Source organism: Channa argus, chromosome 24 (assembly GCF_033026475.1).
Source record: "Channa argus isolate prfri chromosome 24, Channa argus male v1.0, whole genome shotgun sequence".
Taxonomy (NCBI): domain Eukaryota; kingdom Metazoa; phylum Chordata; class Actinopteri; order Anabantiformes; family Channidae; genus Channa; species Channa argus.
This window is the reverse complement of record NC_090220.1, coordinates 6762785-6885000: the sequence shown is the minus strand read 5'-3', so window position 1 is coordinate 6885000 and position 122216 is coordinate 6762785. Positions and strand designations below refer to the sequence as shown.

General features: G+C 39.8%; 8 protein-coding genes across 17 annotated transcripts; 6 read left to right on the top strand and 2 right to left on the bottom strand.

The window, feature by feature from the left end:
- The first annotated feature begins 1795 nt into the window (after positions 1–1795).
- Positions 1796–25155, top strand: b3gat1b (beta-1,3-glucuronyltransferase 1 (glucuronosyltransferase P) b). Of its 7 annotated transcripts, none has more exons than XR_010912274.1 (9): positions 1796–2307; positions 17201–17434; positions 20044–20152; positions 21248–21390; positions 21568–22070; positions 22226–22522; positions 22735–22840; positions 23382–23499; positions 23894–25155. XR_010912274.1 is itself a non-coding variant. In XM_067494584.1 (9 exons), the coding sequence occupies exons 5-8, from the start codon at positions 21279–21281 to the stop codon at positions 22819–22821; spliced, it is 999 nt and encodes a 332-aa protein (XP_067350685.1). In that variant the 5' UTR covers positions 1797–2307; positions 10782–11028; positions 17201–17434; positions 20044–20152; positions 21248–21278; the 3' UTR covers positions 22822–22840; positions 23894–25155. The 7 variants fall into 7 exon arrangements, 6 of the variants coding, with proteins under 6 accessions (XP_067350685.1, XP_067350686.1, XP_067350687.1 ...); XM_067494584.1 differs by lacking the exon at positions 23382–23499 and adding an exon at positions 10782–11028 and having other exon boundaries at positions 1797–2307; XM_067494585.1 differs by lacking the exon at positions 23382–23499 and having other exon boundaries at positions 1797–2281.
- A 4-nt stretch (positions 25156–25159) lies between these two features.
- On the bottom strand, positions 25160–31810 carry LOC137109142 (beta-galactosidase-1-like protein 2). 2 transcript variants are annotated; one of them, XM_067494582.1, is made up of 19 exons: positions 31621–31808; positions 30868–31053; positions 30721–30789; positions 30196–30291; positions 29807–29915; positions 29635–29727; positions 29466–29547; positions 29216–29280; positions 29052–29136; positions 28132–28269; positions 27846–27926; positions 27656–27765; positions 27418–27564; positions 26971–27042; positions 26752–26830; positions 26561–26648; positions 26362–26473; positions 26130–26246; positions 25160–25295 (listed from the first exon to the last, which is right to left on the bottom strand). In XM_067494582.1, exons 1-19 carry the CDS (start codon positions 31710–31712, stop codon positions 25209–25211), a joined length of 1908 nt encoding a protein of 635 aa, XP_067350683.1. In that variant the 5' UTR covers positions 31713–31808; the 3' UTR covers positions 25160–25208. The 2 variants fall into 2 exon arrangements, 1 of the variants encoding a protein (XP_067350683.1); XR_010912273.1 differs by having other exon boundaries at positions 25276–25295; positions 26362–26463; positions 31621–31810.
- A 1710-nt stretch (positions 31811–33520) lies between these two features.
- Positions 33521–41412, top strand: ei24 (EI24 autophagy associated transmembrane protein). Its single transcript, XM_067494556.1, has 11 exons — positions 33521–33664; positions 34585–34721; positions 35836–35981; positions 36390–36450; positions 37000–37066; positions 37154–37278; positions 38228–38347; positions 38745–38856; positions 38941–39052; positions 39909–39983; positions 40063–41412. The coding sequence occupies exons 2-11, from the start codon at positions 34680–34682 to the stop codon at positions 40223–40225; spliced, it is 1023 nt and encodes a 340-aa protein (XP_067350657.1). The 5' UTR covers positions 33521–33664; positions 34585–34679; the 3' UTR covers positions 40226–41412.
- A 587-nt stretch (positions 41413–41999) lies between these two features.
- stt3a (STT3 oligosaccharyltransferase complex catalytic subunit A) lies at positions 42000–49528 on the top strand. The gene is made up of 17 exons (XM_067494362.1): positions 42000–42145; positions 42930–43050; positions 43147–43207; positions 43299–43420; positions 43562–43707; positions 43938–44135; positions 44221–44385; positions 44567–44747; positions 45116–45271; positions 45362–45453; positions 45605–45760; positions 46472–46660; positions 46792–46908; positions 46986–47088; positions 47701–47889; positions 48135–48250; positions 49196–49528. The coding sequence occupies exons 2-17, from the start codon at positions 42963–42965 to the stop codon at positions 49232–49234; spliced, it is 2118 nt and encodes a 705-aa protein (XP_067350463.1). The 5' UTR covers positions 42000–42145; positions 42930–42962; the 3' UTR covers positions 49235–49528.
- Positions 49529–49822: 294 nt separating this feature from the next.
- Positions 49823–52932, bottom strand: si:ch211-266i6.3 (cytoskeleton-associated protein 2). The gene is made up of 7 exons (XM_067494363.1): positions 52787–52932; positions 52281–52359; positions 51404–52167; positions 51011–51314; positions 50862–50922; positions 50454–50703; positions 49823–50334 (listed from the first exon to the last, which is right to left on the bottom strand). The coding sequence occupies exons 2-7, from the start codon at positions 52323–52325 to the stop codon at positions 50073–50075; spliced, it is 1686 nt and encodes a 561-aa protein (XP_067350464.1). The 5' UTR covers positions 52326–52359; positions 52787–52932; the 3' UTR covers positions 49823–50072.
- A 365-nt stretch (positions 52933–53297) lies between these two features.
- On the top strand, positions 53298–57302 carry thap12a (THAP domain containing 12a). 2 transcript variants are annotated; one of them, XM_067494360.1, is made up of 5 exons: positions 53298–53805; positions 54580–54697; positions 54944–55042; positions 55140–55176; positions 55292–57302. In XM_067494360.1, exons 1-5 carry the CDS (start codon positions 53720–53722, stop codon positions 57106–57108), a joined length of 2157 nt encoding a protein of 718 aa, XP_067350461.1. In that variant the 5' UTR covers positions 53298–53719; the 3' UTR covers positions 57109–57302. The 2 variants fall into 2 exon arrangements, with proteins under 2 accessions (XP_067350461.1, XP_067350462.1); XM_067494361.1 differs by lacking the exon at positions 53298–53805 and adding an exon at positions 53850–53934.
- Positions 57303–58164: 862 nt separating this feature from the next.
- si:dkey-250d21.1 (uncharacterized) lies at positions 58165–71287 on the top strand. 2 transcript variants are annotated; one of them, XM_067494304.1, is made up of 11 exons: positions 58165–58537; positions 60951–61071; positions 62201–62308; positions 62408–62444; positions 62593–64391; positions 64530–64560; positions 64750–66518; positions 66632–66680; positions 67046–68835; positions 68965–69001; positions 69109–71287. In XM_067494304.1, the coding sequence occupies exons 1-11, from the start codon at positions 58449–58451 to the stop codon at positions 70638–70640; spliced, it is 7362 nt and encodes a 2453-aa protein (XP_067350405.1). In that variant the 5' UTR covers positions 58165–58448; the 3' UTR covers positions 70641–71287. The 2 variants fall into 2 exon arrangements, with proteins under 2 accessions (XP_067350405.1, XP_067350406.1); XM_067494305.1 differs by having other exon boundaries at positions 58180–58242.
- A 6561-nt stretch (positions 71288–77848) lies between these two features.
- Positions 77849–87318, top strand: wnt11 (wingless-type MMTV integration site family, member 11). The gene is made up of 6 exons (XM_067494715.1): positions 77849–78157; positions 79588–79787; positions 81619–81863; positions 83475–83752; positions 83901–84193; positions 86319–87318. The coding sequence occupies exons 2-6, from the start codon at positions 79705–79707 to the stop codon at positions 86491–86493; spliced, it is 1074 nt and encodes a 357-aa protein (XP_067350816.1). The 5' UTR covers positions 77849–78157; positions 79588–79704; the 3' UTR covers positions 86494–87318.
- Positions 87319–122216: the final 34898 nt, after the last annotated feature.

Genomic DNA, 122216 nt, shown 5'->3' with positions numbered 1-122216 from the left:
TTCCTGTCTGTGATGGACTAGCTGCAAGAAGGAAACTGCTGTGCATGGCTTTGCCCTAAATATTGCCTTCACCCCTCTGGAGACCAACGTTTAGGAGATGTAGAAGTCTGTCAAAATTTTTACAGGGTCCCCAGGCGCTTTGACCTACTTGTTTCTTTTGCAAGGCAAACTGTGGATACGAAAGAAAATAGTTAGCATCCAATCATCACCACCAGCTCTTTCATCAAAATGTGTGAAGCAGTGGTGTGTTATTCTACGCAAAAGTGAGTTTATTAAAATGAAGGCAGCACACACTCTATGATCTGCAACACCACACACTGTAGGACCACTGCAAGATCTTTTGTGCATTGTAAGGTTTTTTCAGACCTTACTGTATATACATCTTTCAGTGTGTATTTATTACATTTGCAGCAAAGGTTACATATTTATGTAAAGAGCAAAAGTATCCTTACAATTTTAAATACAGTAGATACTACTGTCTACTACCAATGTTCTGGTGATTGCTACAGATTTAAATTAGAAAGATTAATAAAATTGACATTCAGCCATCTCTGTTAACATTAAATAGTTGTTTCCTACACTATTTCATAACATAGATCAGAAATAAATCGATACTGGACTGGAGAGACTGGAGTTTGAGCTGGATGTGATGCTCCACAATGAGAAAATAAATGCCTGATGTGTCTCTTTCTGTTTGTTTCCTCCATTAAAGTTTAAAACACATACAGGAAAACACGCAAAGCCGCTCGCATCCAGCCTTACTTGCAAATCATTATGATTGGGGACAAAATGGAAAGGTCAAAATTTCAACTTTGAAAGGCCACAGCTGCTGCATCCTCAGGTCCCATTTTGATGAAGCAAGGAGGGAAGATGTATCTCACAGCAGAGAGGCTTCAACAAGACCAGCATCACAAAGACACAACATATGCATTTACCTAAATGCTCTATCAGTTTTAATAAGATTTAATAATCAGACGTACAATCTGCTAAGTTAAAATCAATTTATGACATCAAGCATTTCATTAATAAGATTATGGAAATGAGGCACTTGCTCTGATTATAGTGTGCTATCACAATGAACTGGACTTGAGACTACAACTTAAATGGTTCTTAAAGAGAAAATGTGATGCACATGCCTTTCTTCAAATAAAGCTGAATAGCATCCCAGATCTGGGGCAGAAAGAATTAAAAATATGATCGATGGCTTCAGGGGCCTTATTCCACTTCATCACTTTTTAACTGAGTTTGACTTCAAAAACATTGTTTTCCTGTCATTAATCAATAAGGTGCACACTATCATGGTTGTACAATAGTTACAGTGAGATATTGGCTTTTCATATTGTTTTCTAATTACTGAGGTGTCACATGATGCGTGGCCACGATCCATTATTTAGTAAAGGTTAGTCTCAAATTTGGTGGATTATCCTTAGAAGCTCAGCTATACTTGTAAATGTCACACCTTTCAAAAGGAAGAGGACTAGCAGTTAATGGCTCCTAAAGGGTGATTGTTCAGTGTCAACAAATCTGATTGGGTTCCATTTGTGGACGGGCATTTTGTGCTGGTTGAAATCAGTGGCTTTACATCACGTTCAGACTGTGAGATTTTGAACCACAATGGTTGCGCAACCAGTACACAATTGCTTTTCTCTTTTCTTCTCACCCATTTGTGCCCTTGTGGGCTGTGAATCCCTCACTGGTACATGCCAGTAGCTGCTTGTTTCAGAGAGGATGGGGGTTGGTCCTGCCCTCAAAGCAGAGAATCCCTCAGTCCCGTATAAATACACTTGCAGATGTCTTTTTTTCCAGCCACGTCTGCCTCTCTCGCGCTCTGGTTCTCTTTTTCTCTCACAGCACACAGAGTTACATTAAGAGCAAGAAAAAGGAAGGCTGAGGGTGTTCGTTTTGTGGAAGGGTGGGAGTCAAAGAGCAGGAGCATGAAGGTAAAGTGGAATAAGACGAGAGAAAGTGACAGAGAGAAAGCAAAGGGAGGAGAGTCGAATGAAGGAGGAGGGGGGTTGGTGCCAAATAAACTGCCCTCTCTTCTCCCACATCTCAGCCTGTGAGCACTGGAGCGCAGCATGAGCTCTGCAGCGCATCCCTGTCATGTACACTTGTAAGTTCTCTTCATTCACTCAGTCAGGGATGCAGCGCTCATGTATGAATGGCAGCGACGGCACAGAGACAGCAGCAGCGAAGAGTGTTTTAAATCTGCTTTGATGAGATCATTTGAGCTGGGAGGCAGCAGCAGCAGAGGAGAAGGCGACATGCAGAGAAGTGGATGGTGAGCTGCTCCAGTCACCAATTAAGGTCTGAACCGTTCTGCTTGTTTCTGTCAGCCTTTTGAAATATGCAGGATCAACACACAGGACATGCTTTCTGACTCTTTATGGTGGAATAGTTGTTGCTTTGTTGGCTCTAACATCATAGTGCATGTTGAACAAGACAAGCTACAACAGATATGAGTTCATCCAACCCTCTGGTATTTATCTGGCTCAACTACAGCAACTTTGATGCTGATAAAAGTGATTTACAGAAGACTGTAGAGAATCCCGGGAACTTCTCATTGATAATTTACTAGTTCCTTTGTTTGTTATTTCACAGCATCTGATCTAGTTTGTTAAAGTGTTGTTACGTGGTTGAGAAGAGCTATACGTTGACAGAATTTACGCTTAGTATTTCCAGTGTCACTCATCAGTGATGTTGAGCCTGTCAATTTTGGCTCTGCTCAGCATTACTTATGTTCAGACCAAGATATTTTAATTGGACTTTGCAATGATCTTCATCTGGCACCTTGCTGCAAACTTATCTGAAGCGAAACGCTGACACTAATGAAGATGGACTTAAAAAAAAATATGAAATGTACTGACTCTATTATTGTAACAACTTAAATGTGCTTTAAACAAAAGCCTGCAATCTTTTATAAAGAAAGGCACTATACATCAGGGCCTTACCATCAACTACAATAAAACACACACAATGTCACATCACAATACACCAATATAAATTATATATACATAATGCTATTGCTTTTATTGTACTTTGCCCAATAATATTGCATTGTGATCCAGCAATGGTAGTTTTATTTGAAGTTTTATCCACAAAATTAAGTATGAACATAAATACAAGTGACATGTTAACTTCATGAAATCCCCCAATATACAGGTATGCCATGCAAAAACATGTGCAAATTCCTTACAAATCAAATAAAACAAATACGACTGATTTAGCGGCTTCACAAAATACATCCACGCTGACGTAATAGACGCTTTGCAGTTTTGTAAAAAGACTTTTGCACATGAAGTCAACATGAGTCTTGTTTTAATCGTCGCATCAGGAAACATTTTCTTGCCTATCTCCTTTTTTGTAGGTGTATATAGAGTACACAAGTACACAAATGTCTTGCTTATGCACAAGCGGTATGAATATGAAGAGAAAGATAAAGCCCAAACCACCCTCAGAGAGTTACAGTAAGTTGCTAAATCACATTAAAATGTGGTAATTGGAATTTTGGGATTTTTCTGTGCAGCAGCTTTTACACCTTACTAAACTACAAGCAGTCTAAAAAACTCTACATACCAGAGAGAACGAATTCTTGTTTCCCTTCAGTATAATTCATGAATGTGTGCTGCAGACTGACTTCTTAGATGTGTACTTATCTCAATGAGCTTTTTATTAGTTGTTCATCAATCCTTCTTGTTGAACTAGTTTGAACTACATAAATTGAGAGTTGCTGGGAGTCCTTAGAAGAACACTTTATTAAGGAACTTAATAAAGTGTTGTTTTGTTGTTTTTGTTTTTATATTTTTTGTCCTTTCGACTTATCTCGTGAGTTCAGGGTCGCCACAGCGGATCATTGTCATCATGTTGATTTGACAGTTTTTACGCCGGATGCTCTTCCTGATGCTACCCTCCCCAATTTCTACCAGGCTTGGACTGGCACTGCACAGCTTAATCCTTCCCAACAATCATAATGCATAAGTTGCTGAAAATTTTTGTATCAAATGCATCCCAGCAAATTATGGTTGCATAATTAAGATTATAGAATTAAGGTTACGCAATTCTGCAGAATGCCTTGAACAAGCTCTGCATGCTTGTTATTTTTCATCTCCATATTCTGCTGTGGTCTAGTCCTGGTACATTACAAAAAAATAGCCTTTGAGTCATATTGTTTGAGGTTGTTTTTGCCCACTTGAAAGCTTGTTCAGATCAGAGACAAATTCACACTTCAAGCGTTGGGAATGCTGCATGAGCAGATCAATAGACACAGTGTGTCCAAACCAGCCATATCCCCCTACCAAGCAGGGTGCTGACTCCTCTGAAGTTGACACTGAACTTTTCATCTAGCACCATTAAGTCAAGTCTCAGCCAGCTTTATTTTTATTTTTTTGGCAGATGTACACTACAGTATGGCATAGTGTATGTAAGCTAAAAGCTAACTTAATCATTAATGATGATTTTAAATGTGAGCACCTTAAACAGCCTTATGTGCTATCAGGCAAAGTACTCAAACTGTCGCGAAGGTAGAAAATCATGGCTACTGAAAAAGATTAAAATAATCTTTAATTTATATTATATCCACTTGAACTATGCCAGTGGTGTGCTCTATGGATAGCAATGGTGACCTGACAATCATTCAGTTTGTTGAACTATCACTTCTGTCCAAGCTTAAATATTTCAACAACTATTGAACCAATTTCCTGGAATGGAATCCTTTATCCGTTCATCCCTTACCCACTAGTATGACTGTGGTTTGTGTTTTCAGTGAAATCTGTCTACATGTGCTCTGATCCATGGTTCCCTAAGAATGGACTTAACTTTGGTCTCAGTATAGTCAGTGTTTCAAGTTTACTGGTTTGAAACCAAATAGACGAGCAAATTATGATTGTTAATTGTCAAATATTAGCATGCTTATATGCTTTAAATAGGCATTTAGGATCCTAGAATGTGTTCTAATCAAGTAATACCAGATAATGAAGTACAGATTGAGTAAAAAGGCCCTATTATGCTTGTATAATCTGGTGGCATGTTGGTTTCCCACAACCATGAAGGATCCCAAAAACATGACTTTTTGACCAATCAGAAAAGAGTGGGGTTAGGGGTGAGTGGGGCTTATAGACACATAAGCTACAACAAACCATTTCATTCTGTTGATTAGATAATCTCAACATAATGAGCTAGATAAATAAGGGGACTCAGTGGCTTGGAAGCTGGAAGAGTGGCCGCCTATCAACCATAGGGACAGAAGTTTGCAGCCCGTTCTGTGAGGGCATCTGGTGTAAAAACTGTGATAAATCGACATGCGGACTGATTATCCATATACATATTTATAGTCAGAATTTAGGCCTAATTTGGCCATTTTAAAGCAAGATAATACTGTACTGTGTTCCTGCAAATAATTAGTGAATGAATGAATGGTCTGCACTTTCTATAGCGCTTTTCTACCTATTGGCACTCAAAGCACTTTACACTGCTTCTTATTCACCCATTCATACTCACAAAAACACACACTTACACACAATCACACACTGATCGGGGAGCTGCTATGCAGCTGGCCAATGCTCACCAGGAGCAACTAAGTTGGGGTTCAGTGTCTCGCTCAATTACCAAGAATCAGCTCATGCATAGTGCATTTGTTTCATCAGCAACTTCTGCAGATTCAAATGCTAAGCTATTTCTGCAGTCAAGTACGGGTTTAAACTGATTACTGTAAAATATTATTCACACTGTCACAAAAATCTAAATTTAGGAGCTGATAGCATGCTCACAATTACTTTAATATTACTGTGGAATTTGTGCTGAATATTGGACAGATCTGTCTGGCCTGGATGTTACTTAGCAAATGCAGAGGACATACAGATAGTCTACTGCCCACCCCACAGTGAATTCATGATGAGCTAAAAAGGTTCACACTCGCTCTTGAAGTGAGTCAGACACTGGATCACTGCCTGAATGTGAGTGAGTGAGTGAGTGAGTGAGTGTTGTGTCTCAGTAAACATGAGCGAAGAGCGAGATTTTAATGTATTTTGCAGAAGGAGTTCACTATATCACGTTACAGTGCCAGGAGCATACAGTGGGTAGAGACAAAGAATGGGCTCATCTTCAAATAGAGATCTTGAAGGCAAGTACTCACTGATTCCAGGAAGGGTCTGGACACAAATAACATTAGGAGCTAGACAAGAAAGCTGTGAGTTCTTAATGTAAAAATAAACCATTTTTATCAGCTAAATGAATAAATGACGTTTAATATTGAAACCTAATGTGTGCAAGTCATATTGTTGTGTCTGTCTACTATACATGTTCCATTTTTTTTAGAAATCTAATTTGTAATATTGTAATGCATACAATAGCTCTCTACTTGACTTTCTTATGGTCTAATATAATAAAAGAACACATTTTCTGTGGATTGGCTCATCACGGATTATGTGGTCTCACACATCCTAGTTGATGATGCCAATTATGAAATCAGAAACACATTTCACACCATGTATTTTTTCACATATCATCGCAAAACATACACACAGCATAAGCACAGTGGTATCACACTTAACTTCCTGGCACTGCCGGTTTTGCATCGGTTTACACGGTAGGCTTCCACACAACCTTCCACAACCACTTTGTTGATTTCGCTGTACATCCCACACTGATCAAGATTAAAACAATAACAGAGTTATTGCAGAATAGGATGGTCGTAGGTGGAGGTGTATGTATTGGTGATGGGGATAACAATAAAAATAACTACAGCCTTAAATGGTCCATCAACTCAGAGAGCTGTTTCTTAAACTGGACTGGATCCAGTATGGGTTAATCCACCCATGATACACACATTAGCACCTATTCTCAGTGTTATTCTACCTCTCCTGCTCTTTCTTGTATCCACACACATGCAGCTATGTACACATTTATCCTTGACATCAATATGCACATTTTAAACAAATTGATCACTGACACTATCTGTTCCTTCATCAGTTCCAACTCCAGTTTCTGTCCAGGAGCCTAATAGCAGAGAGGTATAAGGAACAGAAAGAAAAAAAACAGCAGTGTGCATTTCTTAATAAGTAAAGTTAGTGTGTTATTCTTAAATGTTCTGCACTTATAAAGCACTTTTCTACCTTTTGGCACTCAAAGCGCTTTACACTGCTTCTTATTCACCCATTCACACTCACAATCACACACACCGATGGGGGAGCAGCTGCTGTGCAGTTGGCCAACTGGGAGCAACTAAGTTGGGCTTCAATGTGTTGCTCAAGGACACTTCAACAGGTGACTGGAAGATCAAACCAACAACTGCGAGATTGACGGACAACCGTTCTACCTTCCTGTGCCACAGGAAGGTAAGAAAGTAGTAAACTTAGAAAGTAGTAAACAACTTATTGTGTGTGTGTGTGTGTGTGTGTGTGTGTGTGTGTGTGTGTGTGTGTGTGTGTGTGTGTGTGTGTGTGTGTGCATTTGTGTGTGTGTGCACACTGTGTGATCAAAATAAGTTCCATAAATAATAATATAGTTGTAAAGACTGCGTATTCTAACATGGCTGTTATTGGCTTGAATGTGTGTTTATGAGTTGGAAGATAAAATAGCTTCTGTGGTGGTGTACAGTACTTTTCTGGCACAGTGAAATGCCATGGTGAGGTATGAAAAGGAAAGAATATCATGGTTGCAGGGAGGTACAGTCAAATAGGCAGCTATTTATTGGTGATAGTAAGAAACAGAAAGCAAAAGCTGTCACTTCAATTCAATTCAACTTTATACATATATATTATATATATATATATATTGATAAGAAAATCAGAATAAGGGACAGAATAAAGTCAAGACTACCCAACATATCCCCCTTGAGCTACCGTAAGGCAACAGTGGAGAGGAAAAATTCCCTTTAACAGGAGAATCCTCCAGCAGAACGAGGCTCAGGGTGGACGCCCATCTGCCTTGACTGGTTGGGGTGAGTGGAAAGTGGCGAGAGGAAAGAAAAGAGCAACACAAAGCAACAACAAAACATTGGGCAGGTTGGCAGGACCAGCAATTACACGCTGGAAAACACACAGTTCCGAAAAATCAAGCTTGTTGTACAGTGTAGATGCTGCTTTTTAATGTCAGACCAACCCGCTACTGTTCTACTCATAGAGCTAAGAACTAATAACAAGATCTCAATCATTATGTAACAAAAAATGAACACATTATGTGAACATCCTTCAGTATTATTCCTGATTACCTTTAAATTTCATCCTATATCCACCAACCTATAAACCATATGAAATTGATTTAGTTAAGGTGGGAACAGACTTGATTGTGTAATAGCCTTGGAATATTGAAGCTGGTGTTTCCTAACAATTTTCAATCAATGAAATGTGATAAAATGTAAATGTATTCACATTTAACAAATATATATTTCTATATACACCAATCAGTCACGTTAAAGGTGAACACAATGAGTTGATGTGCTTAAGGCAAGAAAAGTGAGCAGCGAAAGGATTTCAGTGACTTTCACGCAGAGTGAGAGGTCTTGTGCAATGTTCCTGGATTGCATTGGTGACTACCTACCAAAAGTGGTTCAGGGAAGCACAACTGGTGACTTGCCAACAGGTAACATGCATTGATCTGCATAGGCATGTATTTATTTAAATAATTAAATAAATAATGGCAGATGACTGGCTTTTCTGTATCACTTTTACATTTTAAACCCTTCACATTGATCAATTTAGTTGGTCTTGAAGCCTTATCACACCTCACATGTGAAGCCTCACATCTTATATCACACACAATGGACACATTTGTTGTTTTCTCGGATGTTCACCAATCCCACTGTTCTCCTATTTGTGAATGTTACTATATTTTCTCCATATGTAGACACAATATTCTCATGTCACTTCAGGGCATAACAAGAAGCTGCTCCATTAGCTCAGACAACTTACACAAAACTGTTCTTTCTTCTTTGATCATGAGAATAATTGGATTAAGCTAATTACAAGCTCAGCAGACTATTACACTTAGCCTATGCTCTGTAATTGTGTATACACTGTGAATTGTGATGGAACTGATTATCATTTGCCTCTGGATGCTGATTAAAAATTCTATCAGAAGAGAGCAGCAGTTACGACATGGTCATATAAGCATGTTAACACAATCATTACTTTGATTATGGTCATATTTAATGAATTGACACTCTTACAAGACATGAATTTTGATAAATGTTGATTGCCTCAAGGAAACAATCGCATAATTATTTAGTCTGTCAACAAAATCAATATGCAAAATATCAAGAAAATAGTTAGTTCCCATTTCCAAAGCTAGTGAATGAGACAGCATTTATGGTGATGTTAGAGGGGAATATTGCTTCATTTTCTGTTCCTGAACAAAATTCGAAACACTTGATGTAAGTTTAACATAAAGTTTAAACCATTTTATAATTAGATTGAAGTGCAGCAGAAAGCGTTCAGGGAACATTACTGCTACATGTCTCATCTCAGCGCAGAATGTGGAAAGTGTGAAACAAACAGCAGTGAAATAACTTTGACAATGAATCCCATTAGAATGTAATGGGATTCTTCTTGCATAAAGAGAGATGGTGCTTTATAAATGTTAATAAATGGAATTTGATGTGGCCTTGTTATAGACCAGAACAAAGCAGGGTTTCTTTCGCTTTGCTAATCTGAAGCTATTAACAACAGGAAACATAGGTTATCATGTTAGCACAACATTAAATGCACATGGTTGTTTCATTGTTGTTTTATTGCTTTAAATTAAAGTAGAAATCATTGACAGACCCTTTCTTTCGCTAAGGTTGTATGACAATACCACATTATAAAAGGATGAGAGAATATAAAGTATAACAGTGTGACAGACACTGTTGCCTTGCCATCTCCTGTGATGCTCAGATGGGAGGTGTCAAATGCAGAACTGTCCTGTTTGCTTTAAGATACATCAACACTTTACTCATAACTCACTTAAAGCGCTTTACACTGCTTCTTATTCCCCCATTCACACTCACAATCACACACACTCATACACCGATGGGGGAGCTGCTATGCAGCTGGCCAACACTCACCAGGAGCAACTAAGTTGGTGTACAGTGTCTTGCTCAGGACACTTCAACATGTGACCGGAGGAACCGGGGATTGAACCAACAACTGTGATAATGGTGGACAACCACTCTACCTTCCTGCGCCACAGGACACTTTGACACATGTCGTAGAAGACAGAATCTCCTCTGCAGGAAACAAATGTCTCCACCCAACTTCACCCAAGAGAATCCTATCTAATCCTCTTAATGTGGATGATGATAAATCCAAATCAGGAAGAAGAAGATCATTTTGGGGGGCATAGGTCCCCCTCCACCAGTCCACAACCCAATGTTTCTTAGCAGTCTGTCTTTCTAGGGTGTTGTAATTTTCTACCACTGTAGCACAGTGATGGAGTGGTTAGTGCTGGTGGCTCACAGCTAGAACGTCCCTGGTTTGAAAACCCTAACTTTAGGTGCCTGCTTGTCACAGTTTCCAGTTTCACTTCCACCTCTGGACTTTTGTTTTGAAATGACCACTTCCATTATCAGTTTATTTGCTTTCACCTGTGTTTCCCTCTCTCTATTTAAGCAGCCCAGATCCTCTCCCACATTGCCAGATTGTCTGATCACTCTGTGTCAAATCTCCAGCGTCCTCATCGTTGTGTTTTGACCTGACTTCGAGCGTCAAACACTGTTTTGGATCTTGGACCTGTCTTGTTTGCTTCTGTCCCCCGTTGGTATTGTATTACTACTTACTCTGGTTTTCTGCCCTGGCTCTGTTTCTCAGCTCCGCCTTTGTCTGTTCCCTTGGATATAGTATGTGTCTCTTGGTCTATGATTCTCTGGATTTGGTCTTTGTTTTTGGATGTCGGATTGTGAACTGGATCCCGGATTATTGGACTGCGTGGTTTGTTCTCCTTCTGTTCCCTCTCCTTGACTTGACAATTCTTCCTCAACTCCCTCTACCAGACCATGTGGTGGATGCCAATTACTGCCTTGTCTTTCCACCTCTCTTCACCTGGATCCTACTGCCAGTAAGCCATCTGCCATCTTGTATTCCTCACCCGTATTGCACAGCCCTGCTACTAACCTCTCCTGTCTTTCCAGATCCCAGTTAAGCATCTTCCCCACCTGATGACCTCATACACTCCTTGCACTAATTATTTAAATAAACCATTTAAAACCTCTCTGGAGCTCTGGTCATTTAACTGGGTCATTCTATTAGTATAACACCTGCTGATGAGTAGTGGGCTTGTTAAGGGATTTGTGGGATAAAATAGTACTAAACTGCATTATTTTTAAACTTTTTAAAATTCCACTTCTGCACACACATTCAAACTGTGCTGTAAGTGAAAACATTTCCCCTCTCTGAGCTGTGAAATGTATTGTTGGCACAGTGTTATCTGGTACTCATTAACACTCAAACTGAAATGTTAAATTTCACACTGTCTGTACTTGTAAACATCTTCACAGTAGAACGCTGTAATTGCATACGCCCACATAATAAATTATTTAATTGTGTCACTTTTTATTACCACAAATTGTGAAAGACTTTTTTTTTTAAGACTACGTCTCTGGTATTAGGTATTAAGCTACTTTAGCTTAGATTCATTTTTAGTGTAAGGGTACTGTATGAGCCAACCAAGGGTCCTCAGTTTAGTTATTTGTTTAATGTAATGTGTGTCTGTGTGTAATGTAATTGTTTTATGTAATATGTGTTGGGTGCAGACCTGACACGGTAACTGGTGCAGAGGAATTGACTACAAGGTGGTGTGGACTGCAACAAGGTAGAAGAAAAAGGTTCTGTGTAACTGTGGAGGCACACGGTTCCTTACTGAGTTCTATGAGTTCTGTGAGTTCAGACATGCTTTGAGAAACTTGTTTGAGGCTAGTGAACGTGCTTGTGAGATTACTGTGCTTAAAGTTGTATGTACAATTGATCTGTCATCAGATCAAGTTGAGTAGCAAGTACAATAAATGTTCAATGTTTGTCTAACAACGATCTCCAGAGTGAACTATGTGCTGAAGCGTCAGGAGCGTCAGATGTGAGTAAGATCACCTCTACAGGTACTGCTGATAACAAATTAAAATTGAATAAGTCTGCTGCATCCTCCTAGATGATAACATGCTGGAAACACAAGTTAATCCTATAATGTATGAGCCAACTGTTGAAGCCCAGCTACTCCGGGTCCGTTGATGAGGAAGAATCACTCAAAACTTAGTACAGTCTGAGAAAAGCAATGTTTCTTTAACCCTTTCCCCTGTTACAACAGTGCTCTCTGGAGAGCGTCTCGATGCCCAAACTGTGACAAAGAGGATCTAAACTAACTGCAGCTTCACTGTAACTCTTATTCTCAGTTTTTTTCTACCCTTCCTGATATCCATTGCTAAACTATGTGTGTTAGCAGTTATCTCCCTGTTTTTCTCTGCTGGAATGAGGAGTAGCACTACTCTGTACCTGCTGTTCCCTTAGCTAAGCTGTGTGTGTGTGTGTGTGTGTGTGTGTGTGTGTGTGCGTCAGTGTGTGTGCAATAGATAACTTGTCCTGCAGCTGTCTACTCCCTAAGATAATAATTGTGGAGGCAAACTATTGTTCTACATTATATAAGTTCCTCTTCAACGAACATCACACTCTTAACCTTCCTGGTATGTTCAGGATCAAATTGACCCGTTTTAAAGTTTAAAAATCTAAAAAAAATACTTAAATTCACTTTGAAACTTCTCCTGCTTGGCTTATTTAGTGTAATCAACATATAAAATAAAAATGGTTCCGTTCACATTTTGGTAACCCCCTCTACATGTTTATATTACAAAGGGACTGTTCGGGTCAATTTGACCCGGCAGAAAAAATAGAAGCTAAAAAGAGTGAGACACACACTCACACACACACACACACACACACACACACACACACACACAGATGCATTCTCTTGAACTCGTCTGTGTGTTTGTGTGTGTGTGTGTGTGTGTGTGTGAGTGTGAGACGGGGGTGTTTTATGTCTCATAGTTGCAAAGAAACAAATAGTATTTGATCTTTCTGACTCATGTAGGGGGGGTTACAAATATGTGAGCTGAACCATTTTTATTTTATATGTTGATTACCCTAAATAAGCCAAGCAGAAGTTTCAAAGTGAAAAAATACTTTTAAGGTTTTTTTTTGTAATAAACAAGTGACTTATGCTGATAGAACCATGATCTGTGAACACTAAAGAACATCATTAAACTAAATATTGATTGAAATGGTTAGTAATGGAGTTAATTCTTTTAACAAATGTCTGTAAACGTCTGGGAAGTGAGGAGACCATTTGCTGGAGGGTTAGGAGAGTTTTGGCAGCTGTGGCTCAGTTGGTAAGGCATTCGACCACGAACCACAGGGTCAGTGGTCAGTGGCCCAGCTACATGTGTCCTTGGGCAAGACATTGAACCCCAAGTTGCTCCCGGTGGGTTAGGTGAGCACCTTGCATGGCAGCCACCGCAATCGGTGTGTGTGTGTAATGGGTGAATAGCAATAAACACTGTAAAGCGCTTTGGTTAAAAAATATAAGTGGCGATTTACCATTTACCAGGAATGTTGTCCCGTTCTTGTTTGATGCAGGATTCTAGCTGCTCAACAGTCCTGGGCCTTTGTTGCTGGATTCTTTGTTTTATGATGTGCCAAATGTTTTCTATTGGTGAAAGGTCTGGACTGCAGTCAGGCCCGTTCAGCAGCTGAACTCTTCTTCTGCAAAGCCATGCTGTTTTGATGGATGCGGTATGTGGTTTAGCATTGCCTTGCTGAAATATGCCAGGCCTTCCCTGCAAGAGAAGTTTGGATGGGAGTATATGTTGCCCTAAGATTTACCACTCATCATCTATCATCAGTAATTCCATAACCCTGGTTCTGGTTTACCTGACTCCCTGTCTCTTTGGTCTGAGGTTTGTGTTCCTTAGTTGCGCTGTTTTTTAATTTGTTAGCACTAGCCATCTTGATGTGTCCTGGATGTTCGCACACCTGGTTTATTTTTTCCATATTCGTTCCCTCTGTTTACGTTTTGTTTTCGCCTGTTTCTAGTTTGCCCTGTGAGATGCACTTTTGATTATTCATTTGGATTCTACCAAGTTTTGGTTGGTTTTAACTGGTTTTTGTATTAGTTATTCCAGCCACGTCCTGTGTTCAGGTTTCCTCTTATATGTCTTCTTGTATGCATTTTGAATTTTTCTGATTAGACATCAAGCTTGAATTCTGACTTTCTCTTGCCCTGGTTAGTGATATTCCTCTCATAATTTTTGGATTCTTTGTTTCTCAAACCTGGGTTAACAATAGTCTCTGAAGTTAGGTTGCAGTATTTATGTTCCCGATGCGTTTTCCTTCTGCCCCTAGCTTCATGCTAATTTCCCATAGTCTCATCGTGTGTTTTCTGCTTCTCTACAGCCTTTCAGTTTCACCCATGTAGAGTTTCTTAGCACCACTCCTGATTCTTGTTTTGTTCCTTCGTCTGTTGATGTGCCCGTTTCCTGTGGGTTTTGGTTATCTTGTTCTTTACCCCATATCTCAGAAGAAAATTCTTAGTTAATCACATTCCCTCTGTGTTTACGTGAGGGTCCATCCTCATACACAGTGCCTGACATCATCTTTGCATGATGCAGCTTTAACTGACATTTGTGGATTGCACAGTGAACTGTGCTCACACCCACTGATTTCTGGAATCATGCAGTGATGTCCAGCAGTGAATCCCACCTGTTTTTAATGCAGTGCCACCTGAGAGTCCAAAGATCACGCTCATCCAGTTTTGACCTCCAGCCTTGTACATTGAGCACAGAGATTCCCCCTGAATCTCTGAATCTTTTGATGGAGATATATACTGTAGATGGTGGAATATTCAAAGTATTCACAATTTTTGTTAGTCACAGATTGGTGAACCTCTGCCCATCTTTTCATTCATTCAAGGGTCTCTGCTTCTCTTAAATGCTCCTTTTATACCCAGTCATGTTACTGACCTGTTGCCAATTCACCTAATTAGTTGTCAAACACTCCTCCATTTATTTATTTTTTTTATTTGCAGCCATTGCTTTTCTGGTGGGTTTTTTTTTTTTTTTTTTTTTTTTTGCCCCTGTTCCAACTTTTTTGAGATGTGTTGCTGCCGTCAAATTCAAAATGAGCTAAAGAGGTGTAGCCAAAAAAATAATAATAATACAGTAAAAGTAACTCCATATTTATAGACCAGCTGAAACACCCCTGAACTATTGCTTTAACAATGGCTGGATTCTATTTAGATGTGTTAGCTCTAGGGTTCTGGTATTATGCATGCAGGCTTATTGGAACAAGCCTAATAAGACACTTAAAATGCAACTGAGCATTATTATTCCTATTAGTAATGCTGCATTCATGCAATTCTGGCAGAGTGGGAGATGCGGATAAAAACTCTCTCTAATTATGCCAACTTGTCTTGTTAAACTTTTTCTATGGGGGTTATTTTTAGTATTAACTTTTCTTCTTGTGCATTCTGCTGTGCATTCTTTTTAAATTCTAATACTGAATCATATATTTGCAACGATGCTAAATGGGAAATATTTTCAGTGTCAGAAACACCTAATACTCTTGGGATGTTATCATACAATTCAGTGGACTATATGTGTGGTTATCAGCTCGCACTATGCCAGTAGGTTCAGTAGATTATTCTCGTTTTCTGGTTTTGGCACGAAAAATACATGCTTTTGGCGGAATGGGTTAAAATACAGAAGCAACATTGACTAAAGACTGACCAACAGAATCAAATGGGAAATGAATTTGCATCTCTCGTGTCAAAATTATGTGTTTTTCACTGTTGTTTTTCACAACAGCGCTGATTACACCTGGAAAAACAGTTCAACAACACTGAAATAACACACAAGAGTCGACTTTTGTCTTTTACTTGCACAAGGGGAGCCCGGCGGGGTCTTAGTGACTTAACACTTCACCCGAACTCATCCAACTCCACCGGGCTCTTCCTTGTTCACACTATTCATTGGAAAACAGAGATCAAAGCAGCTACAGAGTTCAATGCAGAAAAACAATTCCTTATAAGTATAGGCCAATGAAAATTCATCACAATTCATCACATAATGATAATATAGCGTTGCATTGTTTCCTTGACCACTTTTATAGGTAAACTACAAAGGCAACTATCAAAGGCAAACCATCAAAGCTACATGGTGTCACTAATGACATCATAAGTACATAGACACATCACAAACATACATTACACACACATGCAAGCATTACATTTAATGTTGGAAACAATTAACAAACCCTAACATTCACCCAACCACCTGCTTCCTCTCTTCAAAGCCTCTAAGTTACTGCAGCAAATGCAACTGTAATATTAAGTATCTTCAGTAATTAAATACCTATGCCAGCATAAAGTGAGTGTGACAATGGACTTGATAATGATTCAATAGCATTCAATGCCATTATAGGAAGCTTGAATCAGCTAAAATATTTCCAATTTAAACAGAAAAGTTGTATACTGAAATAAATGACATTTTCCACCTTGGCTGCTCTTAACACATCATATGTGACTCAGCATGCATCTGTGGTTTTTATCGAGTGACAAGTTATGTCTGGCATTAAACAGCAGAATAAATTTGCACTGGTAAAACAGTAGGTGTGACATTAGGTGCTCTAATCTTCCAAAAGCTTGAAAGGTCCTTGTCACTCATTTGAACCGCCTGCTATAAGCAATCACAGTCACTGCACTTTGTCCCATAAAGATTACCATCCTGTTTAATTACACATATGAGATGTCTTGCCGTTCACATTGCTGCCTCGTCTCTATCTGTGGGCTACTTTGGATTCAGGGCATATTTTTACCCTATCCCATTATTACTCTTTTCAGAATGCTCTCCTTTCATATGCCTGTCAGGAAATGAAAGCAAAGTGAATAGAAATGCCCTTACTGTCTGACTAGTGGACCATGTGACTTACATAGCTGTTTATGCCTCAGATAAACAAACCCCATGTTATGCATGGTTCTGTTGATTTTTCAAATCCTGCTTCATCCCCAAGCAAGAATTCCATTTGTGGAACTGTAACATTTTTATGTGATTTATTCTATTGTCCTGAGTCTTGTGGCCATGGCTGCCTCTCCACCCCCTGTGCCCTTGCCATCAGCTTTGACAATCCCAGCCTTTGTTTTTGCAATAAGAAGCAGCATTATTCCAGAGGGATGACCTCCTCTGTCTCTACAGGGGCTGGCACTAATGACACAACCCTACCCAGTGATTGGACAGCACCCACCGGATGCCATATAGAAAATCCACTAGTTGTCATCAAAGCTGCTGTCCTTCACCAAAAGGAGAAAGTGATGGGTCAGGGCTGTTCATCACCGCAGACAGGTCAGGGCCCAGCACCTTCAACACCTTCATCATTAACATAGTACAACAGGATTAGACTCAGAGGAAACTGGATCATCGTTCATTTATGTAAGTAGGTTTTTTGTGTGTGGTGTTTAATTATAGAATTAACTATGTACTGTTGGTAATTAAGGTGAGAGTCCCTGGCTTTAATGTGGAAATAAATACCTTTCCCTTAGCCAAAACAACAGGGTTTAAGCAAAACGTGAAGGAGAGGTGCAGATATTAAAGGTACTGAGGTGAAAAATTATCCCCAAAAATCCTGCTGCAGTAGAATATTAGAATTTCAAACCAGCACACACCTAAAGGCTCAGCTTTACACATCAAAGCTGAAAGGAAGTGTGAAAAATCATAAAACATATTAAAACACACATTGTCATACATTAGATAACCCACAGATGTCCATCCTTGGTCAACATAAAAATGTATGAGTTGGCTGGTTTCAGATTCCTCTAATAGTCCAAAATCACAACATACACTTCCCCAACGTCTCTAATAGTCTTCTTCTGCATTGAAGTTATTTGCAACCAATAGTGATCCATCTGTCACTGACAGCTCTATTAAATATATTCCAAGCCAAGCATAGCAATGCAATATTTGAAATTGTTTATGGCTGTGTCACTGTAATGAGGGGTGGGACCCTTGCTACAGTTTGCCCTGCCAAACCACAGCTTTTTTGTTTGTTTGTTTTTTACAGAAAAAAAGATGATATAGTCAGTGTTGAAAGTCATTATCTTATCACAGGCCTGTCTCTTTTTTGTTCTGCATAGTGCTTGTTAATCTTTAAAGCCAGGATCTTTTCTTCCTTTCACTGGTGTGTATCCTTCAACACTGGTCTTCTGTGGAAAGATTCTAAATTTAAATATATGCAATCATTTGCTTATCATTTGTGGTATATCTTTGATCATAAAGTCAATATATCAATGCTAAAACTGAGAAATTAGTTAGCCAAAACATTAGAACCAACTTTTCCTATAATGCACTCAAGTACTTTGACTTCAATAATAAACAGAGTATAATTATCACCTTTCTGACAGTTTCAACTTAACAACTGAGAAATTGTGACCTTGTAAAAGTAGAATTTATGGCAGAGCTGCTGTATTGAATTGCACTAAATTGCACAGGTGGCCTTAATGTTGTGCCTGATGGGTGTATATTGTGTGTTTTAGGGAAAACCTTGCTAATTCCAGAAACATGATGTTAAACCACAATCTGCAGCAGCATGGCTCAGTAGTAAAAGTCTCAATGTACTAAACTGACCTGCCTGCAATCCAGACCTGTCATCAACTAACCTATGACCACCATTTTAGTGTCCCAACGTTTTTTAAATGGAACAGCATTAAGTTGATTAGTGTTATGGTTATAGTGTTCATTAGTTGGTCAGATTGATGTTACGAAAAAACTTAGCAGAGCACTTCATTTGAAGTAGCACTTCTATTTGTAGAGTCTGTGATGTGTGATACATTACTGTCAGGTTTATATGTATAGCTACATGGCTAGGTTATTTAGGGCTGCATGACAATTCTTTATGTCTGTTGAAAGTAAAATCAGCAGAATTATATACTTTATTGAAGAATTCCGCTTTGCAGCACAAAATCCCAGTTTTGTAACCAGCTGTGTAGTTGCATGTGAATCATGAAGCCACAGAAACACATAAAGAGGAGTATAAGCAAATTATTCTTGCTTGGGCCAAAGAGTTTGTCAAATTGGCTAATAAACACTTTTTGGCTTTTATTTCCCATTTGTTTCCCATTCATCAGTTTTCTTGTCTGTCAGTGGGCAAGGCGGATGGGATAGTTAGTTACTTAGCTGATTTAGGCTTATTTTCAAGCTTATTTTTACAATATTTGGTAGAAATTCAACACAGATTTGTTTTTTGATGCAGAGAAGTTGTGGCATCATTTTTAAAAAATGCAATGATTTGCAAATCTCATCAACCCATATTTTATTCACAATAGAACATAAACATCATATCAGATGTTGAAACTGACTTGACACTACCGTGTCTCTTGTAGTCCACGTCTGTTCCTTTCAATAGCTCAGCTGAACTGAACTCTCTTGTTACAAAACATTGCTATGCGTTGTGTCCTTCTCCACTGGACTAAACTAAATTAAAAGGTAAACTACAAAAGGCAAACTATAGCCATATGATGTCACTAATGACATCATTAGTACAACTACACATATACCTCATAATCCAATTAACCTTAAAATCCTGGTTGGCTCATACAGGGTCAAAGCTCATTTAAAATGGTCTATGAGATGAGTCAAAATGTGAAATTCTTCTTGGAAATCATGAACATTGTGTCCTGCAGACTCAAGAGGAGAGGGACCATCCAGCTTGTTATCAGCGGACAGTTCAAAAGCCTGCATCTCTGAAGTTATGGGGGGTGCATTAATCTTTTTTAATCAAGGAATAATTATGTGTAAAGACTTGTGATTAACCAGCAGAGGATCTGCCTCAGGATCATGCTCCTGAAGAGAAGACAAACAAAACACAGTGGTTAGACCCTGTATCAGTGTGATCACACGTGCTCTACAGTATCCGAGGTGTAGATTGAAGCCTGCAGGAAACAGCTGATCAAAAGGGATAAACACCCATCTAAAAATAACCATGTACAACGTTAAAGTCAAAAGTCAGGATGCACCTTTACATTGTGCATTCTTTTTTTCTGCAGGGATAATCTGAACTGAACCTTTGATGGGGAGTTTCCTCTTCTGCACGAATCTTTGTACAACCTGGACACTATCAATCCTTGGAACGACCACATGTGTTTGTAAATTTAGGTAAGTTAGACTGGACATGTACTACAATTATTAACTGTTGTACTTTTATCTAAAGCATTTGACAATTTGCCTCTCATGTGCTGTATGTACACACACAGGCACACACACAGTGATGGTAGTGAGTTACAGTACTGTGCAGAGTGCTGGCCATTGGGTTAGGTGGTCTAGACCTGGTCAACTACGTTTAACTTAATGTCGTTTGTCACAATAAACCTAAGGAACAGCCAGGGGGCAAATGGCAGTCACAGTTAATGGAATTACCTGTACCTTACCTGTAGTCCTGTTACACGCATCACTCATTTTGTGTTGTTTTTCATAATAAGAGCTTCTAATTTGTTTCACATCATTGAGGAAACATCCTGTACTGATGGAAAGGGTCCTGTGGAAATGGACACAAGTAAGCATTGAGGAGATTTTGAAATCAGAGCTGAAGGCCTAGCTGGTCAGCACCAGAGAAGTAAATAAAGGCCGCTATTGTAAAAATGCACCATAGAAAACTCTAAAGAACATACATTCAGGCTACTTTAAAGTTTTAGGTGAAAACAGACAAAAGAGGAAATCCATAAAGTCCATGCATCTGTCGTTATTTTACAGATGGATCCGAGCCTGAACCTGAATTAGTTCAAATGTTCTCTATAGTGCACAAGTATGCTATTAAATGAAGCAAAGAGAAAGCTTGAAGCAGCTTCTGACCTATTTTCTGCTTTGCAGCAGCTCCAGCAGGCTGAAGCTGCTTAACAAAATACCTTCTACCTTGCATTAAGTACCTTGCAGCTGGTGTTCAATAGAGTGCCACCATGTATGGACTGAAATGCAATTCACATCAATTTGAAACTCAGTGAACACGACCATCTATTCAGAGGCTGAAGAGTGAATCCTAAATATAGTGCTAAAGGCAGTGAATGTTCCTTTAAATATTCTAAAATCAGTTGCTGCTAAAATGCCTTCAAGTCTTTCGTTAAATAAAATCAGGAAATCTGTCAGAAAAATAGCTCATATGTCAGCTCAGCAGAAATATGGTAATTGCAAAGGCTGATTTTACAGCTCATGGGTTCTAATGATTGAGCACAACATTATGTGTTATATGCGTCACAGGTAGTGATATGACTAAGGTCTGACCCCGGAGATGCTGAAGAGACGAGACATCATCGCCATTGTTTTGATCTTGCTGCCTTGGACGCTGCTCATCACTGTTTGGCACCAGAATGCCATCGCTCCTCTCCTTGCTATTCGAAAGGGTATGAGTAGAATTTATTGGTTGAAAAGTTAACATTTTTTCCGTTTTTAATATAGCAGGATTCTTATGCTTCTCATGCTTCTTTGTTAGCATGTTCTGACCTGAGGCAAAATGCGACATGTGGCCAGGGTGCATGCACAGACACAGCACACTTTCTAACGTTGTCTTTCTGGTCTAGATGACAGACGTGGTGGACGCTCCAACCTTAGGAATACTGTTGGTTTTAAGGATCCCTGTTCACTTCAGAGTCGGGACATTGTGGAAGTGGTGCGCACTGAATATGCCTACAGTCGGCCTCTACCCTGGTCCGACATCCTGCCCACAATCCACCTCATCACTCCCACCTATAGTCGACCAGTGCAGAAAGCAGAGCTGACACGATTGGCCAACACTTTGCTCCATGTGCCCAACCTGCACTGGATCTTAGTGGAGGACTCCCAGAGGAGGACTGCGCTAGTTAGCCATCTCCTTCATGAATCAAGACTCAAATACACCCACCTCAATGTGGAGACACCTAGGAACTATAAGTTTAATGGGGACGCGAGAATACCACGTGGTACCATACAGAGAAACGTGGCCCTGCGTTGGCTTCGGGAGAGCTACAGTGTAAACAACAGCCAGCCTGGGATTGTCTATTTTGCAGATGATGACAACACATACAGCCTGGAGCTGTTTGAGGAGGTGAGAAGATGTATTTTTAAGGCAAAATCACACGCAACCTAGAGCTGGATTACTCTCCATTTCTCCTCATCCTTTTAACTTATGACTTTTTTATTTGATTAAAGTACATTTTGAGATTTGTGCATTTTAGCTGTGTCTTTGTTTCTAACTACCAGATGCGTTCCACCAAAATGGTGTCCGTGTGGCCTGTGGCCTTTGTGGGCGGCCTTCGTTATGAGACCCCTAAAGTAAACAGGTTGGGCCGAGTGTATGGCTGGAAGACTGTATTCGATCCACAGCGGCCCTTTGCCATCGACATGGCTGGGTTTGCAGTCAACCTGCGCCTCATTCTGTCTAAACCTCAAGCTTATTTCAAGTTACGTGGGGTGAAGGGAGGATATCAGGAGAGCAGTTTACTAAAAGAGCTGGTCACTCTCAGCGATTTGGAGCCTAAAGCTGCTAACTGCACTAAGGTAAGAAAAGGAGGCTCTCTGTGTGTTGGCAATAAAACAAGCTGCATCTGAAAAAGCTGGTACTGTAAAATCATGGGGCACAAGGTCCTTGGCTTCCTTTGCAATTTGTTTTTAATATCCATAAACTGTCAGTACAATCCTGTATTTAGTATGTGCTAATGGCAAATGATTCTTTATTGACTATACGTACCTTCCACTCTCCTACCTTCCAGATATTAGTGTGGCACACACGGACAGAGAAGCCTGTGCTGGTAAATGAGGGCAAGAAAGGATTTACAGACTCCAATGTGGAAATATGACATTCTTCATCTGATGCAGGTAATAGCAGAGATTTAAAAATGCTAATTACTTTCCACAGTGATTAATTATGGGAAATAAACCTAAGCGGAGCATCTTGGTTCATAAATGGGACCTCGAATTTGGTTCCTTCTTCTGAAAATGAATGATCTTTACATAATATGTGTAAAGACATGTTGGTGTAAAGTATTTTTAACTATGGTAGTAACGTCTCTATAGGTGATAGCAATGCTGCCTCAGCAATTTTCCACTTGTGATCGTCTGACAGCACTTTGTTTATAATAGACATCTCCTGGCACTTCCCTATTATTAAGTTCCTCATCTGATCTATTGGAGCTTCCAGGAAAAGGGTTTTTGGTTTAACTGAGACTTTGAAATTGAGGTGATTTACAAGTTGCAAATTTCCAATTACAATAGATCTAATGACACACAAACATGGCATTAGTAGAGCGTCTCAGTGTCACGGCTGTGAGACTGATTCGTGATGCCCTGGTGATCAGTACTCTCCTTCCTAATCTATTTCCCTCTCGCCTCTCTCCTCTCTCTCCTGATCTCCAATCAGCCTCATTCTGTTCACCTGCTGGCTCCCCTCATATGCACCTGTCCCTCTCTGCCAGATCGTCTTTCCTACCTTCCGAGTGACAAGTCTGTCCCTAGTCGTGAAAGAATCCCTGTTTAAGGTCTAGTTCGAGTTCTCAGTCCGGTTATCTGTTTAGAGATTTATCTTTGTTATCTTTCGAGTGTCTTAAGTTTTTGTTTGTTACTTTGTTATCTCCCTGCCTGGCGACAGCGTCCCAGAGGACGCTGGTTTGAACTTTCTGCAAGTCGGTTACTTTACCTGATGAATTGATAATTTTTGAACAAAGTCTTTGTGTTAACCTTTTTTTTTTCTCCCCTGCATCTTTTGTTGCTACTTCCTTTTGTTGTTATTTGCCTTTCAGTTATACCTTGTTCGGGTTTTCCTGTTTTTGTCCTCCTGGTTTCTGCCAGCCACCTTACAGTAAGGTCTCCACTCCTGCCTATTCTCCCTGTACTTTTTGTACTCATTTACCTCTGTCTCTTTTCTCCCCTCAGAGTTCCCTACTGCTCCCCGGCCACCTCCGCCTCCCTCTCCGGTCCCGAGTTGCCACACCGGTCACCCTCATTCATTCATTCTCTTTATAATAAAACTGTACTGCTTTTCCAAACCCTCAGTGTTCTGCTCCTTTATGGGTCCAACGCAAATAACTTTTGTTCGAGCACTGACTGATGCGACAAACTAGTTGGAGTTGTTGGAGTTGCCAAACAGAACACACTGAAGACAAAGGATTTCGCATGATTCAAACCCCAGGAAGAGATGGCACAGCAAGCAATAAAGGGCCCTGTGAGCACAGGCAACACCAGCCAACCATCTAATCGGCATTAAATAGGGCTCTTTTGTTCTGAGGCAAGTCGGCCACAGGGTTGCACAGAGAAATAAAAGGGGACCTTGTCTTAAGTAAGTCAGCAATGACTGACAGATTATACTGTGGGGACCTGAGCCCTCCCTACTTTTACTGTACAACGCTGATATATTCAGATAACAGCCTAAACCCAGCACTAATTGGGAGTCCTTCTACACACGTTGGTCAGCTGTTACACTTTACAGAATATGAACACAGATGTACATGCACTCAAAAACACACAGCAATTATTATTGTGTAATAACAATGTTCTTTGTTATATTCATTTACTCCAAGTTCCTGTTTATTAATGATATGCTGCAACTTTACTGTAGTCTACTCATATTTAAGAGAAGATACAGTATTCCCAGGGGTCTGTCATTGTCATACATTTCCTTATGAGCTAATTAAGGTCTCACTGAGTGAAGTGAAGGTTTTTGGCTCTTTATTTGAGTTAGTTATTGTTTCCTTGTAAAGTTTACCTTTGATTTGATAGTGGTGAGCGTTTCTTAAGAGTCAATGAAATATGAAGCCATTAATCTGAAAATTGGATGTGCATCCTTTCAAATAGCTGTATTACACCGTTTAATTATTCCCACCGTGGACGGTGGCTTGAAAGGGATGATTTCATACTCCACCGCTTTGCAGTGGCGCTCTAACAAATGCTAATGACTCTGACTGTTTGGTCAGTTAGTAATGTGACAAGCATTTAAAACCTTTTAAACCTGTGATTTTAAGGTTTCCATGTTGCTACAGGGCTGCTTCTGCCTGAGCTCATATCAACCCAAAATGATTTGTTTTGTTTTACAGGTATTATACAGCTATTAATGTATTATATTTTTTTAAATAACATGATACTAATAACATTCATATGAATTTGAAGATTTGAGCTGATGTGATGAGCACTTTGTAAAAAAATAAATAAACACATTTTTTACACAAAACCAATTTCCATACAGGTGGTGATGTCACTGGATGTCTGCTGCCATGCCAAGATCAGGTGTATACTCAAAGTGGACCTTGTAGTCTCCTTCCAGCTCCTCAAAGACAATGAGCTTTTTTATTCAAAAAGAGAAAAGAAATTTGTTCACTATTGGAAAAGAACATTTTGATAACCCGTATACTTCTTGCAGAGATGATCGAGAGGATTGACACTATTTTACAAATAAAGCTAGAGCCAGCATTCAGTAAGTTTGGCGTAGCATAAAGCTTGTGATCATTAAAAAAAAGCTTGTTCGAGGTAAAAAAAAAAATGCCATAAACATGTTAAATCTTGTACGTTGAATACATCCACAATAGTTTCACTTTTATCACAACATTCAGCGGGGCATTAACATTTAATGATCAGCCCATACTTATGGTTCAATAGGTAGTCGTCTTCCTTCCAGACGTTATAGTGATGCGACATCTAGAGCCCGTTGTAGGTATTACAGAAGTAGGACAGACTGCTGGTGAGGTACATTAAAGAACAGGAGGAGATCAGGATGGATGGGTGGTCACAGCAGTTTGTTCCCCACTTCTAACTAACAGATGTTTATAATTCAGTATTTCACGATTTTTCCCTAAATCTAACCCTGAGGTTTTTGTGCTTAAACATAACCTCATAAATGACCTAAATTGAATAATATTTTAGTGCTGTGTTAATTTTGCAACTGCTGTATTTTTGTAAGTGAAACAGCAACAGTCAAGTACACCCATAGAAAAATAAGAGAATCAACTGAGTCTACAGCAGGTAGAACGTCACCTACTGAATCATAGTCATGGGCTGATTAAAGCTGATAAGGGTTTAAATAAATGACCAGAAGACATCATGGAAAAAAGCAAACAATTGTATTTCCCAACATGTCAAAACTTTCCTTAAACAATTGTTGCTTTGTGCACAGATTTACCTGGTTGATTCCACTGTTGAGAAAGGGACCAGGGAGATACAGAGTCTGCTGGGGCCCAATAGACCAGTAGCGACCCAGATTCAGTCCATTGATAAACACAACACCTTTCTCCCAGCCCTGTGCTCCCAAAGAAAAAATCATTAATTTACAGTGCATGATTGAAGTATTTCTCACACATTCAACATACATTACAACAGGCATTATTTGAAAAAAAAAAAATTGTTTTACTTACTGGCAGCTTTAAAAATGTGTCACTTGGATACCCAAAGGCAAACAGCCTCCCCATGAAAAATCCAGGGAAACTGGGAGCTTCAGTGAGAGTTTTCCACGGAGCCTGATAAAGACTGAAATAAGATTTTCGCTTCAAATACAAAATGAAAGCATGGTAAAAAATGATATACATTGTGTTTGAGTCAATAAAGTGTACAAACCTATCAATAAAGCTCGGTTTCATATCTAGGCTGTATATTGTAAAATCCTGCAATGGGATGTGGTTTAATAAAATGTCTCCCACAAGGCCTGAAAGAAGACAAATCAAGATTGGCTTGTACATTACCCATGTGAGTGCTTGATTGATTTAATAGCAGGCATAGCAATGAACGGCCTTTTCTCTGTCAATCACCTTTACGTTGTGTGTCAAGGTCTTTTCCCTGGTGAACTCGTCCACAATTTTCCACCAGTAAACTCAAGGTACGCCGTCCCTGTAAGGATTGCTTGCTTTTATGTCTTTTGCCAGTTTTAACAACCAAACAGCAAATGCTGTAGCGTTCATCAAATCTGATAAAGCACTGCAAAGATGTTTATTGGACATTTGCTCTCATTGTCCCACTTGATGCCATACCTTACCATCAGGAACTGCCAGCTCCACACTCTGGCGCTTGAAAAGGCCAATGTAGCGCCTGTCTACGAACACCTACAAAAGAAAAACATCACAGTGTAAAAGATTATGCTGTAGATCCTAAAATATGAAGTCTGCTCCACTTAAATGAATATTCACTACTGTGACTTCAGGTTTGCCAACAGTAAGTGTGGACTTGATATACGCCACAATATATAAACAGTATACACATACATAAAATAGAGTCTCTATCCCTCCGTTATCCATTATCTTTGCAAAGGGATACAGATGTAGAAGTTGTGTTGATTTTGTCATATGTGGCTGTTTAAGCAACCACAAATATATAATGTTCGATGTTTGAAACCAGTTAATGATACCACACAAGGCTACCACACCCATACTGCAGAAGAAACTAGTGAAACCATGACTTTATCTACATTGAGGACTCACCAAGGCACGGTCTCTGACGTTGCCTCCAGATCTCAATAATCCTCCACTGGTGATGGTGGTCTCATACAAGGTGTATCCATAGGACTGACCATTGCCATTGTTCACAGGTAGATTCTCCATGTTCACTGGCCTGACGGACTTAAATGGCTGCACAGAAGATTGAGAAAGCTAAGCGTGCCTACCTGTTCTTTTTGTTATACATGTGTATATGTTCTAGATAATCTTACATGAAACATACTCTCTCAGTGAAGCTCAGAGCATCCCACAAGGACAGGTGCTGGTACATGATAGCTGGTTCATAAGCCTCCTTGTTACGCAGGGCTGGCATGTCAGGGAAACTCTCACCTCCTGCACAGTCAGGTCAAAGATCAGACAATGAAGTCAGACACAGCATCACTTTATTCTCATCTATAGTAGGTTTAACTTACTGTTGTATCGAGAAAAGAGATCTCTGAGGAGATGGTACTTTGGAGTATACTCTCCTGCTTCAGTTAAGGGAGCATCGTAATCTGTAAAACATAATAGTATGCCGTACTTAGATTGACTATCCTACACTGCCACCTGCTGGGTCTTAAGGGACATGCTCATTGGCAAACAAAAAGGAACATGCAGTACTTCTGACGTGCCAGTGCTTCATGATAAACTCTTTGCAAATTTGCATTAAAGATGCAAGTAATTTGTTTGTGGCCAAGTGTATGACACAGACAAACTAACCATAGCTGGAGACCAATGATTTGTAGGAAGGATGACCCAGTGCTCCGCTCATGAAGCCAAAACTGGAGCCGCCATGGAACATATAGAGGTTGAAAGACATGCCTCGCCTCAGAATTTCCCTCACGGTAGACACCGTATCTGACAAGAGGTTCAACATGTTCACTGCAAACAAACTGGATTCCTTCAAAACATAAAGGTCCCTGCAAGAGGGAAACCATCACAATACCTTTGCACCTATCATATAGTTATGAATGAAATGAATGGGTTTCATTAATTGTTTACAGCCGTTAACAATTTCTCCACATTAATATTACTTGTGTGTAAAAGATATACGTTATGAAGAAATGTCATTAATGTAAAAAACTAAAATTTTAAGTGAATCTGTTGCTGTGATTGTTCTACAAAACTGACCAATTAGCCTTGTTTATAGTGCAGAACTGGATTTAGTCAATACAGGGTTTTGAAGTCCAATATTTCTATTGTCAATCTTTGTCAATTTTTTTATGTTAAATAATATGTAAACATTTTTCAGGCTCCTAAAAGGGTATACCAAAAGTAAATCTATTATGGTGTATGACATGAACCATTAAAGCAAAAGAAAAAAGCATGATAGAATAAATTAAATTAAACAATAAAAAATATTTCAGCATTATAAGGTTATTTCAAAGAGCTGAATTTGGATGAGCCTATACCAGATATGGCCACAGACAAGCAAATATCACTAGCCCCTGAGTAAAGGTTTATTTTAAACCTAACCCAGGCTAATTCGATCTCTAAAAACTGTGTTGATATTGGAGGGGGATTTGACTTAATATATTGTTTTATGAGCTGAAATGAATAATAGTCAGTGTAGCATGAGAATGCCAATAAGGATTGCGTTGATTTCACATACAAATACATAGTTAAAAAAAAAAAACTACCCTCTGGAGGAAGCACATGGTGGAGGTCACCCCACATATCATACCAACCCGTCCAATAGTCCATCACCATGGTGGGGCTGTTGGGCTGAAAAACAGAAAGTAATCATTAACAGCGTGGCTGTGTATTTGACATCCTCAGTGAAATAGGACCATGAGGGACACACCTGGATAGCAGCCAGATGCTGGATGTGTCTCTGATTTAGCTTCTGTAGCTTCACTGTTCTGACAGCTACAAGACAGGAGATTACAGGATAAGCTGTGTGTGTGTGTGTGTGTGTGTGTGTGTGTGTGTGTGTGTGTGTGTGTGTGTGTGTGTGTGTGTGTGTGTGTGTGTGTGTGTGTGTGTGCGTGTGTGTATGTGAGAGAGAGATTATCTGTGTCCCTGTGTATTATATTATGTATATTATACTGCACCTCCATCCACACCCCCTGACTTTAATGTATTGTGGATGTCCGATGTGAGCAGGAGCTCGCTGATTCCTCTGGACTGGAGTGCCTTTCAAAATAAAATAGACTGTCATGACTTAAAGTATGAACATCCCTAGACTGAACAATCAGCATCAGAAGCAAACTCTCACATTACCTCTTTAATAAAAGGCATGTAACCTTCATCCTTCGCAAAGGATCCGTACTCATTTTCCACCTGCACTGCAATAATGGGACCTCCTTTCTTGAACTAAAAAACACAGACATTTTATTGTAATAAGCTGAACATACAAACTACTTATTTTTAAGCTTTAGTGGCAAAATTTGACCTGCAGTGGAACCACTTTTGGTATGAGTTTGTCAAAAAAAGTGTTGACAGCCTCAGTGAAGCCTGGGTAAGTTGTCCTCAGTCTCATGCTCTCATCACGGAGGAGCCAGCTGCAAAGAGAAAGAAAACAAGATGCTTAGTTATGACTCAAGATGCAGAGATACAACTACAGTGGGGACAGAGCAAGTCCAATAAAATGGACATACTTCAAATAGTGGTCAACTAATCATTTTCACCAAGAAGTGACTTTTTCAGCCTGGTTGCACTTTACTGAGAGCTCCAAAACATTAGTATACAAGCTGGGGGTGTTCTGCACCCTGCCTCCATGCATACACAGAACACAAGGATTTCCATATGCAAAAAAGGATGTGATTTGATACTATGCAGTACCTTGGAAGTCCTCCTAGGTCCAGCTCAGAGGAAATGTAGGGCCCTGGACGTAGAATCACCCACAATCCCAATTCAGCAGCAAGATTAATATAGGCTCTAAAACAAGAAGCCAGAAACAATCAATCAATACTGAGCATAAACACTCTTTTAGGCTGAGTTAGAGCTCATACATTGTGTTTTGGGAAATATGAAATGTGCTAGGTGACAACAGCAGCAGGCTGCTTATCACTGCTGTGCAGTTAATTGCTTGATAAGGTGATGGTGTTGTGGAGATGCTACTGTTGTCAGGTGGGACTTTGCCTCTAGCTTCTCCCCTGAGAGCTGAGGCTTAGATGACGAGTAGAAAATCAGGGTATTCCCAACACACCTTGGCAGCTCATATTCTTAGAAGAGCTAGAAGCGTAGAGCAAGGTGTGTTTTTTTTATGCTTCTTCTGGACATTTTTACAATGCATATTTCCACTGCTGACATGCTGGACTGGTATGGTGATTAATTGTGAGTATTTTATGTCAAACTACTCCTTACTCTAAATCCAGCTGTATGTGGAAGTTGAAGACCCCTCTTTCTGGCTGGTGCAGGTTCCAAGGCACATACCTGCAACAATATTCATTGATAAAGTTTTAAAGGTGACCAAGTTTGTGACACAAAATACATCCACAGCAGTTTCCCTACGTGGTGAGGGTGTTGATGCCACAGGCCTTCATTTTCATCAGCCGGTCCCTCCAGTAGGCCCTGGGCACACGGAAGTAGTGGATGGATCCCCCAAGGATCTGGAAGGCCTCCCCCTCCAGGGTGAGCTGGGAGGAGTTGGCACTCAGGCCCACCTTCCTGCTCATCCTCCGTCCCCCTGCTGGCATGCTGGAGGAGGAGTCGTGGTTTATTTGTGTCACACTCCCATTATGTAGCACATAGGCTATTGTGGTTGCAAAGACCACATGACATGTTTAATGGAAATTTGCAGAGCTCTTGTATTGGCAAATACAACAGAGCATAAACATGTTGAATTTCAAACCAAGATTCCCTGATAAGTTGAGTACTTTATATTTTTTTAAAGATTCTATGTTTGTTGTACAACCATTATACTGAAGTTAAAACTACAATGAATTTTCCCAAAGGTTAAAACATAGGCACAAATATATAGGCATGGAGTGTATTTGCAGTACTTTAGGCCTATATGTGCCATTTTAATTTTACTAGTAATTGATTTTGTAGTCTCTGTAACATTCTATTATTCTAATTATAAGTGTTTCAATTGCATTCTATAGTATAGTATCAGACTCTAATCTTGTACCATGTCCATACAGAAAGAAAATTACTATGACAACTTAATGGAGCATTAATGCAATGTAACAAAGTGCGACATTAGCCTCAAAGTACCCAAGCTCTAAGTCAGGCATTTTGAACAAAAGTGAGAACTTAACTTACCGAAGATATCTGTACATGAGGAACCCCACAATGCACAGACAGATGAGTGCATATTTCCTTTTGTGTGCATTTCTTATCCGCAGGACAACCATGGATGGTGTGTGTGATCCCTTCCAGTGACTTAGGCAGCAATCAGGGTTAAGTCTAGAGCAGCCTCTGAGCACAGATGAATACACCGCCTCGTGGGAGTGCCTGTGTGCAAAACCACGAAAGTGTAATACACCTCATTGCCAGATTATGATTTCGACTGTGCTGCTCTTTGTTTTTTCTAAAATTCTGCACTACAAGTGGGAATATATATATAAACATGAACCTTAACATTTTAATAGTATAAATTATATTTCTGTGTTAATCTAATCATATGAGGCCATTAGGTATTTTATTTTATTTATTTATCTGTTTATTTATTTTTCTAATGAAAGCAGCACTGGACATTTTCAAATGAACGATTAACCGAAGAGAAATTAAGAATATTAATAGTACATGTGACTAAAAGTGAATTTTTATGTGCCTTTTTCCCCTCTACCCTAAACTACACTTGCCAAAACAGAAAGCTCTTCTTATTCTAGTCCCAATGAATTATCTTATCACATGCATGCTTTACGAGAGTTTAAGTGAGATAACAAATGGTCACTATGTGAGTTGTCTAAACCAAACAAGTCATCATTGTACATATGCACACAACAGCACTGACATGCAAATACTGCAGTACTAAGAGTACCCTGTTCATGTACCCAAGTGGTCTAGTGTGTGATGGGTCCATTTTGTTTTTTGTCAGCGATTTGCAGCTTTCCTTGGAGAATCTCTCAAAGGGTTGTTTTTGAAGGCAAACTCTTTGTTGCTTGTTCCATGTGCTTTTAAGAAAAGCATTTTAGACATGTATTAGCTGCTTGTGTCATGGTAAATTACATGGTAAATTAAGATTTTAAATGGAAAACACTGAATGTGTCACATTCACTTTGTCATGCCAAAATGGACAAAAATACGAACTGATCAATCTATTCGATTCCTAAGTGTCATGAGAGTAACTTAAGTGAACACATTATTCAGTAGAGTACATTTTTTGTAGATGATGAGATTTCCCTCCTGCATTGTTTTATCCAGGAAGACAGTTAAATACAGTAGGCCTAGTCGAATGACAATTACCTAAAATCTAAACATGCGCTGGCATCATTGTTTGAGCTTGAATCTGATAATTTTACATATGCCTTCATTATTCTAAAACAAACAAACAAACAAACAAACAAACAAAAACAGGGATGCATTTCATATAATTTTGAAAATCACCTCTGCCAAACACTGCCACGTCATCTAAATTTTATCTTATTGTTATTATTTAAGCAATAACTATGAAAGGTAAGCCCAAAGATTTAAAGTACAAGGACAGATGCTGCAGTGGGTCCCATTAGGGTTCTCAGTGGTTTGTCACAGTAACAGTAATTAAGGAATGTATTATATATCAAATCAAACTTGTGGTCAAGTTTATGCCAGGCATATGTATTAGTAGTGATGATGGTTACCCACAGACTAGTCTTTAGGTTGTGATAGTTGATGCTCTCACTTGATCCAGGCAACTGTAGCATTGACATGTAAGACCACCACATCAAAACAATCAGACATGAGAATATTAGCAACAGTTAGTCCACTTGCCAATTAGCTAATCAACAAAACAGTACATTTCAAGACTGTACTTTGTGTTCTGAACATTTCATAGACAAGTTAGTCACTGACAATCATCAATTGCAATATTAATAAAAATAATAATTTGATGTTTACCGCCTTTACACTTATATTTATTCGCAGCTTAATGCATATAATATAAGATATACATATAAACTAATATAGAGGAAGCCTGAGCTGCTTGTCTCTATCGCGCCAATCATGCGGTGGACTACAATTCCCATGTTCCTCAGACGTCGGCGCTTGCGCAATGTGTTTTCCACGGCCCTACCTGCTGTTAGCGTCTGTTTAGTGTTGTTACTACGTAAAAGGGGATAAAGAAAGAACAAACGAAGTTAATATAACCCTGAGCGTGTCGCATGAGGTAAGAACGATACCCCAGTGAATTATGTGCTCTGTGCATAACTTTATTAGGTTATTTCGGCGTTGTCTTTGCAGAAAATACAGCAGTTTAATTAGTTAGTTTTTGAGCGATTACAGTTAACGCTAGCTAGCATCTCAGGCAGTCAAGCTAGCGGTGAACAAAGCAACGAAAGTGAAACATTATGAGACTAGAGCCTTAGTGCTGACCCTACTGTGTACAGAGTGGGGGTCTTCACAGTTTCAGGTTGTTAATATACGATTTTAATGGAGGATACAGCGAGACCGCTTAAAGTATCCGTCTGAGCTAACTTTAGCTTAGTTAGCTCAGTCGGACGTTGTTACTGTATAACTCACGGAGCCAGCTCGGTTACGTTAAGTTACCGCAAACGCAACAGAGACTGTAACATTAGCTGAACAACACGTTAATAAACATGTACAGTTGCCTGAGCCTAAAACCCCAAGGGAGGTGGGCGAGTTGGACATTGAATGCTTTATCTAGTGATTTTAATCCCGTAAAAATAATTTCCATAAGTTACTCACATTGTTACTCAAGTTACTCGCTTTTCCAAATAACCTTTTCAGTGTTTATGAAGTTATCGACTAGTTTTACTCCTGATTTACGTCATTTGATTGTGTTACATCTTAGATAATTATATTTAGTCTTCAGAGCACACATGTATTTACTTTTAAGAAAAAAAAACACTTTACGAAAAACCAAAGTTTGTTATTTTGTAAAGGCTTTTACAGGCCTGAGTCTGCCACTCTGTAGGTGAACTGTGTGGGAAACATAAATGATCGAAGTTGACCATTGCATAGAGACAAAATATGCCACTAGCAACTGTATCTGTCTGTTTAGATTGTAAATTGCTTTGAAAAGCTTCCATCCATTAGCTTTGTTTCCTTGATTTCGGGTTGTTGCAGGTTACTGGGTAAGCCCTTCCCTGCCATGAGAGCTGACCACCAGGTAACCAGCCCCCACTCCTTCTGCAGTTGATGGATCTGCAGCTGGTCCCGAGATGACCGACAGCGTCAGGGCCTTCCTCCGCAATGTTGCGACGGTGAGCAGACGCACAAACACACATGCACTCTGTATTAACACACAAGCTATGACACGAGGCACAAATGTGTTGGCTTACACCATAAGTTGGTTCTGTATTTACACAAATGGACTGTTCAATTTCTTTTTCATTTAATTAGTGATGCATTTATTAAAAGATAAATGGCATCGTTATGTTTATAAGTGGGTTTGACAGAATATTACAAATGTTAAAGGGTCTGCACTTCCTAGAACCTTTCTACCTATTGGCACTCAAAGCGCTTTACACTGCTTCTTATTCACCCATTCACACTCACAATCACACACACACTCATACACGGCTGGGGGAGCTGCTGTGCAGCTGGCCAATGCTCACCGGGAGTTGGGGTTCAGTGTCTTGCTCAAGGAAACTTCGACATGTGACCAGAGGAGCCGAACCAACAACTGCGAGATTGGTGTACAACTGCTCTACCTGCCTGCTCCACAGTACAAACGCCTTGCATATAATATCCTTAGTATTGTTGTTGTCAGTAATGTTGTTTAGCCAAGTATGCAGTCTGTGTTGGCCAGACTGCTAATGTCTTTTTCTTTTTTTACCATTAACTTTATCCTTCTGTGATTTAAGCTTGAATGTGAACTGGCTGTACTCCAAAAGAGTGCAAAAAAAATATTTGTCTTTGGTACAATTCCAGTAATCTACTTAGTTCACTCTTTTTAATGGTAGTTCTCTACTTCCTGTATTAAGCAGAATAGACTATGTGGAGGCTTCCAACAATGTAACAGTGTACAACAGCCATGTATTGATATTCATCTTCAATAAAAATGGGACTTTAACATAATATCCTGCATCACTCACCCTCCATTATCCACATAGAATAGCTGGTAAGATAAAGATTTAAATAAATATACACTACCTTTGAGTTGGCTTTGTGTGAATCTGTCTATAACAATTGTATTGTCACTGTTACATTGATTAAACATAAAAATAAATGTTAACCTAAAGCTTTAGTCATATGCATTACATATAGTACTAACAAGTCAAGCCAAGTTTACCTGTTGCATTTTAAGTCTCCATTACAGAGGTCATTTTAGCAAGTCAGAATCCTCTTATGTATTTTCTCTCTCTCAATCTCTAGGGGATTAAGGACTCCATATTGGGGATTGGAACAATCTCCAAGCTGGATGCCCGCATCCAGCAGAAAAGGGAAGAGCAGCGGAGGAGAAGGGCCAGCGGGGCCCTGGCACAGAGAAGGGCACAGAGTGAGGAGCGCAAACCAGACAAGTAGGCCTTAAGGAAAACAATTTAAGTTGCATGGTGGCAGTGTTGCTTCCAGTTTATCAGTTAGAACAAACTCAAGCAGTGTGAAGATAGTTAGAATTAAGATAAGATAGTAGTACATTATCTGTTGTTGCTCTTTGCACATTTCAATAAGAGGTGATTAAAAGTTTGTATGATTGATTAAATAATGACAAAAATTATATACATTTACAATATGTTCTTTTTGTTTAAGTAGGTGTCTGCAGCTCAAAAGTGGCTTAAATGGACTCTTCCAAATGCCATTACTCTGAACATTAACATCGTCCATTAGTTTTAACTAGGCTAACTTAGTAAAATTAAAAAAAAAAAAATTAAACTAAAAACCCACTAACTAGTGTTATGATCATTGTCATTATTGATTTTCTCTTTCAGTGAACCCAAAGTAGTTAGCCGGATTTTTCAGTGTTGTGCCTGGAATGGAGGAGTGTTCTGGGTAAGATAATAACCCTACAGTTACACTTACAGCCGTGTCTCTAAAGCACAACTGTACACTTTACACATGCAGGTTCTACGTTTCCATTATGAAAGTTGTTGTAGCCAATTGTTTACCGAGACTTTTAGATTCAGTAAAATGATGGAAACAAGTCATTCTTATAAATTTAAGATGAAAAAACTATGTTTAACTTAACCAACCTTTCTGCACCCTTGCTGTGACACCTTAGTTAGTTCCTAATTCTATTTGGTGCTTTCTGCAGGTTTCAAAAATGTTTCAAGATATATTTTACGTGGTTGGTATAAAATTGCAGAAGCTTCAAAGCTTTGACGCATTTTGGTAACCCTCAAATCTAATACTAAATTTAAAAAATACCAAATTTAGACAGGCTGTAGTAAGGAAGCAGCACACAGTTATTATAAACAACTTCATTTAGTTCTTCCACTTTCAGTATTTAAAAAGAAACTTGTTTTAAAAAGTGCTTAAAGGGGCTTATTTTCAGTAAAATAAGAATTTAAGAGTAACTATAGTATTTCATTTTCTTTCCAGCTCAGTCTGTTTCTCTTCTACCGGGTGTTTATCCCACTGCTGCAGACTCTCACTGCAAAAATCATCGGTATGTGTCACGGTCATTTGAATCTGTGGTAGCTTCTCTGGGTGTGTGGCAGGAACCAGTCTGTAAATATGCTGTTTTTTGTTTCAGGCGACCCCTCCCTTCATGGAAATGTTTGGTCCTGGTTAGAGTTCATCCTGACCTCAGTCTTCAGTGCGCTCTGGGTTCTCCCTCTGTTCGTCCTCAGCAAGATCGTCAATGCCATCTGGTTCCAGGTTAGGCCCTGCTTGTCCAGGCTGTGATGCAGACAAAAAGGGGCCATTCTTAGGCTTGCAAGTCAGGCCATCTGCCTAAACCTCTATGCCACATCAACAAAGTAGTTAATATTGTACCTTCCTTTAGGGTCTTAAATACATTTTCTTACATACAGTATGCAGTTTTTCAATCAACATAATATTTAATGCACATTCAAAATATCAAAGATCAATGGCTTTCAGCTTGTCCCTTCAGTGGTCACCACAGCGGAACTTGATCCACATGTTGATTTGGCATGAGTTTTCTTCGTGGATGCCCTTCCTGTTGCAACCCTCCCCCTTTTTTTTTCATCTGTCATCGGGACCATCAATAAGGTTGATGCTCTACCACTGAACCACCAGACCCCCTTATTTAATGTACATTCAGGTTGTATAAATATCCCTTCTTCATCAGTAGTAACAGTAAATAGCCACGGAGTGCATAAAAAGAGAGTAATAGTAAAATAATGAAAATTATAGCAGTGTAAAAGTTTACATCAGCCTTTATGAAATGTTCTTTACCTTTGTATTTCCTCCCTCTGCCTCTAAAACTTCCTCTTTCCATTTGGGCACTATGCATTTGCCATTTCAAAGAGAGGGAATGCAAACTTGGCTTAATTTCTTTTGTTTTACTTGCTGCACTTTATTCGTTTGAACTTTCATAAAGCCGCTGCTGGGACTTATCGTTTAAGGGCTTTGTTTGTGAAGCAATGGAAGTGTTTATACTGTATGGAATATTAGCTGGAAATTCATTTTGCTATTATGGATGTTTCTCAGCAAATTAATGTTGAGAATGAGGATATAATTTTCCGAAATAAATATTAAAATAGTCTGTTGTTCGTTAGGAAAGTGTCAAACTAAACAGAAACCAAAGTTACATCCAAGTAACATACAAGTATATGTTACATCAGTACGTTGTTTTCTATTGCAGGATATCGCTGACTTAGCATTTGAAGTGTCTGGCTGTAAGGCTCAGCCGTTCCCCAGCGTCAGTAAGATCATCGCAGATATGCTCTTTAACCTCCTCCTCCAGGCACTCTTCCTCATTCAGGTAAAGTCAAGGAAAACTTGAATGTTTGTGGAAACATTGGCCATAAACAGGACATTAGATTTAAACAGCGTTTGGTGTCTGTTACTAGCTCAAATTGTTCAAATGTTTGTTCAGTGTGCAAGTGATAAGTTTCTGAATGATTCACAAAGTCATGGCAAACTGCTGTCATCTCCAGTATGTAAGGCAAAAATGTCTGTCCTGAACTCTGAAGTCAATTTAGAGACGATTCTTGCTTGTTTGGAAAACTTACCCGCACCACAGTTAATCTAAAGTCATTTAAATACAAGCTATACAAAATTTCAATTACTAAAGTAAAGCTAATGAGTTGAAATGCACAAACTGCTCTCTCAGTGCAGACTAAGTGAATATAATAAGTGCATTTTTCATGGTCCTCTAGGGTATGATTGTTAGCCTTTTCCCCATTGATGCCATTGGACAGATGGTTAGCCTCCTGCACATGTCTCTGCTCTACTCGCTGTACTGTTTTGAATATCGCTGGTTCAACCATGGTGAGATACATAAACTTTACACACAACATAGTTAATCTGCATTGAACGGAGAAGATAATTGTGTCTGTTTTATGTTTGGTACAGGCATTGAGATGCATCAACGGTTGTCCAACATTGAGAAAAACTGGCCCTATTACTTTGGCTTTGGTTTGCCGATGGCTCTGCTGACTGCCCTGCCCTCCTCATACATCATCAGGTAAGACTGTCAGACTGAACTGACAGGGAAATTTGTCATTTGCAGATCTGCTTTTAAATGTAAATCTTATTGTAAAGTCTATTTTCTAGTTGCTCTACAGATTAGTTCTAAACATTATTACTATAAGAACCATTAGCAAATAAATAAAAGAACTAATTCTTCAGCTCCAAAATAGGAGATGATAAATGGGCAAACTAAGTCATTCATAGCCATGGTTGTTTACAAAAATGTCATCGGGCTTCAGTTACATTACAAGGAAGAATTACAATTTCTTATGTATGAAAAGGATTTTTTTTGGTCAACTTTTTTAGAGAACATAAACACTTGCACAATTTAACCTTGGCCCACATCATCCAGGGTTCAGTAGGAAGGGCCTTGGGATTTTACTTTTTCTGATTCAAATCCCAGGGCACTTCCTTCATTTACAACATAGATAAAGCTTAACTATTATTCATTAACTGTTGTCAGTTGCGTTTGCCAAAATAGTGGCCATTGGAAAAATTTGGGATCTGAGGCTTTCTCCAGTCATTTGCTGGATAAGGGCAAACTTAATATCTTTTTAAAATATTAGCTATAAAGATATGTGACAGTTTGGGCCACCTGTTTTTTACACAATTTTTCTGATCACAAGATTAATTGACAAAAACAATCATTACTGTAATCATCGCTAAAACAATGTTATTCTATGATAAGTGGTGTTTATTAGAATATAGAATATTAAACTAAATAGCAAATAATTATTGGCTCTATAAATTGATGATCTTGCAGAAAGGCATCTTGGGGCTTTATAACTTAACTGTCTGCACTATACAATATACAACTATATGTCATATCTTCACATTTGTTTTCTACCTAGTGGCTGCTTGTTCTCCATCCTTTTCCCTCTATTCATCATCAGTGCTAATGAGGCGAAGACGCCAACAAAGCTGTAGTGAGTGTACAATTAAAACATTTGTTTAAATAGTTTTATTCGAATAAACCGCTAACTGATGTCAATTCCACTCCTCCAGCCACTTCCAGCTGCGTCTCTTCTCCCTGGTTGTGCTTATCAGCAACAAGCTTTTCCACAAGACGGTCCACCTGCAGTCCTCGCTGACATCGTCTGCCTCCACAGAGAGGCTGTCCACCCCTCACACTTCCCCCACCCGTCACAGACTTTTGGCAACACAGTGATGGCTTCACTTGAAGAAGATGGGTTAATAAACTACAATGGTGTCTTCGCTTAATGTGACAAATGATTCTTCTGGATGGATTTCCCTAAATGAAAATGATATTCAGTTTAGGACAAATGATTGGCATGTTTTTAATGAATCTGGCCCCCACATTTTAGGAGTGACACAAAAATGGACTTACCCTCACACTCAAAACACATCTCTCACTCTCTCTCACACACTCACACACAGATTTTTGTTTTCTTTGGTGTTTTTTTTTCTTTGTATAAAGTGCCATTTGAGTAACTCTCCTTTATCAAATTACAGCACACAGAATCAGATAGTTTTAATATGTTTGAGCAAACTTGTGACTAAAGAAGGATTTTTTTTTTATTTTTTTTTTACTTTGAATGGGCTTTTGTTTTTTCAGAAGCAAAGCACAGTCTTGTTTTACCTACAGTACATGTTTTCTTGATGTTGCAAGTCACATTCCATCCTCACAGGTTGAATGCTTTCTTGCACATAAATTAATGTCATATTATGGCATCCAGGCAGTTATAGGAATATTATTTTACAATTAAAAAGTGAGTTTTTTTTGTTAATCCTGTTACAGCTTGGATTTAGGAAGTTGGTTCAGGAGGCTGCTATGAAAAGGATAGTCACCTTAGTAGTGGAAACCAAGTAAGAGTCTCCTTTGGGTGTCTATTTCTTAATGTGTCATCGCAAATTAAAGTCTCACTTCACTTTCCGATAGCATGTTCCTGTTGTAAATCACAAGGTGACACCAGCAACAAAAAGGTGGTTTTAACCTTTTTACTTTGTGTAAATTTAGGTAATATGTGAAATGACACCGCCAAACTGTTGCAACTAGTTTTTGTTTATTTCACTTTGACCACTACAGTTCTACGCTCTTTAGTAAAGAATGGAGCCCGTAACAAACGTGATCAGCCTTGACCTGCTTCCTTTGGTTTTCCTCTTGAGAACTGAAGCAGATATAACTGACCATCAGCTTTTTGTTTTGTACATGCCCACCACCATTCAGCAACTCATTCGCCAAGTTTTCACTCATTTATCAGACTGTCATGGCCATGATTTTAAAACTGTGTGCAATTGTAAGAAGAGCATAATGTTTGTGCAGACAGATATTTGTGAGTGAGGTTTTGTAAAAGTAATATGTCTGATTTCAATAAAATTTGTCAGTATTCAAAATTTTGAAAACTATGTTGACTGAAGGTGATCACAACAAAATTCCTTAAATATAAACTTGACATTCTGAATTTTATACTACATATTTTTATTTCACATTACAAATATAAAAAACTAAGTAGGGTTTAAATGAGCAGATATAATGTGTGTGTGTAATGCACAATATATTGTAAGAATTTAAACACAGATTTAAAGTGTATGTCACTGAGGAATTAATGTACAGAAACGTACAATCTTTATCATCTCCATTTGAGTAAGCTGCAATTGCCTAGTTCTGGAACCGGCAATCCAGACAATGATTAGATCCCACTGGCAAAACAGGACAAATTATTTCCACCTTGCAAATGCAATAATAATAATACAATAATGTAATAATAAAAATGCAGTTGAGGTAATGTTACAGGAGTTTTAAACTATCATTGAGGCGTTAATTTAGTATTTACCAATTTTGTTAGTACCTACACCTCGAAAATAAGAGGACATTTTATTGTCAACGACGGTTTGACCAGTAGAGGGCGACACGTTCCCTTTCCACGCTAAGGACACGTCACTATACTACAGCGGCAAGGTAGGAAACGAAAATTGAACGACAACTAGAAAACCAATTATATTTAAGGTAAATCATTATTGACGGACGCTCAACCAATAAACGCCCACCCTTAAAGTGTTGGGGGCGGGATTAGCGCACAGCGAAGGTTGTGTGTGAAAAGTGTATGAGTAACAAGGAGCGGAGCGGGTAAGTCTTTCTTAACATATATGAAACATTGTACCTCTATTAAGAGCAACGACGTTTAGTTGATACTGTTGTCCTGTTTCCATGTGTGAAGGAGGTATTGGGGTTTTTAAATAAGAAGAAAAGAGGCTCCGGGTTAACTGGGTAATTCATTAAATAGCAGATGACAAGTTAGCATAGCTAGCTACTTACACAGTTGGATGCAAGTAGCATCAGCACTAGCTGGCCTGGTGCTGACTGGCTACAAGGCGCCGTTTGATTAATAGCAATGCTTGTATTAATTTTAAATGTGCACATTGTGTGTGGTAATAGCCGATGAACAACTCATGAGCATTAACTTCTGTTATTGTCTTATTTCTGATTTTGTGTCATTACTTCTAAGGTTCGTTCTGGTGATGCTGTTTTGAAAGAAAGCATTAATTAGAGCTGTGTTTAGTTTGGTGGCCTGTGTTTTCTTTTTGCAATATAGTTTAAATGCAAAGTCGGAAAAAGACACCTATAAGTCTCTGCAGAACTTTTCAGAGTGAGTGCTTCCTGGTTCCTGACGCCACATCTTAGTGCGTGGCCTTATCTGGTTGGGTTGGACATGGATCTTGACTGCTAAGAGTTGCAAGACTTACTGTTAGATATTCCTTTTTTCCAGATTATCTGGCTGACTTAAAAAGGACCTAACATATTATTAATTTGCATAAAACACAACCCGTATTACCTGGTATTGGACTTTAGATGCATCTGCACTACTTTTCTCTACAGTTGTCCAGTTACCATATTTGCTTTAACCCTTTAGGTAGTACGGTGAGCTGTCCCTAACCTCGCCAAAATGACCAAGCTGGGCTTCCTGCGTCTGTCCTATGAGAAACAGGACACACTACTGAAGCTTCTCATCCTTTCTATGGCTGCTGTCCTCTGTGAGTCCTCTACTTTATACACACAATAGTCCCCGATGCTAAATAGCCTATAAATATAATGTCTGGAATAACTACATGCTTTTTTTTTCTCTTCAGCATTCTCCACCAGACTCTTTTCAGTCTTGAGGTTTGAAAGTGTTATCCATGAGTTTGATCCGTAAGTGCTGCCTATGTAATTGTTATTTTCAACGATTATGATGATTTATGCTTTATTTAACCTCTTTTTTTTTTTTTTTTTTTACTATCAGGTATTTTAACTACCGTACCACCCGCTTCTTGGCAGAAGAAGGATTTTATAAGTTTCACAACTGGTTTGATGACAGGGCATGGTATCCCCTGGGGAGGATCATTGGTGGCACCATTTATCCAGGTAGGAATACAAGATTATGAGTAAACAATTACATGCTTATAAATGTTTTTTGGCATTGTTTGGTATGACAGTAGAGTACTTGTTGTATGTGGTTTAGACTAGAGTTGTCAATGAGCCTCTCCCTCTCCTATCCCTCACCAGGGCTGATGATCACATCTGCCGTCCTGTATCACATCCTACATTTCTTCCACATCACCATTGACATCCGTAATGTCTGTGTCTTCCTGGCTCCCTTGTTCTCCTCCTTCACTGCCATTGTAACCTACCACTTCACCAAGGAGCTGAAGGTACAACACATAAGATACACAACAAATGATATCTAGGATAATAAACTCTTAATAAAATTGGCCATTTGCATGGTTTTGCACTTACAGTTAAAATAAAGGACCCGTCCGAATAATTTTTGCATTTTTGTTCCTAATAAAGTTTAAGTTCCAAAAACGCTGGATCGTGCAATTTCTGTAATGATACTCAGTTCAGTCTTTTATGAGGATCTCTATGTCATTTGATTCTGTAGGATGCAGGTGCTGGGCTCCTGGCAGCTGCTATGATTGCTGTGGTGCCTGGCTATATCTCTCGCTCTGTTGCTGGTTCCTATGATAATGAAGGTATTGCCATATTCTGTATGCTGCTGACCTATTACATGTGGATCAAGGCTGTGAAAACAGGGTCAGTGTACTGGTCATCTATGTGTGCACTTGCCTACTTCTACATGGTGAGGAGATTTATTATCTACAACATCTGCTGAAATTAGTTCAGACCTGGCATGAGTTTTGACATGTTTGTGTGTTTTTATATAGGTTTCATCCTGGGGTGGCTATGTGTTCCTGATCAACCTTATCCCCCTTCACGTCCTGGTGCTGATGCTTACAGGTCGTTTCTCTCACCGCATATATGTGGCTTACTGCACTGTCTATTGCCTGGGCACCATCCTATCCATGCAGATCTCTTTTGTTGGCTTCCAGGTAAAGTGGAAAATGACAACTTGTCAGTTTCTCAAAATATTTGTGCAGTTGCATGCGGGAGTGTTAGGGTTCAGGTAAAAGCATCACTTTAACCAAAAAAGATGAAGTCACATTAAAGAAAAAAAATATATATATTTTTAAGTGACACAGTTGACCTCATGTCTCCCCTCTCTCTCACCAGCCAGTGCAGTCATCAGAGCACATGGCAGCTTTTGGTGTGTTTGGCTTATGCCAGATTCATGCCTTTGTGGACTATCTACGCAGCAAACTCAATGCCCAGCAATTTGAAGTCTTGTTCAAGAGCGTCATTTCCCTGGTGGGCTTCACCCTGCTGTCTGTGGGCACTGTTCTCATGCTGACAGGTAAGAGGAGTGGCATGGTTTGTTATCACTGTTCTAACATCGGTCATGATCTCCTCTGTATAATCTAGTGTATGAGTTGGCTTCCTTTTACATTTTTACCCTTTGCTGGTTTGGGTTTTTGACACAATTTCTAAATCGCACATATTTGATTTACAGGTTTTTTGTTGCTGAATGGTTTCCAAACAACAAATTAAGCTTTAGGTTCCAGAATTTATTCCTTAGACTCTTCCAACAAACAAGCTTGGCCTTCCACCATGACTTTTGTGTTTTTAGGTTCATGTGAGATGGCCAAGTTGCAGTGTGTAAACACCTTTTCTGTTTTGTTATATTTTCTTAATCATGATTAATCAAAATTCCATTTAATTCAGGTAAAATCTCTCCATGGACTGGTCGTTTCTACTCCCTGCTGGACCCCTCCTACGCCAAGAACAACATCCCCATCATTGCATCTGTCTCTGAGCACCAGCCCACGACTTGGTCCTCATACTACTTTGACCTCCAGCTGCTGGTCTTTATGTTCCCTGGCAAGTGTATACAGCAGAAACACACAGACTTTTACACTGTAAGATCTGTTGAGCTACTACTGACTGTCAACTTTTTATCTTTTCCTACAGTTGGTCTTTATTACTGTTTCAACAACCTGTCGGACGCCAGGATCTTTATCATCATGTATGGAGTGACCAGCATGTACTTCTCAGCTGTCATGGTACGTCCTGTACTCAGCTCTTTATTTGTTAGCTTTAAGAGTTTGTCTCATTTCAGCAGACTGACACATTTATACTTTTACTGATACATTTTTATTTATTTCTTTTTAACTTGTTATGGGTTAATGTACTGTTTGTTTGTTGCCTCCTCAGGTGCGTCTAATGTTGGTGCTTGCTCCAGTCATGTGCATCCTGTCCGGCATTGGTGTGTCCCAGGTACTAACCACTTACATGAAGAATTTGGATGTGAGCCGGCCAGACAAGAAAAGCAAGAAGCAGCAGGACTCCACCTACCCCATCAAAAATGAGGTAGAACTAAAAACTGGTTCAGTTTGTCTGTTGGAGGGCGGTGTCACCTACAGACTGTCGGCATTTTATATACCCATTTGACCTACTTATCCTGCTTCAGCAGAGGACATCATCATTAATGGTGTTAGTTTACTTTTTAGCAAGACAAAAGAACTTTTCTAGATAATACAGCCATGGTCAAGACCTCTACTATGTCTCTATAGCTTTTATGGGTATGTATTAGATCAGAGGTTAAATGTAACAGTTAAGTGTGTCATGTCGCTTTTTCTGTACTTAAATTGTTTAATTGTTTTTCCTTTTCTCTTCCTCTTGAGTTACTTGAACTCTACTTGGTTATTTCTGCTACAGTACATTATACTTCTTCTCAATATCTGTCAACTAACTCTGTACGTGTGCAACTGTCAAACGGGTTAACTTAACCTTAAAAATAAATCCGTACATACTTCTATTTTTGATCCTTATTGTTTAAACAACCCTAGCAATAATTTGCTCTGTTCATGTATAGAATTTTAAATGCAACAATGTTACTTTATGGTAATGGAGTATTTTTAATTTTGGTACTGATCTGAGGAGGATCTGAATACTTTTCCACTCTTGATAAATTATGATTCTATATAAAATTTTTATTTTTTATTTTGCCTAACACTTTCTTATATTACTAGCCTAAGTGTTAGCAAGAGGTTAAAAACTATTGACATCTTGTTTTACAAGGTTGCCAGTGGGATGATCCTGGTCATGGCTTTCTTCCTCATCACATACACCTTCCACTCTACCTGGGTGACCAGCGAAGCCTACTCCTCTCCCTCAATTGTCTTGTCGGCCCGTGGAGGTGATGGCAGCCGCATCATCTTTGATGACTTCAGAGAAGCGTACTACTGGCTCCGCCATAACACTCCTGAGGTCAGTCATACCCAAAGAAAGAAAAAATACCTAATAAACTAAACTACAATGTTAAATTATTACAATTGTTGATACAGTATGTATATTTATGGCTTCTGTTAAAATACTTCTGAATTATTTGGTATTCCCAGGATGCCAAAGTCATGTCATGGTGGGATTATGGATACCAGATAACTGCCATGGCTAATCGAACCATTCTAGTGGACAACAACACTTGGAACAACACTCACATCTCCAGAGTTGGACAGGTGAACTAAGCAACATTCATGTAAATCATGTTTATAAACTTGCTGCTATGTTGACCAGGGTACTTTTTGGTCCATAGGCCATGGCATCCACAGAAGAAAGGGCATATGAGATCATGAGGGAGCTGGATGTCAGTTATGTCCTGGTGATCTTTGGAGGACTGACAGGATATTCATCTGATGGTAAGTCGCCACTTTTAACTGATGAGACGTCAGTCACTGTGAGTTATTATTCTTTTATTTTATAATTAATTTCTTAGAGAGGAGAAGGAAAATGACACTGTTTGTCTGCAAGCTGAAGAATAGAAGTTGGGTGATGCAGCAGAGCTTTGACCCTAAAAGTCCAGCTTGTTAGAGTAGCCCAGTCAAAACCCAGACCTCAACCAAATACAAATGCCATGACATCAAAGGAACTGTTTTTACCAGATATCCCAAGTACATGAATGAATGGAAGCAGTTCTGTAAGGAAGAGTAGTCTAAAATGACTTATGGAAGGTATTTAGGTTTATTCCACAGCTACAGGAAGCATCTGGTTGATGTTCTTGCTGTGAAAGGTTGTTCAATCAGTTATTAAAACACAGTTGCCATTACTTTTGACACCATCACGCTGTATGTATCTTCAATGGGTATGTTAGATAAACATGAAAGATCATAACTTTGTTTTATCATCTTAGAAATATTGTGTATTATGCAGTAAATCAGGTAATGCAAACAGTACCATTACTATTTTCCTGCAACCATATGTTGGAATATATTATTATGAGCCCCTCTCTAATGAATCTTTCTTCATCACAGACATCAACAAGTTTCTGTGGATGGTCCGTATTGGAGGAAGCACAGATACAGGCAAACACATCAAGGAGCACGACTACTACACTCCCACCGGAGAGTTTCGAGTGGACCGCGAGGGCTCGCCTGTCCTGCTGAACTGCCTCATGTACAAGATGTGCTACTACCGCTTCGGCCAGGTCTACACAGAAGCCAGTGAGTAACACCCTAATTTGCTTGCTTTGTCTAATATTTTGCGTAATGGGATTGTATCTGTGTCTTTGCATAAAGCAGTTTTACCTTGCAATCCGAGACACGTTTAGAATGACACATAAGCATTTTGAAAGGATTACGTTTAGACTAATGACATTTGTATCAAATATTGGATCCATAGTGAGACACAACTATCATTCGACACCACTAAACTGAAATTCGGAATATCTTAATGATTTTGCCTGCAGAACGTCCACCTGGTTATGACAGAGTGAGGAATGCTGAGATTGGGAACAAAGACTTTGAACTTGATGTGTTGGAGGAGGCCTATACAACAGAGCACTGGCTGGTTAGGATATACAAGGTAAGACAGCTTTCTTTGTTTTACATATCAATTCATATGGATTACTGGGCATCCCAAGTTGGTGGACTTGTCCTAGTGAGAGGCTCTGAAACCTTTTTTACTGCCAGTCTGCCTCTCAATTCTGCAGTGACCCTAATGGCAAAAAGGAAGAAAGCCAGAAAGCAGTGTTTTGTCACTATACAGTTAAGATCTGTTGTCCATGCTTCCAAAATAAGTCCAAGGTCTGGAGAAAAAAATCTTGATTACTAGTCTACTGCATGTATACATGGATTTCTAATAACAGTGTTTCTCAAGTGAAAATAAAGTCAGTTCCCCACAGAGCTAGTTTCTCTATGTAACCTGGTTGCTTAAGAGCATTTAATCAGTGTAAACCTGGCATTATTGCTACAAGCTTGATGAAATGATCAGTCAATTGATCTAAAACAACGCAACATTTGATTGTTTTAGTAGTTTTTCAAGCAAAAAGACAAAACAGTTGATGGTTTGTGTTTATCAAATGTTGGACTGTGCTGCTTTGCTTCATATTCAATTAGATTATAGAGAATGTGAAGTTGTCACTCAATAACTAATTGTTGGGGGATGGGGTGTCATGTTGGTTACAGAATATTTTTAGTATTTTTTTTGGTTTGGATTAAAAGTAAAATAGTTCAACTTTGATGGAGAGTGGCAGAATTAAGTTGGAATCCCTCTACTGACCTGCTTTGGCAGCAGTACTGAGCATCCATGAAGACACTGACTCCATCTCCCAATGTGGCACACAAAAACCATTTAACACGGCGAGAAGTAAACTTCACTATAGTGAATTTAACACAACTATATTAGACTAAAAATATTATTGCTTGACTTTACGTTTACCAAAACCTACATTCAAAAGTAGAAAATGAAATCCGACCAACTGCATTTAAACATAATTATCTAACTTTGTCTTTATGTCCCATCTTTTAGGTTAAGGATCTGGACAACCGAGGCCTTTCAAGAACATAACCTTTAGATGCCCGTGTAAACAGCCTCTTCACACAGCACTGAACACCCTTCCCCTGTTGTCTGCAAATGAGTGGGAAAAGAGCAATTCTTTTAGTTTAAGGGAAGAGAATGCATCAGAGATTTTGACAACTTTTTTTTTTTTTTTTTTATATATATATCTTATGTCTCAGCTGGGATCAGAGCTGGTATGTTAGAAGCACAGTTTGCTATCAAGTGTGCAAAAGAAAGCATTGTTCATTGGAGTGCTTTGGATTTTTACAATGTGATTAAAGTGGTATTAAACATGAAAAATGATGACTTGCCTTTCTCCCTTCATGTAGACAGATGAACTTCTACATTGTTAAAGTACAAGTGTTGTGTTGAAACTTGTTTAATAGTTGTACAATACCCCATGATAATTGCAATGAACTAAATATCTTTGTATTTCTGATAATTACTGAAAGATTAACTTGCTGTATGCGTTTACTGACCCACTCAACTGCTGTATAGGGTCAATACTTTTCATAAATTATCAATACTTACAATCCAGCCTCCATGCTGGATCTATTAATTCGTCAAATTTCGAAGTCTAGTATCAAAGCACAAATATTTAAGATCTTCCATTCTTTTTTTTTATTGTAGTGCATGTGGCAATAAATCTCTATATTAAAATGATTAGTGTAAGGGGAAATACATTCAAGAAAAGAACTAAACTACATAGACATAACATCTAAATGATAAACCGCAGAATAACGTTAGTAAAATCATCTTATTAAAAGAAAAGTGTCCATTAGCTTCAGTCCCAGACATTAGTCCGTCCCCCCCACTGCTTTTGTTAGCCACCACATACACAAGCTTCTTATAGTTCAGACTGGTCTGGCAGATCTCCCAGAAGTGCAACATTTTTTCTGTAAATATAGGCATTTGGATCATCATCCAGCTTTACTAGCTCCGCCAGTGATGACACACAGGGATCGTGATCAACCAGCATAGTGGGCAAGTGAGAGGTTTTTCCCTGGATACGGCAGGAACGGCGCACTGGTGTCAGAAACTTAAGATCTTTGATGTTGCTTTTTCGCCTTGTACTTGTGCTGACCTCCCCTTCGATTGTCTTCTTGACACTGCACATACAAAAAAAAAAAGACTACTAAATGGAAAATCATTACTTTTTGACATAAAAGGTATTTTAAGAGCTCAGTAATATGATGCTAGTATTTCAGATAATAGTTGATGGCCTCACCTTTGCAGGTATGGAGTTGTCCTCACACTATACTTTATTACTGAAGCATTCTTCATCTCTGGTGTGGGGTGGTCATGTTCTGTTTCCTCAACATCACTCTCTTCTGGTTCATTTTTTACTTTCTCAAACTTTGGCTGCTGGCCAACATCCTCCTGTATATCATTCTGCAACTTCTCTTTTTTGTATATATCCTTTGATTTGTCATCCTCAGTTTCATCAACAACACATTCATCAGTCACCTGTGCAAGTTCTTGTGGAGACAAATGACAGTTGTCAGTTTGTGTCTGGTGCAATTGGTACACTCAGAATAACTGTCAGTGATCTGAGTTATTAAGATTCTAACCCAATAGAAATGCAACACAATGCACTCAAAAAAAAATCATAGGGAACAAGTTAAGTTAAACCAACCATCATTGCATTTAGAAGGTGATGTCATTGCCTCCAAGGCATCACACAGGTTCACAACAATCTGAAAAAAGGGGGAAAAATGTATCATCACTTTGGAAGGTTATACTATAGTTCAACTAAAAGAAAAGAAATACTGCCTGTTTCCTTACATCATCCACTCTGTCCTGTGAGTTTTCAAGCAACTCCAGGGTCGTGTCCAAGATCACTGGAGTCTGGCTGTGTTTTAACACTTCTTCCTGTGTATATGGACAATGAGCAGTAGTAGCAGAGTCTGGCCTGGGTGCTTTCAGACTGTGTTTAGGTTTAGGTATGCACAGAGGTTCGTTGAGGGGCTGGGATTTAGGCTCTGCTTCCTGCTTTCCACAGACTCTGGTTTTGGTGGGTGGTGCTGTTGTCATTGCTGGTCTCTTCAAAGTCTTGCCCTTAGAAGCCAGCCACTCAGCAAGTTTTGCTCTGCAGGCAGAACACCAAAACATTTTTTAAGATTTCGGATGTACAAGGCAAACTATAGAGTATGTCTGTGTAAAAACATAAATCATTACCTTCTCTCCTCAGCAGTCTCCATAACCAATCTGTACTGGCTGAGGGTGCTTGAGATAGGAGGCTTGTTGACCTTATCTGACACTGTAATCTTTGCCTTTGAGCTGTGAGTGGCATTTCCCTTGGTCGGAGCCACAGTAGTGTTTCTGGAACTGGTACTGGTTTGTGTTAGTGGAACGGTTTTTCCAAGAGGACGGGCTAAGCAGAATCCAGTTAGAGGGCAGTTTGTGACAGTGCGCTTGGACACCTGAGTAGATTTATTGAACGCTGACTTGGACCTTGCCGATTCATGTTTGTGAGTGCCAGGCACATCGTTCACAGATTTGGACCTGCCATATTTAACATTTCCAGCCATTTGGTTCTCAGTTTTGGTCACTGATGATTTGGAATCTGTACTGCCCACTGAGGCACTTGATTTCCAAATGGATCCAATTTTTGACTGAACAATCTTGCCTTTGTACATGCCTGGAGCAGATCTGGATGATGGCAAAGCAGCTGGTGGCTTCAAAGCCTCTGCAGCTACTTTTTGTTTGAAATCAGCAGCCGCAGCTCCTTTCCCACTTCTCTGCACAGGCTTCAACTTTTTTAGGGCGTCACCAGATGTTGAATTTGTGTCCACCTGTGTGGTCTGGGCTTTAAGTGGACCATTTCTTGTCAAGGTCTCCCCCTTTTCATTGTTTTTCTGTTGGAATGGAACAGCTGAGGTTTTGTCTCGTTTGATATAGGACTTGCTTTCATGGGCAGGCTGGGCATTCTCCTTGTTTCCCTATGACATAACAATAAGACCATAATGTAAGCAGCAAGACTCGGAATGTGACTTAAATAAATTGGACCAGTCAGCACAAAATGATAAATATTTTTGTTTTATGGTTAACTTGCCTTCTTATTAGTGAGGTTTCGTCTCGACATTGCAAGGCTGGTCATTGTGTCAAGAACCGGTCAAATCAACGTGGATTCTCTATACAAACAAAGCAATAAAGTAAGACACATTTAAAGCGAATAACCTGGATCCCTGCAATTTCTTAATGAACAAAACATTAGCGTTACCAGGATGATATAATCTGCGATGTCTATTATAACTGCAACGCAAGATTTTACAGGACACCGCACCAAAAGCTCCTGCAGACCTAGAAAACGTTTTTGTATTTTCTTTTCATACATTAAAGAGTTGTAAAAAATACAGAAACATGCTGACAAGTATTGGATAGAGTTCAGTAACGTCAAAGTTATATGAAGCTAAGATATGTGCCCACAATTTACTGTTAACCCGAGGAAATACTTTTACAGAATATACGCGGCAGCTATATGAACCATCAGCCATAATTCTGCCTCAAAGTACTAACGTCTTTATATTAGACTAGAGTTAACAAAATACGTTATCTTACCCCGCTGTAGTGTTTTGATAAACAACACGAAGACAACGACCGTCCAAGTTCTACCAGTCTGGAGCAACACACGCCGCTTGAATCTCTGCGGAAAAATAACATTTCATTTGACTTGGCGCTGCTGCGATACAATTGGTCGAACTAGTATCGCGAGAGGTCATCATTAACCAATAATATGACACTGAACTCAGTATGAAAATCAAGCAGGCAGGCGGGTCGCTTCTTTTTGAAAGTTTGAACCCAAATAGGATTCCGCTATTACCGGTTCCTGCAGACAGCTACGCCCAATTACAGCACACAACAAATACAGTCATTCTCAGTTGTTTGAGCTCATCACCAACGTTTTATATATAACCGTTTTATTTCACAAGACGTTGTGTTTACATCATAATTCCGTGTCCAATTACACCTTCATAAAGACAACTGGTCTCCCTGCCTGCTTATTGGTGTTACCCACACGTGTGGTATATGGGCCAGCGTGATCATCCTCGAATTAAATATTTACAAGAATTTATTACAAAAACTTAAGACACGTTTTTGAACATCTGTACTTTGTAAGAACCGCCGAGGATTGTGGGAAAGACCAGATTCGCGCGCTCATGATCAAATCGTTAAATTCTTCAAGCAAAATTTGAAAAGTAAGCTTCACAATAAAATCTAAATTATTTTAACAAATACAAATTAAGCACTGCGTAATTGTAGGTTTTGTAATGCGGACATTAGAACAAATATAGAATTGTCTCAAAAGGACAAGTTGCCCGAGTGCATCATATATGTTATGTTCAGTTTCGACATAGTTTAATTTAACACAATGACTTTTATTTTGAAAAACGAAACGGAAATTGTATTCTAATTGGTCTGGAAGCTAGCGTTAGCCATTGGCTATCTACAAAAAGACTACAGCCAAAAGCTCGTTTATGATAGAAACTGAGAATGCAAAATCGCTGTGCCGTGCCGAACTGCACAAGCAGCAAATCAGGTCCCCTGTTATTCTTCAGATTTCCCCGTGATCCGGAAAGGTAAGTTGACTAACTTAATGCTAAGACTGAAGCTAAAGCAAACAGGAACCTCTGTAGCGTTAGCTAACGTGACCAGTTTGAATAGTTTAGTTTGTGTAGTTTAAATATACATCATAAAGCCTACTTACAGTAAGGTTACATTTAAATTAATTTCCAGCTTTTTGTTATTTTTTTCCCTAAATACAATAAATATGTTACACGTTTGAGCATTATCTGTTTGATTTTCAGTGTGCAAAATGTTCTGGTGTTGACAGGTTCACGTGTTCTTACTTTTTGCCAAAAGTATACGCACTTTTTAAAATGCTTTGCCAGAGAGTGCGTCCATAATTTAACCTTGTGGGTTCCCACTCAGTAGGACTAAAACTATTTACATCGTATGCATCTACAGTACTATTTAATGGGATTTATCTTTCTGTCTTTGGCTATTTGGCTTCTTGATCACTCGTTAATGTATAATAGTAGTCTCTATACCTTACATTTTTAATAACATTTTAAAAACACAATTACTGGGTCTAAAGACAGACATCTCATTCCTAACACAAGGCAGGAGAGTGTGTAAATAAGCCAATACGTTACATAATTGCATTACACATTTGATCTTTTTATTTTGCAGTTGAATACCTTACATTAACAGGCATTGTTACGGGCAATTCAAAATTGCGCAAAAATGCAACGTCATTTTAATAGTTTGTTACTCATATAGCACTGAACGGTATCTGAAATTCCTGTTAACTTTTAAGGTCATTCCCATTTTGATTTGACTTCTCCCTTCAGATCCAAGACGTGGGCTGAAAAATGTCAGAGACAAGATCTCATGGACAAATCACCAGAGCAGCTGTTCAGATTCTACAGACTTTGTGGAAAGCATTTTGAACCATCTTTGATTGACAGTGTAAGTTATGTTTTTGTTTTGGATCAAATGTTAGTGTGACTCTGGGCTCTGCAATACTTTATGAAATAATTGCATATCTTATTAGGCTATTATCATTTTAGTTGTTAGTATTACAAAAATTACCAAATAAGTTCAGTGTATTTTATAGTGCTTGATGGATGTAGGTATTTAATACTTTAAAAAAAAAATCAAATTCAGGCTGTATGTATGCTCTAAGATAAACGTTTTTGGCTTATCTGTTTTCAGGATACGCAGAGTACAGTACTGAAGGATGATGCAATACCAACTATTTTTGACACACTTAGCCAACCTCAAAATGGACAGGTGAAGTGCAGCAAAGAGACGGTGGGTAAAAAATGGTTTTTAATGGGAAAATAATTTTCCACAATTTTTTGTTATTTTTATATGAGCACAATTTAAATTTGTATCTTTATTTTTGTAGACCAAAGAAAGTGAAACAGAGAGTAAGGGGAGAAAAAGTAAGTAGGATCATCATCACAAACACATACTGTATATGTGTTTTGTTTTTTTCTTGATAAAAACTGTGAAATAATTTTTCATTTGATCAATTTCTGATTTTTTTTTTTTTCAAAGAAATGAAAAAGTCTCAAGTAGAGACGGCTAACAAGGATGTCGAAACAGTACCAGAGGAACAAGAATACAAAGAATATCTGAAGTCCTTATTTGAAGTTCTTATACTACTGGCAGAGCAGGGTATTCCTCCTACAAGGCCTGGTGATACTAAACAGGACGTTCTTGGGTCAGGCAACTTTCAGGCATTGTTAGAGTATCGCATGAATTGTGGAGATGAAGTCCTCAAGAAGAGGTATGATATAAACAAGGAATGCTGCTCCTCAGCACAGCTAAATCAGCTTATTGAGGTGTTTGAGAAATGCATCCGCAGTAAGCTGTTGGAAGAAGTTAAACAAAACGTCTTTTTCTCATTGCTTACTGATGATTTGGTGAAGATCTCAGGAGAATGGTACCTACCTTTGTTTGTTCGTTTTGTGGACAAATCAAACTACCAGCGGGAGAGGTTTTTTGGATTTTTGAGCTTTGAAGGAGATGGAGAGACCCTCGCAGAGAAATTGCTCTCTGAAATTACTGATAATTGGGGCTTAGATATGGAAAAATGCAGAGGTCAAGCTCACTCATGCTCTGGGACACATTTGAGGAAAATAAGAACATTTGCTGCCACACTTATTAAGAAGTATCCAATGGCAGTGCTTACATTGAGATCTACTCGTACACTCAACATCTCAATGGCTAGTGGTATGGCTTTGTCAGGGGTTCAGCTAGTCATGTCTACCTTTAAGAAGATTGAGTCATTCTTCAGTCAGTCACCTTTACTGCAGTTGGAGTTGGAGCATGCCATTTCTATTTTCTACCCAGACAAAGAAGAGCGAGCCAATGAGCTGAAGGAGATTTGTCGTACCAGCTGGACCACAGGACATGATGCATTTGAGGTGGCACTGGAGATCCTAGAGGCACTGCTACTCTGTGTAGACAGTGTGCATGACAATGAAGACATGAGGTGGAACGATCAGGTCACACACGATGCCTTAGAGATTTCAAAAGCACTAACCGATTTTGAGTTTGTCATGGCGTTGGTGGTGCTGAAAAACGTCATGACACTTACTCGAGCATTTGGCAAGAATGTGCAAGGAAATGCAACAGATGCCCATTTTGCTGCATCTAGCTTAAAAGCTGTGTTACACTCCCTGAAGGAAGTGTCGGACAACATTGATGTGTATCATGAGTTCTGGAATGATGAAGCTGTGAACCTAGCTGGTGCAATGGAGATCCAAGTTAAGGTTCCTCGGTCGTTCATAAGAAAGCACCAGTCAGAATCTAGAACCATTCAGCTGGAGAGTTACTACAAGCACAACCTGTCTGTTTTTGTGGTGGACCACGTCATCAAAGAAATGAATGAACTCTTCTGTGATGAGCACCTGAAGACTCTGAGATGTCTGTCACTGGTCCCTGCCGTCATAGAGCAGCATAAGTCTACTGAACCTGAAGAAGATAACATACAGGTATTTAAAGATGACATCCCTAATGCAGCAACCCTCTCTGCCGAGCTGCACTGTTGGTGGGTCAAATGGAGCAAGAAAGGAAAAGGTGAGACTTTGCCCTCCAGTCTTCATGAAACACTCCAGCTGGCCGATGTGAAGTTCTTCCCAAACATGCATGCAGTCCTGAGATTGATCGGTGTCCTACCTACCTTGGCTCTAGAGGATAGCGTCAATGTGGTGTATAAGCACTATAAGATGTACATGGAAAACATGCCTGACAAATTTAAATCAAAGAGTCTGGCTGTTTTGAACATGAACTGTGATATTGGGTATGATCTGGATTCAATGGTTGATGTTTACATGAAGACATACCCTGAGGGGGGGGTCGTGTCTTAGCTGTAATGCTAAGGGAATATAATGTTGAGGGAGAGGATATTCCTGAAAGCTAGATTTATCACCCCTGAGTTGAGGGCACCTCTGAGTAAACCTGCTTTTTTTTTTTATACTAGTGGTGAACTATTTCTGTAGACTGTGGAGTTTGTGATAAAGTGTAGATTGTAAATAATCAATTAAATAACGATTGCAAAGTCTCACAAGAGTGAAACAAAAGTTATTTTGTCTTTGTTTTCTTTTGATTAATTTATTAAAATGCTTTTGGTCATCATGTGAATTTGTAAGTAATATTACAAACCTTGTTTCGGGTAAAGTTGGACAAATTATTTGAAACCTACTTTGATTGTTAGCAGTACAAAGACATATCAGAAGTTGAAACTTATACATGTTGATTCATTATAAATATAACACCAGTGCATGTCTCAAAAAACGTTTGGGGTTCATTTCATAAAACGGTAAATGTTGGGGAATATTTTCTCTTAAGCTGATTTGATATAGAATTTCAGCTTCTCAACAGCTCCCCTGAATTACATTCAGTGAATACATTGTATCTATTTTGTAGACGACCAAGAACGTTAGATAATTTAAATGTTATAATTGGATTTTAAAATTACATTTCAGAAGATAGATGAAAATTATATTAATATAAAATAATGATAATTACTTGGATGTATACCTTTTTGAGAGTTAAGATATGTAAAACTACGAAATAGAAAACAAACCATTGGTCATATATTTTCTTTTCTATTACAATTAATACGATTTTATTTAAAGCCGTCCCTCGGTCTATACATTCAAAATATATACTTTAAAAACAAGTTGTAGGGACTTTTGCCTGCTCTTGGTAAAGCCATAGATGTAAAATATAACATACAAGCTGTGAGTGATTAATTCTTAGCATCTATGAAAAAATTGGCATCTGATAGTCATTATGAAATGATAAGATACCATTTACACTGTAGTGAATGTGTATTGTGGAACTCCGGCCTGAAATAAACTGATTAGGGTCTTTGACCAGGCCGATGCCATCCTGCCCTCTGCCGAGTATCACTTTGTACTGCACGGTCTAGTTCCTGGTTGATGTTAGAACACGTTTTCGGCGACTCTTGGCTCACCACGCAGCATCAACTTTTGCAAGTATGGAATTACTAGATTATTAGGTTGCTCAAGTGACTAAAATCTAAAACAAAACCGAAAGTGGACTGTGTCGGTTGCAGGTTTTGCCCAAGGCACGGCTCTATAGTCTCCCCTGCAGGTTTGCTCAGATTAGGCTTGCCAGCTTGCAACCGCCAGCTAAGCTAGCTAACTTGCTAGCTAGCTAGCTAGCTACATTGCAGTCCAAAATGACTGACTGCTGCGCCGCAGTGACCTGTGATTACCAGCCAGGGGAATCAACCACTACGCTCTTCAGTTTCCCCTTGGATCCAGAGCGGTAAGTGTTGTGCTCATTTCACTGAACGGTGTATTTAAAACGAGCCACCGAACATGCAGAATGACTGAGAGCTATGCACTGTTAACACTGGCGTTAGCTTAACATCATGTTGGCTAACCGTGACAACTCCGTCGAAAATGGCGCAGACCAAGCTAACGCTGCTCTTGAAAGAAAAATCCGTGCGAGATAGACTCCGTTGGCTCGTTCGTGCTCGGAGACGTGCACTGTTGTGTAATGTTGACGCTACAGTTTTATCTTTGTGCTCTGTTATTTCCTATACCTGGAGAAACCGGAGTTAAAAACTTTTGTGTGCTGTAATTTAAATCGCCATCGGTTCACGACACCTAGCGTCTCAATAGCGTGGCAACGTTCGTAGCAGGACTGAAGTTAACGCTAGCTAAATAAATTTATTCTCATTAATAATGCTAGTTAACTTAATTGTGGACGTTGTTCAACTTAACCCACTGCCGTCATTTTGCGAACTATGTGAATTGAAAGTTAGATTTCGTTTTAACAGGTGATGCCGTGTGAATAAATAGCAGTCTAGCGCCTCCCGAAATCCAGTTGTTGTGGTTCATACCGTTTTATGACTTTAAGGTGCCGGTAATATATCGCATTTGTAGCACTGAACATGTTATAAAGCAAAGTTAATTTAAGAACCACATTTGAAGATGCAGACCAGATGCAGTTTAGCTGGTTGAATCACAGCACTGTATCTGTGCACAGGAAAAGTAACCTCAACCCAAGAGGAAGAGTGTCTGCTAATAGACTACAAGGGCTCAACGTATTTCATGCCCGACGCTGCAGATTTCTGATCTTGTTTTCCATTGTGGCCTTTATAATCTCGTCCATCTAATGCTATGTTTAATAAGAGGAGTAAATATAATTTATTTGTGGGCAAATAAATATATTCGTTCTAATTATTATGCTTCAATAAAATCATTTGGCAGAGAGAAAGATAAGGAAAAGTACAATGAAAAATAAAATAAAGCCAAAGTACAGATGGCCTGTTTCTGCACATATGAGCACAAAAGCAACTTTCACCTAAAAAGCACTTTTACAACTGAATTGTTTAGTTAATCCTCTTTAGTATGACATTGCAAATTGTTAACCGGAGACCAAAGTGTCCATTCAAATGTAAATCAAAACCCAATCAGGAAATGATTACGTTGATGGCCAAGTTTGAAGGCAAATAAATGATTCCCTTTGACACAGTGACAAATATTCAAAGACAAAATAGCTTTGGAAACAGGAACTTCAACATACTGCTCCTAAAACCCACAGTAAGATTTTTTTCCTGTATTCTGCAAACTTACTGATTGTTGATGTCATGTTTGTATAAAATGCATTTGATGTTGCATTCGTCCAGTACTACATTGTTGCAAAATAGCATCTGGCTTTAAAAACACAACAACTTGAATTTCTTGTGCTGTATAGGTTTGGATCAAAGTTATAATATAGTTTGTCTTGTGAAAATGTTGTTGATATATTTTGATTATGTTGATGACTAAACCTAATTATCCAGATCAAGAAAGCAGCCTAGCTCAAGCAGTCCTTCCATTTTATTGGTATACTATTTAAACCAGTGGGTCATCTACTCCAGTCCTCCCAACCCAACCATTGTCTGATTGACAGAACGATTCTGATCTAGGTAATGAGCAAGGGTTTGTGCTAGGCTGACTGGAAAACAAGCAAGATAGGGGTTCTGAACGACTGGAGTTGATGACCACTGTTTTAATCTTATCAAACACCATGATGAAAATGTAATGATTTTACAATGCTGAACATTGTGGAACTCATGCATCACAATAATCTGTGTTTACATTGACGGAAACAGTTTGAAATCAAAAATTAAAGCTCTCAATGTTTTGAAAATTCTAATGGTAGATTGAGTCATTATTTAATATATTACTTGTACACCAGTCAGCAAAAAGATCAACACCATCTGGTGGTTTTGGAAATCGTCTTAATAAAATAGTTAGTTAGTTAGTTAGTTAGTTAGTTAGTTAGTTAGTTAGTCAGTCCTTTCGGCCTATGCCGTGAGTTCAGGGTCGCCACAGCGGATTATTGTTCGCATGTTGATTTGGCACAGTTTTTACACCGGATGCCCTAATAAAAAATATTATGAACTAATAAATGCTGATGTATCAGCATGGGTTAACCACCTGTCAGTACATAACGTGGTTAAAACTTATACTTGAAAATTGAGTTTGTGTACTTCTACCAACTCTGCATAGCAGCTAGGATGACCGTTGTTCTTCATTATTTTAAGACCACCAGTGTTAGTGTCGTGGCTGATCAGTGTATATGCAAAATTTTGTGCGCAAGCATTTTAGCAAATGCCTATTTTAATTATTACATTGATATTAATTCACAACAAATGTTTTCGCCTTTCACTTTCTGTATTTTGTAGCTGCAAACAATGGTTGAACAACTGTCATCGTCAAGATTTGGCATCAGAACCTCCAGAGCAGTTGCATAAGCTGTACAGACTCTGTGGAAAGCACTTTGAGCCCTCCATGATTTCTAATCAGGTAAGAACCATTTTATTTATATTACTCTCATGTTGTGTCAGTATACCGAAAAAGCATAAATATTGATTTGCTTTTTTATTTGTTTTTATAATTGTACTAGTTAGGTGTGAAGTAGTAGATGTTGTAGAGTAATGACCATAACAGTTTTTATCCTATTTGACAACTGAAAAGATAACTTAATTTATCTGAGCCCTCTAATGCAATCTGTAAAAAATATTTTTGATGATTAGGATGTTAAGACGTGGTCTTTGTGCTGAATCTTTTTCAACATAGAAATTCCACAAATTATCAACATCACTATCCAGTTTCAACAAAAGATAGTTTGACAAAATGTTTCAGTTAAAAATATTTGATACTGTTGGCCAACAGCTGTTTGTGTTGTTCAATAATACCATAATACCAGTGTAATTTGATTTGAAGAGTAAAGATGAGTCATACTGAATAAAATAAATTTATTTAAGTCAGTTTTAGAATTAAGGTAATTTTTTGTTATCAACTATCAGTGTCTTTATTATTGCACACACACACACACACACACACACACACAGAGAGAGAGAGAGAGAGACTGTCAATTGGAAATTCCCTGTTTATTACACAACCTCAATCTCCGTCAATACAAGTGAACATTTATGTCAACCTACGCAGAGAAATGGGTTTAACCTAACTGTAGATTGCATAGGCGTGCAAAGGCCTCAACAAATTTCAGCAATGCATTGTGCTGAGATGCGCACCAACAAACTGATTGTGTTGGAGTCGGGAGGCAGGATTGAAACCAAAAGGAAACTAATACAACAAAGGGAAGAAATAGAAAGACAAAATAGCCAGAAGCACAGTTAGCAGACAAGGTGAGAATATACACCACCTTGCCCATTTGGTTCGCTGTGTCCATTCAACAATTTAGTGTAGTAATCTGTTTACATTGGTCTAACTTTACTCCTCACTTCCTGTTTAATTCTACTTCAGCATTCTTGCACCACTGCCCCTTTGTGGGCATGTACGTGGGCATCTGTCACACAACTATAACAGAACATCACAGAGCATAACCTGCATATCTTTGCATACAGGCAGACCACAGAAGTATATTTCAGCTTAAGCATAACAAGTTGATCTCAAGTATTTTGTTTTTCAGAGTGCCTCCAGTTGTGACTTAAGGGAAGATGCTGTTCCAACAATATTTGACTTTCCAGTGCCCATGAATAATCAGTCAACCTGCAACCGGAAACGGGCTAGGGACCCTGTAAGTGTTTATAATCATTGTATTTTATAAATAGATGCATTTTTCAATAGACTTGAAAAAAAACCTGTTAAACTATAATTGCCTCTTTTGTCTCCCCAGTCAGAAGAGGGACCTGCTTCTGTAAAGAAAACTAAAGGTATACTGACAGACTTGTTAAAGTCCTCCTTGACTTTTTATTGTTCTGTTAAAATGCACTATTGCTGTAAATATTGATTGTCTGGTGTTAATGCTGGTTTTAAAAAGCAGAATTCTCTTTTTCAATATTTTTTCCTATTTCCCATCAGAAAACACAGCGACAGCAGAAGTGACTGAGCAGACTGAAGTGTCTGGCGAGAACAGTGCAACATCTGACCTGCAAATATATAACCAAACTCAGGAGGATGTGGCCACCTCCAATGCAAAAGAAACTCTGAAAGTATATTTTAAGGAAATCCTGGCACTAACTGGATTTAGCATTAATGGTGCACAAATCAATACTGATGAGCCAATTGGAGGTGCTAGGGGTCAACAAGCTCTCAATCCTATCTGTGTTGAGAAAATTGACAAGACAGAAATCCTTCATTTCAGTGAAGACCTCATGCGGGAGGAGATCCAAAACAGCCTCAGATTGGCACGATTCTTCTCCATTTTGCTTCAGGATGTGACAAGTATAGAGGGAAAGGAGCAGATCCCAGTATTCATCAGGTCTGTCACTGTTGCTGGGTTCCCTCAGAAGCACCTCATTGGGTTCCTACCATGCGATGTGGATGCAGAGAATTTGTTTTACATGCTCCTTTCTGAGTTGCGAAACAAGTGGGCACTGAGGATGGAACATTGCAGAGGACTCACTTACCTGGTGACAGGCAGTATGTGTCAGAAAATGCGAGACCTTACTTGCAGGATTCTACAGGAGTTTCCACAAGTAGTCCTGTCGCCAAGTGATCCATATGCTTTCAACATATGGATTATCCGTTGCATGCCTGTGCCCTCCATCCAAAAGGTTGTAGACACTGTAGAGGAGGTGGCCTCTTTACTCAGGAGAACGCCAGAGCTGTCCAAAAGATTGGAAGGAAACATCCAGTTAACATGTGGGCATGTCAAAGGCGAGGTGGACAGAATCAAAGCAGCTGTCAGTGGGAATTGGGAATATACTACTGATGCCTTCCAGACCATGTTAGACATTTTAGAGCCATTCCTTAACTGCATCAATGAGATGATTTCAAAGGTAGATGAAGACACTGCTGAACAGATGGCCAAGCTTAAACCAATTTTGAAGAATTTCAATTTTATTATCACACTTGTTGTTCTGAAGAACACGCTCTGTTGTGTGAGCATTCTCAACTCGAGTCTCAGGGGAATAATTAGCATCAGCAGTACTTTGCAGTACACAATTTCCAATGCCTTAAAGCTGGTAAGCAAATATCAACAGGAGCTTGCTATATTTCACAGGAAATGGTTTTCAGATGCAGTTGGTCGAGCCAAGAAGCTCGGAGTAGAGGTCACTAAACCCGAGATGGACCAAGAAGATACGACTGAAACACCACTAGAGGACTTTTTCAGAGAAACTCTGAGCCGCCCTATCTTGCTGTATCTTGTTGCAGAGGTGAAGAGAGTGTTCAGCACTGAAATGGTGAGGATTCTCAGATGGCTCTCATTAGTGCCATCTTATATGGCTGACCACAATTTCAGCATTCGGAGGGATAAAGTAGCAGATGCCAATCTGAACAACCTTGCCAGGCCAGACACTTTTTATGAAGAACTTGGTTGTTGGGAGGTGAAGTGGAGGCATGCAAGCAAACGCAGAATCCTGCCAACCACAGTGTTTGCTACTCTCAAGATTCCAGATATTGGGTTTTACCCAAATGTGCAGAGTTTGCTTAGGGTGTTGGGCACTGTTCCATGTGTAAATGCAGAGGCAGATGTCTATGGGCAATACCATATGGTACTGGAGCGATGCCATGCCTACTTGAGAGCCACACCTGTGGACAAAAGACAGTGCAGCATGGCATATGTTTATGTGAACCAAGATGTGCACTTCAGTGTCGAACAAATGGTGGAGTCATTTGTGCAAAAGCATCCAGACATTCTGAAGTTACTGCAAACGGTGAGTAGGCTGTTATAAGCAGAATAAAAAATAAATATATTTCATAGGTCTTTTTAGCAATTAGGAAACAATTTTACCAGAGAATACAATTTAATAAACTTTTTTTTTTAAGTTTTTGGCCATTTGTGTGTTTTTCAGGATGATGACACAAAAGAGAAGCCTCCCCAAGGTATGTTTTAGTAAAAGTAACTCCTTTGACCATATTAGCATGCTACAATTTGTGATTTATGTGACATTTGAGGCCATGTTATTTAGAAAATACTGCTTGGTACACAAACAATAGAAAGTATACAGCATAAAATAGCCTGAAAAATAGAATTTTCATTTTGGTTAATACAATTTCCAATCTTCCTTTTAGTGGCAACCCATGGAAACCATGCTGAAAAGGATACTGAAGAAGAATTACAACTTATAAACCTAGAGATGGATGCTGAAAGGCTTGTGGAGATGAAGTGTGCAGAGACTGATAGAGAAGCTCTTAAATCTGCTTTGCAGTCTGCAGTAATGACTGCATACAGCAGCCAAAGGAAGCTTCATAGTGACGCCTCTCCTGGTCAGGATGGAGAGGTGGAGTATGTGACAAAGTCTGAAATGAATGAAGTTCTTACTGTATGCGAGAATGCTGTCAGGGAGGGGATTCTCATGGAAGTGGGGAGTTCATTCTTTTCCTTATTCATTGACCGTGTTGTGAAATTAGGGGACAAGGACTATCTTCCACTTTTCCTCAGGTTTGTGGACAGTTTTGATGTTATGCGACTGGAGTTGATGGGATTCCTTGAAGCAGATCTTGATTGTGATACCATGGTACAGCGTCTCCTGGAAGTAGTTACAGTTGAATGGGGTCTTGATTTAAACAACTGCAGAGGTCAAGCATACCTTGGCTCTGGTGATGTCTCCTACAAGCTGAAAGCCTTTGCCTGCAAAGTTCAGGAGAAATATCCTCTTGCCATAAGCACTCACTGCTCTTCCTACTCTTTCAACACATGGTGGTCAAAATCCATCCCGGTGCCTGCTGTTAAAAGAGCCCTGGATACATTTGAAGAGGTTTTGATGTTTTTTGGCAGCAGTACTACTTTAGAAAAACAGCTTGACCATGTAATAGCTTTTGGTCTCCGAGAGAGCTATGAAAAGGTCCAAGAGTTACAAGGGAAGTTCTGTGCACTTTGGCAAGAGAAGCATGATTCCTATGAGGTGTTTGTGCAGATGTTGGAGCCCCTGGTCGAATGTCTGGAGAAGATCAAGAACAACCCACAGAGATGGAAAGCCTTTGTGTCTGAACAAGCTGGGGAACTTCTCCGTAAGGTAATGGAATTTGATTTCATCATTGCCATGGTGGTCTTGAAGAATGCGTCCTCCTTTACCAGAGAGCTAAGTGCAGGACTTCAGAAGGATCACTTCAGTGCTGCATCCCAGCTTTGCCAAATCAGTGGTATTGTAGCCACTCTGAACAGAGTAAAAACAAATATGAAGGTGTTTCACCAGAACTGGTTTGATGAGGCATGTGCAATAGCACAGAGCCTGAGAGTGCAGATTGAAGTGCCTGAAAACTCTTTGCCAAGGGATGGCATGATTAAGCCAGTCGGGTTTTACAAAGATGGGCTAAGTGTGCCCTTGGTAGACAACCTCATCAATGCAGTGAAGGATCATTTTTCAGAAGACCACAAAGAAGCGCTTAACTTCCTCTCCTTAGTTCCATGCTCAGTCACCGTGAGTTACATGTTCGAGAGCTTGAAGTCAAAGCCTCCTCTCTACAGCAGTGATCTTCCTGATGCTGACAACTTCTTTACAGAGCTGTGCTGTTGGAGAGTAACGTGGAAGACCAAAGTAGCATCCGTGACCATCCCAAGCTCCATATTTCACACATTGCGTCTACCACTCATGCAGTACTTTGGGAACATTAATGCACTGCTGAGGGTTATTTCTGTGCTACCTAGCACAGTATTGGAGGACTGTGGTGTTATAATGCGCCACAAAAGGTTCCAAGAGTACCTAAGAAATACAAATCCTAAAGACAGATCGCCGTGCTTGGCTATGCTGCAAGTGGGCACAGACTTCAACAGAGACCTGGATCGCATGGTGACCCAGTGTTTGAAAGTTACTCCACAGGCCTTGGAGGGGATCTGTCTGGTATGTGCTTATGTTCTTTATAACTATAAAAAAAAAAACCTTTTTATTTGCTTTATATTTTATTAATTATATGAATGTCTGACTAATTTTTTTATGCCTGGGTGTACCCACAGGATAAGGAATCCAAAAGTTTCATCAGGAACTCTGACAATAATATGGAAGGTATGGTTGTTGATAAACCCCTAAGAATATAAGACTTAAAGCTACAATATCTAACTTAACCTAGTGCAAGCATGAGTCTCATAAGAGTCCACTCTGCCTGTCTCTCTGTTGTGCTGTGCTCTGCTGCACTCTGCTATGCTCAGCCATGTCTTGCCCAGTGCTTCAAGTAGTAATAATCTACTCAAACACCTAGAAGTAAATATCTGTGTTGTCACCATTGTTGTTCTGTGTCTTTAATTAACCTATATCTTAATTTTCTAGAAATATGCACCAATCCTAATGTTCAAAGCAATATTTTGCCACAATTGTAGTGTTTGTAGTAACAGTGCTTTTTTGTTTTCTTTTGTTTTCCTCAATATATTTAGTGGATTATGTTAAGGAAGAAAGTGAGGAGCCCCCAATTGAACAATCTTTGGACAATATTGAAGACCAAGATATGAAACAAGCAGATGAGAATGGGAACACAGGAGACAATCGGCAAAGTTTGGCGACATTGTTCAGATTGGCTGCAGTACTGGGTAAAAAGAACAGCAGTCTCTCTGATCTCTCGGAAGAAGTCATAGACCTTTTCATTCAGGATATCAGCATGTGCCACTGGTTTGGAAGCAAATGTACACCTGTAGGCGATGATGAAATTGTGAGTCTCCTCATAAATGGAATCAGAGATGTCATACTGAAGGAAATACAGGAATCTCCATTCTTCTCGCTTATTACAGACAAACATGTTAAAATTGCTGGCAAGGCCCACCTACCTGTTTTTGTCAGGTATGTTGGAGAGTCAACTCCAAAAGTAGAGCTCATGGGTTTCTTACCAGTTGATGAAAACTGCCACATTGATACACAAGCAAATAAACTTGCAAAGATTCTAACTGAAGACTGGGGCTTACCAATGTCTCAGTGTCGAGGACAAGCATTCATGCACTTGGGGTCAGGTTACCAAAGCCTGAAGAAGATGTCTTTGGATTTCCTCAACAGTTACCCACTCGCTGTTATAACACCCAGTGAGTCTTGCGGCCTTGCCCATTGGTTGACAAGAAGTGTGCCTTGCCCTTCAGTAGCTAAAATGTTAGATATCACAGAAGATCTGCTCCTGTTTTTCAATGATTCTCCTTGCCTAGAGGGACAGTTGGCACAAGCAGTTGATGGACTGTTAAACATGCCAAGAGAGGCCCTGGAGGAAATTCCAGAAACATGTTGCTCAAGGTGGAAAAAACGAGAGGACTTCTTTGATATACTTGCTGACACATTAGAGGGCATTCTCAGCTGCTTGGATGCCGTTAGCTCAAGCTTTACAGGTGCCAAGTCAATGCATGCACAAGTTCTCTCTACTGCTCTAAGAAATATGGATTTCATTGTCACCCTTGTGATTCTGAAGAATGCTTGCGCTCCTCTTCGTAACTGTAGTACTGTCTTGCGCTGTGGAAACCCTGCTGATATTCTTTGTGAAGTGGAAAAAATCCCCTCCATCATAGACACTCTTAACAAAATGTTAGAAAATGTGAGCGCTATGCACTCAACTTGGTTTGAGCAGGCATTCCAGCTAGCAACAAAGGTGGCGCCTGAGCAAGCAATTTTCTCAGAGGAAGCCAACAGTTGCGAATCTCCTGAGATGTATTACAGAGAAAATCTGAGCATTCCTCTTCTCAGAAGTCTCATTGATGAGATGAAGTACAGCTTCTCAGACAGCCACCTAAAGGCCTTGTCAATTTTGTCATTGCTGCCCTCTTGCAATCCACAGCCTATTCTGTTGGAGTCTACGGACAAGCCTTTCGGCCTCTATCTTACAGATCTTCCTGAGCCAGAAGCAGCAGAGCAGGAAATCAACACCTGGGCTGCTGTCTGGAGAGAGAAATACCAGGATGTTGCTCCTCCAACATCCATTGCAGAAACACTAGCCCATCCTGAGTCAAAAAGCCACCCAACCGTTACTTTATTGCTTAGGCTAGTAGCTGTCCTGCCGAGTGTCAGTATGGAGTGTGATCTGATGAAGACAACACTAAATTCCATGAGGGATCTGTTGAATAAAACTCTATGCAAAGGCAACCTAATGGATCATGTGATGCTACTGTTTCACAGCACAATATTACAGAGACTGCCAGAGGTCATTGAGAAGTGCATGGATGTTGCTCCAGAAAGTAGTTCATGTCTATCCCAGGTAAAAAAAAAAAAAAAAAGTTGAGTCCATAGCTGCTTAACTACTATGCATGAAATCGTATCATCATCATCATTGTAACCAGTAATAATTAACCAATGTTGTTGGACTACTTTTTTGTTTGTTTTCTAGGTGAAGGGAACTTTGAAAAGACTAAAGTTGGACATTGGTAAGTGGACATCATTGTATATAGCTCTGGTCATGTAAAGAACTGCAATTTAAAGGTTTGTTGTATATGATATGTGGTGTTTTTTATTATTATAATTTTTTTACTAGGACGTGTTGAAGTAAACCAAGCAGCACCTGAAGAATCACAAGTCTCCAGTGCAAAAGAGAAGACAGCTGATGAAGAGGTCAATTTGCATGATAATGAAGTAGTACTGGAGGTAATTCAAGGACCAAGACAAGCGTCTTTCTATGACCCACAACTGCGTGAACAAATACTTAAGGAGCTCTGGGACTCTCAGTTCTTCACAATTATCACTGAGCAAGCTGTTGAAATTGACAGCGAGATCTACGTCCCCTTGTGCATCAGGTACCTAAACAAGGAGGATATTCAGTGTGAGGAAACATTGGCTTTCATCCCTTTTGTAGAAGACCCAGTTGTCCTTGCAGATGGTATTGAAACTGCCCTCTCAGAGAAGTGGGGGCTAAACATGGAATACTGTCGAGGACAGGCTTTACTGAGTGTTGGTGAAGTAGGAGCTCGGATGAGGGCTGTAAGCTTAGCTATTGCCAGTAAATACCCCCAGGCTATAAGAACTGTCAGCTCTGCTTTGTCTCTTAATGTATGGTTGGCTAAGTCCTCTCATGTTGAGGAAGCTGCTGTCGGAGCAGTTTTAATTGGTAAAATATTGCTTTGGCTCACAGAGGATACAGAACGCCAGAACAAACTGGAAGACATGATCATTCACATATTCCAGTACGATGAAGCAAAGGGCAACGAGCTAAGGGACAAACTTGTGAAGAACTGGGAGAAGAGTCACAACATGCACGAAGTGATGGTAGAGATTTTAGAAGCAGTCATGCTCTGCTTGAATGAGCTGAAAGGTGAAGAAAGTAATTCAAACCAGCAGCAAGCATCACAGTTCTTGGAAGCAATCGGAAACTTTGATTTTATCCTGTCAACAGTGGTGCAGAAGAACGTCTTAAGTGTAACTCGCAAGCTAAGTCAGTCTCTTTTGGGCAAACCCTTAGATATGTTACTTGCTGTGAATTATTTGCCTGATATCAAAACATCCCTCAATAAACTTAAGAGTGACATTGACACCCACCATAAGGCCTGGTTTGAGGAAGCTGTCACGTTGGCTTCTAAACTTAACATCACAATGTTGCATTCAGTGCTTCTAGAGCCACTGTGTGAGTTTTACAAGGAGTCCTTAAGCATGAAGGTTGTGGAGCATTCAATAGCAGAAATTGATGACCTCTTCACAGAAAAGGTATTAGATACCTTGAAATGTCTGGAGATTGTGCCTTATGCAATGTCCAAAGTAGAAACCAGCATTCTTAGCGGTCTTGTTTACCGCCTGTACAAGGAGGACTTGCCAGATCAGGCTTCCCTTCACTCAGAGATGAAGTCATGGAAGGAGAAGTGGTTGGATCCCCTAGCAGGCTATCTCCCAACTACTGTGCTCGATACCCTTAAGACATCACAAATAAGAAGTTTCAGTAACATTGAAACTCTTCTCAGACTCCAGGTTATTTTGCCATTTTCACGGAGAGAGAGCAACTTTAGGCAGGGAAAAAGAAGCTTACAGGAGTTCATACAGCAGGACAAGAGATCCCTCGCTGAGCTCCATTCTCTGTAACCGTTGCAGGTCTTCCATCGTGATTGGCAGGTTTGCAATGCATTTGAGATGTCCCCATCACCATAATTAAAAACTGTATCTCAAATCTAACTGAGGGCCCATGTTCAGGAGTCAATAATTCTCTGTACATTTGTGATCTAAATTCTTTGAGATTTTCTTTGTTCTTATCCTGCAGACCTAGCGGTTTGCTTTGGTTTTGTTTTGTTTTTTGTTTTTTAAATCCTGTAGTGTGTACAGTTGTAATATCCAATGGGACCAATGTCTTGGCAAAGAAAAAGCAATGCTCAATGACAGTTTGCAATCTGTGTGCCTTGATGCAAAACTAGTAATTCACCCCATCTATTATGAGAATAGAGATGCTTAAAAATGTCCCATTGGTGTTTGAATGATTATTTTTTATCATAAAATCAGAATGAACAGTGGGATTTCTGGATCACTGTCATGAGTTCATTTTAATTATTAAACTGCACCCTTACCTTTGCTGGGCACAAATAAAGACGGTTCCATCATGTCTTCTAATGAGTTTCCATGTTTCCTGTCTCATTGCAGGAATGGATTTGCTGTAAACCTATGTTTGAAAGAATGTTTCCTTAATAGGAAAACCTTCATATATATTTGTCAGAAAAGTAATAAAATGCTACAAAATATGTTTTGGTTTTGAAGTTTGTCTTTTCTAGCCAAGTTGTACAGTAGACTTTCACATGTTGTGTCATGTCTGTAAGTTAACAGAAGATGGCGCAGTGAGGCCATAGTTTGCCTTAAGACAAAATAATCGGTAACAAGTAGGACTGTAAGCAGTACCTTTTTAGCTTTGAAAATATTTTTAAATGTTGGATCATAATACCTGCAGGGACAGGATTTACTGTAGCATCAGATAATAGGCTGCATAAAAGGAATCCTGGAGACTCGCTACTACAGGAATGAATAAAGCCATTTTTTACTTTACTAGCCAAATAATTTTTAGTAAATGGGGAAAAACACTATTAAAAATAATGTTTATCTTTTTTTGTTTTACATCCAATAAAGGAAGGTTTTTCAACACACAGTAGCTTTAATAAAGATATGGCTCAATTTCCCATGCTCTCTTTTATGCAAGTATGAATTTGCAAAACAGGCTGCAAGTGTTAATTATTGCTCATGGAAATCGGCCGGTCACGCTTTGTAACATACTAAAAAATGTCTTTGCATGGTTCACTCACCATTCAAGTACAATGTGGGTTTAAAGGGTGGGTTATTAACGTTTTACAACATTATCTCTAGATGCTCGGCAAATATTTATTTTGCAATCACATTGTTTTTCAATAAAGTGTTTGGCCATTGCCGTGCTAAGTGTGTGAGACAGGCAGGTTTGACTGGTATTTGCCAGCAATGCAAGTCATAGCTCTGAGCCTCTATTGTTACCATTGTAAGTTAGTTAATAAGTAATTTCTAAGAACAAGTGTGTTCTGTGGATCTGCTGTTGGTTATGCCGGCTTTTTCTGTTAATAATGTGCTGCAATCTGGTGCGTAAGCATTTACAATAAATTTTGCTCACACTGGATTATAAGCATGGTACTTTACCTGTGATCATTTCTGTCTTTGACTCCCATCTGTGTTTTATATACTTGACTAATTAAAATATCCCTCCAGGTTCTGCATTTTTACAGCATTTTGCCCAAAACCAAAAAAAGTAAAAAATATCTCTACATGTTTTACTTGTATGGAATTTGAACCTCACAATAGCTAATTGGGATCAAACTGATGTGTTTAAATCCCAGCTCAGTGAAAGACCTCTTCCATTGTTTAGATGGACCTGTTAGCCCCTGAAATTACCCCCCCCCCCCCCCCCACACACACACACACACACACAAAAATGTATGCTGCTGTTAAAACTCCAGCCTCTACATACATTTTCTGTTTGTTGACATGAAGCCATCCTATCTTAAACACTGATAACCCCACTGAGTGAGCCTTTTAAAAAGACGTTTTCTTCCTGTGAGCTGTAACAACAGATGCCTCCCTGACAAAGCCCTGATTGTCAGTGCTCAGCTCAGTGTGAAAGGAGCATCTCCGTGTCCCCGCTCAGCTGCTGAGCAAACGGATCTGCCTCCGCTCTGGCCGCAGCAGTGTTCACACACAGGCCACACTGTAGCCATGTGCAGCACAGGAGCAGCAATGTCCCATAACCCCATGTCTATACTTTCTGCCAGCAGCAACCCACCTTTTCTATTTGTTTACGCTTTGGATTTGGAAGTTGACTTTGTTACAGTTTACAGTAAATCTCAGCGGCAGCATGTGCCCATGAAGAACACATCCTCTGTCTTTACGCAAAGCAAGTTATTGATAATTGACCTGTGCACCAGGTTTCCTGCTGGAAGTCGAGGTTCTGCACTGATGTAAGACCTGTGGCACTTTGTAATCATGTCCATACACAGACTGGATTTAACTACACTCTGGAGGAAAAGGCAGCAGGCTTAAGTGGATTTTATTTCAAGGTTCCCTTTCAGGGAAAATTGGCAGCACAGGCAAAATTCAGATCCTCTTCTTACTATGAGCAAAACGTTTGGTTTGAATTATTTTATGTCAACTTGCTGATTGTACTCTTAAAGAACACTTTATTTTTACTTGCCATCGTAAAGCCTAAGTGTTTTAAATTGAGTGAAATGTGAAGGACGGTCGTCTGTGAGTGCATAAGCACTAAGGTGTTTAAAACGTTCACCCAACCATGAATAATAATGATAAGATTTATTGTATAATTGCTCACAAACTCTATTTAATTGTCTGAAATGATTCCTGTCTAAACGGTTTCCTTTGTTGGATGTGTGCAAAAGTCCCGGAACAGTTTCTCAAAGTAAAGGGCACGCTGTTTTAATCCCAAATGCCTTTGTAATCCTTAAAGAAGTATGCTTTAATCATTTATAAGAATGTCCTATTGCACTCGCGCCTACAACAACCACAATCTAAAGGGCTCAATTCATAGGAACCAGATGTATCTGCACAAATTATCTATAGTAGTGTTTACAGGCCTGCAGTCGGACTGATTCCTGTGATCGCTCTTCTGCCAAAAGTTGCAGTCTGAGAGATGTCTTTTAATGAATGTACTTGGCTGAAGACATCTCCCCACAATCCACCGACACCACTTGTTGCCCTCAACCTCCCCGAGACAGCGTGATATGACTTTATTTGACTTGATAAAGAAACAAAGAGACAGGCTGTGGTGATGATGCCACGACACAAATCCTGCAGCTGCTGCCGTAGACAGTAAATAATGGAAAAAATCATTACAATTTTTCTGTTGGACACGTTTTATAATTCACAGCTTTACGTAATCTTCTGAATAAAAATATAAATTATCCCATGAATTATATACTGTGTCTTGTCTTACCTTATGGCATCAGCCAATGTACTGAGCTTTTAAATTCAATGCTAGTCGACAGTAGTCTGTTCTACATGACTTCAGTAGAAAAAGGGGATTGTTAATGTGTTTTTAAGGTGGATTTTTTTTTTATCAAGTGGTTGTTGTGCTTGCACTCATGCAATGGATAGGTTTGTTTCATCCAGATTTATGATGCAGTGGTGATATGACAGGACTGTAATGTTCCTAATTAGCTATATAACTGGAATCTTACCCTCTCATGACTGGTTTACTCGGCAACTTTAACAATCATGGTCATTTTGTTTTTGGGTTATGATTCTCTAGTTCCCTTTAAACTGGTGCAGTGTGACTGAACACAAAGTTCATGTCGTGTGCTCCTGAAGGACCACATGACATGTTCAAAAGTGCCACCCATATGTCACTTGAAAGAGTTCTGTCCTCAAAGCACAAAAGAGACGGAGGCTATAAACAAATGGTATACAGAAGATGTTGGTCCAGTCACACAGATTGGACGGAGCTTGTTGTTTCTGTGACGGTCCCCACTGTGAGCTATGGCAGGTTTCACAGGAGGAGACACCAGAGGGTGATGGGATTTTCACATGGCTTATCTTTGTTCAGGTCTAATGTGACAGCTCCTACCCTTCAGGAATGCTGTTTATGATAAACATAATGTTTTTGTTATTTGTCAATAATAAGCTGGCAGCAGAGCTCAGTGCCATTCAGTGTTCAGTTGGAGATAAGATAAAGAAAAAAGGAAACAAACTGTTACGGATTCATTTTACTGATTGTTTCCATTTGACAATTCCTTTTTAAGTTCTTGCTTTAGTGAATTTATGATGTGCCGGTAATCAAGCTCCTGCTTTTAATTTTGATTAAAACAATTATCTATGGTTAAGTGGGTTTTGTTAGTAATAGAAAACAAGTAGAAGTGAACCTGTACCTCATCACACATTAGTAGCTTTTTTCCCCAGATCATTATTTGCATATTTAATGTTATTAAAATTAACGAAATTTATTTGAAAAGAAAAAAAAATTATATTAGTTTATTTATTTATTTTTAATAGTTTGAACTAAATTGCATTTAAACTGTTGGGAGAGCTGACAACATGCCATCTATAGCAAGGAAAGAAAAATATTTAACGTATAATACTGAAGATTTATTTTGCTAACGGAGGTACAGATATATGCACTGTTCATCTGAGCCCGGTTTAGTTTTATATGCGCCCTGATGCGACTATGGGAGTATCTTCCAGGAGCATAATAGTTACCCTGCACCCATTCAGGATCTGATCCTCACGGGGGAAAGTTGAATGTCCTTATTCTCTCCCCTGTGAGCCTCCACATTCATGATATTGGCTCTGTCCTTTTGAGATTTGAAGCACAATGGCCCAGCGCTGTGAGCCCAAGATCTCATTCCTTCCAAACGGTGACACTATATTCAGTCCGGGCTGAGCTGACGCCATACTTCATTAGGCCAATTCAGAAACTTTTTAACTCCGATTATGGTTTTGTAACATAAAAATAATGTTATACAGTCTTTTGTAAAAATTACATGCCCTTACATTTTGGCTTGGTGAAATATTTCATTGTGGTTTTAAATCATTGAAGGGGTTTAACTGAATTACTGATTGAAGCTCATTGGAAAATAAATTTCATACTCAGGCTCAAACTTTATGTGAGTTGCACAACAGTATGTTATACAAACATAATGAAATAACATAATATAATAACTTTATTTCCATACACATACATCTTTTCTTAAGACACACACATTTTTTAAACCTATAATCCACCATATCAAAAGCTGATTATAGTGACACTTTAAAAATGACTCTGTAACTGTAACATTATATCTGTAAAGTTGGTTTTGATCCTACATGTGGATTATCTATCATAACTCAACTTTTATTCTGCTGTTGTGTGACATGACTTATTTGATTATCATGAACTCCAGTGGCTCTCTTACCCCCCTCTGTCTCCCTCAGAAGGTGTCTCCCGCCAACCCCCCCCTCCGGACTGCTCGGAAGGTGAGATGTGAAGATCAAGGGGTTGCGTGTTGATCCTAGCTCAGGAATGGAGAGCCTGTGTGTAAAAAGTCTGTCTGTAGACGGGCCCGGTCCTACTGGAAGCTCCACAACTCCCACACACACTCTGACCTGTGCCCATTCACATTTGACTGCAATGTAAAACGCATTGAGTCTCTCTGGAACCAGGATCACAGCCTGTAAATAAAATACATACATATGGGGATTTCAGACTGTATAGAAAACATTGTAGTAAACCCTGTTTGGCAAACAGATCTAGACACAGGATCTGGGTAGGTTCCCAAAGGAAGAGAGTTTGTTGTGGTCTGTAGATGTGTCTGCTCCAGAGACATGCATGACAACACCTGATCTGCTTTTCCCAGTAGAGCAGCCAGCAGTGCACGAGGCCAGCCATGTTATAGCTAGAGCAAGGTCAAGGTCTGGATGTGTGCTTTTGTCTGAGCGCTGGAGGTGCAGCAGATTCTCAGGGAAACTATACATTACTTTCCCACAGCTGGCTCTGCAGCGTATCACTTACAGTGTGGTTAATATTTGAGGAAATCAGTCAGTGCAGGGAAACTCTGTGTAGCTTTAGGGAAGATTAGATTTTTTTTTTTTTAAAGAACACACAGTATGCTGGGTAACAATTGTGTGTGTGCAAAACTGAAACAGCACAATGTCAAGTCGCACTGTATTTCACTACATCTATTGTAAATATTATGTGGTATCCATATTAATAAATAGGATTTTTTTTCTGTCAGAGTGAATTCACAACATCATTTACCGTTCAAAGCGGGAATTTAGTATTTGACTTTTTATTTAGGAAAAAACACACACATTATATTTCACTACACAATGACAGACAATCTGTGACCACATTTCCCTTAAAAGTCACCCTTAGAAACATTTTTCATAAAGACAGTTTGCTTAAAGATGAGGGACTCTGCACGGCTTATTAGTTACTGGAGCGTGCTGGTAGCTCTGTACTAGTCTGAACGCAAAAAGGAAATAGAAAAGAATCATGTATCAATGTCTGTTAAACACACTTTATAATTGGATTTGGGTGTAAAGAATAATACATGGATATTTTCAATAATTGTAGCTGAATGGTTCAAGTATTCCATCCTTTTCTGATACTGAAATCAAACAAATGCAGTACCTTTCCTTTGTTTGTTTAGTTGTAGTGTTTGTAACATCTATTTAATTAATTGAAACCATCTGAATAAAAGAAAAATAATATAGTCAAAATACAAGCTATCAATACATGAAGGCCACAGCCATACATTGCAGAAGTGCTATTTTATAATTTTATTTTATTTTTTTACAATATTCCATTACACTGTTTTAGCCAATGCAGTGTTTAGAACGCACACCAATTTCTACAGAAGGAAACCAACCTGCAAGTAACTGAGTGGCATTTTGCTTTCACTAGAAAATATTCAAATCCAGAAACATATTTTAAAAAGGTATTTGCTGTTCACTTGTTATACCAGCTGAATCTACTATGAATGATGTGACATGAAAATGGAAGTTTTGATGAGGTCACTATAAAGTGTCCTTTGACAGCTTCAGGAATCTATAAAGGAATTTAACGTTAGTAAAATAATGATACCAGAGAAAGTATAAAAATGTTATTATTAAAAAATGACTGAATCCACTCTGTATCATTACAGACACAGAACATTTCACTCCAGCTCCCTGTGGGAACATTACGGGACTGTAGCAGAGCAGTTTCCGTGTAGTCATCAGTCCAGCAACATCACATTAGATGGTTTGTGAGTGGCTCTGGCCAGGCCCCGGCTTTCTTATGCTAATGCTGGTCTGACATCAGCAGTGAGATCAAAGCAGGGCAGGGGTACTTTAGAGCTGATCTGCCCCCACTCCGGCTCACACACTCTCCTCCACTCAGTCCTCTCTCTGTGTGTCCGGCTCACACACACGCACACACACTCACCGACAGCGCTCTCAAACACACCATGCGTACCTGTCCGGAACTATTCTTCCTTCCCGTACTGGATTTTGCTCCCGCATCAGGCTGATACCGACACCGGCGACTCCCGAAGGATATTCTGACCTGCTGAGATTCGACTTTTTGTTTCTCTTTTCTCTTTTATTCAACGGCGAACACTGCGCAAAAGGTGAGCGACAGCCGTCCCGATGTTCCAATGTCTTTGCGGACTGGATCTGTGTGATATGATTAAACTCTCAAACAACGTGTAGAGGAAAAGCAAGAAAATACGTTTAAGCAAGATTAGTGTGAGAGCGACTACGTCAGCTTTGACTTAAATGTATTTAAAGTGGCTTATGATTAATGAGGGGTTGGCAAACAACGTGAGGTTGTGATAAAAATATATTTGTCCGACCTTTGTTAGTTAATCTCCATCAATTAGTCCAGTTTCACATTGGTCGTTAGGAAATATGATCAACTGGTCACTTGGCCCGAGTTATGATGAGACACACACACATCTGACGGTGTGTGGGTGGGAGCCCATCACTCTGTATTTTTAGGAGGAAACAGGAGCTGCCATTCAGACCACGTTGGCCAACTGTACAAATTAGCAGACCTGACGCCGAGCGCTAACAAACTCTTACTTGTAATCGATAGTCGTCATTGGCTCATTGTTTTATTATTTACAAGTCCCACTTGTAGGACACGAGGACGACAGTAGTTCCTGGAGTTTCGGTGAAGTCATTTAAATTATTATTACATGTAATTTCCCACAGTTTCGGCCCATTAAAAAGCCGAAACAGGCCCATTATCAGCTCCCTGCAGCTTTAACGCGCTCTCTTCGGACAGATCGCTTATCAGCAGCTCCTGATGCTCTGCTCTGTCCACCCGCTGCAGATCACTGCTGATCTTTGCTAATGTCTAACTACGATCTCTCTACCTGTATATCAACTTGACATCAACCTGAATTACAGAAAAGAAAATAGTAGCGCAAATGATGCAAGTCATGCTGAAGAAACAGGCCCCACTTGTCTAATACTGTCTCAAAGTTTAACAAGAGGACAGAGACTGTGCTCAACCTAAATGTTCATATATTTAGTCAGTTGATGTTGTACCACATAAAACATATGCCAAGGTTCTATAATGCAGAAATACCAGAGCAGATGAGGTAAGAACGTGATGAACATGCACTCTGTCCGTGTGTATATTTACACAGACCATGTCCCTCCTATAAAGAAGCCTTCCATCTCTTTATGGACATTTAAATTATGTACATTTGTCTTTAAAGTTTGTGTATTTGCATGTAGGAGGAAGTTGCTGTATTGCCATGAATTTTGTTAGTGAATGTAATTTCTGGCGAAACATGAAAATTGTGCTCATTTGTATTTTGTGTGTGTATGTGTGTGTGTGTTATGTGTTGTATGTTATTTAGGTATAAATTTTTTATGGGAGAAAAATAACAGATTGTTTACAACGTATAGAAGATTAACTTCTTTTATTAGGTTTTTACTGTCAGAAGATTTGATGTGAAATCACTGCATCAAGAGAAAGAGAAAAAGCGTTTGAAAGTGGCCCGCTGTGGCCTGGCTCACTGACTTTTTTTAATGTTTTTTAATACAGGGTTTGGAAGAGGGGGCCGTGCCATGAGCGTTGACTTTATTTGAGTCTGAACCAAGAAGAACAACAGTCCTTTGGATTTTTTTTTCCCCCTGCGTGAAGTGAAACCACTGTCCAACCATGAGGAGCAGCTCTCGTGTCCTGCCTCTCAGTGTGCTCACAGCTCTGCTGCTGTCTCAGGTCTGCACTGGCATCAAATGGCTGTAAGTATTCCCAGGAGTGCCGCCGTCTCATTCCATCTTTACACTGCTTTGGATTCAAAAACTGCCACAGCAGACGACATCACAAAGATGCACATTATCGCGTGGCTCTGGGCTGCATGTTGCCGTGTTTCATGGGAGCGGAGGGCTCGTGGCAGCTTTGAAATTAGCCCCAACATTCCTCGAGTTGTTCTCGGTCAAGGGGAAGTTGTGTTTTATACATGTGGATCTAATGAAGGGGACAGTAGAGTAACTGGCAGCTCTTTAGGGTTATTTTTAATGTCACCTCAGTAACTGAATGTGAACTAATGTGTATTCAGTTCCAGGATCTCAGGTCAAATGTTCTGCCTGCTGAATGATAGTAAAGAGAACAGAGAAAAAGATGATGAGGCGTCATGGTGGCGCCGACGGCAGCAGCGATGGGCCCGCTCACTGTGTATAGTCTAGTCAGGCCTCAAATCAGTGTAAAAATAGTAAGTGCAGAAGGACGCTGCAGTGCTGTAAATGTTGACACATATGTGGATTACTCGCACTGAGCACCACACTGTTCTTATGGTACTGTAAAAGTAAACAATCATTTTCACAATAATTTTGGAAAGTACGTAAAATTCCCGAGTTGCTATTTTTTGAATTTGTTATGATTCCGCTGGATGTTTTGGATGGGTTTGTTTGGTATTCTTATAAACCTTCGGAGGTTTTCTTCACAGTTTGCATGTTCTGTCGTATTTCATTCGGTTGAGTATTTATGCCCGAGCCTCATGTCTGATCATTGTGGAAACATAACTTTCTGCTTTGGTTTTACCAAAAATATCCACAGTGTCTTATCGGAAGGAGGAATACTCCCAGTGGGAAGACCTAAGCAGATGTGTCCGTGAGTGCTGGGATGGCATGTGCTAAGTCCAAGGAAAATGTCCCACAGTCTTGATAATGCAAGCGGCGCAATGCAAAACAGATGCAGCTGTAAACACCTGTGAGTGCCGGGTTTCCACGAGCCCAGCGGAGTCACAGCTTATCATCGGGCGCAGAGTGGTGGCCCCTCGGCTGCTAATGCAAAACAGGCCAAGGTGCAGGCGGCGCCGCCTGGATCTCACGAGCTCTCGGCAGAGTGCAAGACACGGAAGGCAGAGATCAGAGCGTACCTGCTCCGCCTGTGGTTTCTCAGTTAGGTTAATCCTCAATCAGTTAAAAACATTTTAAAGCAAATGCTATAGTAGTATGTAAGCAGATGATTCATGTCAGACTGAGGCCACAGAGGATGATGCGCCCTGTGGTGGGAAATGCAAAGGGTCAGGGATCTACATACTATAGCTCTTCATCTGACCACAGATCAGAATTTAGTGGGGCTTTTATATTTTCTGGCATATGATTAGGCCTTTCCAGTATTTTAACAAAAGAAAACCCTGTGCCAAGAACACGTCAAATTTATTTTATGTATCTGCAGCTGAATTTCCTTTGGGATTTTCATTGTGATAAGATGGTTCTTTTCTGTGGCGCGTGCCAAAATATTTCCCCGGCCTAAAGCATTATCTATTTAGATTTTTTCAAGTGTTTGTTCAACGTTCATGTGTCTCACCGGCTTGAAATGTGCATCCACAAGAAACTAAAGTCGCTAACACACCACTGTAAATAAAATCCACAGCCAGCTTTGTTATTCACGTAAACACAATCATTTCACAATTCACCAAACAAAAGAACATTTGATTAGGCAATCATTGTCGTCGTCATCATCGCTATTGTTGCCATCACCGCTGCAGTTACAGTAAGAGGTTATGTATTTTATAACAACCATACTGACCAGTACCTCCTGTTTTTGTTTATCTTCCCCCGACTGCAGAGCACTATCACACAGTCCTGCATCTTTACACATCAACCAGACCCATCACTGTAAGATGCTGCCTGGCCTGGTGTCCTCTCAAGCTCAGCTGTGTCGCACCAACATGGAGCTCATGCAAACCATTATCCAAGCTGCCCGTGAAGTCAAGAAAATATGTCAGAAGACCTTTGCTGACATGCGTTGGAACTGCTCCTCCATCGACATCCCCGTCGATGCCCCGAAGTATCGGCCCGACCTCGACCGAGGTACGCTCATAAACAGTTTGCCGTGACAGCACGGGCCCTGATGTTTCCAAAGATGCATTCCAAGCTATTTACCCACAAGAGTGTAATGCGTGTGGTTGTGTTTGACATTCAGTGAATATCCAGAAAACAGAGTCGTTAAGTGCTGCATAAATGTATTGCACTTCAGCTTACAGTGACTAGTGAGATGGTCCTCGTCCTTTTATGTCAGCTCTAAAATGCCGCACTACATTTTCTTTGTATGTCTTAAATGATCTACTATGTAAAAGGAACTTTCCTTTTCAAATGGAATTTCTGATTTTGGAATGATTTCATCATTCCAAATATTAACCAGCCAAGTCATCCCATTATTTCTTCCTGAGGAGCCTTTACCCTCAACTTGCACTAAAGCTGATACTTAAAAACATGTCTACATTCTGTATGATGGAATAATTGGCATGTTATGTATACGTGTCATGTTTGAAATCTGCAGCATTATCTAACTATACGCCTGTTGGCATTACAGTCTTGACGTGGCCATTTCCCATTGCTAGAAGGACCTTGAATCAGTCAGAGACAGTTGCTGGGCTGTGGGTGGGGGAGCTTTGCAGTGCGCCCCAGAAAGGACATGGCTGCCATTTGCCAAATGAAACGTCTGCCCTGAACAGGAAATGGCTCATCTCTCTGCAGGGCTCGCTTTGATCTAACCAGCCTACGGTCATACATGATTTCTTCCTTTACTTCCAACCAATTGCTCTTCGGCCTTTAACATGTGTGCTTTCCGTGCAAGCACATCACCAAAAATTACATCAGGGCTCACTCTGCATCGCAGCACGGTCAGTGATGGACTGTCTTTGATAGATACCTTTTGTGCAGACAGGCAGTTTCTTTTTTTTTTACTTTTTTTTTGTGGGGCATTTAAAACGCTGACAAGGAACCTGGCAAATACGATGGATAAATCAAGGGCAGAGCTGAGTTGATAATACACCAGGAGTGATCTGAAACATTTTTTATTCACTGTAATAACATTTTACCATTGGAATGTACATAACCAAAATCAATTCAGTCTGCCAACTACGCACTGACACATAAATGATGAGGACTAATTTTAGCCCAGCTCCCTCTCCTAAAAGTATGAAAACTTTCCATTTCTGATATATTAAACATTCACACATTGTACTGGTAGCATTTTAGATTGCGTAAATATTTTTTCATGTTATTTCATGTAAGAATTTTCCTTCAATACTCATAATTGGAAATTTAATATTTTAACACATGGAATAATTTAACTCATTTTTTCAAGCAAACCGTTGCTATTTTTTAAACTTTTAAATGATGAGGATTTGCTATGCTTCTGTCTCATGTGATCATACACGTTTTGGACTGTTAGTCGGACATGGCTGAAAGGTTCAGCACCCTCAAATCAGACATTAAAATAATAATCAAACTCATTATTGATTGCAACCCTAATAAGTGGCATTGAATACAAATTCTGTAAAAGCATTAATTAATTGTCTTTGAAGAGCTTTGATTGTTTGCTGTGTGTTTGGAGGTCTGGGGCCCTATAAACTTGGCAAATTCTTTTTTTTTTTTTTTTTTACCTATATAATTTGGGCTTCTTATCTGTTTTGGCAGGAACAAGGGAGGCAGCATTTGTCTATGCCCTGTCTGCTGCAACCATAAGCCACACCATAGCACGGGCGTGCACTTCTGGAGATTTGCGGCTGTGCTCATGCGGTCCTATCCCAGCGGAGGTCCTGGAACCTGGGTATCGCTGGGGCGGATGCGCTGACAACCTCCACTATGGTTTGATGATGGGCACCAAGTTCTCTGATGCTCCCATGAAGATGAAGCGTTCAGGATCCCACGCTAACAAACTTATGCATCTACACAACAGTGAAGTGGGCAGACAGGTTAGCAAAATGGACACATGTTGTGTCAGATGCAGTTTTATGTTTTAAACTAATCCTTAGTGTTGCAATCGTAATTGCATTTGTGCAACTTTGTCTACCTGGCTTGTGGTACGGATTCAACCTCCATGTCCATTGTCCTTGTGTCTAGGTTTTGAAAGCGGCACTGGTGATGAAATGTAAATGTCATGGTGTATCCGGCTCCTGCTCCATAAGGACCTGCTGGAAAGGCCTGCAAGATATGACGGAGATCGCAATGGACTTAAAGAGCAAGTATCTGTCTGCTACCAAAGTGGTTCACCGGCCCACGGGGACGCGCAAGCAGCTGGTACCTAAAGACATTGACATCAGGCCAGTGCAGGAGAACGAGCTGGTCTATCTGCAGAGCTCCCCGGACTTCTGTGCCAAGAACGAAAAACAGGGCTCTGTCGGCACACAGGACAGGTGAGACTGCCACGTCATGTCTGTGAGTGTTCATGTCGAGGTGGGCGGCGTGTGGTGGTTACTATAGTTCTCTGCTATTTGGAGTCTGATTTATTATAGCGTGACTCACATCAGTGACAGAGCCACACAGCTGACAAACAGGAAACGAGCAGTCCTGAATGTCTGCTCATCCACAGTGTTGACTCTAGTGAAGTGCTGTCCTGCCTGGTGGCACCGTTCTGTTTGCTGGTTGGCTGATAACAAGCAGTGGTCCCTGAGAGTGCTCTGTCTGTGGCTTGTCTGAGCATGTGTCCGTGAAAAGGCCACTGTGACTGGAGTGCTTGTCTCGTTATCTGAAACAATGATTAATGCAATTATTCTTAGAGCTGAGTGCAACCGTGCTGTGGACCACACAAATGGGGAAATAGTTAATGGCCCCACATAGATAAAGGTGTACATACTTGCACTAATACAGCTTCTGTGTTTTAGTTGGGATGGTGCTTAGTGGCGCTGGCTTGTGCTCTCTGAGAAATGGAACAGGAAGCCCGGAGTCCAATTGTCTGAGGGTGTGACTCATGCTGCACTCGTGCACATCGGTGAAATATAACATGAAGAAACGTGACTATCTTATTGAATTTCCACATTTTTCATAGATGTTTTGCAAAGAAAAACAAAGGTTTTATCTCAGGCTTTATTATTTAGTTTTCAGACGACTAGTGAGGTCGCTATGGTTTAACTGTTATTGTTAAAACTTCATTTCTTAATTTCTTCTGTACATAAATACAAGCTTAGTTTTGTGGAACCACATAACCCTTAGCATGCTTCAGTGTTCCCCAGCCTGCATTCATGGTTGTGCAGGTCATTAAGGTCCAGGAAATGGCATGTGAAGTTGTTGTCTAAATGTCATACCTCATATGACGGACTGCATCATGTGTCCCTCGGCACTTGGGCCTCTCTACAGATAGTCAGAAGACATGCTTCATGCTTTGTGTCAAGGACACTCTGTGTTCCCAATGTATCCCTTTCAGCGTGATAACACGGCAGCACTAGAGCGCCACTCAAATTGCTGCCACTTTTACATGAATGTGTGATGCTCATGTTTGCATATGAGTAACTAAGTGTACGTGCATTGTTATCGATCATTCCCATATGGATGCAGCTGAATTGGAGGGGAATCTCAAATGTGACATGATCATCTGCTTAACCACAAGCTGTTGAGACACTTGCATTGACCTGGCACTAGCCGACATTGTGAGCTCGGAACTATTTACAGCACAGAAGAGCAGAAAATACTTTTCTAGATGCAGTTTTTTTGAACAACGAAAGAATCCCACACATGGAAAGTGAATTGTAGCAGTAGCACTGAATGGATGAAGTATGATCACTATTTTAAAAAAAAAGCATCACGGCACAGGGAAGAGGGCCATTATTGAAACGCCTGCTTTAGTCTTAAATTACATTAGTGTCTTTTCTTAAGTCACCAGATGTGAACTACAAAATGCGCAGTCCTGTCCCCTTGCTGCACTTATAGCACAGCCGTGATATAAAAAGATCTTAGTCCTGACAAGCCGTAACTGTGTGGGGGTGTCTGTCTATTTCCCAGCTCCCACTGATGTAGTAAACCTGTCTCACACTCTCAGTGAGTCTTGTCCCTCCTCCTCCTTCACTCCCCCAGCAGCCATCAGCTCAGTGTCTTTCTCACCATGGTGGTCATTAACACTTGGCCATCATAAAACAATGCAATTATGTGGAGAGGGCAGGCTAAAGAGCGGGAGGGCAGCCCTGTCTATTCAGTGTGATTTACAGCGGGGCTATTCTCCGCTCATTCAAGACACCTTTGGGCTTCTGAAGTGAGAGGCTCCAAAGCAACCACTGCACAGAGATGAAGAAACAATAAGCGGCAGCAAAGAAAAAGAAGGGTTTGCACAAAGGGTTAAGGCGCACCGGCCGGTCAAGCGCTTTTAAAGAGCTATTGTGGGCTGCGAGATGGTGCAGAACGTTGAATGAATAAAGCTGTAAAACTAATTGTCATATAGGCAAAAAGCCAAACTGGAAATATTTGCCTCCCTTCTCTCTGCTTGAAGGCAAATGTATAGCTGTAACATAAAACATGTCTAACTTAATTTTTTCTTTATGCTAATTCCAGGCAGTGCAACAAAACCTCTCTTGGCAGTGACAGCTGTGACCTGATGTGCTGCGGCCGTGGCTACAACCCATACACAGAGAAGCTGGTGGAGCGTTGCCACTGCAAGTACCACTGGTGCTGCTACGTGACCTGCAAGAAGTGTGAGCGGATTGTGGAGAAATACGTCTGCAAATGAGGCCACGCCACCGCCAGCAGCCCTCCTGCTTGTGCTAAGCCACCCGGGGCTACAGATTAACCAAAGCACTACAGTACCGAGAAGGCTTACTTTTGCGTTAAGCTTTAGCATTTGTATTTCAACAAGAGGTGGTCTATCCTTGTGTCAGTATCATTTGTTTTTGTATCGAATCTCCAAACTGCCGGTCGGGCTTCTCAGCTTTATTTGCTTCACAAACCTGGATGTGGAGAGTGTGGTGACAGTGCCTGTTGGTTTACGTGAAGACCGCCGTCCTCCTGGGTATTCTCTTTTTTCTTGTTATGATTATAAATGCCCCTAACAGGCATACAGAAAGTCTATTTTATTATATATCTAATAAAAAGAAATAATATTGGATTTTATGCTGGAGTAGACAAAGACTTGTGTTTGGCTTTATTCCATGGGAAATGGAAGGGTTCCGATGGATCCGTGTGCTACTTTTTTAGGTACTTTAAAACTCTATTCCTCTGCAGAAATGGACAATAGAGGAAAAGGGAACACAAAGGGAACTTCAAGTACTTTTCTATCACAAAAGATTTTTGGACTCTCACCATGTGTCCTGAATGGATCATGACCTGCCTGTGTGCCTGTGGATTGACAGAAGAGTATTGAGGACTTTGTGAAATGGTGCATTATCTCTTTGTTGTCTGACATGCAGGCAGTTCAAAATATGTTCTATTTTCTTAACATATGAGCTGAACTCATGGATTTTGTAAACCACTTTTGTGTGGATGTACATACTGTTATTTTGTATACTGAAATAAAGAAAGAAGTATTTATAAAATAATTAAATGATCTTTACATGGATATTGCATGTTCTTTTATTGCTTTCACTTTAATTACAGAATTCTGGCAAATTCATAATCTCCAAAGCTAATTATTTTTACTCAAAGCAACATTTAGTGTGATTCTCTGCAAACGCAGGTATAATAAAAATCACACTTTAGCACTACTAGCATGCTGTGACTTTAAATCAGCTGAGCACGGACATTAATGAGTCGGCATGTTCAACCTGACAGCCTTTTGGGGTTTCTCTTTAAATCACCCCAACCCTGGGAAAGTGTTTGTTTGGAATTTCCACCCCTCACAAAGCCCATCACAAAAGAGTTTTTTGTCACTCTTTTCTTGGCGTTAACACTCTCAAACAGAGAGCCAAGCCAACAATGGACAAACATCAAATTAAAAAAAAAAGAAAGACATTGAATGTATTTAGAAGACAGGCAGACTGCAGGCCTGTCAGAGAGAACAGACTTGGTGCTTTATGCAGCCAAGATATTACCGTCTGACCAGCCTCGTGTTGGGTAAAGTCGTTCTCATGATTGTACAGTGACAGAAATAGTTGTAGAAGAAATAGCGCCCAGCTGTGAGCTCACGTTATACACAAGCTGCACAGTCACTGGTGCTTTGACCCGAACCTGCGGACGAACACAGAAACCTCCACAACAACCTCCCTCTCTGGGAGAGCAATGAGGGGAAAGCCATTTTAAGAAGCTGGGCAACTGGCGGAATTTCACTGACGGAAGAGTTGATCAAGAAGGTCCGTTTAGTTTAACGAAGGAAAAAATGTTACTACAGGTCGAAAGCCAAAAACAGAAACAGGCAGTGAGGATGGGCATGATACTGGTCTTTTGGTTTGGGGACAGGGAGGATCCACTGTGTCCGGGATCCACTGAGCGAGGATCTGCTCTCTCTGTACGCAGACCTGCCCGTCGACAGCCTCAAGGACTCTTCAGTGACTGGCATTCCTCAGCCAGGCGGTGGGAGAGAATAGAGTGTCAATATTCGTGTGTGTGCTTGTTAGTCCACCCACTGCTGTTAAGCATCACTTTCCAAATGAGGCCTCACTGCGCTCAAAGCACAGTACAGGTGGCTGAGTTAAAACAAAGTTTCTAAGAAAAACTACATTTGAGAACACCAAAGTCACACTGGTGTATTTGAGGAGGAGTGCATGTGTGGGAGTGTGATGCAAAGCCGCACAGATGTTACGCTTCTGTAAATGTGCTGCAGAAAAGTCATGTTTTGTTAACCATGTTTTTTTAAACTTGTCAAATACTTTGGAATGTTTAAAGCACTTTTGGAAAAACACTGAGGGAATCAAATGAAGTCTAGACCCTTTAAAGAACTTAACAATTGTATGTCACAAAATTTCTTATCCACTTTTTTGATCTCCTGTCAATTCCATTGGGCTTAAGAATTTACTAACTTGGGAAATTTTCCTTATGTAAATGTTTAAATCAAGTTGAGAAAGTCTTGGTCACACACCGAAACTATGTGAACACTGACGACCAAAATTTAAACATTACATTACAGACATTTCATCACACCTTCAGAGATTAGATAGGACCTAAAGTTTGATCTGTTTAGTCTGGAAATGCTGAACCTGGGCAATGGACCCTGTGAGCAACTATTGTTATCATTAAGCCGTGTGACTATTCAGACGACCTCTGTCTAACCCTTCTGAAATACCTCATTTGGACACAGTCCACACTATAAAAATATTCATGTAAGGAATGAATGTGCCCACAGCATGAACCTGTCGTTAACATTAGTTCGCTTCACATTCCTCCACTTTTTTCTTCGTGTCACATAGCTGAGTTATAAAGGAAGAATGACTGTGAGTAACATATATATTTCAGCCATTTTGGCTACAAAACTGCTTTAAACAGTCCTCCTCTGGGCGTGTTAATCTGAAATGAAGACAGAACAAAAGCAAAGATGGCTAAAAAACTCCAACAATTGCCGTGGAAGTTTATGTTTCTTTTTTCCTTTGTTTTTGTATCAAGGTATCTCTTCACAGTTGGTGTGACCCCTCACTCCATGGAAATTGCCTGGTAATAGAGAGGAAAAAGAGCACTTTTATGGAGAGCAGTGAAAATATCAGGGGTTAGTGTCAGCCCAGACAATACAATGCCAATTGCCTTTGTGTGGGCTGCAGTCTAGAAAACTAGCTGTGAATGTGGGAGACAAAGGATTTGGCTGCAGTGGTAAAGGCTTTCAGATGTACTGACCCGAACTGTAAATGGACTTTTGTGGACCCACCCCCACCCTCACCCTTCAGCCTTTAAATAGGAACCCAGCAGTATGTGCTGTTAAAGGCCATTTTTCTGATTTGGTGTGTGTGTGTGTGTGTGTGTGTGTGAGTGTGTGTGTGTCCTCAGGCATGTTGCTGGGAGATAGCAGATCATGCAAAGCATGCACCTCTCTGGATAAAGACAAACTGGCGGATGCCTGCAGAGCAGAGTGATACCGCCGGAAGTTTAGTTTTTGGTCCAGAAATAATTTGGCTACAGACCATTAATCACTGCAGCACTTTTTAAAAAGAATGTAAGAAAAGTTTTAAGATTACACAGTGAAAACAAATATTAACTTTTATGCAGTTTTGAATTTTAAGCAGAGCACATTGTCTGTGTTTTATGGTGTATACAGCTTGGTTACATTTATTTCATTTATAGTTTTTGGTCTGTGCATTTCCAGGCTCACGTTATATTTTTGTCTGTCTCCTTTGTGTGTTTGATAATTTAGAGATGTGTTATGTGAAAGTTTAATCTCTAGATTAGAAAATACTGAAAACAAATCTTAAAATATTCTAATAAAACAAATCTGCAAATTAATATTTAGTGACACAAACTTGGGTCAAAGTATAGATATAAAAATAATACGTATACAATTTATGTCAACATACCACTAAAAAATTACGGTTACATTTTTTATATAATTATTTTCACAAGATCGCATTATTTTTGCCATCACTATGGTTGGATATTCGAAACAGGAGCTTTTTTTTATAGTGAGTCCTACACGGGAATCACAACATGTCCGTAATTTCATTCAGCACACAAATGGAGATAGTATCTGTGTTAAAGTGAACATAGTGAATAGCGGAAAACTTGGCCGTTTACATTATGGCAATTTTAAAAGCATACAGAGAGATTAGAATGATTTCTACACTTCACTTACTTACATACATGCATCTCATACTTGTGTTTGAAAATGGAACCGAATCGAAGTAATTAGTTTCAGTTCTTCAGCTGTTCGTCTTCTATGAGAGTAGATGTTAGTTTAGTTTTCAAGCTGAACGACACGCCATATTGTTTGGGCTAAAAGTGGATTTGTTCAACTTCACACTAAACTCGACTTTAAAACGCTGCATCACGTAAATTTATACTTTTAAAAATGGGTGCTTTTCTCGAACAGTGAGAGCAGTTGAAGGCAGATTATATGAAAAGTCCCCTAGAGGGAAAAAAAGAGTGGGACAGAATTAATATGAATAAAAGAAATAGCAAGCTAAGTACTCTGGGAAAAGTAAACACTGGTCCGTTTAATCACAGTAAATCTGGCCGAGGGGGCCGACGGAGCAGACTGCACCCTGAGTTGAGGAGTCAACAAAGCCAGAGAAAAAGCAGGCAACTAACTAACATTACAGAGTGGGGTTAAAGAATGTCGCTGCACCGCTTTATTCACATGAAGATTAGTGAAAGGCCGCCATATTTGCCCAGTGTCTGGCTGAGTTAAACTATGTAAACATATTATTCCCTTTATAATTCATGGAGAGAATTCAGGGCCACACATGTAAAGACGACTTGACTGGGGTTTTGCCTAGTGTGTGTGTGTGTGTTTGTGCGTGTGTGTGTCCTCTGAAGAGTATATGGAGGCTATTTTAGCCATCGCTGACTTGAAATCTCCCACTGTTTAGGGCCAGAGTGAGAAGGCCACTGATGAAAAACATTCACCTAGCCAGAAGCATTAAGATCAGCTGGGATGATCTGAGAAATGGAGCAGCCTGGCACCCCAGGACACAGAACCCAGATCTGGGCATCCGGCCAAAATGCCTTTGCATTTCATCACCCGGCATGGAATATTTTTCCCTGGTAATATACTAATCCAAAAGTCAGTTGCCATGTGCTGCCAAGGTGACTGCTATCATGCAAATGCATCAAAGGAATCGACATGTAATCTTTATGAAAAAAATGATGGTATATTTAGGGGACAATGCTGTCTCCTAAAAAGGATGATCCTATGCAGTGAAACTCTCAACTCATATATCATCATATTTTATAAGAAACTGAATGACTGGAGGAATTATGTTTTGAGGCAACATATTTTTTGAATGACTGAAACGTTAACGTGTCATACCAGAGACCAAACTTTTAACTTCAGAGTGCCGTGTGTGAATAAGGTTAGGCATCAAAACTACTTCTGAAGAGACGGGACGACCAGACTAACTGAACAGTGCATCATTGCAGGGATATGCACAGCTAAAAGTTTCTGAGCGAGGCTCGTCCTTCTAACCAAGCAGAGAATTAAAACGTTTCTGAGTTATTAGTATTGGTTATGGAGCATTTCTCGTTTTTTGTAGTTTCGGAATGACTCGGGGCGAATGTCGCACAGAAGGTAGAGCAGTCACTCACCAGTCCCACAGTTGCTGGTTCGATCCCCGGCTCCTCCAGTCACATGTCGAATGTCCTTGATTAAGACACTAAACCCAAACTTAGTTGCTACTGGTGAATGTTGGCCAGCTGCATAGCGGCTTCTCCATCGGTGTGTGAGTGTGTAAATCTGATCGTAAATGAGAAGCAGTGTGTCAATAGCATTGAGCAGAGTGGCATAATTTCGAACATCATTCTAGTACCAGTTTAAGTGCTGAGAGTGTCTAAACAGAACCATAAACAAGCTGTAGTCAGACAAACTGGATGTTGTGCAGCAACATTTAATAAACTGCCCATAAGGTCAGAATAATTTAGTTTTCAGACACATTCCTCTTTGCTATTGTTGATTGTTGTTTAATTTTCACTCTGACATGATTGAAAGAGATTGATCAATAAAGTTATGAAAGGATATACAGTTTATCAGTCAAGAATAAGTCACATTGTCACAATAAGTTCACGAGAAGAGGAAAAAATATATTTTAGTCCAACTTTATCGGCAACAGTGTATTTTTGTGGACGAAAATATCAGGGCCTTGACTTGCCCTTAACATAACTTGCCCATTTACATTAAAAGTCAACATATCCTCATAATCCAGCTGCAACTACTTTCCCCACAAAATATTTGCACTTTAGTCGTTCAAAAAGTAACTTTAGGAGATGGGGATCATAAGAACATGAGAACAAAGAGGTGATGTTATGCAAGACTTGGTATTTTATTATTATTTGTATTGATATTTTTATTACTTTTCCATCCATCAACTGATGCAGAGAAGCAAGTAAACTGGGTGATTTTTTTTTTTTTTAGATTTGTGCACCAGATTTACAATATCTTTTTATGTGTCACAGATGTTCATGGTTAATTCGTTTATCGTTTGTCAGTTCTAATATGTCGATGAACTGAGGAACAGATTATATGACTTCACTGTAATAAGACAAAAACTTTGCAAACATTTGGTATAAACTAAGTGTCCCACTCCGTACTGATTTGTGGATCTTCGTTTGAGGCACAGCACAGCTTGAGATTCCCTTTGTGTCTTTGTCCAGTTTTGTAAAATAAATGCACAAGTGGATATTTTTGAAAAGACTTTGTCACATATATTGATATATTGAAAACAGATGTGAGTCTTGTTTATTTCTCACAAATATTCCACTCTCACTGTGACTGTGGCCCAAAGGTTAAACATGAGAATCAGTCTTCTTTGGGCTTATTATTATTTTGTGTCGGTTGATGCACGAGGCTGCTGATCACTGTTCAGCTTTGTTTTGGTATATTGTTAACCCAGACAGCTCAGACTGAACACTAGAATGTGAAGACAAGCTCAGGTCCAAGTGCTAAAATTACTCCTCCACTTCCTTCAACGGCCACAGCTGTTGAGTAGCTGAAACATACAAAGTGCCTTGGCTTTAAACAGAGAGACCATGTGAGCTTAGTGAACAACTCAATCCTCCCTAGATCTGGTTAAATGCCTCTGCTCTTGCAAGTTGTCCTAATGTATGGCTGAGGGGAAAAAAATAGGCTTGTCTTCCATTGCTGCGACTGAAGCGCATCACGGTAAATCAATCCTTTGCCCTCACATTGCAAATCTAGCAACTTGAGCTGTTGTTAAAAAAAAAACTAAGAAGTAAAAGCAATACATGTGAGGAGGAACATATTTGTTGAAATCTCTCCTCCATTTGTAAAATAGGGGTAATTTTGAGTAGTAGCCAGATTACCCCCTCTCTTTAATTGCTTCCATATTTCTGAGCCTGAATGAGGTAATACCATTTATTTGGCAAAAGGCTGAGTGGGACAGGCAGCCAGCAAAGCCATTACGTGTGATTAGCACTGTTTGTAGCACTGATTTGATTTGTGAATTGTCTGAATGGTGACACGCCCAGTGGGAAAACGTTTTATTTTTTATTTTTCATATGACCCAAGGATACCCAACTGGAAACCAAGTGCCATCATCAATCATCAAAAACCTGCTACTGAAGTGAAACAGGTGTTGAAATATTTAGTGCTCCACCAATTCTGAAAGGCCAAATCAGCAAAGACATATCTTGGCTGATATTTTGCGATAATGTTCGGCAGCTAAAGAACAAAAAAAATTGTGGGGTAAAATGGTTTTAAAGTCACAAATTTAAAACATTTGTGATGTTTGAAATGGTTGCATTATCTTTTAAAATACAATAATTTCAATTGTTTATTTGGCTTTATTTTGTGTTTAGTTTTTACTGTAAAATGTACTGTAAATAGGAAACTGATGCTGAGTGAGAAAGTGGTAAGTGAATTTAAAAGTTTAAGGATATTTGTATTTTACATATACTGGATTTGACCCAACCCTCAGGTAGGTTGTAAAATCTACCCACACTGATGTAGCTAAAAGGGAGCAGCCACCGCGGCTACACTACGGTCTCACCGCCTTCACTTCCGGATACACCCTGCTTGCTAACGTGTTTCATTACACACCCCTTTTCTAACACGTGAGTGATCAGTGCGTGGCTGAAAAATCTTACCATACCATTACGACTCCAGAAAAAGGCTGGACAAAACAGTCTGTTCAGACCTGGTAAAACCAGACAGCCACACAACCAAAATACAGTTGTGAACACATTCAAGATGGACAGAGAGTCTGACCACACAAATCACATTTGGTCATGGATACAAAAGATGCTTTGTTGAGGCAGAATGGAAGCGTAGAGTATATCCTGCTCGGATTAGACACACATATGTGTGTTTCTGTCAGTGGTGATAGAAAGATGTTGCCAAAAGTCAAACATAATCAAAAGCATAACATAATTCTAGATCAGCACTGAACATTGCATAAATAGATGGAATAGAAGTGGCCTGTACAAGTAAAAATCTATGAGGCAACTAAATGACAACAAAATTGCTGGATGCTAGTTTATTATTTAAAGCAATAAGTACGATATGCTTTTGATGGGGAGGGAAAAATACAAGTCAGCTGTGAGTGCTGTTATCTGGACACAGCCAGGCAGGATTACACACGGCATCAGTGCATGATGAAGACAGATGATATTGTTCCTTTTCATTCAGCAGTGACTGAGAATACGCCCTCATGCAAACTACCCTTTACAGCCTACAGTAAGTAAGATGCTCTGAACTGTCCTTCTAAGTGCTACTCAGATGTAATATAGTGAAGCTGTCTTCTTACTGGGCATTGTTCCGTTCTCACAGTTGCTTAATTACATTTGCTTATTAAAGGAAACGCCTTCACTGATTTTGAACTTGCTTCTTATGGTTCTTGTTTGGGTAGTACATGTACATAAATGCCATTAAACTTCCCATTATCTTCCCTGTATCAAAATATCTCTACTTTTAGCTGAAAAATGCCTCCAGATGACATCACTTGAAGGAACCTTCAGTTCAGATTATGTCCTCTTGTTTCTCACACTATGGAGTTTTTAATCATGGTCAATCTGCAATTCCAGAGCTCCTCCAGCTGACATCGCCTGAACTCCTAATGATGTCATTTGACAGTTAGTTTTTCAGCTAGAATTGGTCAGAGGGAAGTTTAAAAGCATTATTTTACATTGACACGCTAAACTAAAGCCATAGAAAGCAAGTTGAAATTTGGTGAAGTCACCCTTTAAATTGAGACAAATGTGGGTAAGTGAGGTGAGATGAAGCTTTATTTGAAGAGGGATAACTGGAGGGGCCATTACAAGGAACAAGTAGGTGTGAAGGGTTAAAGCAATTAGCGCACATCTCTGTCACATCCTGCTGGGGAGCAGATTTCAGATGTGCTGCCAGTGGAGCCACTTCTCATTTCTCCTGCTGCCCCTTTCATGGCCCTGCTGCGGGCTGCACATTTCCAACTCTTTCTAAATAGTCAAGTCCTAATATTTACTTCTTGCTTTCAAGCCAAGGCAGAGCGGGAGCTGGGTGCAGCCTGTCGGTGCAGCAGAGCGGAGGTGGCAGGAACTGATGCCTTCATTAATTCTGGAGAGGGAAACAAACATTTGTCCTTTCAGGGCCTTGTGTGACTTTGTGGAGGGGCGCAGCTTCGGTCTGAAGCAGTCTTGTTTGTCGGGTTCATGTTTGGGGCTTGAAGCTGTGTGTGTATTCATGAGTGTGTGAGAGTCTTTCATCCAATAGAGGAAGTCATGCAGCTAATTTTGAATTGCAGAGTTTGTATTGTGTTGGTGTGAAATATACTGCAGCTGTTTCAGTGATAATAAATGCAAATGTATCTCAATATTAGAGATGTACATAAGTAATATCTAGCTATAAATCTATTTTACAATTTAAATACTAACGTCAGTGCCTCAAAATCTTCTGTAATACTTTGTCGGGTATTAGCCTTTCTTTTATGTTTCCTGCTGCTGTTGCTTAAAAATCATTTTTACCCCTTAAGGGACCTTTTTTTTCTCACAGTATGACAATAACATGAAATAGAACTGAATTTCCACAACAAGCCATTTAGCATAGTGCACCAGTGAAGTCACGTTTAATGTTTATCCTGCTCAGAGTAAATGATTAAGGAATTTCTTTCTCTCTCTCTCTCTGTCAGCACCATGAACAAACAGAGGCATTACAACAAACATCTGCTTGTGTGGAGCTGTTCAAAGGTATCTGAGCAACACTGTCCCAAGTAGAGGTGTGTGTATGTGATTGTCCAGCTTGTCATAAACGATGTACGGTTGTGTCATGTGTTGTGTTTATTATCACAGTTTGCCCTCCATCCTCCCGTCTGCTCGATCAAACTGAGATGAAAATGTATGACAGACTGTTTCCTCTTGTTTTCTATTCTTCCTTCCTTACTTCTCTCTCTCCCTCTCTCTATTTTCTGCAGTGAAACCAGATTATGGCGTGGCACTTTGGATAAAACTCCCAGCATTCCTACACGAATATGTTCCCTGAAGAATCTGCATCTCAATCTTTGTTCCGCAGTGCACCACAGTTCACAGCTGTACTGCCTCAGCAGCCGTGATCAGAAACTCCAATGGCAGACAGTTGGCTTCTGCCAAAACGATGTCGATGACAACTTTTTGTGTCAGGGCAAACACAATGCAATCAGCAGCTCTAGCTGCCAAGAGAATTTATGAATATAAATTATTTCTGCAAGTACGGGCTAGTCTTTCTTTTATTTATCATCATACTACTGTGAAAATGGTCTGAGTCATTCGTGGGTGTTTTTAAAATACCATACCAATTAACCTCACACACAAGTGTAGTAAACATCAGGAATATTACATTAAATCAAGTTTTCAGCACAAATAGCTGTGTAACTATTACCAATAACCTTTCTGTCCTGGAGACTGTGTTTCATTCACCTCAAACCATCTGGATGACCCAGACCAGGGCTGGCTGGACCAAAAAAGTTAACTCTCCATACAGGAAGTCACAGCCATTGCGACATGTGAAACATTTATGATCCACATGCTGGAAGGACTAGTTATATATTATATATTTTTTCACTGGATTAAAACCTCACAAATGTAAACAAACCAGCAGGAACAGACCGAGTCAGTAAACCAAAGATGTTTGATTTTCCTATGCTGTTGGTTCAAATGGCTAAGCCAGACAACCAGCTTTCGTACTGACTCCAACATAAGAATTTATTTGACTGAAATCACGTTCATTCTGAGCACTGCTAACCAATGATCCTATGACTGCTGTGCAATTTCATTTCTCATTCTCCTGATAGTAAATGTCTGTCCATAGAGTCACTATACTCAGAGAAATACAGCGGTTAAAACTAATTCATTTTTTCAGTTTTGCCTTTTCTAGTGTGACAGTTTAAAACCAATTTATGTGAATTAAAATTCTTATTGATTGTGTGTTTTCATTCACAATGTCTTGTGTCGTTGTTTGTGTTGATTTTATGAGCTGGTGGTGACAATAAAACCTTTGTACTGTGTTTCAATAGTGCCATATGTGTATGCATAAATTACCGCTGGGGTGCTTATCGAAAACATCATCACTTTTGGAAGGTGGCATAGAGTGAGAAAAGAGGTTGCATGTGCAAATAGTTAATTATCCTGGACTTGAAAATATCAGGATTAAAGTTTTGGTATTTTCTCGTTTTTTCTAAGCCTCTTTGTCTCTTTCTTTTTTAGCTGCAAATTCCTTTTGTTAATATAAAAGTGGAAAGAGGTTCAGCCAAACCTCTGCATCACTGGGCTTCATGGCATGTAATCTACCCAGTGTCAAGGCAGTGCACCCTCATTCCTTAAGAGTATTTGACTGAGGAGATGCAGAGCACTTCGCAGTGATGGACGGCCTCCTCAGCACAGAGGCCTTCTCAGCCTGCCAGCTGGAGATTAGCACTACAGCTTATTCTGTGGGCACCAAATCCCCTCCCCGATTCCTCCACTAACCTCGTCAGTTCCATACAACTGTCCTCTAACCACTGACATTCAGTCTCCCCCTTCACACTCACTGCTGGCCTCCAGCATGTGACTGCGTCACATGTTCTTCCAGGTCAGCTGGTACTGTGCTGAAACACTCTAGTACCAGTGTGATGCCAACATTCCAGCCTGGAGGGTGTTTTGTTGGAGGGATTTCCTGTGGGCTTTCATAGGAGCATGGTACACTTACTGCTGTTCAACAATCACTGGCTGTGACAGGTGGACACAAGGTCAGGGACATCCTACCAATCATCTTGGTTGTGAGTGCTCTGAGCTGAGTGCTCACTGAGAGCCCATCCCTAATGGCACCCCAAGTTTTACTGAATGTGGTTCAGCAGGGAAGGGCACATCATTTCTGTGTTAGCGAATAAACAAACGAGCAGCCGGTGTCAGGTAACGAGCAGTTGTGGAGAACGGAAGAAGGAATTTTGCCCTTACAGGCCTTAAGGTTTTTTTTTCTTATCAGTTTGATTTGGGTTTTGCAGCACGTTGGCCACACAAGGGCTATATTAGATTTAAATTAGATCATGTTTAAGCACAGATTAAATCAACCCAACTCCTCAACAAGGTGCAGCTGTGTTTCTGCCTCTATTTGGGTTAGGGTACTTAGAGGAGGGTTCGATGATGACTGTGGAGTGAATGTCTGAACCATGCAGTATTTCACAGATACACCTTTCGTCCATCGGAGCAAGTCAGACTTTAAATGAGTATATTTCCATCGATCTGCTAAAACATTAATGTGGTGGTTGTAAGTTTGTGGTGGACAGTGGTCAGCATGGGAAAAATGTAATGCTGGCCATGATCGACAGGTGTCAGAGCACACAGTGCATCACAGCTTGCTAAGTATTAGACTGCATAGCTGCAGAGCGGTCAGAGTGCTGACCTCTGTCCACCACTATATTAAAACCACCTGGTGCTATTGATGTTTTAGCTGTTTATATTCTTAACTTTGGCAGCATCTGGGGTGTGTGTTGGCAGAAAAGGTGTTTCAAAGAGTGGAAATTGTTTTTTTGCATAGGTACTCTGAGATGTCTCTGTTACACACACACACGCTCTCTTTACATTAGTTGGTTTCCATTGGAGCAAAAAACAGAGCACAGAGGCCATATAAAGGGCTTTAATAGGGGCTCAGGACAAATTGACTGAAGATTGTTTGAGAGATGAGATGGGGTAGAACTTGCACTCTCTCTCAGGTCTTTGGTATGTAAGTCCATGTTCATTTCAAGACAGAGTTCGTAATGTTTTTCTTCATTTTGAGTTTTCCTCCTCAATTCTCCTAGCTGTTGCTGTGTCAGCGTGCATTTGTTCCAATTTGTAAAATTAGATTCAAACATCTGCTCCCTAAAACCTGGCAAAGAAAATCATTCTTAAATGCAAGTCAGTGATTTCTGCCGAAGGTAAATGGATTCCCAGTAGGAGAAGGTCGGAAATCTTCTCTGAGCCGTAACTCTGGAAAGTGCGGAGACTTCAACTGCTCTTAGACTTTTCCTTTTTTCTGGCAAACAAGGCCAGTTTTACTGAGGAATTTTAGATGTGGCAGCACCAGGACAAGAGAAACCAATTATTTGCTATGACACTTGTAGTCCCAAGCTGAACTGTTGGTTAGGGGTGTAGCGGAAGAAATTATCTGTCTGTGTCGGCACCAGTCAGAGGAAAGAGAGGTTTCTGCGTTGAAGCTGAGAGGGGCACATGAGATGGTCCCCACATGAAAGACCGTGCTTGGTCTTTTTGCTTTGATCACTGCTGGTTCTGGCTGGGAGGGACCATTTCATGTCTGCACTCCGGCGTCTTATGCTGCATCTTTATTTGTTTTCCACTTTTGTTTTGATAGATGATAGTCGGCTCGCTTGCGGCATCTTTCTGTTCTTTCTGCTCCTTGGATCTGATGTGGCAGACGTGATCATATGTTGAAACTGGACTGGCTAAAAAGACAGACCTTGAGACCCTCTCTTGATTTTCTGTTGTTTGAGTTGCACTGATCCTTTGACTGGCCGTATCGGGTAATAAAGAAATTCCACATTAGCTGGGCTCCACTTGTTTACATTAAGCTGTTGGTCTGTGAGCCATAGCTCTGCCACAATCAATTACCAACTCCAGAGATGTGTCTGCTGCTAATGAAAGCTCAACGATTCAGAAAACACCTTGGTTTATACAGAAAAGCATGCCAGGGAATTAAACAAGCATACTTCCTCCTTCTCCACATGATTGGGCAATGTGTCTAAGCAGCCATCAGCAGCACTTATGATTTATGCGCCGATCTTCCCGGCCTGACACCACGTAGCCCAGAGGACAAGGTAACATAACATCCTAACAGGTTAAAGTGTAAAAACATTAGTCTCTAGACCATGAAGCTCTTGTGTGCTCGAGCAGGAGGTGTCTTTTTACATTAGCCTTCTTCTTTTTCTCATTTTTCTCGCCCCACAGGTTCGACATTCTGTTTTTCCTGCCACTCTTTGTGCTTGGCCTCTTTTCTTCTTTGTACATGCTACTGACCTCGCACTTTCCTTGTTTCCCTCACTACTGGACTGCCGCAACTGGTCTGGCGAAGCTGGCCTCTGACGTGCCTCCATGGGGTCATGATCATTTCCTGTGTTTTCCTCTGCTCTTTTTCTTGCTGAGAGTGGCTCTAACCCTTCTTGCTCCACTCTGCCATGCCGGACGCCTGCCACCAGTGGGAAACGTTATACTTAAAATGGAAACTATTACCTGATGAATATAATTTTTCCCTACTTTTGTTTTACCAAGAATTAAATAGAAACCTTGTAAAATGCCAGGTGCTTTTGGTCAAAGTAAAATTAAATGCATTGGAGCAAAATTAGTAAATAAAATTAACAAGCACCATTTGGATGTTATTTAAATGACAAGAGACTAAATAATACCACAAATTAGTCTCAGGGTCCTGAATGTAAACATGCAGAAGCTGACACAAAACAGGTGGACTTACTGCCCAATAACAGAGTGTCTTTGAAATATTAAGGCAAGCGGTACATGGCAATAACAAAGGATAATTAATACAAATAAAATGAAAGTCTTCTGCTGATAGTACTACTTCATAAGCTACTACAGTGAGAGAGGACAAACTGTTCTTTCAAATACAATAAATAAAATATAATAATAATGTGATAAACCTGATTTTACTTTAAAAATTATATGTGATTTTTGCTAAGAGACTTCAAGCACTTCTACTTGTAATATCTACAAACCAGGACCCCCCCCCTACCAATAATTAGGTATTTTAGTTGATGACATCTTTTGCAGCTTTTTTTTTTTGTAGCAGTTGTGTCCCAGGAAAACCTACGTGCCTTTAAACACCGTGCTGTGCTTGTTGAGCTTGCACCAACTGTCTCATATAACTCATTATCCACCTACACTTGAGTAAAATAGCAGCAGTCCAGTTTAATAAAGAAAAAAACTACTGTATCATACTGTAACTAGCTTGTTCACGTACTGGAGATGCGGGCCAGGCATAAGCAGCACTGTTTAAGTGAGGGATGACAGAAGAAGTCTTGTTAATGGCTGTGGTCTATATTTAGGCTTTTTAAAATAGCCAAATAACGCCTGTGCTCCTCTCATTAAGCATGAAGCATTGCTGGTTAGACAGAAGACAGGAAAAAGCTCAGCAGGCCAAAAAGTAGCGGCTGCTGGGCTGGAAAGGCATTTGCCTTCAGTGTGCACCTGGTGCAGCCTTGAGGTAAAGAGGTTTAATCATATTTAGACTTAAAAACAAAGTAACAATGTTGTGCAGCATTATATGACCAGCTCTTATTATGATCTGGAATTGAATAAGAAATCATACGGCAGAAAGAATCTGTCTGCAAGCAGGTATGTTCAGATAAGCAACCATGACAGTTTATAATACAATATATAAAAACAATAATAGATATTGTTTATATATATACAGCTTATAGAAACAACAATAAGTTGTTTCTTTTGGGCCACTTTTGCCATGTAACACTAAAATGAGTAACAAATTGAGATGTTATTACTGACTGAAATCTGAGTGATCCTGTGGTTACTTGGTTCCCCACAGGCCCACGGAAATAACTCCACACTTCTGGGAATGTAAAATCTTGGTATATGCCAGCAGCTACACAGCTACAAATACATATGCAAAGAGGATGCTTGAAACACATCTGGATCAAGTGTCAGTGTGTGTGTGTATGTGTTTGCGTGCGGGCTTGTATTTGTTACCTAGTTAGGTCCAAATAAATTATTTTTTCCTAACGGAGTTAGGAAGGTTTTGGCTTAGTGAGAACATTTTGCTGGTCTTCACAAGTTTGTGGGCCTGTTTAAGGCTTAAGACTTGGTTTTAGAGTTAGAATTGGGTTAGTGTGAATGCATTATGTCAGCAACAGTCCTACTTAGAGTAGAAATAAGAACCTTTGTGGATGTGTGTATTTGTGTATGTGTGTACATATAATATATCAAACATAAAGTATAAGTAAGAATTAAAAAACATAAGCAGACTCAGACTGTTCTGTGTCTGTGTCCTCAGGGCGTCCTGAGAGACTGATATAACTCACCGAGTGCCGTTGTACTGGCAGACAATCTTGCTGTTCCCCGTTGCAACACTAACAATTTTGACAAAACTTTTTTGTCAAAATCGTCCATTAAGCTGTGGGGTAAAACAGCCCTGAAATTAGCATACCATAGAAGAATAACAGCCTGCTTTTATCACCGATTACAGGCCTGCCTCAGACAGGGATCCCACATAACTCTACAGCCACTTTATAACTGGAGCATCCTCTAATCTGGCTTGAGCTCGGAGGAAAAAATGTCTATCTGGTCTTCCTTCTGTATTTTGTAAAACTGACTTTAGATAGCAGTCATTCGGAAACCATTATTTGTGCAAAATATTTGCAGCACCAGAAGGTTATTTATAGAGCTAGATCTGTCTGACAGAGTTATCTGAAGAAAACCAGAACAATACAATCAGTGGTGTGGTTTTAACTTTCTGTTGAATTTATTTTTTTAGGCGTCAGCTAGCAGATATTTTTTTGGCATGATTAAATAGCATATGCGTTTTAAAATGACTAGTTAATTCAGTTGTATTTGTCTGAGTTTCACCATTTAATGTATAAAATGTCTAACAATAATACAGTAAATCTATAAAGTTGCAATAGTTCAAACAGATCTTCAAATTCCTTATTTTTCCTCACAAACGCAACAAACAGAAGTATTTTATATAATTGAGATATTAAACTGTCAAAGACTGTCAAAGTATTCTATTACTAATGTAATGGTTTCAGTATTCAGAATATCAATTTTTAAAGAGTATTTTGTTTATTTGCTTCATGTGATTAGGTTTATGTAAAGAGTCCCAGTGGTTCTAATGTAGTTAATAAATGATGGAGGCTGTTGTTTGTATCAGGTCTGTGCTTTTTCTCTGCTTCCCTTTCTGAAGTTTTTCAATATAAAAAAACTCCTCGGCAATGTGTGTTGCTGCCGTTCAACTACCAATATAAGCAGCGCCAGAGTCCTTTTAACGCTGTTGATAACCTTGTTGATCTTGTTACAAACGATGGCAACCAGCTGGTTGCCTGGACGTGTAGAATTTGTGTCTTACTTCAGAGAAAAGAAATTTGACTTCGGCATAAGTAGTGCACACAGTTCCAAAAAAAGATATTTCAAAGCACACGCATACAGTTATTATAGAGTCATGTCCATCGCTTAAGAACTAATATAAGTAAATATTTGTCACAAAACAAAACTTTTAGTGTTTCAGTCTGTTATCTACACCAATGATTGTTCAGAGACAACTGCAGTAAAAATAGTTTAGAAAACCAGATTATGTCTACATGGCAAGAAACTTTCAGGTGTGGGAACATGGGACATGAGCAGACTGAAGGATCATATTTCAAAGTGTGGCACTTAAATTTTAGAGAGTTGTTTTCTTTAGATATCTACTGGTGATAAATTCTCCAAGTATTATATTTCTCCAAATACTGTCAGTATCAGTTTTAAGCCCACTACTATTTTAATTAAATGTATTGCCCCTGTGTGGTATCATCAGTAGACACTGCATCTTTCTGTATTTCTAAACTAAAAAAGACTTATACCCAACAGGCTTGACTATAGTAATGCTAGTCAATCCAAAAATATTATAAACCAGTAACAATCACATCAGAACTCTGCTTCCCGGGTGCCCACCAGAACATGTCATATCAGTTATGTTGGCTGCCAGCTTCCATATTGATTTCAAAGATCCTTTACTTCATGGCCTTAGACTAGTCTCGTCTGATATGCTTCCAGTGTGTGACTCTGGACAACATCTCCGAGTCTTTGACAGGACGCTCTAAGTTGTTCCAATGTGAAAGACCAAATCATCTGGGAAGGCTGTTGCTGCTTTTTCATGTTCTGAGCCATGTGAATAGTCTGCGGTAAGAGCAGCTGAAAGGGCTGATAATTTTAAATGCACAGCTTTATATGATTTATTTTGTTCATTTATTTTTATTGTATTTATGTTTTTAATTGTTTTATTAATTCACATATTTAATTTGTTGTTATCTGTTTTATTATTTAAATTTTTAAATAAATAGTAAATAGTAAAATTGCTTTTACTTTATTAATTCATTTTGTAATTATTATATTAATTAATCTAAATTGTTTCATCCGGTTTATTTGTTCCAAAAGGGCTTTGTATATATATATATATATATATAATAAAAATGTAATTAAAAAAATAAAAATTTAAAATTGTGTATATATTTTTTTATTTAATATTCACACAAAAAAGTTTTGTGTGCATTAAAACAATTTTCCAATTGTAAGCTTATTATAAGCTTGTCCATGATCTGTAAGGCACTATAAACTCCATAAATATATATAAAACTTTACAAATAAAGTTTGACTGATAGTCATTATGTCCACAACTCAACAAGTCATTATACTGTGAGTATCATGATATGACAAATCCTTTAATCATAGGTCATATGATGAGTCTTGACCCTAACATACACAACAAGCCAAGCACAGGAAACGTTTGCTTCCTTCAACAGATGAATGTGAAAACAAATGCACTCACACATTCTGCATCATGAAGCTCACACATCACTGTTAAGGGACAAAATAAGCAAAAGTCATTTCTAAGTGGACGAGGAAATAATTTTTGAAAAGGTTTTATAAGCAAATCCAGAAAAATAAATGAGCTTTGTTTGAACTGATTAGTGAACATTAAAATCACAAGATTTGAACATTTGGATTGGACCGTGCTATACATAACTAGAACAAAGAGGCTTTTTGTTTTGGACCTGTGATTTACAGACATGCCTTTTTTCCTGATTCTCTCAGTTTTGCTGTAAACACTTAGCGGATCAGGGTCTGAAACGGTTGCTGCTGATTGGTGCTTTCAGTGAATGAGTTTCTTCGTGCTTGCGGGTCGGGGTCTGCTGACATCTTGGATTCTCTAATTGTTCTTCTTGAGAATAGAAAGCGGCCTGAATAATGAGAAGTGGATGTTGAGACACTCCTTACTGACAGACAGCCTTTCGAAAAGATGTGTTTGTTTGCTTGAAATATGCAACAATGAACATTCGGTCATCATCTGAGATAAACATTATTAGCAGTCTCTGATAGCAGCCACAGTTATACACAGAGTTTCAGCCATGGCTTTGATGCTTCTTATATTGTCGTAAACATTTATATATCAATTAAAATCATATTTCATTTCTCACACAAGCTGTTTATGAGTCATTATGCTGTACACTTTAGCCATGCAATCTTTTACATCTCACTCTCTATTTGTAATGACAGCTAGACACAGCAGAGAAGAAAGATGGCTCAAATATTTACTCTCTCCATTGTTCTCTTGTTGGCCTCTCCTGTCTCACATGCTGAGGTATCCAATAGATGTAAACAGATTCATTTGAAGAATCATTAACAACTACAATTTGGCAATGTGTAAGGCTATTTTGCCTGTGTTTAGTCCTTTCTGTCATTATAGGGCATAGAGTGGCGTCATTCTAAAACAAGTGATATTATGTGGATGAGGCTACTCCCGTTAAGATGACTTGACGGCTGATTTAACGCTCTGACATGCAGAGGATCATGACAGGATAGCGCGCAGTGATAGCAGAAGAGCAAATATTATCATGCCATAGTTTGTTAGAATTGTATTGTGTGTTCTGTTTGTTCTCCACCCCGTGTAATCATGGTTCGGAGTCAATAAATGACATAAAAGAATTCATGCTGAGTTCTCAAAGTGCTTCCAAAAGGTGGAAGTGCTAATTACAAGATTATAACATGTCGTCTCCAAAGCTCCTCAGCTGATATTGTTGGGCCTCGTGGTATTCAGATATAAACACCCGTCCTTTATGTCCATAGCAACAGAAACAAACAAAGCATCTCTTCAAAATTGCCTTCATCCAGACAAGTCACGTTTTTCTCTAATCACACCTCTTATAGTGAGATGACAGAGTGTGATTACAAACTTTTATAACTACAAAGAATTATTTGATTTTTAATCACTTCGCAAAATCCCAAGGCAGGTGAAAGAACAGTTTGTTTGTAAAGAATTTACAGTGAGGCAGAACATACAGTGGAGACTTGTTTTACAGCTTTTGTCATATATTCAACAAGCAGCAAAAATCCAGATTTGACCTCTACATCAAGGTGAGAAACAATCTTCATTCGTTTTTGGTGGCTTCTTTTCAGTTTCCAATCAGTTACAACATAAGACTGAGAATAATTATTTGATTATAATAAAAGAATAGATCAAATTTAAAAGTAATTTTCCCAGAGACTGCAGTGTTTGTCTTTGTGTGCCTGTCATCGTTGAAATATCTTCGTCTTTTTATGAGTAGAGCTCACTCTCCTTTTGTAAATTCTCTCCAAGCAGCCTCATAAATCTGTGCGCTCCCTCTGCTGTGTTCCCCTTCACCCTACTGACAAAAGGGAATGAAGAGAAAGCAGCTATGGGGTATTTAGTTCTCTCTTGAAACCCCAAACCGGAGCATTGATAAGGTCCTGAGATGCAGGGCTCACTGAGAAACAACAAGATTTTATTGTAGTTCGTTCCCTGCTGGGAGTTTCTGGTTTAACAGAGGCTCAGCTGTCCCTGTTGCTCCCTGTTGTGGTGGGATTAAAGAATGAAGATCCATCCATCTGTTCTAATGGAGTGAGCTGTGGAGGTCAGGAAGACACAGGCTGATTAAGTCTGCCCACCCACCCACCCCCAAAACACCTCTCTGCAGCTGTGTGTGAGGCAACAGGCTGGCAAAAGATGCCCATAAACACCATGGATATGTGTCACTGACAGGTTTCAAAGTGGCTTCACTTAACTTTATTGTATCTTTCTGCCCCCAACAACAGGCTCTGCAGCAGAACAGCTCTAGCTCAACCTGTAGCTCATGTGCATGAAACCTTTTACATTTGCTCTGCCGAACGTGAATGAACAGTCAAAAAAGCCTGTGGTTCACAGGAAGTGATGTGTTGTACTTCTTCAGTACCAGCTGCAACAGTGGTTTTCTTTGTAGCAAATATGAGAGGAAATGTGTAGATAGCATGACCAATAACAACCACGACTGAAAGGACACAAAAAGAGCACCACCTGAAGAACTTCTTTAATTTTCCTCTTTGGCACATCATAACATCCTGTACAGTTCCTGCAGCACTTTCATTATATCATTTTGTCCAGAAAGATAAGCTGTGCTTTTACAGTGTAACATGTTGCCTGTGCAACTTTAAAAACTTGCTAATTTGCTTTCACTTTTATGTTAGCCTTATGGTGACATTCCATCTGTTACATGACTTATTAGCACAGAACTGTTGGTCCTTGTGCGCCAGAACACCCAGAACTGACATTTAGGGATGATTTGTTTAGCTTGTGCTGATCAGAGGAAAGGGTCACATGGCGGTGATCCTTCACTCATCAAACAAAGATGCACTGAAACTGCAAGCATTTGCCAAAGGACTGGATCCAGCAGGTGTTTACTATGTTAGACAGCACTCTCAAACATTCAAACAGTTCAGTGAACTCTAATTTTGTATTGTTCTTCATCTGTGTGTGTGTGTGTGTGTGTGTGTGTGTGTGTGTGTGTGTGTGTGTGTGTGTGTGTGTGTGTGTGTTCTCCTGAATGCAGTCAAAAGCAAGTAGCTCACCTAACTGGCAAGTCTAAATGCATCTGCTCCAACCTGGACCCAGCTTACATGTTTGAGTTTCAAAGTTATGGTTCAGCTCTGCTATCTGTACCACATTAGACCTGTGCGTTTTTTATTGTCATCATGTTCCTCTTATTTATTTATTTCCACCCATCTCTCTAATGCTCTTTAAGGTGAAGTGAAAGTTTTTTAAAAAGTAGAGCATGAGGTATTGCTGGTCAGGAGAAACCACTTGAATTTAGCATACGTAAACGGGAAGATATTACAAAGGGCTAAAACAGACCCTTGTGAAGTGATATCACAGATGAGTGAGTTCCCCTTATTGCAAAATAAGTATGCTTGGTTGACACTGCCCTCTGTGATGGACATTCCCTCAGTCTCAAAGTGTGACTTATTGTGCTGCCTGGAGCTGTTGTAATTTGATTCTTCTGCTCAGTGAGGCAGGACATTGTCGTGCTGTAATGATATGCTGTGCTATGTTGTGTGTTATCGGTCGGGCCTCGGCCACGACTGAGCTGTCAACGAGCGTCCGTCGGCATAGTTTTTGTGGTGTGTCCACCGTGTATGATATTAGCGTGTTATGAGGAGTCTAGCAACATGGACACAGTTTTGTTTCCAGCTCATGAACATCAACAATAGGCACCAACTTTAAGCCAGCACAAAAGTCAAACTCAGGTTCACTACATAAACCACACAGCACACACAAAGTTGGAAGAATACAACTGTTAGGCTAATGGACTGTCCCTGGGTACCTGCTGCTGCCCCCCCATTGCTATTAAGAGACCAGCTGTAATCTCACCTGCTGAGTTCCTGAATATTGTCTCCAGTATGATAGCAACGAAACACTCAATATTCCTTTGGATGATCAATATACAGACATACTAACCTGACTTGTCTTCAACTTGAAGACAGACAACTGTACAGCAATAACTTCAGAAATTCCAAAACAGCTTCTTCACCATGTTCACAAATTGTGGAGCCCAGGACACAGGACTCCTTTTCCAATAGGTGTCCTTGGTCTGACCTCACATGATTGGTCAATTCAGCTTCTTGCCAGAAGACATCACGCTGTTTTGCTCGGATATCTGTATCTGGTACAACAATTATCCAGGGATCCTTGTATGATGAACAAGTTTCTCAACTTAGTCGATAACGGACTAGGACTAACACAAATCCGTCAGAATCAGATCCTTTTTTTAATGCGGAGGGCTGCATTGCTTTGCCAGAGCTTCCTGTGCTGTTCGGGCCAGCTGAATCTCCAATCCCCAGCTGAAATGAATTGGGAGGTCTTACTTCACCCCAGAGAGGCTCATTCTGGACACCGCCATAGTGTTCAGATCTGCCACCTGAGGCTTGGTGTGGGCAGAGATGCAAGCACTCAGTGTTTTCAAAGCAAATGTACAGGTCCTAATTGTACGCTCTAAATGATGTGTCATTAATCACATCGCAGGCAGAATGTTGGCCTGTCAGGGCATTTACGGCTTTGAGAGGACTCCAGTCTGACTGGCATCATTTGCCTGTGAGCACTTGTGTGATGCTGGAGTGTGTGTTTTTTCTCTGTTTATTTTTCAAAGCAATACCACATTATAATTTCATCGTGTTATTGCCATGTTGCCACTGTGTTGATAGAGGAATAGTTGCTTTTCTGTGAATTACAAGGGTTGATAAAACCGTGCTCAAACTAGAGATCACTGACATACTACTACACGGCTGCACTTCCTTTACATTTATTTATTTTGTCTTTAATCTTCTTTTTTTCCTGCCTGAAACACATTGTCCCAATTACAGAATAAACTTGAATGTGTTAATGAGCAATAGAGCAAAAATGTTGAGATGATAATAAAAAGAAATTGATATATGTCAAGTTTCCTTGGGTAAGACAAACATGAATGTCTGTACCAATTCCCATGGTTATTCAACCAATAGTTTTGAAGATATTTTAATCTGATCCATAAATGTCAACCTTCCACTGATCCTAAAGAAAAATGTAGAGATAACAGTGATTAGGTTTCAACTTCTGGACTCAACGAACACCATGGAAATATATTCAGTAGTTGAGAGTAGTACTTTTGTCTGGAACTAATCAATGGACCGACCAGCAGACTGTAAGCCGGTGTGGCATGTACCTACAGAAATGTTCCAACAAATATCATAGAAATCCATGGTACAGGTAGATATCCTGCTAAATATGGGACAAAGAGAAAGCAGGGGGGGAAACATGAGAAAATCTATGCCCTGCTTTCCTAAAAAAAAACATTTTTCTGCTAATATGTCTGTTTTTAAGGAAATTCTAATTTGTGTATCATTTGCCTCTGATATATTTTGCTCAAGGGGATGTGTTTCACAGTAAAAACTGTGTCTGTTATTTCTTATGTCAGTCATCACTGTTGACTTTAGAGATTCACTTAGTAAAGTTTTCAAAAAGGGCAAGGCTGACTTTTTCCCGACTGCCGTGGCAACCACCTACTATCCTTAAAAAATGGAGTCCCTTCATCAAAATGTGGTATTTCCTCTCCAGTTCACCAAAGTCAAACACATGCCATTTTTGTTTTCTTTCGGCTGCCTTCACTCTTCTCCGCTCCAATCACAAAATGTTTACTTTGTTCCAGAGGAGAAAGGTGCTAAACGAGAGTTGTATGTCATGCCCTGTATGGACTGTGGATCTGAAGAACTTGAATAGGAGGTGCCTGGATGTTGTGTGAAAAGGTGCCTGATGAAGACCTTTGGCCACTGAGGGACTTTGTTTTCAGGTCAGACTGTGGACACACGCTGCCAGGAGCTGAATGAGACCTACCCTCCTCTGGAGACATGAGGTCAGGGGGGCAACTACATCAATACAGCCTCCTGACCTCCCTCCTTCACCCCTGGAGCACCTCGTGTGTCCTTTCCACCTTGGCTATCAGAGTCAGCAGAGCCGCATATGTTACAGGTGTCATTTACAGAAAGATAGATAGATGGCCACACAGACAGGCATGCAGATACCTTCTACGGTCTGCAACTTTGTTTCTTCTAAGTGGCTGTGACCCTCAGTGGGGTTATTCTGACTCTTTCTTTGAAGCCTCAGGGGACCAAGCTGTAAGTAAGGCTTTATTGCAGGGAAATGGATGGGTCAGCTACCTGCTGTGGCCTGTCGTTAGCCCCAAGACAGTCTTATCAGCTTAGACTCAATCTGGGCTCTCAGCTACTGTGGATTACATTTGCAGCCGCTCCTGTCTGCCACTGTGCCCCACGCTGCTGCAAAACATCCCCTGCTGTTTATAGGCAGAGTCCAAAGAAGCTCCTTCACAATGGATCGCAATGAGGCAGAGTGATAGAGCTGCATGAGATTATCTAGCTCCATTCAGAAGGTGTTTGTAAGCTCTCAACAAGACCTGCCTCCCTTAAGTGTTATTCAACACAACTTTACAGGAAACAGATTAACTGCAGTAATAGAGGCTTTGATTTGATATTCTGTGAAAGTGGCCAAAGCAAAGCAGTCATACTGCTTTTTATTGTCCGCTTTGAAGGAGACGCTTATGGAGACACTTTGAAATGTTTAACACGTATTGTTGGAAAACTGATACACTGACTCACACATCGCGGGACAGCATAAAAATCTGCTAACGTGCCCACTCTGTCTCATGGTTTGCAAAGATGTTTTTCATTTTCTAATCAAAAGGGGACAAACTAAACGTATCATAAGTTTTTTGTCCAACTAGAGAAAAATAAATAAAATAAAGTAGAATAAAAAAATAAGACAACAAAAACAAAATATGTAACCTCGGCGATGTCAGTGACTTGCTTTTCAAGTGGTGTCCCACAATGCAATGCACATCAGAAATGAGGAGGCTACTCACAGATGGAAAACATTTAAACATACCGTGGACAATACTGAGACAGCTCCAGGAACATCTCTGAAAAACAGCATGAAATGTTGGAAAAGGAACTGTGCTTTGTCTGTGCTTTGACCAAATGTAACATTTGTAGCTGATCTAATGCTACAGTGTTACTGATAAGAACTCTGGTAACATTTGCTGTAAGTAAAAAACAGTGCAGTGTGTTCAGTTCTTACAATCTAACACATGTGTACTATTAAGATGAGGATGTCGTTTATACTTTTGAATGTGGTCAGAGTTCTGAAGATTCACCCAAAATGGCCGCCAGTGAACATGCCTTTAAGAGGGGATGTCAGAATCTGTGGCCTTGATTCTTATATTTCTTCAAGAATTATTTATTTATGACATTTTATTTTGGGCTCAGAAAAAAATAATCTGATAATAAGAGTTAACCACTATCCCATGAGCTCAAAATCAGAGATGCATGAAACCATGGTTCCTGCTCTTTGAAGCATGACAGAACATTAAGATTCTTTGTGTTTCTTTGCCTTTGTAGATGTTTAAAAGGTCCAAAAATCCCATTTGGAGTCAATGTTCAGTTTACACCAATGGAACAAAGACAACGTGAACAGGCACAATATTGAACATCTTGGTTTTTATCTGTTCTGATTTCTTTGGCTAAGTACGTTGCACACACAGCTCTAGTGTGACCTTCATCTGGACAATTGACCTCAAGCTTAAACCAAAAGAAAAGAACAGACTCTTTTTTCAACAGTTGTTCCTGTTTATTTGGAGAGGCCTTGTCTGGTTTTTATTTGCCATTTAAAGTTTAATATTCAGATAATGCTGAGATGACTAAGGGTAAAACTAAGTAAACACAGCCTGTCTGAAAATTAAGCTGTTTGCTACAAAAACTTAGAGAATAAAACAGGAATAAAACACGGACAATAAATGATAAAAAACAAGACATTATTGTACAATCATCGTATGGGTTTTGTTTTTTACCGTGATGTTTTGAGTCTTTTCTGGCCTGTGCAGCCTATTATTAAAAAGGCATCTTCTGAGAAGGTTTCATTAGATTTTGAGGAATGTTGATCCATGAATGAAATTTATTGCTCAACCACACAGAATGAAAAGAATCTTTAACTCATTTACTAGCTATTAGGCTGCCAGCTCTGCTCGCACTGGTCCCAACTGCGTGCACGAGTTGTCAGCATACTGACGGATATTTGTTTAAACGAGGTCTTCCCAATTAGTGCAGCCCATAAAAGTAGTGCAGTGAAACATGCTTCACACTCAGCTGAAACACAATCATCTTATTTGGTTACAGTTTGCATGGTGTAAACAACTGTCAATCAATTGTGCAACAAAAGGCATTTGAGGTAGTGTGTTCCAAACATTTTCAGCTCACCTCACACTGAAAATAAACACAAAAACAGCCGTTCGAGGGCTGCTTGTTTGATTTCAAAGGAATGTGGACATAATTTTAGCAAATTTGCGGTCAAGCTGCTTCAAACACTATATCATTTCCTATAATAGACTGCTTATTCTCACCTCCTGTTGTGGGATTCAATCAAAGGCAAAAGGTAGGAATCAGCAGATCAGTGAGAAAAACAGCACAGAAATTGATTTAAACAAGTTATTATAGCCGAGAAATGCCGCCGCTCTCCCTTTTTAGGCAAGCAGCTGTTTTCTTCCAGTCTTTAGGAGGGTTTTGAACACACCGCAAAACAAATCCAACCCAATTCAATTGGTTTAGTGATTAAAAAAAAAAACTCCAGCAGGACTTGTTTTTTAAAGCCACTTTAGGGTTTGACCAGCCCAGTTTGGCAAGAAGGCCACAAGCTGAAACGTGTTGGTTGCTCTTAATAGAGGTTGCTTATAGAAGTCACAGTTAGTTTAAGACAGATCACCCGGGTTCTTATACCATCTAGTCTGATGGTAAAATTTTAGTCTCCTTACACCCTAGAAACTTGCCTTCACACAAAACAAAAATGAAATTGAATGTAAATTATTACATTTCCTTTATATTACTTATCTCTTTGCATCCTATAAAGCTCCGCACAAACGTTGTTAGATATACAGTCTCGTTCATCTCAGCTGTTTAAGGAGTGACTTTGGTGACCTTCCTCCACAGTCTCCTTCTTACATAGTCTTTCTGTGAAAGTCCTTTTCTGGTGACCTGTATCAAAATAAGTTAAATAGACCAAAATTCACTGTAGTAAATAATTAAAGGTGAAAATGTCTGGGGAATCTGGGAGGTGGAGGTTGGAGGGGGGTAAATATTTTTTATAGGCACAAACCAAACACAGCCCAACATGCCAACATATTTTCGTTGGCCTTAAAAACGTCTTCAAGTAATTGATATCCCAAAATGTCTCTAGCAAAAGGCCTCTGGGGTGTAGAAGAAGAACTGGATACATCCTGACATGTATTACAAGTCAAAGTTGTGAGGGCTCCAGCAAATGTACCTTTAAACAATAGTGCTTGACTTACATGGTGAGTTAAACTCTCAACCAGGGAAAAGATAACTTTGTGTGTGACAAGACGTTTCATCTTTTCTCATCTGGCCACACACGTATGTAACTGGACGTATGACTGAGATATGCTGCTGCTCGTTGGCTAAATGCTCGCACTGTGCTGTTCTGGAAGGACTGAGGCTGTGTGGCTGCAGACTAAAATTAAAAGTCAACTAAAAGTCAACTCTTTCTCCTCTTTCTCCCCCTGGTGAAACCACGGGCCTTTTTGCATGCTGTATAAATGTTTTGACACAGGGAAGCCAACAGGCTTTCTCTGCTTATGCTTATTAACTTTGCAATCGTCCATCACTAAATGTGTATAATGATGAGCAGCTTGAGGCAAAAAAGGATGGAATTATTTGTTTTTTTGACTCGTAACACCCAGTGTGCAGTGTCACAGTACAGGGGCTATTGAAATGGAGGTTGGAGGTTCAAAATATTCTGGCCTCATATTTGACTTGTGCCAACCATGCGCAGGCATACAAATCATGGCCTGAACTAAGTCAACAAATGGATATCTGGGTTTATTTGCATCTCACTGCTCAGTGCACTCAGAACTGATACCAGTACAGCTTTATGGAAATCTTGACCTAACAGTCATCACTACTGTTTAAAGAAATGATTGGCAGATACAATGGGAGAAGTCAAGATGGATACAATCAAAAGGTGATTTGTATGGATGAAATGTTGCCTGAACCCAGATATGGTTTGGCCCCTGGGTGCCCTGAAGGCTTTTTAGCCCTTTGAAGTCCCACACACCTTCTGTTTGCCTTGGTGGGTGGGATAAACAAAACCAGAGCAGGCCCAGGGGTGGTTTAGAGCAACAACACTAAGACTTTGGCTGCTTTTTAGCAGCTATTTTTTGAAGCATACCTTTAAAATCACAGGATTCTGTATGATCGTGCTGGCTGCCGCAAATTCCTGCTAAAAATTCAAAACAAGCGCGTCCTTCAGCAATGTATAATAACTTTTAAATGGTGTGGTTTGATATATTTAACTATACTCTAAGGAAACTCTATTCCAGTGTACTCTGGTGACCCCTTAAAATTAGTTCTTTAACGTGGAAGGTTTTGAATTCAGTGCATGGTTATGTAGGGAAATATTTCATAATGACTTAAAAACAAATGTTTGAACACATATTTTTGTGTTGTCGGATGTAATATGTTGTCTTTCAGATCACGAACACAAGCTGCAACTTAGGTGAGTTTGAATATATGGTAAGATATATACTGTATCGTTTTACTATATTATTTTATTTTTTCTTGTAATTCTCGGTCTTTTTAGCAGATGTCTTAAAAAGTAAAGTATGTCATGATGGTCCAGTTTTTAAAGTCACCACACACCCGCCAGCTCCCCAAGTCCTGACTGTTTTTCTGGTTAAAATCTGTCAGTCGACAGTTATTTGCGGCACCACTGACCTGCATGCTGGATAATTAATAATAGGCTGATTCATTCTGGTCCAATTGTACGTGGCCTGCTCTGAAGGAGGACACAGCTCAGAAAATCCTCCATGATTTAAAGCTCCCTGACCCTGAGAACAGCCTGCAGCTCTCTGTGCACACAGGCAGCAGGAACACAGCAGCCCACAGAGCTCCTCCTGGAATAATTACCTCATCACTTTTCTGTCAACCGTACACAGGACAAACAGTCACAGGACAAATGTGACACGTTTCTGTTGTTATTTATGAAAATGGAAACTTGCAACCTGGCTGAGCTATGTGGGGGAGCCACTTTCAAGAGTTCAGCGATCACGTGCTCGCTGCTTCAGTTCCTAGCTCCTCCAAGCATCACATGTCACTGCGTACAGGGGAAAGTAAATTAACCCAATAGTGCGATTTATGCTTCATACGAAAAGTGGCACAAACTCAGATTGTGCCGCGATTACGTCATCATTTAGCTTGGAACTCCAACCCAACAATTTCCAACATTTACAAATCAAAACTGTAAAGTTTTGACAAAGAAACTTAACATCTGGCTTTGCCTGCTTCTTCGCGCTGCTCCACAGGGCCTCAGCTGGCCTAACATGTTCAATCCCTAAGTTGTTCCTGAGGGGTCAGGCTAGCACCTTCCATGGCATTCTGTGTAAATGGGTGAATGGAGAGGGCAGTTGTAAAGCTCCTATATAAGTATAAGGGGAGTCCATTTAAAATGACCCTAATAAGGTCCGGATTTTCTGGTGGACTCTATTAGGCTGCATTATTTTAGCTGCTTTGAACAACATCTTGAAAAGCTTAGACCACTCCCCTCAAATCAGAAGTCAACACATAGAGAGAGTGGGACATTAGAAGACTCTCTGACTCTACAATGGCAGATCTGCTCTGTCTCAGCCACCACTGCAGGTCACATCCACTTGTGACCTCTTCATTTTCCTGTTACTGTTACCCCAAACACTGTGTCGGGTGTTAGGTGATACTTCTTACTGCTGAAGAGGAAAATACAAATGGAGGAAAGACATCTTGAGAGCTTCAGATGGACTGTGTTAAAAAAGCAGAGATGCCTGAGAGCGGAAGCTTTCTGGCTCCGAGGAAGGAGGGAGGTGAACCATTTTAACAGAATGTAAAAATTGGTTTTTCCTTTCAGAGACAAGCTCTCATGTATCAGAGGTATATGTAATAATTGACATCCCCCAGTGCCTTTCTAAAAGGTTGCAACCTTGTACCTTTCTTTTGTATCCAGCTTTATCTTATCTGAGCGTGCATGGTCTAGTTTTCCCATTCTACTGCTTCACTTTTACACAGCTGCACATGTTCACACTCTGAAGCTGCTGAAGCAGTTGCAGTTAAATGTTTTACTTAGATGTGCTATGATAAAGTAGTCACATACTGACTCGGTAAAACATCTTACGACTTCAAACCAGAGACCTTCCTGTCAAACATCCCTTGAGCTAATATCTCCATATGAGCTGTGACCCTAATTTGTCACAGAATCTGAGCTCCCATTATAAAGTTTAATATTTTTTTAATGAATTCCTTTAAAACACCCTAGAAATGATTGTAGTTCCAAAAACCCCATATGGTATGAATAGCTGTCGTTTCCTTCAGTTCCAGCTCCAATCTGAGTTGGCTGCATTTGAGGGAAAATGGCCAGAAAATTTTCTAAAATATTCAATAGGCTTCCAGGACATTAAGTGTTCACGATCTCTTGGATTTACAGTGCAAATCTGATGCTGAACCTCTCTGATATTGAGACTGAGCGGACATTTTTTAAATTGTTTGACAATATTTGACATGTGTGAGGCGAGTTAGAAATCTGGAACAAGGTTACACTGACCAAAACCACTAAAATGAAAATGTTCTTCAACTGAAAAGGAAGCAACCAAGCCCATCACTGAATTTCTAGGATGTACATCATTCATGTAAGAAGACTGATTAAGATCTGACATCCTCTGGACGGCTTTATTTTATTCAAGTTAAGCTGTTAGTCAAATAATAAAGGACTTCTATGTTGCTCTTAAACACATGGTGATGTTGTAATAACATGCTATCCCATACATCTGCATGCTTATGGGGGTCTGTAAATCCACAGGAATTATCATCCTACTGCACAAGTCCCCTCAGTGTTGTTTTTTAAATTAAAAAGCATTAAGAGGAAAAGCTGTAACAGCCCAGTATACGTTACAAAGACAGAAGAATGCCACTCAGTCTGGGGACTTTCAAAGATCAATGTTACTTTACTCTCATTACTGTAACAAAGTAGATTTTTGTGTACTTTTTAAATATTTTGTAACAGCCAATTTATTTTATTTAAGTATGTTTAGTTTAGCTGGTTTTTCTGAGTAACCCCGTTACACACAGTCAGTGCCTTACAATAGTGACATTTAAATGCATGGGGAGGAGAGGAGACTAGTCCTGAAAGTAGAGAGGCTGTCTGCCTCCCTGATCTGAACTGGGAGCTTGATAGCTAAAGGTTCTACCTCCCAGTCTAGGAAACCTGCAATCTGAGATTCAAGTGGTCTTTTGGGATGATACGTTTATATGAGCTCTTTAGGATATGATGGAGCTTGTCCATTAAGGGCTTTGAGGGTTTCAAATTCTATCCTGGGTTTTATGGGGGACCAATGGAGAGAATTAAGGAGAAATATAGCCTTGCTAATTCCAGTAAGAACTCTCGCTGCAGCATTTTGGAATAATTGAAACCTTTTTAGAGAGTTACTGGTACCTGCTTTAAGTTGCAGGTTGGTGAATTTTATCATGGAGATAGACTCCTCTGATTCCTCTATGGATGAAGTGATGGTGGCTGATAGTACTGATTCCATAGTACTGGAAGTAAATAATGAAGGAATAATTTCCTTTTGTTAAAAGCATTTCCAGATAAACACCTACTATAATGAAATTTCTTGTAAATGCTGCGTGAGGCCTTGAGTCAGACTGAAACAGTAAATAGGTTTATTTATTTGTTATGAAAAAACTACTAAATGTAAAAAAAAAGACAATGTTCTATAGCTATAGCTGTAATGACTTTATCTGTACTAAGCACTGTATCACTTTGGGTGTGAGGGGCTAAGAGTGAGTTAGAACTTTGTTTGGATTTAGGGTTGATTAATGAGCTCGAGTGGAAGATTGCTGCTACCCCTCCACCTCGGCCTGTGCTTCTAGGTAGGTGATAATTAATATGGCTGGGGGGGGTTACCCATTTAAACGGAAACATTCTTCCTGTTCCAAGTTTCAGCAAGACAAAATAAATCAATTTGATGGTCACATATTACGTCATATACAAACAGAGATTTAGACAAGTGAGATCTGATATTTAATAATCCACATTGGATTGTTTGGGGCTTTTGTTCTTCACTTTTATTCAATTCTTATTATTTCCTCTTGGTGGTCAGGGAGCGGACATAGACTTTATGGATTTTTGGGAGTTTGAGGGGTTGATGGCTGATAAGGATCATGAAATATAAAAAATGATTTAAAAAATCTCTGGCTGGGAAATTTGTAAGAGCGACACTTTTGGCAACATATTCATTCTATTCCATTATTCATACCTGCAAGAGATCATTCACTGGAGCAGGCGATTTCAATCCTGATACTTAAAGAACCCTGCTCTGCTTGTTTGCAACCATCTCTACCTGCTGATCCAGCTTCTGATTGACTGAACACACCTACAGATGATCAGCAGTGGGTTTAGGAGGGATGTTTGGAAAACAAGCAGAGCAGGGGTCCCTGAGGACCAGGATGTCTGGTGGGTGAATGAATGGGTGTGTTTGCATGATGGGTAAGTTTGCACAGCTTGTTTCTGCTGCAATTGGCCAAGAGTCAGTAGTTGCAGGTTTAATTCAATCCTCTACAATATGTCAAGTGTACAACTCCAGCCTTTAATATTATAATTTAATGGCTTTATTTGCAACAAGTCAAGTTTCCTACATAGCTGACTGGATTTTCTCCGTGGGACAGTTCTTGCACATAAATGTATCGCTTTTCTCACTTGGATTTAGACGTATGAGTGCACTGCTGATCTCAGCATGCCGTCCAAGTCCTGGTCATTGTTTTTCTCACAGTAAGAACTAAATACAAGGAAGCACAATGGAGGTGTAACGACGTAGACGGGAATTGGCTGTGAAAATCTGGAACTGGAAGAAGACTATAAAACATAGTGCCAAGGGATGACCTGTTTAAAAGGCATTCACATTTTACAGGCTTGGACACTCCACTTTGGAGGCCATTGTTAGTCTGTGAGAGAAATTTATACTCTGCATAATGACTTGGGGAAAAAAAACTTGCTCCTGCTTACAGACCAGACGTGATTAATGTTAATGTGCTTCATAGTTAGGGAGTAGCTTTTAATGTACAGGCAGACCTTCCTGCTTGACGTGATCTCTATATGTCCCATCCCACAGACAGCAGACAGCATACAGCATAATAACACACTAGCAGATCAAGGCATTTTCATCTCCCCCGGTATTGCCTTTCATGGCAGAGAGCATATGAAGTTGCATATTGACAAAAGGCTTTGCAGAATCCCACGTTAACGATGCCGTTTAGAAAGCCTTTCCTTATGGAGTTGGTGCTCGTACTTAGTCTGCAGCCATTTCACAGCATTCTCCAGATTCAGACAGCAATGCCTGCTTTATGTTTGATCCCCTGCCTCTAGCTGTAGGCCCATGGTATGCCCTGTGCCGGCTGTCATTGGAATGGTCCCTAATTATCATAGAACCCCAGGCTTTAATGTCCTTTTGAGTGGGTGTGTGTTTACGTGTGTGTTCCAAGTCTCTTCATAACCAAGTAAATACCCTCCGGCACGTAGTAGCAATTCTGATCAAGGAACTGCTGTTGACTCTGTGTGTGCGCGTTATTTGCATCGTTCGGCGCCTGATTGGGCACAAAAAAATGCTTTACTGGTGTTTGAAACTGGGCGTAAAGTCAAACAAAAGGTGCAACTATGTTCCCACCTGTAACCAAAGAGCAGGGAATACTGTTTTAATTAAAGATGGGGAGGTGGGAAATACTGGCTGGAGGTGGACACACACACACACACACAAACACAGACACACACAAACACACATCCCTTCCGATTGCTGACCTGTGGTGCCAGCCTGATCTCGTCTTTCTAGCAGCCCATAAAGGCAATCCTCAGTGTGATCAACCCCTTCACACTCTAGGGCCCCCTCTCAGATCTCATTACACTGTATTACAGCTAGGCCCACCATGTGTTCCCACAGTGGAAAATCCTGCTGTTCTGAAGCTACGGCTGAAAAACCATTAATTCCACCTCCTCCCTAATCATACACTCACACAATCTCCCTTTCCTGAGGTTCATTAAACCAGTGCGAGGTCTCTGGGAGATACCAGCAGTGTGGCCGGCGTTCCTTTTCTGTGTGGAGCCACAGACCTGGAGGGCCTCGTTTCATTGCTCACACCAGGAGCAGCTCTGCTCAGAATGTTGAGAAATGGTTTAAAAAAGGATGGGAAAACTGCCGTCAAGTCTGGAAGTACTAAATAAAGACAGAAGGATCTTCATTAATTTGTTTTTTTGTGTGTGTGTGTTTTTCTCTGTGTGTCAGCGCGGGTATTTTTACAGCAGATGTGGAGCGGTTCCTTCAACAGCTGTGACCCAACTGGGTTGAGAGTGTACATGTGTGTTTGTATGAGGGTGAATGCTGTTATTAGTTCATAGTCACCTTCCCGGCTTAGCAACTGATGACTGCTGGGTGGGGCGTGAAAACGAACCAGGCCACACACACCTCATATGTGGCTTCAGTGTTTATGTCCCACAGTTTTCATGCTCATGGATTACAGTCAGAGGCACAGAACAGTCAGCCTGGGATGTAGTACTGTGTATTGGCCCATACGGCACCACCTGGGAGGACTAAAGAGCTCAGATGGCTGATCCTCCTCACGCTGATGTATGATCTGATTATCTGTGTTTTCCCTCTCCAGATAATTTGAAACTGTCAAGATAGTGTGTGTATATCCCAACCTGCAGCACAGAGGGATCTATACTGAGGAGGCCCAGACCTTGGCTTCTACAAAAATAATAATAACATACTTCTTTGTAGC

What these genes read in the sequence shown, in the direction of transcription:
- b3gat1b (XM_067494588.1), top strand. Translation starts at nt 21,279, where the DNA reads ATGCTGAAGAGACGAGACATCATCGCCATTGTTTTGATCTTGCTGCCT. An exon ending in TCTCCTTGCTATTCGAAAGG is followed by an intron (nt 21,391 to 21,567) that starts GTATGAGTAGAA and finishes TTTCTGGTCTAG; the next exon opens with ATGACAGACGTGGTGGACGC. An exon ending in GCCTGGAGCTGTTTGAGGAG is followed by an intron (nt 22,071 to 22,225) that starts GTGAGAAGATGT and finishes TCTAACTACCAG; the next exon opens with ATGCGTTCCACCAAAATGGT.
- LOC137109142 (XM_067494582.1), bottom strand. Translation starts at nt 31,712, where the DNA reads ATGGTTGTCCTGCGGATAAGAAATGCACACAAAAGGAAATATGCACTC. An exon ending in GTCAGGGGGTGTGGATGGAG is followed by an intron (nt 29,281 to 29,465) that starts GTGCAGTATAAT and finishes CCTGTCTTGTAG; the next exon opens with CTGTCAGAACAGTGAAGCTA. An exon ending in TGGCAGTTCCTGATGGTAAG is followed by an intron (nt 26,831 to 26,970) that starts GTATGGCATCAA and finishes CAATCCTTACAG; the next exon opens with GGACGGCGTACCTTGAGTTT.
- ei24 (XM_067494556.1), top strand. Translation starts at nt 34,680, where the DNA reads ATGACCGACAGCGTCAGGGCCTTCCTCCGCAATGTTGCGACG. An exon ending in TCCTCCGCAATGTTGCGACG is followed by an intron (nt 34,722 to 35,835) that starts GTGAGCAGACGC and finishes CTCAATCTCTAG; the next exon opens with GGGATTAAGGACTCCATATT. An exon ending in TCTCACTGCAAAAATCATCG is followed by an intron (nt 37,067 to 37,153) that starts GTATGTGTCACG and finishes TTTTTGTTTCAG; the next exon opens with GCGACCCCTCCCTTCATGGA.
- stt3a (XM_067494362.1), top strand. Translation starts at nt 42,963, where the DNA reads ATGACCAAGCTGGGCTTCCTGCGTCTGTCCTATGAGAAACAGGACACA. An exon ending in GTTATCCATGAGTTTGATCC is followed by an intron (nt 43,208 to 43,298) that starts GTAAGTGCTGCC and finishes TTTTACTATCAG; the next exon opens with GTATTTTAACTACCGTACCA. An exon ending in ACATCTCCAGAGTTGGACAG is followed by an intron (nt 46,909 to 46,985) that starts GTGAACTAAGCA and finishes TTTGGTCCATAG; the next exon opens with GCCATGGCATCCACAGAAGA.
- si:ch211-266i6.3 (XM_067494363.1), bottom strand. Translation starts at nt 52,325, where the DNA reads ATGACCAGCCTTGCAATGTCGAGACGAAACCTCACTAATAAGAAG. An exon ending in GAAACCTCACTAATAAGAAG is followed by an intron (nt 52,168 to 52,280) that starts GCAAGTTAACCA and finishes GTTATGTCATAG; the next exon opens with GGAAACAAGGAGAATGCCCA. An exon ending in ACAACTCCATACCTGCAAAG is followed by an intron (nt 50,335 to 50,453) that starts GTGAGGCCATCA and finishes TTGTATGTGCAG; the next exon opens with TGTCAAGAAGACAATCGAAG.
- thap12a (XM_067494360.1), top strand. Translation starts at nt 53,720, where the DNA reads ATGCAAAATCGCTGTGCCGTGCCGAACTGCACAAGCAGCAAATCAGGT. An exon ending in TGAAGTGCAGCAAAGAGACG is followed by an intron (nt 55,043 to 55,139) that starts GTGGGTAAAAAA and finishes TTATTTTTGTAG; the next exon opens with ACCAAAGAAAGTGAAACAGA. An exon ending in AGAGAGTAAGGGGAGAAAAA is followed by an intron (nt 55,177 to 55,291) that starts GTAAGTAGGATC and finishes TTTTTTTCAAAG; the next exon opens with AAATGAAAAAGTCTCAAGTA.
- si:dkey-250d21.1 (XM_067494304.1), top strand. Translation starts at nt 58,449, where the DNA reads ATGACTGACTGCTGCGCCGCAGTGACCTGTGATTACCAGCCAGGGGAA. An exon ending in CCTCCATGATTTCTAATCAG is followed by an intron (nt 61,072 to 62,200) that starts GTAAGAACCATT and finishes TTTGTTTTTCAG; the next exon opens with AGTGCCTCCAGTTGTGACTT. An exon ending in AAAAGAGAAGCCTCCCCAAG is followed by an intron (nt 64,561 to 64,749) that starts GTATGTTTTAGT and finishes TCTTCCTTTTAG; the next exon opens with TGGCAACCCATGGAAACCAT.
- wnt11 (XM_067494715.1), top strand. Translation starts at nt 79,705, where the DNA reads ATGAGGAGCAGCTCTCGTGTCCTGCCTCTCAGTGTGCTCACAGCTCTG. An exon ending in TCGGCCCGACCTCGACCGAG is followed by an intron (nt 81,864 to 83,474) that starts GTACGCTCATAA and finishes CTGTTTTGGCAG; the next exon opens with GAACAAGGGAGGCAGCATTT. An exon ending in ACAGTGAAGTGGGCAGACAG is followed by an intron (nt 83,753 to 83,900) that starts GTTAGCAAAATG and finishes CCTTGTGTCTAG; the next exon opens with GTTTTGAAAGCGGCACTGGT.